The 144,179-nt window shown below is 44.2% G+C and overlaps 3 protein-coding genes and 1 long non-coding RNA gene across 4 annotated transcripts; 2 read left to right on the forward strand and 2 right to left on the reverse strand.

The window, feature by feature from the left end:
* Positions 1–4,815: 4,815 nt before the first annotated feature.
* Positions 4,816–7,636, reverse strand: LOC136465627 (uncharacterized). Its single transcript, XM_066464286.1, has 8 exons — positions 7,626–7,636; positions 7,475–7,526; positions 7,270–7,356; positions 6,654–6,827; positions 6,453–6,545; positions 5,626–5,724; positions 5,196–5,546; positions 4,816–5,102 (listed from the first exon to the last, which is right to left on the reverse strand). The coding sequence occupies exons 1-8, from the start codon at positions 7,634–7,636 to the stop codon at positions 4,866–4,868; spliced, it is 1,104 nt and encodes a 367-aa protein (XP_066320383.1). The 3' UTR covers positions 4,816–4,865.
* Positions 7,637–11,138: 3,502 nt separating this feature from the next.
* On the forward strand, positions 11,139–31,736 carry LOC136463390 (uncharacterized). Its single transcript, XR_010761001.1, has 3 exons — positions 11,139–11,823; positions 30,336–30,491; positions 31,562–31,736. It is a non-coding gene; the product is annotated as an uncharacterized lncRNA (long non-coding RNA).
* Positions 31,737–47,449: 15,713 nt separating this feature from the next.
* On the forward strand, positions 47,450–50,558 carry LOC136463391 (heavy metal-associated isoprenylated plant protein 7-like). Its single transcript, XM_066462392.1, has 5 exons — positions 47,450–47,599; positions 47,694–47,898; positions 48,875–49,089; positions 49,236–49,323; positions 49,800–50,558. The coding sequence occupies exons 1-5, from the start codon at positions 47,591–47,593 to the stop codon at positions 50,243–50,245; spliced, it is 963 nt and encodes a 320-aa protein (XP_066318489.1). The 5' UTR covers positions 47,450–47,590; the 3' UTR covers positions 50,246–50,558.
* A 2,586-nt stretch (positions 50,559–53,144) lies between these two features.
* On the reverse strand, positions 53,145–55,029 carry LOC136465628 (uncharacterized). Its single transcript, XM_066464287.1, has 2 exons — positions 53,980–55,029; positions 53,145–53,834 (listed from the first exon to the last, which is right to left on the reverse strand). The coding sequence occupies exons 1-2, from the start codon at positions 55,027–55,029 to the stop codon at positions 53,145–53,147; spliced, it is 1,740 nt and encodes a 579-aa protein (XP_066320384.1).
* Between the last annotated feature and the right edge of the window lie 89,150 nt (positions 55,030–144,179).

The raw sequence follows: 144,179 nt of genomic DNA on the forward strand, positions 1-144,179 counted from the left end.
ATCTCACCCGATGCCTTGAGGGCAGGCTCGGTCTTGCCCGAGGGCTAAGGGATGAGTTCCATCTCGCCCGATCCCGGAGGGGTAGGGTCAGCCTCACCCGACACCTTTGTGGGATAACCCTGTCTCGCCCAAAGGCTCAAAGCCAAACTCCGTCTCGCCCGACGCTTATAGGGCAGGCTCGGTCTCGCCTGAGGGCTAAGGGATGGATTCCACCTCGCCCAATCCCAGAGGGATAGGGTTAGTCTCGCCCAAGAGATAGGGATTGATCTCCGCCTCACCCGATGGCCCAGAACGAGCCTCGCCCTGATCGATATCTATCCCTCATAATGATGGATATAGGACGAGACAAGACGTTCAGGTCAACCATGGCTCCAACGACCATACCCTGCGCCTTGGCAGGAAAAGGACTGCCAAGGAGCAATAGGACTGATGCTTTAGACCCTTCCGGGCGCCGCTGAGCCCAAAAGGTATTACAGGTGCGTGCATCTCACTCTGTAGAGTTGTAGGCGCCGCCTTCAGCTCTGGGACACGGAACCCAACGAAGATATACGACAACCGCTACGCTCCAAGAACGGATTTGCTATCTCCACGAACGACGGATACTCCGTCACCGCGCTGTGGACCCAAGGGAGCGGGGCCCTCTTCCTGACCCCTCAGGTCCTCCCAGTTAGAGGGCCTTGGCCACGGCGCTACACCGGACCCCGACCCCAAATTCTCCCAACAAGAATCATGGGAACCAGAAGGCGTGTGGAGCAAGGCTGGGGGGAGGCTCCTAAGTCAAAACCACTGTACTATAGCCCATACCCTGGGGGCAGCATGCTTTGACCAATCTGACATCCTACAGAGATATCAACAACATCGTAAGCACTTATCTTCCTTCGCACTCATCAGAATGGGGGACCTGACCAAGTAGACATGAGCCACAAGGCTAAGTAGAGTACGCATCCTGGAGCCCTCACCCTTGTAAAGCCAGCCCCTTCATCTATAAAAGGGGATGCGCATCCTCCATCAAAGGGACGGAAAAAATAGGACCGAACAATAGAACGCACTCATACACACGAGCAGCTACGAAGCTCTCGACCACCTTTCAATCCTTCGATCAGAGACTTGGGACCAGTCCCTCTCTCGGCAGTTTGTATCCCTTACTACAGACCGTTCACGGTGCTAATAACACAAGCAGCAACAAACTGGACGTAGGGACGTTCCGCCCGAACCAGTATAAATCCTGTGTCCTTTAGCGCACCATCCGAGCCTAACGCGCATTACTATAAATTTACTTGCCGGTGCTTGTACGAAACACCGACACTGCGGTGAAGGCCAAAGCGGGCCGCAGTGCCAAGCTAGGTCGCTCGAGCACAGGCGCCGAAGCAGGCCGCGCGTGGAGCAGGCCGATGCGGGTAGGAAAAGAGAAGAGAGGGCCACCAGCAGGCCAAAGCTAGGAAGGGAAGGAAGGAAGGCCGGGCTGGTTCTGGGGTTGGGCTGAAAAGGGGAAAAAGAATATTTTTCAAAATCAAATTCTTTTTCATTTCTAGTTTTCAAATCCAAGCCAAATTCAAATGAGATTTGAATTCAACTTCAAACAATCTAGCCCTAACTTCAACCAAAAACAATATGCTTCGACATGAATGCAACAAACATATTTCTAAACCTTATAGTTAATTTTATTTAACCAAAATTTATTATTTGGCCTAGGTTAAAATTACATAGAAAAATAAATAGATGCTCAAAATTAATTACTAATTTGCAGTTGAAAATTTTGGGTGTTACATAATTATCTAGTTCCACTTGTACATGGAGATTTATTTGTATGCAGGAATTATAGCAAAAATTGTGCAAAATAGTGAAGAAAATGGACAAGGGAGGCAAGTGGACGTGGCAGGGAGGCTATGGCCCATATGCCATGCCGGCTGACCCCACCATGGTGCCACCCGTGCACCACTTGCCCATTCCACGTCATCGATCCATGGGAGAGGTCCTCCAAGCCTTCTCCAGCATTGATCTTAAGTCGATTTACACCGATGGTCATGATGGAGTGGTCTTGGATCCATGGGTCCACTGTCATGGACTTGGAGCCCTCCAACTGACCTTGGAACCACCTTTTTGCCCAAATCTTTGCATGTGCTGCCTTCACAACCGCCTTTGGGAGCCAATCAAAGCCCTACGATCGAAAGGCAGTGCAATCCAATGTTGGCCGGTGCCCCTACCACGCCGCTCACTGCCCTAGTTACCTCCACCACCTTACTTGACGTCTATAAGTACCCCCTACAGCAACTGACCTTCGAGAGCTATAAATAGTGGTGTGAGGCGCCATTTGTAATCATCACCATGTCATTCCATCACTCCAAGTGAGAGTAGTAGTTAGGAAAAGCTCTGTAGTTCTACTACTTAGAAGTAGAAGATAGGGAGAGAGTGAGGAGAAGCTTGGGGTGGAGCCGGGGCTATCGGCATCCTCTCCACTCCACTATACCACACACTTTTTACAGCGACTACAGAAGAATCGCTATAAGTCGTTATAGCGACCGATCATCGGTCGGTATAGCCCTTTACCAACCGACGTCATTAGACGGTGTAAGTAGCGTCGGTATAAAGTTATACCGACCGACATATTTATAGCGACCGATAGTTGGATGCTCTTAGTTATACCGACACTTGATCTGTTACAATCTTTACCGACCAATGGTTTGATGGTATATATCTTTTTACCGACCAACAATCCATCGCTATGTACTGACATGATTATATATAATTAATTTACATTTACCATATAATTTCAAGCCTATTCAACATCCACACCAATCCACATTACTCATTAACCGCATAATAATCCATAGCAATTCACGTTACTCATCAATCGCATGTGGTTAGATAAACATATCTCAAGTTTTCATTGAAGCCAACATTTGCACTTGTACAGTTGTACATCTTTACAAAAGAAAAAGTACATAGGCAACCTAGCTAGCTTGGTCAAATGGCAGCCACAAGTCATATGTTGGCTTGCACAATCTAATTAGTTCACTACAAAATGCCTCAACTCCAATTACTCAAGCAAAATATCATCGGTGAGTATTTCGATTGATCTTGCTGTTGACATTATCCAACATCTCACAACCTCTAGGTCCTCCTAGCTGAACAAAGTCAAGGTGACATTTGTTAATAGAACAGAATTACATAAAGCTACAATACATCTCTGCATCGACTAAATCTAAGTCAAAAACGAATATAAAAATCATCTAGATTTCTATAGTCTCTGTTGCAAGAAATGATAAAACATATTTGACATTTGTTGCTAGAACGTGTCATGACCATATTTGAAAATCAAGTTGTAACAGGAGACAAGAGGGTTATTCTTGTTGCCAAACGACAACTAAACATTTTCCATTCATTTATCTGACATAAGTTAACACAGGTTAAGATAAACCATTCTACCATATCTATTTCATAAATGGTGAAAAAATACATGTAGAGGGAAGATTGATCTTGTTCATTTGATCTTCTAAGTAGAAGGGAGTTTAGCCTCCAGTTTCTTTTCATGGACACTATTTGTTTTCTGAGGCCTTAGTGATTGGAAGTGAAGTTTGAAAATGCATCTTGAAGGAGAAAACAGTTTGAGGAGCATGATAATATGGGATATTGACTTTTATGGTGTTTTCCTGGAATATGAAGTGGAACACCACTTGCAAGATTAATAGCTTCTTGTCAGCCTTTGCATGTAGTAAATTATTGGCAATGTTCAGATGAATATGAGATGATAGGTTAATTCTATAAGGTGACCCTGAAGTGGAGCACCACTTGCAAGATTAGTAGCTTCTTGTTAGCCTTTGCATGTAGTAAATTATTGGCAATGTTTAGATGAATATGAGATGCTAGGTTAATTCTATAAGGTGACCCTAAAGGTCTGAACATTTACTATCCCCTGTTTTGGTTGACTAACCACACAGACCATATTTGGCCTCCTAGCTGGTGTTTTGCAAGCATATGCTACTCGAATAATATTTGTACTACTCAAGTGGAATTTTGCTTTCCAATATTTACCAAATTTAATTCTGATTTTACTACTTCTAAAAATAGACATATATAATGGATTAATAGCTGGATCTTACAGGAAACTACTTAGATTTTAGTGCTTTTAATCTACTGTCAACACTCTATAGTTTAGAAATCAGCTGAAATAAACTTAAGTCACTGAGAGGAGAAACATACCTGAAGTACCATGATTGGTTGTTGATGCCTTGCTAACCTTCATCTATTACAAATATCAATAGTTAGAAGTCTGGTCACTAATCACATATGAGAAAACAGGAAATAATGACTAGGGCAGTTTACTACTCTATTGTATGGCCATGCAATCAGCAACTTAAGAGCGTCAGCCATCTTCTCCACACCAGTATAAGGGCGAGGCAGAATTGCATCCCTTTTGATCACAACATTCACAACAACTTCACAATAATACTTTCCAAGAGCTACACCTCCAAGAGTGGTTTTAGGATTTACTGAAATAATTGTTCCCCTAGCCACAGCTGTATCAGATCTGACTACTTCATATAATATCACATCCCTTCCAATTTGAATCAAGTAATGCATCTATGAGAATTGAATTAATGATAAAGCAAATAATGCAATTATGATAAGAAACTTTGTAGCATGGATGAGAGCATTACATGTTCTTCATGTGAATGAGAGCGAGGGTCATTTACATTCATCGCCTGTGCCGGTTTGGCTGCCTAGGGCTGTGCTGGTTTTGCTACCTTAGTTTGTGCTGGTTTAGCTATTTGAGGCTGTGATGGTTGGGCTACATGGGGCTGCATTATAGGGGCTGCATTGGTGAGGCTACACTGACGAGACTGGACTTGTGAGGCTACATTGGGCTACACTGCTGGGAATAGATTGGTAGGGCTGCATTGAGAGGATGGGGCTGCACGGGGCTGCATTACAAGGGCAGCATTGGAAGGGCTTTGCATAGTTGGGGCTGCAGTACGCCTATCCACAAGCAAGTTTTCACCCACACCAATGGCATCATTGCTCTCATTATCTTCATAAGCTTTATCTTCTTGAAAATGAGCATCATGATATGCCTCATGAACATGTTCTGCAGATCTTGGGATCTACAAACAAAATGGAAGAGATAATGAGATAAATCTGCACAAGGTATTAAGAGGCCAAACAACTAGCTGATGTATTGTTATAGTAGTATATACCACACGTTGTGAATTAGAACCATTCTGTGACATTACTTCTATATTTTGCCTTTCCTGTGCAAACCTTTTCTCCATCATTTGCATTTGCGCTTCCATTTGTGTCAGGCGCTGTTCTAGAGCTTCACTCCTACTTTCAGCCTTTTTACGGGCCAAAACTTCCATTTGAAATCTTGTAGGTGTGTAACACTTCAGTCCTGCTATACCAACATCTTGAGGAGTAGGTCCTAGACCTAAAGCTCGCACACGGCCTCTTAGCTCCTTTGAACCCAAAGCAGCAGCAAATACGTCACCTTGTTGAATTGTTCTTTCTGTCAACTCTAGACGGGCCTCAACAGTTGCTTTAAGTTTGCTCTACATAAATGAAATGTCAATATTTGCACTCTATAAAGATTACATACTATAATTCAGCAATCATACATGAATAACTTACAATTATTGGTTCCGCATTCCTTATTGCAACACCATTTTTTCTTGTATGGGTTTTGATATAGAGTTCATCCCTTCGAGGAGGGCGTCCAAGTTCATCAACCTACAAGTGTTTTAGCTTTCAGCATAAAGAAGAAATACAGATTACCCTCCTCTCAAGAAGCAAGTTTCACAGCTTTTCCCCATGGCACTCATCATCAAGAGCACAGTCATCGCTGTTTTCTTGGTTCTTGGAGTCATATCTTCCACATTCATATATTGCGTTGGTGCAATCGGTAGGCACAAACCCTTGTTTTACTTTACTTTGCATCATCTTTAAGACATGATTTTGCTTAATACTTCTTGTGTTGGTCACATGCATGTGTGTAGGCACGGAGGACACCCCTGCTCCCAAGCCAAAACCAGGGATGCCGTGCTTCCACGCCGGAGGCTCACAGTACCCGTGTAATGCGGATGGATGTCGCAGGTTATGCGAGCACGAACACCACAGGAGCGATAAGGCCTACTGTAAAAGTGTTGGGCCTCCAGGGGAGTGCTGCTGCCCAAATGAATAGATAGCTACTAGTTTAATGAATAATCCGCCCGTGTGTTTGATGACAATGCAATAAAACATGTTTGCTTGGTTTGGTATTACTATCGTCATTTCAAGTTTTTATGTCTGGAATAATTGTACATAATATCGGAGAAAAATCTCCAAGAAATTGCACACAGTACCATGAAAGATGCCTTCTATTTCCTGTATAACATATGAGACATGAATGCACCATTGCAAGAACAACCTATATAAGACACAATGGGAAATAAGTAATTATAGTTCTATGTAGTATGTACCATTTCATGTCCAAAACAAGCAAAACTCTTAGTGCCTGCTGTATGATGTATCTCCAACTTAGCACGGTTCGCTTTGGCAATTTCCGTCCGAACCTAAGATAGAAATTGTTACATTATGCAAAGATATTGAACAATACAAGTTACGTATGTATATAATAAGATTAGCCATACATCACATTCAGGAGACTTCCAATAATTTACGAGAAAGTTCCAATCCTCATCATTAACTCTATCACCATGTCTTTTCATCAATTCCTCATCTGTTAAGTTCTCATCAAAATACTGCTCCTTTAGGGTTGCCTTAAATTCCTTCCACTTCCTTGCAGCGGTGATTAAAAACCAATTCTTACCAGCATCATCTATATCATAGAATTTCTGTTTTTTCATGGAAAAGTACAAAATCAGTTTTACACAAGAAAACAACATACTGTTCTAGCATATAACCATACCACATGTTCTATAATATAATCTAGATGATTGTTGTGTAAAAACAGCATACTATTCTAGCATAAATAAACTGACATTTGATTGAGTTATTTTTTTTGGCATCAATAAAAAATGCAGCAGTTTAGTTCTAGACTTATGACCTGAAATTACTGAAGGCTTGGTCCACAGCACGTTTCCGCAGCAAGCAACCAACACCACAGCACAAGCAGACTAGCAAAGTGAGTTCCGGCCAATGGAGAAGCTGCCCTTGCACGTCGCCAAGCAATGTCCAAGAAAGCAAAAAGATTAACGACATTTAGCTAAAACTAATTCATTCAAAACCAAAAATAAATCTATAAGACTGCTGAGACTAAAGTCTGAAGAAAATCACCGCTCGGAGTGACCGACTGCTAAGACTGAAGCCTGGAACCACACGGTAGAAGACTGCGGCTCCCAGCAGGGCGTGGCCAATTGCAGCCTGCGAAATATAAAAAATACAATGGATGTCCGGCAAGCTCAATTGCAAAAAGGATTAAGAAAAAACAAACAATGTTCCTGGAGCAATTTGAATTATGTGGTTTAAATAAATAACTAACCTTTCTTGGGTGTGGGATTAGATGAGTACCAATAGACAACACAGCTTCCAACCTACAATTACAGGTTCATATGTCTGAATACCGAGTTGCTAACAGATGAAATAGACTACAACAACTTGAAGAGTTATAATTAGCTGCAGCTACAACCTACAATTGTGCCATTAGTTAGCTGAACTGAAGCAAACAAATTAAACTTGCACCTCGATGGCAACAACAAGAGTTGACAGTGACCAAAACTAGAGGCCATCAAGGCAAACGCACATAGATAAAAGTATAAAACATCACTGGGCACACATACTGAGGAGAAGTTCTGCTAAACTGAATTGCATATAGATAAAGGCGCATAGAATAGGCGGGAATAAAAACTGAATTGCAATCTCGTAGTCTCCTAGTTTCAATTACTGATACAAACACTACTCCAGCCTCCCAAGAACAGGGAGAATCCAAACATCTGAGAATATCCGTGCAACAAAGTGAAAGCGGAGAGAGTGTGGGGGACCAAAGACAGAGACGTACTTGGCTACGCGAACAGGGGAGAAGCGCGAGCGGTGGAGTGGTGGTGCGGCCCCCCTACTCGGCGCAGAACCTAGGAGTAGCGGCGGCGTGGACTGGGAGCGGTGCGGACCCCTGCAGCAGCGGCGGCGCGGACCCCTGGGACCCTACAGCAGCAGCGGCGTGGCCCCCTGGCAGCGGCGCGGACCCCTAGGAGCGGCGCGGCCGCCTGCAGTGGCGTGGCCCCTGGGCGCGGCCCCTGCTTGCAGCAGCGGCGCGGTAGACTGCAGCAGCTGCTGGGATCCCTGGACCGTGCGTGGCGGTGATTTGGGAAGGAAGCTGCAGTGTTTTTTTTTCACGGAAGGAAGGGGATAAGGTCATAAGGGGAGCGCGAGGCAGAAAAAAAAGTGGCGGCCGTGAATTTTTTTTTTACGCGCGCACCAGGGTTTCGGAGATTTGGTTGGCAATTTTTTTGCGCGAATCGATAGCTGCAGCGTGCTAGATTTTAGTTCTATATACACCGACCGACTGTCCGACGTTATTACCGACCTATACTGACCGACAGTTCGACTCTATCTATAGCGACCGATGTATAGCCGCTGAAGGCGCCTTTACCGACCAATGTTACATCGCTAAATAACTAGTTTTAGCGACCGATGTCTGACGCTAATTCTGGTGTGTGGTATAGTGCTCGTGCTTCGGCAGATGAAGCTCTTCTTCAAGTGAAGTCCGGCATCTTCCGTGTGGTAACTCTACTCTTTTGCATTACTTAAGTACTATTTATATTATTGTGTTTACTGGTTTCACCGCTTGGTTAGAGTGCTCTAGTCTCATTTCATCGTGTACATGATTAGAGTAGTGAGTCTATAGATTAAGCGTGGTGCTTAGGCTATAGCTTGCCTGTGTTTACGGCTAGGCCTCTGGATAGATTATGGTAGGTGGCAGGTGGTGATAGCCCTGTCCATCCTTTGTATTCCACCACGATAGGTCTAGTTATTAAAATCGTAGGGTTCGTGGTGCTGTTGTGCCTAATCAACCCTCTGGGTGAGGTTAGGACAGGTACGCCCCGAAATAAACAACTGTGATATAGTATTCCTTAGTCTTGCCTTAGTTCAGAGAAACCACATATATCCTCTCTACATATTACTTTTACCCTTGGACACTCTTAGTTCTTAATTAGTCCACTTCGCGTTCCCCATGGAAATACAATACCTTGGAATACTCCCAGGTGAAAGCTACTTTGGCATCCGTGCGCTTGCGGATTTATCTGTTTGTTATATCAAGTGTCAACAAGCTTTCTAGCGCCGTTGCCGGGGAATGATAGTTGTTCTTGTTTAGAACCGAGTCATCCAAGTATTATTTATCCTTTATGTTTCATACCATGGATCACATTCCCATCATTCAATTCGCTGCTCCAATAGGTGCTAGTTTGGAGCTACCTCCATCATCAAAACATATCCTCACCAATAGTTATGAAATTCGTCCTTGTTTCATAACTAAAGTTTAGGAGCTATCTTTTTCTGGGGAAAAGATGACAACCCATATGCTCATCTGCGAGAGTTCGAGCAAGTGAGTTCATGCCTTCACATTTTGGCCATGTCACACGAAACCCTTAAGTGTAAGCTATTTCCGTTCTCTTTGACGGGATTAGGCAAACTGTGGTATGCTCGAACCGTAGAGAGTGCACAAGAAGAGTGGGAAGTTCTTCGAGCCAAGTTTTGCTTAACCTTCTTCCCCATCAACCGAGTTGGTAGTCTTCGAAGAGAGGTCCTAAGCTTCAAGCAAAAAGAGAAGGAATCCCTAGGTGCTGCATGGGCACGCTTGATGGATCTCTATTCATCTGGCCCTGATCTTGGTATACCCAGTCCTATCCTTCTACAACACTTTTATCTAGGTCTTAGTGAGGAATCTATACAATTCCTTGACATCGCTTCAGGAGGAGCCTTCTAACATCTTTCTGATAGTGAGGGGAGAGCTATCCTTGACACAATCCTTGAAAACTCTCCCTACACCGATATCCATGATGATTCCCCTAAAAAAAGGGACATTCCAACCCTGTAACAACATGAGAATTTGCATGTAATGAAGAAACCCAGCTTTTTAATTTTTTTCTTAAATCATTGCTTGTTGTCGTGTTGCATGTAGTTTGTAGGTCAAACTAAGTCAACCTTCAAACCTTATTATCTTGTTTCTCACAAAACAAATCAAATAAAATTATCCGCAGCTTAAATAAACCCTTTGCTAGTGTTGATCAACTCTTGGTGGACACTTGTGTAATTCTCTCTCATTCAAAATACAAAAACACTCCTACGAATATTTAAACCTTTTACAACTTAAATTGTGCTAGCTCCCTCTCACCTGATTTAAATATTTCTACAATAATAACACGTTGCATTTCATATAGTATAAAGTGCCTGATGATGTGTTAGGAGTGATTTGGATTTTATGGATTTATAATTGATTGTGTGTGCAAGTGAATTTGAGTGAAAACTAATTTCAAGAACTAAACCATAGGAGGCCCATATCCAACACACGTGAATGTCACCAGCAGTTCATAGGTGTTCTTGCTGGCTGCCATCGTTCATCCCTTGTATCCCTCTCTCTGCCTTCATTCCGTTTCACGTAAGCAGCAGAAGCTAATAAGAAGTCGCACGTTTTGGCCAGCTACCGTTCAACCAGAAGCCCACGCAGTAGATCAGGCCACAACCCAAGACGCCGCTTATGCATGCTACTGTGCCCCACGCGTCAACAGGCCAACAGCTGCTCGGCTGATCGCATCAGCACGCGCGCCATCAAGCGTCTACTCCCGCTTACACCGCCAGCAGGGCCCCACCGAGCCCTGGTCCCGCTCGACAGTCGCAAAGGAGACCAGAAAGCTGCGGACACTGCCTTACCTCTCCGTCTCTTGCTTCCTCCTGCCGCCTCCTTCTTTCCATCCGGCTCCCGACGCTTTCCGTTGCCGCCCCAGCGCCGGATGAGTCCCTGGACCCCCGGGGCAGCCACCGTGAGAAGCTTCTGGAGCACCGAAGTGCCCTCGGATTCCCGCAACAGCCGACGCGAGCCGATGTCAGGAGCCAGCGGTGTTCCTTTTGACCAGAGACCGGACACCGCTGAGAGACGCGCCGTGTTCGCCCGCGCCCGCTCCCGGCCCCGCTCACCAGCGACCCGTCCCGTGCTCTCCCTGGAAGACTCTAGAAGCAGCCGTTCCCTCGGATCCCCTGCACGCCGAGCCCACGCCATGGCGTTAGCCGCGCCACCAACCCGCGCACACACGCGACCTCGCCCCCGCGCGCTCCCTGCGCTACCCTAGCCGCGCGTCCGTCGGATGGCCTCCACGCGTCCGTCGCGCTCGGACGCCGAGGATTGCTGTTCGTTTTACGCACCTTCCAGCAACCCTAGACGCCGGCCTATAAATCCCGCGGACGCGACCACCCCAGGCCTCTCCCATCCGCCGCCACCACAGCCTCCTTCTTTCCCTTCCCCAACCACTCCAAGGCGAGACGCGGCCGTCGTAGCCATCTGCGACCTCGAGCTGAGTCCGTGCCGCCTCGGTGCAGCCGTGCGACCGCGCCCTGCGGCCCCGCCTTGAGCTCCGCTGCGCCGACGTGCCTGGCAACGACGACCGCGACACCACGAGCCAAGCCGCGCCACCGCCACCGCGGCACCAGGAGCAAGGACGAGCACCCACGTGATGACACCGACGCTGAGGATCCCGACGGCAAAGGCGAGGCCTTTGGCCTAGCAGCGACCTGACGCGACGTCCGCAGCTTCCACGCCTCGCCCCGGTTCCTCTCCGCCGGCCATGACGCAGCAGCAACATCATCCCTCGCCAAGTTCGACCGTCGCCACGGCCTTCTGTAAGGATCACGACCAAGCCTTCTCTTCTCCCTGCGATGGTTCGACGACTAAGCCCCTGTGCCATCTTGCCCTCTTCTCTCCCGAGCCGTCTGCTTCAAGGTCGCGAAGCCAATCGCCGACACGCCGTGTGCTTGCGGATTTATCTGTTTGCCATATCAAGTGTCAACAGTGGTTAAGCATAATTTAAGGAACACGAGGCTCTGGTACTAATTGAAAGGATCAAGATGTCCAAGAGGGGATGAATTGGGCTAATTCTAAATTTCTTGCAATAATTAAATCATACACTTAGCCCATTTTATCCCCTTGTGCCTAAATGTGTTCGCTACTGATCTACCGCATAAAAGTTTTGCACCCTAGGTTCTAATCCTACTCTAGCATGACAATTCTAAGAATGTAAAGACATTAATTGAATTGCTCAAAGTAAAGAGAGGGAGAGGAACACGGCGATGTTTTTCCAAGGTATCGAAGAGTCGTCACTCCCCACTAGTCCTCGTTGGAGCACCCATGCAAGGGTGTAGCTACCCCTTGATCCGCGCAAGGATCAAGTGCACTCTACGGGCTGATTCTTCGACACTCTATCGCGGTCAATCGCCCACAACCGCTCATATCATGACTTGTGTCATACACAAACTTCATCGGATGATCACCAAGCTTCCAATCACCATCGAGCCGTCTAGGTGATGGCGATCACTAAGAGTAACAAGCACGAACTCTCACTTGACCCAACCATGTCTAATGAGAAGAGTGGATGCACACTTGCTACTCTCTATGTACTAATGAGGTCCTTAATCTTAGATTAGCAAATCTCAACAACCCCACTAGGCAAATGGGCAAGAGAGCCTTAATGCACGAGATGGAGGGGTGTTAATAGACCCAAGCCAGGGAACTAGCGTTACCCTCCAACTCAACAAAGTTGGGGTCATCGAACAGCAAGGTGGCGCACCGCCGCCCCTTGTCCAGTGGCACCCAAATGGCTAGTTTATGATCTAGCCATTACTAGGCTAGCACCGCCAGCCTAGGGGCAATGACCAAGCCCCCAAAACACCCCTCTCTAGATAAAAATGCTGGTGGCACCGCCACCCTAGGGGCAGTGCCCTGTTAAAAGGTCCTTGTTTGATTTTGGTAATTGAATGACAACCCTAGGTGGACTAATTGTGTTTATGTGAGATACACAGGTGATTAGTCCATAGGTACATGTGTGTGAGCAACATATGCCTTGGAGGTGGAAATGGATCAAAGATGTTGCAAAGCTCACACATGTGATGATGAAGGAGCTCATTGCACATGAGACATAACATTGAGTCATATGATCAAGGTGGAGAAGATCAAAACATGGCTTGGCTTGACGGACCGGTTGCAAGTGTGTATGGCAAGTTGAGTGATGACTTGGCGCCAATGGACCAAGGCAACGGTGAAAAGCAAGTGAGGTCAAGATCGATGAACCAATACGGTCACATGATGATATGAAGTGGATCATATCATTTGGTGATTGGTTGGTGCATGTATTGCATCAACAATGGAGGAGTTAGAATGGAATGTACAAGGCAAAGGTATAACCTATAGCATTTCATTTCACCAGTCATAGGTTGTGTAGAGAAGTGCTTGACCGGGTTTAGAATGGATGGTCGTACTATCAAGAGGGGCAAACTTGTTTGTATATCGGTCATCCAGTACCACTCGAGAGATCTAACTTTGCATCATTGCTAGGATCGAGTGGCATGGCAACATGAGTGGTTAACTCCTTGAAAATGTTTGAGAAAAGCTAACACACATGCACAAGGTGTTGTACACTTGGTGGTGTTGGCACATTTACAAAGGAGAAGAAGTTGGTGAAGAAAAGGAGTTGAATGCGCTGGTCACGGGGTGATCGGATGAGTCTAACATGAATACCGGATATGTCTGGTATGTGACTCAAGCGGCAGTGTTCCCGATGTGACCAAACACGTCCGATATCGATACCGAACGCGTTCGGTATTCTGGCCAGGTGCGGGCAGAGTTACCGAGGTGGCCAGACTCTGGCTCGTAGCAATGATCGGACGTTGAGCAATCACTATTTATGTAACACCCTAGGTGTTTGGCTCCCACAAAATTGTATTTCATTTCATAAACATGTGCATCATCTACCTCATCATGTCAGTGTTACTGAAACATGTATATGCAACATTCTCAATTATGTTTGTTTCATACTTGATTGCTTGTGAATGGTAGTTAGTGCAACATGTGGAGGCAACATGATTTTCTCATACCTTAAAACATGGCAACATGGTAGTGTAATATGACAAGTTTAAAATTGCAACAAAGTCATGAAACATGTGAGACATGGATTTGCAACATTAGGGTAATTTGAGTGTTTTGTTGTTTTATCACATGTGATACTTAGAAGTTGGTGTAGCACTTGTGTAGAGTGGTTAATTATGGTCTAATACACCTTAACTACACTTAGGGTAATTGATGGGACATTGTTCATGTGGACCAAAATGACTAAATTGCCCTCTAGGTGGAGGTTTGACTTAGGATGACCCATAGAGTGACTCTGTTTGACTGATTAAAAACTCCAACCTAGAGACCTTGCATGGATGTGCACCCTTTACCAAAGTTGTAGCCAATTTGTCGAGGAACAAAAGTCTCAATATGACCATCTCATGAAAATGGCTAGAACATGCTCAAACAGGGCCCACAAGTCAGGTTTACCTGCTGATTTCAGTTTGATTGAGCCAAATTTGGCTAGATACAACTCATAATCCATGGTGAATTAGTTGTTGGTGTCTCAAGCATTGTTGGAGCCCTATCTTAACTCTACAACTTTCATGTACGTTTCTTCCACTAACTCGTCATGGTTTAAGAGATCAAACGTCATCAAGTCTCACTGTCAGTCATCACCATCGAGTACTGAATCGAAATTTCAGATCGCTACAGTGACCCGACCATTTAGAAGATCACCGCCACATGGCGCCACCCGTCACCGATCGCCTGAACACGTAGCCACGCGCCACGGGCGTCCTGGCACGGCCGGCCACGATGTGAACCCCCACGCGCCTGTCAATCAGCTCGCTAGTCCAATTTCCATTTCCTCGGCTTCCTCCGCTCGCCCGTAGCTCCGCAGCAACAGCCGCAGCAACTCCGATGAGCTCATGCTTGCTCGCCACCACAAAAACGTGAACTACGTCTTCACCACAGCTCCGCCATGTTCTCCTCTACCTCCTCCACCTCTCAGCCATGCTGATTGGGTCTTGGTAAGGGCGCATTTGCTGTTTCCACCACCGCCGCCATGATGGGGTCTCGTCGGAGTTGGTGTTCCACGCGGCCAACTACCACCGAGGCTTTCTTGTCCCCTTTTCTTTGCTTGGGTAGCATGGTAGTGACCTCCTAAAGCTCGTACTGAGCTTAGCTGCGCCCTATGGGGCCGGACCTCGCCGGAGCACCGTCGGACCACGCCGCCGTCCGCCATGCACGCCATCGTCCTTGCTAGGGTTCGATAGAGGTTGAAGTGAGGCATGGATGAGTGTGCGTCATTGTGGGGAGCACGCCGGTGCCATCAGTTTTGTCGGAGGAGTCGCTGTTGGTGAGCTACCGCCGTCGCTGAAACATCCTCAATTTTCCGTGAAGGGAAAATCCATAGATTGAATTATAATATGGTGAAACCAGTAGTTGATTCCATCATATTATCATATATCAGTCGATATCATAGTCATACATCGTAAGATTACAAGAATACAAGATATTACATCACTGGGGAACACACCTATTACAGTGTTAATCTAGCGGAAGACTGTCGAGTGAAGGCTCCTCCTCCACGGGTCATCATCAGAGTTGGCGTAGTGCAGCGTAGATTCCATCTCTGAACCAAACTTGAGCGTAGGCACGAGACCTCCTAATCCTTCTAAAGTCAGCATCTCTGAGAAGTAGGAAAATCTGCACACCGCCAGAGGTGTGCAGGCCATGGTCAGCACCGATGAGCTTTAGTGGAAAAGATAAAACAAGGGGATCTAGCGATCCTAACATTTGGCTGTAGTTTGCATCCTTAGCGCATGAGAAGTAAGTAACAGTAGTATTGTAATAATAATATCTAGTTTTTAACACATTCCCGGCCACACACATCCACATCCATCCATATCCATCCACCAACCCATCCCAACCATAACCACACCACCATCACCACATCTCATCTCACACACTCAGGTCGATAGGCTGACTCCCTCTCGGCACTTGTCTCAACGGCCCGCAGCCCCCAAGGCTCACGACCGGAAAATACCCCAACCCTGGAGGGAGAAAAGAAGGACTTATCTCCTATCTAGTTTAAGCGAAACCCAGGAAAAGTCCATAGCCGACAAGTCGGCATATGTATCGATCGATCAACCAAACACTCTGCAGAGGTTTTACATACCCACAAGATAGCCATCCTCGACGGTGCCCTGTCTAGGTAGATTTCGGCCACTTGCTAGCCTAGAACAATGCCACCCTACCTCTCAGCCCTGGAACATCCCAAGTCTAGTCTGGGATGGCTGATACTATGAGTCGTAGACAGAGCCAGGGCCCTCCGGATGTCAAGAGCCAGGTCCACAAGGCCTCCTAAAGTCTCAAAAGGGTGTGGGGGAAACCATGTGCCCCGTACCTCCTTGCACATGTTCGCCTAGCAGTAGTGGCATTGTTCTACCAAGTAGTCCGACCGTCCCGCACCATATAGGGCGAGTGGGATGTAAAGGATTCCCGGTGAGTCTGAGTACTAGTAAGTCCTTAGGGATTAACCAAGCCAGAATGTCTCCATTAGGGTTTCCATTTTTCATGCCACCACAGCACCTCTACCTCGGGCTCCACCTATCCGAGGTTCACACCCAAGGACACCTCCAATTACCATTTACCCGCCACAGGTATTCCACATCCAAGTGCCCAGGTAGCACCACATGGCAAGACTCGCCCCAGGCTTGTCGTTATTCCAGCTCAGTCGACACAACCCTCACTCTCCATGCACCCAAGACACACGCAGCACGCTCTCACACCACCTAGTCTAGCACCCATAGCCAAACCATTCCTAGGGGGTTCACCACCAGCATCATATCCCCGATATAATGCGAAGTGGAGTTAATAATAAGTATAGTGGTGTAATATCCAAGCAAGCAGGCAAGTAAGCATATATAAGTGAGCAAATGCGTAAAGCAGGGTGACATGGTAGAGTGGGTTGCATCAGGGTAATAATGGCTTAGGTAGTAGCATGCATCAAAGTACTAGCAAAGGAATAATTATAAAGCGCTAGCAGTTCTAGATATTATGCAATGTCTAATAGGATTCTCTAAAAGAGGGTGCTGCAATGACACCTGCGATGTAGTTGTAGTAGTGGTATATTTCTCCATCTATTGGTGTTCAATCAGTGGGGGTCACCTCCTCCTGAGCTGACTCCATTTCGTAGTCCTTGTCGTCGCCCGCGTTCTCTTGATCCGATCGTCAGCTACTTCGCGAAGCGACACGCAAGGCAAGAGAGCACTCAACACTTGAAAAGATGACAAGACGCAGGAAAATCTTAAAACACCAGTGAAGCAATATGAGATACACGGCTTAGCCCTCTCGGCGGTTGTCCGATTTCCCCAGGCCAAAGAATCACAAGTGGTGGTTTGCTAAGCACAAGCTTAAGTTATGGCCAAGCCGATATGGCTTTACATTAAACGGTTTAAGCCAGAGCTTATCCAGAGCAAACACCATGGCTCACGATCTTTTGATCCGGTGTCATTGAATTGACAGGGATTGGAAATTGAGCCCCAAGAAAGAAGAACAACGGGGTTCGGCTCTTATAGCCTTATCCCGCAAGTCACAATTAGACACGAGTAGCAAACAAGAACGATAACACTATTGTGACTTGGCTCCAATGTACTTCGGCTCGCCCGCTACGGTAGAAAGCGGTAGCGCAAAGGGATTGGACAGCAACGGGTTCTCTCGATCCTCACGACATAATAACGTCAGGAGCCGAGAAGAGAGTTGCTCAGCAAAATAAAAGAAGCAGGGGTTAGCTAGATACATCCATGTCATGTTCTCAGACACATCTTCGGGGAAGATGGTTTTAGACAGTCGATCGGGTCAACACGGATGGGTCCGAGGTATGACATAGACCATAACTTAGCTAACAAAAGGGAATAGTCCGGTCTTTGATCCAATCGTCATGGGCAAGACGGGATCGAACAGAGCGGGCTATCGGGGCAATAAGAGTAAGAACAACCAAGAGCAAGGTCCACTTCTTCTAACACACAAGCTACGGCAAAGACAGGGCATCGGAAGGAGCGACAAACACCAAGTGCACAGACCACTCGTAGGGTACCCGACCTGGGTGCACTGGCACTAAGATACCTCTCGGATTCGAAGCGGTGCGGTTGTCACCGCGAGAATCGGAGAAACATGATGGTCAAACGGGGTACAAGCATACAAGGTCTTGAGCATGAAGAAGCCACTAAAAGCGAAGGAGAGGCGTAGCTCCATGGTCATGGCGAGGTGAACTCACGGTCACAAGCTACACCAATGAGTTGGCATCCATCGTTCCATGATTGTTATCTCCCATGTCATCTCCCACAGGACTTGGTCATGGAGGGCTCAAAGCATGCGGGTGATATCCGCATCGATGTTAGTATCGACATCGAATCCATCACGACCATGTTCTAGGGCCGAAGGCAGGAGCTAACACTCGTGGTACTATGAAGCCAACTAAAAAGCGACGGGTCAAGTTACACTCGGCATCACGGTCATGGCGAGGAAGATCCCGCGATCGTAACGTCCGAACGAGGTACGATCCCTCAGCCGGCTCGAATGCTCGGCACACAGGCAATAACACAGCGATAAAAACCAAACACGACCGAAGACGCAACAACTCAACACGACTGAGGAGTAGCACATTCCATAATGATGGGGATGGGTAGACCTACACAAGGGCAAGGGTCAGACAGATATAGATAGATCAAGATCACATATTGTAAGTGGACGAACGAGTATAAGAATGAGCGGGAAGGGGGGTGGTCAGAGATGTCACCGAGGTGGTCGGTGAGATCACCATCGTGGTTGGAAGGCTGGCCGAGGTGGTCGGAATGTCAGGGACGGACTCCATACAACGACGGCAGAAGATGTGGAGTCCCAAGGGCTGTTATAACTTGTCCCGGAGGGTCGTGGCTTCTTCTGGCTAGCTACGGCCTGCTGTGGCTAGCTGTGGCTTGCTATGGCTCACTGTGGCTCAGCATAGGACTACGCATGGGCATGCGAACAGCCGTGGCGGTGTGGTCCCGAGGCTCACGCGACGTCATGCAGAGGCATGGCCGTGCGTCACCACAAGCAAGTGAGTGTGCATAAGCCCATGGCTCGTGGCGTGCATCCACGAACGACAGGCGAAGCAAGGCAGGGGCTCTAGGTCCATGTGTGGGGGTTAGGCAAGTCCATGGCACACCTATACGCCTCCCAAGCGGAAAAGTGAGGGTTATGCTAGCATCAGCTACACAGGGGTGGTCTAGGTGTTGCGTACGGTCTCCAGGAGTTTGGTCACGGCCGTGGCTAGGACGTGGCGTTCTCGGTGTACTCAAGCTCATGGTGGTCACAAAAGGGTGGGCTAGGCCTCACACGAGCGTGTAGTGGTGGCCACAGTGCACTATGGTTGGGCATCCAAGGTCATGGCACGGTGGTCCTGGGTGGTGTGGGTCCATGGACCGCACACTGGGTCCATGGTGGACTGTGTCCACCCTCCTTTTCTCCTCCTAGCTCATGGTGGAACAAGTCCAGATGGCTCTACTCCTCCTTTCACCTTCTCTGTTCTTCCACAGCAGGGCTCCGATAGGCTAAAGGCCGCTGTCTGGCTTCAACGGTCGGCGCACTGGTGCGGTGGCTATGGGCGGCGAGTACTCCGATGGGCGGCTGACAAGGTCCCTGCAGAAAATCCATGCCACAAAGACTGGTCACATGGAGGGGTCATCGGCCTGAATAGGACGGTGCCGTGGGTAGCTCCGGTCATGGTGACCATGTGTGGGCAGGACATGGTGGCGGCTATGTCCCCAGGCGCCATCGGCCCGGCAAGGCAAAGCCTTGGCCGTGTGCATAGGTGCGTGCGTGCGCATGTCCAGGGGGGCTCACGGTCGTGGAGGTGGGCTGCCAGCATCGGTGCAGTGAGGGAGGGTAAGGGTCACTGCAGCACGAAGGCTGGACAAGCAGAACGGCGGCCGATTGGCTCATGCGCTTGGTGCCGGGGTGTGCCGTGTGCGGTGCACCTACACCGTGTACATGCTAAGCTCGCCGCCGTGGCGGGTGGCGGTCTGGGCGTTCATGCTTGGCATCAAAGGCCAAGCCTTTGGCCTTGTGTGTGTGTGTGCCTGAGGATGTGGTCACGACAAGGGCTAGCAAGGCATAGCACGGCAGTGCGTTCACGACGCAATGGCCACATGTGTCCTCTGGTGCGGTAACACGCTCCGGCAGGTCAAGACGCTGGCACGAAGGCCGGAACAGGCAAGGATGGCAAAAGGCGAAAGCTTGGGCAAGTCCAAAGCTTACAGTAGGGCTCGTAGAAGAAGGATGCCACTGCCGTGTCAAGGTGCTGCAGGGATGGCTCAGCGCTGTGACGTGCCCCGACACGCCGCGACGAGGCAGAGGTGGTTGGCATGCTTGACGACATCCATGCGGCTCCAGCATGGCGTGGATGTTGTCACCGTGGTGAGGCGCTAGTGGCAGCGCAGGCTCGAGGTGGAGGGCACCGGTGTGACCTCGGTGGTGCGGCTACGTGGACGTCACGGACATAGCGAAGGTCGAGCTCGGCACCTGGCCGGGGATGGTGATGTCGTAAGGCGGACCACGAGCTCGTGGCGGTCTTGGCGATGACGTGCTCGGAGTGGTGCAGCTCGGTTGCAACACTGTGGAGGACGAGCTCAGCGCTGGAGACCGTGGCTAGGAAGTGGTGGGCAGCTCCACGGGTGCCGGTGGTGTGGCCATGGGGGTCGGGCGTGGCTCGTTGTGGGAGAGGAAGAGGTGCACGGGGGCGGCGGCTGCTGGGATTTGGAGAGGGTGCCGGCTGCTTCGGTGTTTATAGGGCGAGAAGCTTAGGGCTTCTGGGGGCTCCATCCATCCTCGGCATCCGTGCCCTGAGGAGGGACACGCAACGTGAATCAGGGAGCGGAGCAGGTGGGGCACGAGTGAGGGCGCTGGCATGCGCGTTGCGCGGTTCTGCCTTTGTGGGGCGGCGGCGGCGGCTGGGAGTGGCTGCTCTCGCCTAGGGTTGGCAAGGGCGTGCGGCTGCTGGCCTGGCTAGGCCGCGGCTGCTGGGCTGCTTGGCCATGCACGCGTGAGTGGGCCTCCGCATAGCTAGGCTGAGCAGCTAGGATCGTCACATGAGTTGGGTCGGCTAGCTGCTACGCGCGTGGGCCAGTAGAGGAGGGTGCGAGCCGGATCGAGCTAGACCAAGGAGGACAGGGAAGCGAGCTAGGCCTACTGCTTTCGTGGGCCAAGGTGAGGTGAGCGGCTGACTTGGCTCCTTGGACCGAAATGGCTTTCCCTAGTTTCCTTTACTCATTTCCATTTCAGATATTGTTTGATTAATTCCATAATCAAGTGTTAGTATGCTAAACTTGATTAGCTTAGGTGTGGGCCTACTTGGGTAATATCCAAGGGTCTCTAGGGTCTACTATGGGTCTCGGAATCCAATGCTAAGGGTTGGCTTCGATGGGCATTGATTTACAAGGAAGGTCGATTGATTTTATGAATTAGATCCTGGGATTCGAATGAGGTTCAAAAGCAAAATGATGAATTGAGAGAGAGGAACAGGGATTCATAAGCTATTCTAGAAGGCATCAAAAGGATTTGCTACGGACTTGTGCTCACCAACACAAAACACCAAACCAACAACAGAACTCTGGCAAACTCCTACAAGTAATTCTATATGTATGCAACAATTTATTTATAAATTGTTCCTTAGTTTGACCTAGCATCTACATGCTTCACATATTGCAGGAAAAAATTTAAAAAGTTCATATTTTTGGCTTCTCCAAAAACCCGGGTTGTTACAGTCCACCCTCCTTACAGGAATGTTGTCCTCGAGATTAAGGTGTTGCTTGGTCGGCCAAGAGGCAGGGTGTTGCCTTCGAAGTCCAAACTCCTGTCGTGTTGCTTCTTGATCGGGGTAGTTGTTCCCTAGAACCTTGCAAAAGGAATTGTCGTCCTTTTGTTTTCTTCGATAACTCAATCCAAATTTGTACAGGGTGTCCAAGAATCTCTAGAGGTTTTGTCTAGTCATATGGCGGTCTTGGTTCATAGCCTGCTAGGTTAGCCAGGGTCCTAGAGTCACATGTAAATAAAATAGCTTCTATATTCTTCACTCAAGCAATATAATCACAAGAAGCATAAGAAGCAAAAAGATCCAAGCACTCAAGCGGCATTACAACTCCTATATGCATAGTGTTGACTTAAGGTGACTCCTAAGCCTTTGAGTCTCACACATCTATCGATCTTGCGTGGGCGATAAAGAGGGAATCATTTCCTAGTGGTCAACTTTGTCAAAGCGGGGACAGTTAGTTAGTGATAGAATTCAAGGTAGAGACGGGGAATCAAGCGTTAGTAGTTATGACTCCACTACAGATAGAATGTTTGGCTTCTAAACTAGTGTTTGGTACTAAAGGTCTCATCCTAAGGTCAAGTATGGCTCTGATACCAACTGAAACATCCTCAATTTTCTACGAAGGGAAAATCCACAGATTGAATTATAATATGGTGAAACCAGTAGTTGATTCCATCATATTATCATATATCAATCGATATCACAGTCATACATCGTAAGATTACAAGAATACAAGATATTACATCATTGAGGAACACACCTATTACAGTGTTAATCTAGCGGAAGACTATCGAGTGAAGGCTCCTCCTCCATGGGTCATCATCAGAGTTGGTGTAGTGCAGCGTAGATTCCATCTCCGAACCAAACTTGAGCGTAGGCACGAGACCTCCTAATCCTTCTAAAGTCAGCATCTCTGAGAAGCAGGAAAATCTGCATACCGCTAGAGGTGTGTAGGCCATGGTCAGCACCGATGAGCTTTAGTGGAAAAGATAAAACAAGGGGATCTGGCGATCCTAACATTTGGCTGTAGTTTGCATCCTTAGTGCATGAGAAGTAAGTAATAGTAGTATTGTAATAATAATATCCAGTTTTTAACACATTCCCAGCCACACACATCCACATCCATCCATATCCATCCACCAACCCATCCCAACCATAACCACACCACCATCACCACATCTCATCTCACACACTCAGGTCGATAGGCCGACTCCCTCTCGGCACTTGTCTCAACGGCCCACAGCCCCTAAGGCTCACGACCAGAAAATACCCCAACCTTAGAGGGAGAAAAGAAGGACTTATCTCCTATCTAGTTTAAGCGAAACCCAGGAAAAGTCCATAGCCGACAAGTCGGCATATGTATCGATCGATCAACCAAACACTCTGTAGAGGTTTTACATACCCACAAGATAGCCATCCTCGACGGTGCCCCATCTAGGCAGATTCTGGCCACTTGCTAGCCTAGAACAATGCCACCCTACCTCTCAGCCCTGGAACATCCCAAGTCTAGTCTGGGATGGCTGATACTGTGAGTCATAGACAAAGCCGGAGCCCTCCGGATGTCAAGAGCCAGGTCCACAAGGCCTCCTAAAGTCTCGGAAGGGTGTGGGGGAAACCACGCGCCCCGTACCTCCTTGCACACATTCGCCTAGCAGTAGTGGCATTGTTCTACCAAGTAGTCTGACCGTCCCGCACCATATAGGGTGAGTGGGATGTAAAGGATTCCCGGTGAGTGTGAGTACTAGTAAGTCCTTAGGGATTGACCAAGCCAGAATGTCTCCATCAGGGTTTCTATTTTTCGTGCCACCACAACACCTCTACCCCGGGCTCCACCTCTCCGAGGTTCACACCCAAGGACACCTCCAATTACCATTTACCCGCCATAGGTATTCCACATCCAAGTGCCTAGGTAGCACCACATGGCAAGACTCGCCCCAGGCTTGTCGTTATTCTAGCTCGGTCGACACAACCCTCAGTCTCCATGCACCCAAGACACACATAGCATGCTCTCACACCACCTAGTCTGGCACCCATAGCCAAACCATTCCTAGGGGGTTCACCACCAGCATCATATCCCTGATATAATGCGAAGTGGAGTTAATAATAAGTATAGTGGTGTAATATGCAAGCAAGCAGGCAAGTAAGCATATATAAGTGAGCAAATGCACAAAGCAGGGTGACATGGTAGAGTGGGTTGCATTTGGGTAATAATGGCTTAGGTAGTAGCATGCATCAAAGTACTAGCAAAGGAATAATTATAAAGCGCTAGCAGTTCTAGATATTATGCAATGTCTAATAGGATTCTCTAAAAGAGGGTGCTGCCATGACACCTGCGATGTAGTTGTAGTAGTGGTATATTTCTCCATCTGTTGGTGTTCAATCAGCGGGGGTCACCTCCTCCTGAGCTGACTCCATTTCGTAGTCCTTGTCGTCGCCCACGTTCTCTTGATCCGATCGTCAGCTACTTCACGAAGCGACACGCAAGGCAAGAGAGCACTCAACACTCGAAAAGACGACAAGATGCAGGAAAATCTTATAACACCAGCGAGGCAATACGAGATACATGGCTTAGCCCTCTCGACGATTGTCCGATTTCCCTAGGCCAAAGAATCACAAGTGGTGGTTTGCTAAGCATAAGCTTAAGTTATGGCCAAGCCGGTATGGCTTTACGTTAAACGGTTTAAGCCAGAGCTTATCCAGAGCAAACACCACGGCTCACGATCTTTTGATCTGGTGTCATTGAATTGACAGGGATTGGAAATTGAGCCCCAAGAAAGAAGAACGACGGGGTTCGGCTCTTATAGCCTTATCCCGCAAGTCACAATTAGACACAAGTAGCAAACAAGAACGATAACACTATTGTGACATGGCTCCAATGTACTTCGGCTCGCCTGCTATGGTAGAAAGCGGTAGCGCAAAGGGATTGGACAGCAACGGGTTCTATCGATCCTCATGACATAATAACGTCGGGAGCCAAGAAGAGAGTTGCTCAGCAAAATAAAAGAAGCAGGGGTTAGCTAGATACATCCATGTCATGTTCTCAGACACATCTTCGGGGAAGATGGTTTTAGACGGTCGATCGGGTCAACACGGACGGGTCCGAGGTATGACATAGACCATAACTTCGCTAACAAAAGGGAATAGTCCGGTCTTTGATCCAATCGTCACGGGCAAGACGGGATCGAATAGAACAGGCTATCGGGGCAATAAGAGTAAGAACAACCAAGAGCAAGGTCCACTTCTTCTAACGCACATGCTACGGCAAAGACAGGGCATCAGAAGGAGCAACAAACACCAAGTGCGTAGACCACTCGTAGGGTACCTGACCTAGGTGCACTGGCACTAAGATACCTCTTGGATTCGAAGCAGTGCGGTTGTCACCGCGAGAATCGGAGAAACGTGATGGTCAAATGGGGTACAAGCATACAAGGTCTTGAGCATGAAGAAGCCACTAAAAGTGAAGGAGAGGCATAGCTCCATGGTCATGGTGAGGTGAACTCATGGTCACAAGCTACACCAATGAGTTGGCATCCATCGTTCCATGATTGTTATCTCCCAGGTCATCTCCCACAGGACTTGGTCATGGAGGGCTCAAAGCATGCGGGTGATATCCGCATCGATGTTAGTATCAACATCGAATCCATCACGACCATGTTCTAGGGCCGAAGGCAGGAGCTAACACTCGTGGTACTATGAAGCCAACTAAAAAGCGACGGGTCGAGTTACACTCGGCATCACGGTCATGGCGAGGCGGATCCCGCGATCATAACGTCCGAACGAGGTACGATCCCTCAGCCGGCTCGAATGCTCGGCACACAGGCAATAACACAGCGATAAAAACCAAACACGACCGAAGACACAACAACTCGACACGACTGAGGAGTAGCACATTCCATAGCGATGGGGATGGGTAGACCTGCACAAGGGCATGGGTCAGATAGATATAGATAGATCAAGATCATGTATTGTAAGTGGACGAACGAGTATAAGAATGAGCGGGAAGGGGCTTTCGTCGGTGGTCGGTGAGATCACCGTCATGGTCGGAAGGCTGGCCGAGGTGGTCGGAATGTCGGGGACGGACTCCATACAACGACGGCAGAAGATGTGGAGTCCCAAGGGCTGTTATAACTTGTCCCGGAGGGTCGTGGCTTCTTCTAGCTAGCTACGGCCTGCTGTGGCTAGCTGTGGCTTGCTATGGCTCACTGTGGCTCAGCGTAGGACTGCGCATGGGCATGCGAACAGCCGCGGCGGTGTGGTCTCGAGGCTCACGCGACGTCATGCAGAGGCATGGCCATGCGTCACCACAAGCAAGTGAGTGTGCATAAGCCCATGGCTCGTGGCGTGCGTCCATGAACAACGGGTGAAGCAAGGCAGGGGCTCTAGGTCCGTGTGTGGGGGTTAGGCAAGTCCATGGCACACCTATACGCCTCCCAAGCGGAAAAGCGAGGGTTATGCTAGCATCAGCTACACAGGGGCGGTCTAGGTGTTGCGTATGGTCTCCAAGAGTTTGGTCATGGCCGTGGCTAGGACGTGGCGTTCTCGGTGTACTTGAGCTCATGGTGGTCACAAAAGGGCGGGCTAGGCCTCACACAAGCATGTAGTGGTGGCCGTAGTGCGCTATGGTTGGGCATCCAAGGTCATGGCACGGTGGTCCTGGGTGGTGTGGGTCCATGGACCGCACACTGGGTCCATGGTGGACTATGTCCACCCTCCTTTTCTCCTCCTAGCTCATGGTGGAACAAGTCCAGACGGCTCTGCTCCTCCTTTCACCATCTCTATTCTTCTACGGCAGGGCTCCGATAGGCTAAAGGCCGCTGTCTGGCTTCAGACGGTCGGCGCGCTGGCGCGGTGGCTACAAGCGGCGAGTACTCCGATGGGCGGCTGACGAGGTCCCTATAGAAAATCCATGGCATGAAGACCGGTCACATGGAGGGGTCATCAGCCTGAACAGGATGGTGCTGTGGGTGGCTCCGATCGTGGTGACCGTGTGTGGGCAGGACATGGTGGCGGTTGTGTCCCCGGGCGCCATCGGCCCGGCAAGGCAAGGCCTTGGCCGTGTGCATAGGTGCATGCGTGCGCATGTCCAGGGGGCTCATGGTCATGGAGGTGGGCTACCAGCGCCGATGCAGCAAGGGAGGGTAAGGGTCACTACAGCACGAAGGCTGGACAAGCAGAACGGCGACCGATTAGCTCATGCGCTTGGTGCCGGGGTGTGTCGTGTGCGGTGCACCTGCACTGTGTACGTGCTAAGCTCGCCGCCGTGGCGAGCGGTGGTTTGGGCGTTGTGCTTGGCATCAAAGGCCAAGCCTTTGGCCTCGTGCGTGTGTGCGCCTAAGGATGTGGTCACGGCAGGGGCCAGCAAGGCATAGCACGGTAGTGCGTTCACGACGCAATGGCCACAGGTGTCCTCCGGTGCGGTAACGCGCTCTGGCAGGTCAAGATGCCGGCACGAAGGCCGGAACAGGTAGGGATGGCAAAAGGCGAAAGCTTGGGCAAGTCCGAAGCTTATAGTAGGGCTCATAGAAGAAGGATGTCGCTACCGTGTCAAGGTGCCGCAGGGATGGCTCGGCACTGTGACGTGCCCCGACACACCGCGATGAGGCAGAGGTGGTTGGCGTGCTTGACGATGTCCGTGCGGCTCCAGCGTGGCGTGGATGTCATCACCGTGGCGAGGCACCGGTTGCAGTGCAGGCTCGAGGTGGAGGGCACCGGTGTGACCTCGGTGGTGCAGCTGTGCGGACGTCATGGATGCAGCGAAGGTCGGGCTCAGCACCTGGTCGGGGATGACGACATCGTAAGGCAGACCACGAGCTCATGGTGGTCTTGGCGATGATGTGCTCGGAGTGGTGTGGCTCGGTCACGACACTGTGGAGGACGAGCTCAGCACTAGCGACCGTAGCTGGGAAGTGGTGGGCAACTGCATGGGTGCTAGTGGCGTGGCCATGGGGGTCGGGCGTGGCTCGTCATGGGAGAGGAAGAGGAGCATGGGGGCAGCGGCTGCTGGGATTTGGAGAGGGTGCCGGCTGCTTCGGTGTTTATAGGGCGAGCGGCTTAGGGCTTCTGGGGGCTCCGTCCATCCTCGGCGTCCGTGCCCTGAGGAGGGACACGTAATGTGAATCAGGGAGCGGAGCAGGTGAGGCATGGTTGAGGGCGCTGGCATGCGCGTCGCGTGGTTCTGCCTTCGTAGGGCGGCGGCGGCGGCTAGGAGTGGCTGCTCCCGCCTAGGGTTGGCAAGGGCGTGCAGCTGCTGGCCTGGCTGGGCCATGACTGCTGGGCTGCTTGGCCGTGCGTGCATGAGCGGGCCTCCGCACAGCTAGGCCGAGCAGCTGGGCTCATTGCGTGAGTTGGGTCGGCCAGCTGTTGCGCGTGTGGGCCAGCAGAGGAGGGCACGAGCCGGATCGAGCTAGACCAAGGAGGACAGGGAAGCGAGCTAGGCCTGCTGCTTTCGTGGGCCAAGGTGAGGTGAGCGGCTGACTTGGCTCCTTGGGCCAAAATGGCTTTCCCTATTTTCCTTTACTCATTTCCATTTCAGATATTGTTTGATTAATTCCATAATCAAGTGTTAGTATGCTAAACTTGATTAGCTTAGGTGTGGGCCTACTTGGGTAATATCCAAGGGTCTCTAGGGTCTACTACGGGTCTCGGAATCCAATGCCAATGGTTGGCTTCGATGGGCATTGATTTACAAGGAAGGTCGATTGATTTTATGAATTAGATCCTGGGATTCGAATGAGGTTCAAAAGCAAAAGGATGAATTGAGAGAGAGGAACAGGGATTCATAAGCTATTCTAGAAGGCATCAAAAGGATTTGCTACGGACTTGTGCTCACCAACACAAAACACCAAACCAACAACAGAACTCTGGCAAACTCCTACAAGTAATTCTATATGTATGCAACAATTTATTTATAAATTGTTCCTTAGTTTGACCTAGCATCTACATGCTTCACATATTGTAGGAAAAATTTTAAAAACTTCGTATTTTTGGCTTCTCTAAAAACCCAGGTTGTTACAGTCGCTCTTCTTCCCTCCCCTGTCTGTCTCTCTGACTAGCGGGGCCCGCTTGTCAGCAGCCGCGCGCAGGCAGGAGCCGACCTTGGGCCGCGCTGGCGCGCACGTCATGGGCCGCAATGGCTTTCCGGGCCGGCCTAGTAGTGGATAGGGTTTCCATTTTGTTTTGTTTTATTCTTTTTCACAGATTTGGGTACAGATTCAAAAATGTATCTCTTGGTTGGTGGATCCAAATGTTGTTGTTCCAATTTTGTTGAGTCCATCGTAATGTCTAGTTTATATTAAAAATATAATTTATGCCATGTTTTGTATGAAAAATGGAGTTGCTAATTATCTCTTTTAATCATGTGGAAAATAGGGGTAATTATATCTTTTTCTGTGCAGCTCCAAATGGCATGAAATTTTTATGGTGTACTACTCATATCATGAATAGCTTGTGGTTAAATTTTCATACACTTTGGACACTGTGTGTAGGAGTTAGGTAATTCTCTTGTTTGCATGGATGGATCTTGGGTGAATTTTCATAATTTTTCTATAGATCCAGTAAAGGTAAAATTTGGTGAGTGCTATTCTTATGCTAGAATGATACTAGGAAAAAATGTGAAATCTGTTGTTTGACACTTTTCAATAGGGTTTCCTAATTATGCTAGAAATAGACCTGCCATCTATTATTTTTGATACAGCAAGTTCTGTTTGTCCAATTGCTTTGAAATTTTTATGGTAGTCTATGTGAAGCATGAGGTAGCTACTGTAATTTTGTAGATTTTATAGTTTTACTATATTTTGCTTTAATCACCTAATTAACTAAATAAATTAGAAAAGGACATTAAATAATTTATTTAGAAGTTGGCACTATACTTTCTGATGTTCCTCTGGTATGCACAATAAATTGGTAAACTTGGTTTGGTCCAATTATGCTTTTGCATCATCACTAAATATTTAATTTAGTAAACCTGCCATTTCTGGATAGATTCTATGTTTACTTGAATTCAATTTGATTAACATAAGAATCATGCTTTGATGTTTATAAATGATTGGTAGAGAATTTCATAAGCTTTCCAGAATGTCCTTTTGCAAGTCATTTGAATTTGTAGAGCTCTTGTTGTGATTGAATTAAGGAACTGCTCGTTTGCATATGAAACCTTAACGTTTGATTTAAGTATGCCTTTACTATTCCTAAGCTTGTGGTAATGTTCCTAGGTGTTAGGCCTTTAACTGAAGATGAGCATCTTTATCTTAGGTTATGCAAGTTAGGTAAGTTGATCTTGTTCTTCAAATTAAGTTAGATACATGTTTTAAAGTGATTTGAATAGAGCTATTCTTAATCGGTAAACGAGTGTCCAGTGATGTTTTCGTTAAACACATACTGTGATCCATTCATCATGAGCATCATGCCATTCCTTATGCATCCATGATATTTATCTTATGCATCGGCATGCAATAGGTGTACCGAAAGGAGTGACACTGCTGGAATTCGAGGAACCGAGCGGGGAGCAGCAGCAGCCAACACCGGAGGTTCAGGAGGTGTAGCCCTCAGGAGAAGTGCCAGACGAGGTCGCCGTTGAGTGCCCGGATCACCATCCGTGCAACTTTGTGAAAGGCAAGCCCCGGAGCATATTAAGCCTCTTAACTTCTGAAATGCAATTAAAGTATTATTGTTACATATATATTGTTGCATTAAGTTTAGGTGTTGGATGCAAACACTTGCTGCATTGGTTATCCAATCCTTGTCCTGATATTGATACCCTAAATCCTATGTAGCTCAGGCTCATGTAGTGCTTAGCCCTGCTTAAACACGGTAGAAGTCAGGTGATTTCCTATCACCTACGAGCTATAGGGATATACATATGGCACAGTTGGCTATATTTGCTATCGTGGAAAAGAACCTGCCTTAATTTGAATTGAAGACCGGGCGGAGGCTTGTTGGTTTGTAGTGACTCTGTCTGTATCGCTTAAGGACCGAATCTTGGAGCCTTTCCTGTTCATGTTGAACGCATGCCTCTCTCTTAGTTGGCCGGGTCTGGAGACCTACCATGAAGCCGAGTAGCTCACCTCAGGCTGGGAGTCGATAAGTATAAAGTACGCCTCGGAAGGGAGCCATAGGCATGAGTCCAAGGGCAGGTGATTTAAAAGTCCTGATCGTCTTGGCAGAAGGGTAATCCCTGAGAGTGCTGGCGCTGATCAAACCCACGAATTTGGTTCCTGAGTTGTACCAAAGGTGACCCACGGCTACCCTTGCAAAGTATGCTAGGGTGAGAGTTAGGAATACCCCCTCAGCTAAGTTGTAATTCGATTCGAGTCGCTGTCTCTCACCGGTTAGTGAGAACTTGACGGGCTTATCTCTAAAGTAGATACACTAAATAACATAATGGTTTAGGAATGATGATATGATGATGATAGCCTTATTATACCTACTATGGTTAATATTGATTGCTCCTAATAAGTGAGTGCTCTAGTACAGGTGCAAATCTAGTGCACAGGTAAATGATGATAAACTTGATGTGAAGTTTAAATTGGTCACTATATTCATAAGCTCTTTTATGCAACTGTGTCCAGCTAGCCCACCTCATAAGCCTTGCATGACCCTTGGTGTCCTTTATTTCTGGTTTTGATGGATAAGTCTAGCTGAGTACCTTCGCGTACTCAGGGTTTATCTCCCACCTGTTGCAGATGACCAGTTCTACTTTGGTTGCTACAAGTATTGCCTTCTCCCGGTTGGGGATGAAGACTAGACCGTTGGGCGTGGTCTCTCCTAGTTCTCGTACCTAAAGATGCATTTGGTAGGACATGACTAAGATCTGGCAATGTATTTGAAACTATGAAGTTATATACTAAACTATGCTACTTTCGCAAATTTGAACTTGGTTTGTAATATTTTATTTGAACTCTGATGGATGTAATCCGGATGCCACTTGTGAAATGTTGTAATGAATGATGTGTTGTGTTGTGTTGAATCACTACGGTCTTGGTTTGTATGTCGGGAGTTATTTGAAATCCTTCATGATTTCCGGACTACCAGGATTATGGGAGCTTAAGTACAGGAATTTAATCACTTCAGTGATTGTTTTTGTACTTACGTTCTTATAATTTGGTCGGTTCTGTTACAGCTAGCATCAGAGCAAGATTCGACACTAAACATGTCATTTGTGTATTTAAAACAAAAGTATTTGTGAAAATTCTAAATAAAATACTAATTGTTGCCAGTGGTCATATCCTTTATGCCCAAATAAGGACTCTTAGGTGGCTTATTAAAGTACTAACTTGGGGGTTCCTACTTGTTCTGTTTCATTGTCCATATGGCGTGCTATTGTATGGATGCCATCCGCTTGGGTGGTAATGTATGGATCAAAATACCTCTACGCTCTGGTAAGTGGGAGTTGTGAGAGCATGACCGTCCAACCGTCGGTCTAGGGGAAAGTAGTTGTGGTTGCTCACATACTTACATGTTCAATCATGTATCTATGAGAGTATTTAAGTGTGGGTATCTCTGTCGGGTAGCTGTGATACTAGGGTATATACATCGGGGGATGTATGTATGAAAGTATTTAGTTTACTGCTTACTTTACATGCCTTTTTGGGAAATTATTGGGCTAAAATGAAATTTGCTGTAGGTACACTAACAACGTATCATGCTAGATCGACTAGCTACTGTATACGAGAGAACGTATGTATGCCACCATATATTTTGCTAGCCTTTAAATTTTTCTAGGTTTGTGAGGGCGTACGGATCATGCATGCATCATGTTCAAGCATACATGGCATTCTTGCATTACTCCCTCCTTTAAAATTTGATGGTCTCGACCAATTAAATTTCGTATCCCTTAAATGATTCTCCCCTTACGTTGCAACTTTTTGCTACAGATAGCGCGCACGAAATGCACCGCTCGCAAGTCCACCGGAGGCAGGGCACCTCATCACCAGTTAGCTCCTCGTGGGCCCTGTCCTGAGCCTACTGAGGAGGAAAGGCTAAGGGCAGAGCTGGCCTGGGTGACTGCTGAGAGGAGTGCAGCTCAGCAGCGTTTGGAGCAAGTAACGCAGGAACGGGATCATGAGACCCTGGAGGTTCAGAAGTTGACAGTTGCTCACCGCAACTGTGAACGTATGTTGATTCACGTGCTAAACCAGCGAAATGAAGCCTAGAACGAAGAGAATGCGTTGAGAGCGTGATAGGTTGAGCTAGAGCAGCAGTTGGTAGCTGCAGAAGAGTACAATGACCATCTCCATGAGGAGGTTCACCTGTTACACAATCAGCTTCACCCTCTCCTACCCCTGATGATGAGGATGAGATGGGCTCTGGTGTCATCATGGCTGAAGATGATGATGACATTGAGGTTAATGGACCTAAGGACGTTCCATCTGAAGAGGAGGAAGATGAGGAGTTAGAACCTGCTAGTGATGAAGATGGAGGAGAGATCTTCGACACTGACTCTGAGGATGATGCGTAGTTTAGCTTACTACTTAGCTAATGTGCTAGAGCTAGTCTTTTGTTGATCCTCATGCATGAACGAGTAGCTTTGTAATAAGTTAATCGTTGGGATGTAATATTGAACACTATGTTATCTTTGATGTAAGTTTGGAACCTCTATGGCTTGGATGTAACCTATCAAATGTGCTATGCTCCACGTATGTGAGCCTTTGATAAATTCCGTCTATGCGGTCTATAGATCTCGTTGTTGGTTAAGTTCATCGCATTAATGTGTCAATTGATGCGCTTGATGAGTTGTGTGATTGTGATGGATGATTATGCCTCTATTGATTGTATAAATTCATTCTCTCCAATAGAATCAGTTTGGCATAATTATACAATTCATCTACAAAATTTTTCACATCGTTAGTGCTCATTGGCTATACATTTTGCAGATGGCTTATAATCTTCGTTGCGGTCGTAGCCTTGGAGATGAGGAACAACCACCTCCTCCACCATCGCCCACACTAGCTGAGCTAATACAGACAGTCATCGAAAGCCAGCGCATGCTAGCTGAGGCTATGCACTAACTAGCTAACCGCGATGATCGACATGTCCGCCAGGGACCAGAGCCAAACCAGTATAGCAGCTTTAAGAACTTCATGGACACAAAGCCTCCTATCTTTAGAGAGGCAGAAGAACCATTACAAGCTGATGAATGGTTGAGTACGATAGAGCAAAGGTTTGGATTGCTCCGATTGACAGAAGGTATGAAGGCCTCGTATGTAGGACACCAGCTCTAAGGCCCTACAGGCATCTAGTGGAACCATCATAGGACCACCTTCCCTGCAAATGTCGAGGTGGTTTGGGACTAGTTCTAGGAAGCTTTCAGGGGACATTTTATCCCTCCTGGTCTCATGGCAATTAAGCATACCGAGTTCATGAAGCTAACTCAAGGCAACAAGAGTCTTAATGAATACCTCTAGGCATTTAACAACCTAGCGAGGTATGCTCCTGAGTTCGTTGATACTGATGCCAAAAAGATAGCTAGTTTCAAGAGGGGACTTTCCCCTAAACTAATGAAGTCTATGGGCAACTGTAAGTGTGTCACCTTCAATGAGTTTATTAGTGACACCCTGACTCAGGAGAATAATGATAAGGTATATGCTGCTTCCAAGACCCGTAAAAAACTTTGAGGCAGGTGCTTCTTAGTCTAAGGCACTAGTGGTATCCAAAACCTAATATCGTCCACCCAATGCTAATGTCTGGTACCACCCACCTTAGAAGAAGAATCAAGCTAAAACTGGTTTCTGCAAGGGGTACACGGTTTCCTTGCCAAAGAATACCTCTGGGCAAGGCAGCTCCAATGTCCCACCAGCTAATAGGCCATGCTAGAACTATAACAAGCCTGGTCACTGGGCTAGTAATTGTCCCTATCCCCCCAAGCAGAATGCTCAGGGAAACGTTCGTCAGGGGCATGTTCACTACACTACTGTGGAGGAAATTCCTGCTGGTGAAGTGGTCACCGCTGGTAAGTTTCTTGTTAATGATCACCCTATAGTTGTGCTCTTTGATTCGGGTGCTTCACATTCCTTTGTGAGTTCTACTTTTGCATCTAAGCATAAGATGAATGTGATTACAATTGTCAAGGGGGGATATTGTATTAGTGCTGCTAGAAATAATATCATGACTAACCAAGTAGTTAAAGATGTAAAGATTGAGATTGGGGATCGAGAGTTCCTTGCAGATCTTGTAGTTCTATCGGGGGTAGGAATCGATGTAATCCTAGGGATGAAGTGGATGAGCGGGAATGGAGTGTTGATCAATACATCAACCCGTGTGGTAATGTTGAGAGATCCTATGGATAAGAAGGGTTTTCTAGTGCAGTTGTCTCATGATATCGCTATCCACAATACAGCCAATGCTACCCTAGCCAAAGCCATTGAGGATATACCGGTTGTCTGTGAGTTTCCAGATGTCTTCCCTGATGACTTTCCTGGATTACCTCCGGACCGTGAAGTAGAATTCAAGATAGAACTCATTCCAGGTATGGCTCCTATTTCTCAAAGGCCCTATAGAATGCCGCCCAATGAGTTGGTTGAGCTGAAGATTCAGTTGAATGAGCTATTAAAAAAAGTTTGATTCAGCCTAGTTCTTCTCCTTGGGGTTGTTCGGCTATCTTTGTGAAGAAGAAGGACGAGTCTCTACGCATGTGCGTGGATTATCGCCCTCTTAATGCTATTACTATCAAGAACAAATATCCTCTCCCTCGCATCGATATTCTGTTTGATCAACTCTCCAAAGCTAAGGTATTCTCCAAGATCGATTTGAGGTCTGGCTACCATCAGATCAAAATTCATCCTGAAGATATACCTAAGACAGCTTTCTCTACTCGTTATGGCTTGTTCGAATATCTTGTCATGTCCTTTGGGTTGACAAATGCTCCGACACACTTTATGTACCTAATGAATTCGGTATTCATACCGGAATTGGACAAGTTCGTCGTCGTGTTCATTGATTATATCCTTGTATATTCTTAGAATGAAGAAGAGCATGCTGAACATCTGAGAATTGTTTTAACTCGATTATGTGACAACCAGCTTTATGCTAAGTTCAGCAAGTGTGAATTCTGGTTGAACAAGGTACCTTTTCTAGGTCATGTGTTATCTGGAGATGGAATTTTGGTTGACCCTACTAAGGTGCAAGAAGTCCTAGAGTGGAAGGCACCTACTACGGTCATAGAAGTCCAAAGTTTCCTGGGTTTGGCTGGCTATTATCGTCGATTCATCCTAGATTTCTCAAAAATCACCTAGCCCATGACTCGACTACTTCAAAAGGATGAGAAATTTGTGTGGACCCCAAAGTGTGAAGAGGCTTTCCACACTTTGCGGACCTTACTAACTTCTGCTCCTGTATTGGCACAACCTGATATCGAGAAGCCTTTTGATGTCTATTGTGATGCATGTGGCACTAGTTTGGGGTGTGTTCTTATGCAGGAGGGCCGAGTCATTGCTTATGCTTCGCGCCAGCTTCAAAAGCATGAAATCAATTATCCTACCCATTACTTAGAGCTAGCCATGGTTGTTCATGCCCTGAAGATTTGGAGACATTACTTGCTAGGTAATGTGTGCAACATCTATACTGACCATAAAAGTCTCAAGTACATCTTTACTCAACCCGAGTTGAACATGCGTCAACAACGATGGTCAGAATTAATCAAAGACTACAACCTTCAAGTGCACTACCATCCTGGCAAGGCAAATGTGGTTGCTGATGCCTTAAGCAGAAAGGCCCATTGCAATTCCTTAGTTAGTGAAGACTTTCATCTAGCACACCTCCTTCATCCTATAGTACTCCACAATATTACTGTGGATTGCACTCTTAGAAGTTGAATTATCGAACTCCAGAAGACTAATGTGGGTGTGTTTCACATCAAGCGAAAGATGAAAGAGTAGGAGACCAAGCACTTTAGGGTCGATGACAAAGGAATTCTCTGGTTTGATGATAGGCTTGTAGTACCCAAGGACAAAGAACTTAGAAATCAAATTATGGCTGAAGCCCATTCTTCTAGATTGTCCATCCATCCTGGTAGCAGTAAAATGTATCAAGATCTCAAGCTGTATTATTGGTGGACCAAGGTAAAGAAGGAAATCACAGCCTATGTGGCAAGGTGTGATAACTATTGCAGAGTCAAGGCTATTCACATGAAGCCCGGGTTATTGCAGCCACTCTCTATTCCTGGCTGGAAGTGGGAAGAAATTGTTATGGATTTCATTGTTGGGTTACCTACTACCAAAAAGGGTTGTGATTCCATCTGGGTTATCATAGATCGTCTAACCAAATCCGCTCACTTTATTCCGGTCAAATCTACATATCACCCTCACAATTATGCTGATATTTAATTTCAACAAGTGGTATGTCTCCATGGTGTACCCAAATCCATTGTTTTACATAGAGGACCGCAATTCACGGCTCGCTTTTGGGAATGCTTACATCAGAATCTTGGCACTCATCTAATCCGTAGTTCTACCTATCATCCACAAACATCAGGACAGACTGAGCGTGTTAATCAAATTCTTGAAGACATGCTTAGAGCTTGTATTATCTCTTGCAAAGGCTCTTGGGAGGAATAGTTGCCTCTTGCTGAATTCTCTTATAACAACAGTTATCAAGAGAGTATCAAGATGGCTCCTTTTGAAGCGCTATATGGCCGCAAGTGTAGGACTCCTTTAAACTGGGTGGAACCCAGAGAAAGAAGATTCTATGGTATTGATTTTGTAAAAGAAGCCGAAGAGCAAGTCCAAACTATACAGAAGAATATGACTACCGCTCAAGCTAGACAAAAGTGCTATGCTGATAAGAGAAGAAAACCTATTGAGTTGGAAGTAGGTGACCATGTTTATCTAAAGGTATCCCCTATGAGAGGAGTAAAATGTTTTGGAATCAAAAGGAAGCTTGAGCCTCGATATGTTGGACCTTACCAAATTATCGAGAAAAGTGGAAGAGTAGCCTATAAACTCGATCTATCATGTGAAATGGGAGCTATATTCCCGGTATTCCATGTGTCTCAGCTGAAGAAGTGTCTTCGTATTCCCGAGGAAAGAGTAGCAACGAGGAGAATCGAATTGAAATCTAATCTTTCTTATGAGGAGAAGCCCATGTAGGTTCTGGATACTCAAGAAAGGGTGACTCATAGGCGAGTAGTTAAGTTATACAAGGTAGTTTGGAGTAATCATAGTGATCGGGATGCAACATGGGAGCGGGAGGATTATCTAAAGGAAAATCATCCAACTTTCTATACTAAATGGTACGCTTTCCAAATCTCGGGACAAGATTTTTCTAAGGGGGGAGGGCTATAACACCCTAGGTGTTTTGCTCCCACAAAATTGCATTTCATTTCATAAACATGTGCATCATCTACCTCATCATGTTAGTGTTACTAAAACATGTATATGCAACATTCTCAATTATGTTTGTTTCATACTTGATTGCTTATGAATGGTAGTTAGTGCAACATGTGGATGCAACATGATTTTCTCATACCTTAAAACATGGCAACATGGCAGTGTAATATGACAAGTTTAAAATTGCAACAAAGTCATGAAACATGGATTTGCAACATTAGGGTAATTTGAGTGTTTTGTTGTTTTATCACATGTGATACTTAGAAGTTGGTGTAGCACTTGTGTAGAGTGGTTAATTATGGTCTAATACACCTTAACTACACTTAGGGTAATTGATGGGACATTGTTCATGTGGACCAAAATGACTAAACTGCCCTCTAGGTGGAGGTTTGACTTAGGATGACCCATAGAGTGACTCTGTTTGACTGATTAAAAAGTCCAACCTAGAGACCTTGCATGGATTTGCACCCTTTACCAAAGTTGTAGCCAATTTATCAAGGAACAAAAGTCTGAATATGACCATCTCATGAAAATGGCTAGAACATGCTCAAACAGGGCCCACAAGTCAGGTTTCCCTGCTAATTTCAGACTTAGAAAAATTTTCTAAGTCCTAATGCAGTTTCAGTTTGATTGAGCCAACTTTGGCTTGATACAACTCATAATCCATGGTGAATTAGCTGTTGGTGTTTCAAGCATTGTTGGAGCCCTATCTGAACTCTACAACTTTCATGTACGTTTCTTCCACTAACTCGTCATGGTTTAAGAGATCAAACGTCATCAAGTCTCACTATCAGTCGTCACCATCAAATACTGAATCGAAATTTCAGATCACTACAGTGACCCAACCGTTTAGAAGATCACCGCCGCATGGCGCCACCTGTCGCCGATCGCCTGAATGTGCAGCCACGCGCCGCGGGCGTGCTGGCATGGCCGGCCACGACGTGAACCCCCCACACGCCTGTCAATCAGCTCGCCAGTCCAATTTCCATTTCCTCAGCTTCCTCCACTCGCCCATAGCTCCACAGCAACAGCCGCAGTAACTCCGACGAGCTCGTGCTTGCTCGCTGCCGCAAAAATGCGAACTACGTCTTCACCACAGCTCTGTCGTGTTCTCCTCTACCTCCTCCACCTCTCAGCCGTGCCGATTGGGTCTTGGTAAGGGCGCATTTGCCATTTCCACCACCGCCACCATGATGGGGTCTCACCGGAGTTGGTGCTCCATGCGGCCAACTACCACCAAGGCTTTCCCGTCCCCTTTTCTTTGCTTGGGTAGCATGGTAGTGACCTCCTGAAGCTCGTACGAGCTTAGCCGTGCCCTACGGGGCTGGACCTCGCCAGAGCACCGTCGAACCACGCCACCGTCTGCCATGCACGCTGTCGTCCTTGCTAGGGTTCGATAGAGGTTGAAGTGAGGGCATGGATGAGTGTGCATCATTGTGGGGAGCACGCCGGTGCCATTGGTTTCGCCGAAGGAGTCACCGTCGGCGAGCTACCGCCGTCGCTTTTCTTCCCTCCCCTGTCTATCTCTCTCTGACTAGCGGGGCCCGCTTGTCAGCAGCCGCGCGCAGGCGGGAGCCGACCTTGGGCCGCGCTGGCGCGCGCGTCGCGGGCCGCAATGGCTTTTCGGGCCGGCCCAGTAGTGGATAGGGTTTCCATTTTGTTTTGTTTTATTCTTTTTCACAGATTTGGGTACAGATTCAAAAATGTATATCTCTTGGTTGGTAGATCCAAATGATGTGGTTCTAATTTTGTTGAGTCCCGGGTAATGTCTAGTTTATACTAAAAATATAATTTATGCCATGTTCTGTTATAAAAAATGGAGTTGCTAATTATCTCTTTTAATCATGTGGGAAATAAGGGTAATTATATCTTTTTCTGTGTAGCTCCAAATGGCATGAAATTTTTATGGTGTACTGCTCATATCATGAATAGCTTGTAGTTAAATTTCCATACACTTTGGACACTGTATGTAGGAGTTAGGTAATTCTCTTGTTTGCATGGATGGATCTTGTGTGAATTTTCATAATTTTTCTATAGATCCAGTAAAGGTAAAATTTGGTGAGTGCTATTCTTATGCTAGAATGATACTAGGAAAAAAATGTGAAATCTGTTGCTTGACACTTTTCAATAGGGTTTCCTAATTATGCTAGAAATAGACCTGTCATCTGTTATTTTTGATACAACAAGTTCTTTTTGTCCAATTGCTTTGAAATTTTTAAGGTAGTCTATGTGAAGCATGAGGTAGCTACTGTAATTTTTGTAGATTTTTCTATATAGTTTTACTATATGTTGCTTTAATCACCTAATTAACTAAATAAATTAGAAAAGGACATTAAATAATTTATTTAGAAGTTGGCACTATACTTTCTGATGTTCCTCTGGTATGCACAACAAGTTGGTAAACTTGGTTTGGTCTAATTATGCTTTTGCATCATCACTAAATATTTAATTTAGTAAACCTACCATTTCTGGACAGATTCTATATTTACTTGAATTCAATTTGATTAATGTAAGAATCATGCTTTGATGTTTATAAATGATTGGTAGAGAATTTCATAAGCTTTCCAGAATATCCTTTTGCAAGTCATTTGAATTTGTAGAACTCTTGTTGTGATTGAATTAAGGAACTGCTCGTTTGCATATGAAACCTTAACGTTTGATTTAAGTATGCCTTTACTATTCCTAAGCTTGTGGTAATGTTCCTAGGTGTTAGGCCTTTAACTAAAGATGAGCATCTTTATCTTAGGTTATGCAAGTTAGGTAAGTTGATCTTGTTCTTCAAGTTAAGTTAGATACATGTTTTAAAGTGATTTGAATAGAGCTATTCTTAATCGGTAAACGAGTGTCCAGTGATGTTTTCGTTAAACACTTACTATGATCCAATCATCATGAGCATCATGTCATTCCTTATGCATCCATAATATTTATCTTATGCATCGGCATGTAATAGGTGTACCGGAATGAGTGACACTGCTGGAATTCGAGGAACCGAGCGGGGAGCAGTAGTAGCCAACACCGGAGGTTTAGGAGGTGCAGCCCTCAGGAGAAGTGCCAGATGAGGTCGCCGTTGAGTGCACGGATCACCGTCCTTGCAACTTTGTGAAAGGCATGCCCCGGAGCATATTAAGCCTCTTAACTTCTGAAATGCAATTAAAGTATTATTGTTACATATATATTGTTGCATTAAGTTTAGGTGTTGGATGCAAACACTTGCTGCATTAGTTATCCAATCCTTGTCCTGATATTGATACCCTGAATCCTATGTAGCTCAGGCTCATGTAGTGCTTAGCCCTGCTTAAACACGGTAGAAGTCAGGTGATTTCCTGTCACATGTGAGCTATAGGGATATACATATGGCACAGTTGGCTATATTTGCTATCGTGGAAAAGAACCTGTCTTAATTTGAATTGAAGACTGGGTAGAGGCTTGTTGGATTGTAGTGACTCCATCTGTGTCGCTTAAGGACCGAATCTTGGAGCCTTTCCTGTTCATGTTGAACGCATGCCTCTCTCTTAGTTGGCCGGGTCTAGAGACCTACCACGAAGCCGAGTAGCTCACCTCAGGCTGGGAGTCGATAAGTATAAAGTACGCCTCGGAAGGGAGCCATAGGCGTGAGTCCAAGGGTAGGTGGTTTAAAAGTCCTGATCGTCTTGGCAGAAGGGTAATCCCTACGAGTGCTGGCGCTGATCGAACTCGCAAATTTGGTTCCTGAGTTGTACCAAAGATGACCCACGGCTACCCTTGCAAAGTATGCCAGTGTGAGAGTTAGGAATACCCCCTCAGCTAAGTTGTAATTCGATTCGAGTCGCCGTCTCTCACCGGTTAGTGAGAACTTGACGGGCTTATCTCTAAAGTAGATACACTAAATAACATAATGGTTCAGGAATGATGATATGATGATGACAGCCTTATTATACCTGCTATGGTTAATATTGATTGCTCCTAATAAGTGAGTGCTCGAGTACAGGTGTAAATCTAGTGGACAGGTAAATGATGATAAACTTGATGCGAAGTTTAAATTAGTCACTATATTCATAAGCTCTTTTATGCAACTGTGTCCAGCTAGCCCACCTCATAAGCCTTGCATGACCCTTGGTGTCCTTTATTTCTGGTTTTGATGGGTAAGTCTAGCTGAGTACCTTCGCGTACTCAGGGTTTATCTCCCACCTGTTGCAGATGACCAGTTCTACTTTGGTTGCTACAAGTATTGCCTTCTCCCGGTTGGGGATGAAGACTAGACCGTTGGGCGCGGTCTCTCCTAGTTCTCGTACCTGAAGATGCTTTTGGTGGGACATGACTAAGATCTGGCAATGTATTTGAAACTATGAAGTTATGTACTAAACTATGTTGCTTCCGCAAATTTGAACTTGGTTTGTAATATTTTATTTGAACTCTGATGGATGTAATCTGGATGCCACTTGTGAAATGTTGTAACGAATGATGTGTTGTGTTGAATCACTATGGTCTTGGTTTGTATGTCGAGAGTTGTTTGAAATCCTTCGTGATTTCCGGACTACCAGGATTATGGGAGCTTAAGTACAGGAATTTAATCACTTTGGTGATTGTTTTTGTACTTACGTTCTTATAATTTGGTCGGTTCTGTTACAGTTTAGCATCAGGTCATGGTGACGTGGGGCACAGGTGTTGGTCCAGAGAGGACTAGATACAGGGGCGTGTCCGGTCGACCACACCGGATACGTTTGGTCGCAGTTATGCGGCTCTGGGAGCTCTCTAGACTCGATCAGACGCTACCCCTCCTGTGTCCAATCACTTCGCTGCAGTGTGTCCGATGCGTCATGTTAGAGCGTGTCAGAGAGGGCCATTGGGCAGTAATGGCTACTTCATTTGAATGGGACACATGATGATCAAGTAGTGACCAGACGCAGCGACCGGACGCATCTAGTTGCCACACCGGACGCGTCCGGTGCACACGACCTGAGCGTCCGATCGTCCTAAAATCTACCTAGTGAAGGGGTAATGGCTATTTTAGCCCATGGGGCTATAAATAGAAGTGTTGGTTGGCTTTTGGCCAAGAGCTAAGCACCCTTGAGCCTTGGTGGCATGTGTAGGTGTGCTTGGAAGCCCTCCAACTCACTTGAGCTTGACAGTGTTCATCCGATCAAGTGAGTGAGCGATTCTAGTGCGATTGTATCATGAGGTTGCATCGAGTGGCACTAGGTGATCGAGTTGCAAGCCGGTGATGCTTGTTACTCTTGGAGGTTGCCACCTCCTAGACACCTTGGTGGTGGTCTCTGTTGAAGCACGCAAAAAAGATTGTGCGGTGCTCCGGAGAAGTGATTGTGAGGGGGATTGTGCTCACCCCACGGGAGCCACGAAGAGCAACTCTAATAAAGCGAGACAGGAAGGGCGACAAGTGGTCCAGCCAGGTCAAGTGCTAGAGCTTGTGGTAAGCACTCCACGTGGGAGAGTGTGACTTGCGGGTCACCACTAGCAAGAGGACCGACGGCAACCTTGGAGCTTGTCTCAACAGGGACTAGCATGTGAACCTCGGGATAAAAATCATCGTGTCATCCTTGTATTCCCGTTGGTTTGCATCCTCGTTACACAAGCTTGTATTTACTTCATTTACATTGTGCTTGTGTAGTTGCTCTTGTAATTAGTTAGCTTGTGTAGCTTGCTAGTTACCTTCTTACTTGGGTAGCATAGAAGTAGCTCCCTTGTGTGACTAATTCAGTTTGAGTAACCTTGTTAGTCACATTGCTTAGTTTGTGCAGCTAAGAAATTTGTGCTCTATAATTTGGCTTCTGTAGCCTTGTTATTGAACATTGCTAGTGAGCTTAGGTGGCTTTGTGCTTTTGCTTACTAGCATGTGTAGGAGCTCCCTCGTTGCTTGAAGTACTAGTGGCATAGGTTTGTGTGACCTTGCTTCTAGAATTGGTTAGGTAAGCTCTAGCTCGCCCAGCACCTTTATTGCCTAATTAGGATCTTTATAAGGTGCTTGTGAACTTCTATAGAGAGGTGTAGTCTTGGTTAGACTGATTGTTTTAATTTCGCATTTGTTTCGGTTAGTCGGTGCGATTAAATTTAGAAAGGACTATTCACCCCCCTCTCTAGTCTGCCATCTTGACCCTACACCTATCCGGTGCCCTCTCACCTCTAGGGATGCTCTCTGGAATATTATGACGGTGGCACCACCACCCCCATGGCGGTGCCCTGTCTGATGCCAGCCTGAGCACCCTAGCCTCTGGATAAAAGGGGCGGTGACCAAGGCGATGCACACAGCCCTATCTGCTCCCACCAGAGCTGTATACCTCCAATTCGATCGCCGTTTCAAATCGCTTTCCAACTTTCGATGATCTTAGGCTTCCTCTGAGCTACCTAGCGCTAGATTTAACAAATGTGCACCACATTCTTCTCACTAGACACGCCTAGGTCAAGCTACCCATCCATGCCCCCTTTATAGTACGGCCAAAGAAAAAAAAAGTCCTAAAACTAATCTAAGTGTCTCTCAGCGCCAATCGACACTTAGAGCTAGTCTGTCCTTAACCTTGTCGTCCATTCTCTGAAAACCAAAACGATTTCCATCGATAGGGGCATGAAAACCATAATTGCCCAATCAATCACCATTACCATGACCTAACTTTAATTGCCTCTGCAAAACACACTTTAGTCACAGTAATCTTGTGTAGTCATTAATCACCAAAACCCAACTAGGGACCTAGATGCTTTCAACAGTCCTATACTCTCTAATTTCAAGTTGTATGTCATTTAGTGTTGTCTTAAGTCAAATTTTACTAACTTGGATTAAATTTATAAAATATACTAACAGCTATAATAACAAATAAATGTACTATGAGACATTTTATGTGGATTTAATAAACTATTTTTATGTTGTAGGTGTTCTTGGTTTATTATACTATAAACGATGCCAAGCTTAGAGATGTTTGACTGTAAGACAAAATTAAAATGGCCCATAGGTCCTCGAAGGGGAGTAAATTACGGCTATAGCTATTCTCAAAGAAAAATTACAGTTATAGCTAAAAATGTGAGTATCACAGTTTTAAAAACATATAGCCATGCAGTTAGGTGTTTTTGAAGAATTGTATAAATTAGTTGTTCAAGACCATACAACTCTCTAAGTGAAAAAATACATTAATTCAATATACACTGTTACAGATCTCACATTCACTATCGGTCCCATCATTGCCTAAGAAACCGATATTGATAGTGCCTTCCGGCACATCACTATCGACATTGATAGACCTATACGACCATGGTCTAGACGCCCTGTTCCACCAGGGTCTGGAGCCTACGCCGCAACAACACCCAACTAGGGTTGGGTACCAGACCCATGAGCCATGGTCCGGCCTCCCAAAACCCTGGGTCCGGAGCACCTAAGACACCTCCTTTCAATTTGTTTCTTCAACCCTTGCTTCCAAGTGCTAACCCCAAAGCGTTCCACCACTTGTGCACGTGTGTTAGCATTTTTTCAAAGCATTTTTAAGGGTTAAGTTAGTTCACACTAGGTCCTAATGCATACACATGAATGCCATGACCTAGTGGCACTTGATAACCGCTTTAACCATGATTTCCTCTCTTTATAGTATGGCTATCTATCCTAAACTCAATCACACCCTCTCTGGTGTCTTGATTGGTGAAACAAAAAATGGCCCTATTCATATAACCTTTGCCTCGAGCCCATTTTTGTTTTTCTCTTTCTTCTTTTCCAAGTTGGAGCACTTGATCCGTCTTTTGGCTATCTCTATCACCATGAGTGCCATCATCTAGCTCCACCACTTGGAGTGTACCAACCTATCTCATATCACTTAGAGCAAAGGGTTAGTACACTAAGTTGTATCAATTATCCAAAACCAAACTAGGGCTTTCAACTGTGCGAATGATGAGGTGAGTCCTAGCACTCTATCCATCTTGATCGTTCATTGGGCACCTTGGTCAAATGTGTGAAAGGTTGGTGCATGAGTCACCCCTTACAAACCTATCGGTTGTATCATTGTATGGGTGTTGGCCTCATGTGCATGTGGCCAAAGTTGTGCACCTCTACAGGGTTATGAATCAATTTGAATTGTCACATGCTCAGTTATGAACGCTCTTGTTGGTTGGCTCAATGTCGAGTTTTAGAATGTAGCAATGCAAGATTGAGCTTGTGTCTTATGCCTTGTTTAAATTAGAGATTGTACAATGTTAAGTCTTTTGCTTTCTCTTACTTATGAAAATATCAATGCTCCTATATGCATTTGGAATTAACCATGCCTTATGCACGAATCCATAGGAGTTTTGGAGGAAAATTACTAAAATGAGGTTGGACCCTAGGGAAACTTCCTTTGTGTCTATCTCTCCTTTTGGATTTTTCTATTTTTCCTCAGTAACTTTCATGCATTTTGAATTTATGTAGGATTTGTAAAAATCATATAGCTCCTATACCGCTTTTCCTATTCCTACATTTTGAAAATCTTGTGTTCCAAACAGACCTATAGACATGCTTTGGAATAGAGGAAAAACATAGAATTTTGAAAAATTTTAGTTCCTACAGAAAATTTCCATCGAGGACCTATACATAGAACAAAGAAATGTTTCATAACAACACAAGATAAGCCTTTTGCGACTTTTGCATGACACAGTTTAATCGGTGGAAACTCACACTTCCACATGGTCTCCAAGGTGAACCATGCATATTGAGGCATGTTAAATAAACATTTAGGCCCCGTTCATTTGGCTGAAATTGACTGAAAAATATTGTTTTGACTGAATTGTTATGAGAGAAAAATACTATTTTGGTTGAAAAAAGAAGCTAAACAAGCCGGGCCGGATTGTAAGGTAAGCCGAACGGGGCCTTAGTTGGTACATTAAAAATCACCAGCTGTGACTTTTGTGCAACGTTCTAAGATAAATTCCTAGTGCTTTAGTACAATGTTTCTCTAACTAAAAAAAGGATACAAGACATATTTTGTTGTATTTAGTAACCATGACCTGGATCCAAAGTCCCAGATACAAATATACTGTCCTAGCTTTCACACTCACACTCTCACCTATTTCCAGCTCTACTCCAGTTTGCCGGGAAACGAGAGAGAGCGAAAGAGCGAGAGAGAGGGCCAAATCCACATTAAAAAAATTCTAGTACTGGTACCACCGGATGAGATGAGCCGGAGACAGGGTGATTAGTTCCAACGCATTTTCCGTGCGGGCCGGCCGGCCTGACCCACTGACCCGCCGCACCGTCGTCCCCGCTAGCCGCTGGCCGCTGGCCCTTGCGGCGCGCGTTACAAGTAGCGGCAGTGGAGTTACAGCCAGCCAAAAGTTACCTACAGCCCACTCCCAACGGGCGCAAGAACCACTCACTCACTCCCCAGAGGCGTGACTGACTGAAACTAAACTCTAGTGCGTTGAGAGCGGAGCAGAGGAGGGCGAACCATGGGCGAGGTAACGACTGCGGCTTCTTGGCACCGATGCTCTGACTCTGGGAGAGGTGCGGGAAGATCTTGATGTGCTTCGTTTTGTGTGTGCGTTGGTGCAGGAGGAGAAGGCGAAGGAGGCGGCGGCCCCGGCGGACAAGGCCAAGGAGGCGGAGGAGAAGAAGGACGCGGGGGGAGGAGGGGAGGAGAAGAAGGAGGAGGCCCCGCCTCTTCCGCCGCTGCCGCCGGAGGAGATGGTCATGCGGGTCTTCATGCACTGCGAGGGCTGTGCGCGCAAGGTCAAGAAGATTCTCAAGGGATTTGATGGTAATAGATTTACCTCTTCTCTTTTCTGCTGTGCTTTGTGCCGTTGTGTTCCTGGTATACTGTTTAGTTTTTTGAACAGGAAGTGTTCTTGATAGTTGGCATACTATTAGCTCTTCTTCCATGGTTACAAAAATCATGTTGAAATCTGCACATTTTGTTTGTTTGGTTTGTTTCCCCAGGTTTTATTTGAAATCTGGTTCCGTTTTCTGAACTATGGAGTGATTTCCACCGGTACTTTTGAAAAAAGGGCAAACTTTTGTGGTTTTTCTGGTCATTTGAAATGTAACCAAGTACGTATTTGTGTACTGCATCGCTTTAAGGGAATGTTTAAGGCGCCTCTTTCGTAAGGTGCGAGTTTCAAAATTTTCTCCTTTTTTTTAATCTACTGCTCGTTCTCTTTGTACTTGTGCATTATCATAGTACATACTTGGCAAAGCGGGGCGCCACTTCTCTTCCCATGATTTCTATGATATTGCCTTTGGAGTTCAGTCAAACTTTGGAGAGCAATTTTTAAGCGAAACCATGTGGGTGTTTTAGTTACATTTGAAAACGTTAGGTGGGCAAATGCTTGCTTGGAGGAGACAACTCAGTCGCACGTGTATTCTGTGCTAGTGGTGAAACAAGATCCCAGCAGCCTTAACGCCCAATCAGATATCTCATAATGCAAACCACTGCAGTTTAGTATATGCCTCTCTGCGCAGCATATTTTCAAAATAAGTTCAGGTTGCCTTAACAAAGATGTAACCCCTCTGTCTGTCATCAGATGATGATGACGGATTATGGTAAAGATTCTGGGTATGCCATAAGTTTAACTAATTATTGTATTCTCAGCTCGGAAACTGAAGTTCCACGAGTTTTTCTGAAATTTGTATGCTCTCTTTCTGCAATTGTTCCAAACTTTCTATTTCTTTTCCTGCAAATGTGCGAGTCTTTGAATTGAGTTCCAGAATCTGAATACTGGTCTTATGATGTGCAGGTGTTGAAGATGTTATTACAGATACAAAGGCACACAAGGTGGTCGTTAAGGGGAAAAAGGCAGCTGCTGACCCAATGAAGGTAGTGGAACGCGTGCAGAAGAAGACAGGCCGCAAGGTAGAGCTTCTCTCGCCAATGCCACCGCCCAAAGAAGAGAAGAAGGAAGAGGAGAAAAAGGAAGAACATGAGCCACCAAAACCCGAGAAGAAAGAGGAGGTGAATTCTCCTTACCTAGATTCTTGAACTGCATTGCCATTTTTACTTCCAATTATGTGACATCAATTTTACGTGCATTGTGTACTGCTATTGTTTCTACGATTTGGGACTGAGACTTTGATGTTTTGTTTTGTTTTGTACTAAAGCCCACGGTGCTCGCTGTGGTGCTCAAGGTGCATATGCATTGTGAGGCCTGTGCGCAAGTGATCAAGAAGAGAATCCTCAAGATGAAAGGTACAAATTTGTTGCCACATCTCCCTTGTATGATCCATCATGACGTAGCTTTCCATTAGTTCACTAAAGTCTTCTTGTGATGGATGATGTTTTATATTTTATATTTTAGCAAGATACATCAAACTTCAATGATTACACCAGTCAAGATTCATAGTCTGTCTGTGAAACTTGATAACTGTGTGCTGTTGCAATTTGTGCTTGATACGAGATATACTCGATCTTCTCTCCTTGTATTCGACTGAGACTCTGAGAGGTACACTGAACATGTAGTTAACATGTCACAAAAACTACAAATAGATTTACGTTAAGTTCACTAACTTAACTTTTTTGACAAAAAAAATGTCTTTAAATACGAACAGTGCAAATTATGCTGTATATTGTCAATTAACTATTATTTCAGTTTAGGGAATGTCAAGTCTGAGGCATACATCTGCTTCTCAAGTATTCATCAATTAGTTTGTAATGTGGCTTTGCAGGAGTGCAGTCTATAGAGGCAGACCTGAAGGCTTCTCAAGTCACTGTGAAGGGTGTGTTCGAGGAGGCCAAGCTGGCTGATTATGTGTATAGGTGCACTGGCAAGCACGCTGCTATCGTCAAGTCTGAGCCGGTTGCAGCTGAGAATGTTGATGATGGAAATGCCAAGGACGACAAGAAGGCAGCCGAAGGTGGGGAGGATAAGAAGGATGATGGCAAGGAGGAAAAGAAAGATGGTGGAGATGTCAGTGGAGACGAGAAAGAAGCGGATAAGAAGAAGGATGATGGCAATGCTGGTGATGAAGAAAAAGATAAAGATCCTGGCGCCATTGCTAACATGTATATGCACTACCCAAGGTTCAATCATCCGAGCGGATACGGTTATGCCTACCAGTACCCGCCTCAGCTCTTCAGCGACGAGAACCCAAATGCCTGTTCTCTGATGTGAGAAAGCCAGAACCAAGTGATCTTAAGCGCAAAAATAAGAGGGGATTGAGTTATCCCCTGATTTTGGAGGCTAAGGAAGTCTAGAACTTTTCTTTTCTAAGGTTGAACTTCTATCTGGTACAAAGTAAACTCTGGGCTGGTTTGTGGACATCATATTGTGTAAGCTACTGGTTAGTAGGATTTTGTGTTGTACCTTTCACCTTTGGCTTTTATTTTTGTACAAAGATGTATTATATATGCTAGTTTTGAAATAGTTTGCTGCGAGCCTGTAGTCTGTTGTCCGGAATATACGTAACTTTCTCAGTTAACATTGCCAGTGCCGTCGTAAAAATCCATATTCTTGGTATTCTTTTCTAACTATATGCTGTTGGAGGAACATAAAGCAGGTTCATTTTCTTGTTTTGTTTCCGTCTGCCTAGTTCAGCGGCATTTTTTCAACAGAGGCCACTTGTCAGCATTCATTCCCCAGTTGGCAATGACACTTATTATGTCAAGGGCGTGGTGATCTAGGGTAGCTGGCCCTCGACTACGGAGCTCGTACTTCCAGTAGCGAGGTTTTGCCCCTCGGCTGGCTGGGCTTCGTTGGAGAGGAAAGAGAGAGAGATTAGATGGAAATAATCTTGCTTATCCTTCCTGGTTCAGATTACAGGCATATATGGCCAGAGGCCCAACTCATGGGAGACAAAAGCTCTTCTTAATTCTAGGAACTGAAAATAGAAAACCAATCTAAACTTTCCTATCTATCCACTCGTGGTGGATTCAGCCTGGGCCTGAGCCACGCACGCCGCGCGTTCAGCGTCCCTGCGCACATCGCGGGTGCGCCTGCGCCTGTAGGCTTGGCCCCACATGACATCTCTCTCCCCCTCGAGGTCCAGCTCGTCCTCGAGCTGAAAGTCTGGATACCGCTCACGGAAGTCGTCGAGGTCCTCCCAGGTGGCAGATGTAGCTGGCTCACCGTGCCACTAAACAAGAACTTGACGCACGCCACGAGCCAAGCGAGCCCTGTCGACACGCACTGGTTCAGGAGCTACGGCACCATGGTGGGTGGCCGGCAGTGGAGGGGGCGCGGCTGGGGGTGTCCCAATGAACTTCTTGAGCACGCCCACATGGAACACGTCGTGGAGGCGGGCGCCCGGGGGCAACTCCAAGCGGACAGCCACTGCATTGATGACTTCGAGGACGCGGTAGGGCCCCACGAAGCGAGGCTTGAGCTTCCCGGAAGTAGTCCGAGGCAGCGATGCCGCGGCCCGCTGTCGAAGACGAAGAAGAGCCCAATCACCCACTTGGTAAGACATCGGTCGATGCTGCTGGTCATAGTGGCGCTTCTGGGACATCTGGGCCTGCTCCAAGCGATAGCGAACGTCGGATAGGAAAGCCTCCCAGGCTTCCGTGTCCTGCGCGACCGCGGCAACCCGTGTTTCACCAGGCTCGTAAGAGCGAATGGTGGGCAGATCACGGCCATACACCACACGAAACGGCATGTCCCGCAGCGACGACTGGTACGTCGTGTTGTAGACGTACTCGGCCCACGGCAGCCACCGGAGCCATTGGCGCGGACGGTAGCCGGTGAAGCAGCGCAGGTACATCACGATGACGCGGTTGGCGGCCTCTGTCTGGCCGTCTGACTGGGGTTGGAACGCTGATGACATGTGCAGCCGAGTGCCCATGAGGCGCATGAGCTCGCGCCAAAACGTCGAGGTGAACACCGGGTCACGGTCGGACACCATGGACTGCGGCATGCCATGGAGGCGGATGATGTCGGTGAAGAAAGCCTGCGCCACGGACTCGGCGGTGTATGGGTACGCCAGCGGGATGAAGTGGCAGTACTTGCTGAAGCGATCGACCACCGAGAGGATGACCGACTTCCCATTCACCTTTGGTAGAGCTTCAATGAAGTCGAGGCCGATGTCTGCCCAGACAACAGTGGGGATGGGGAGCGGCAGAAGGAGGCCCGCTGGATGCAGGTGTTCGGACTTGTACCGCTGGCAAGTAGCACATGCCCGCACGAAGTCCTAAACAAGGCGCCGCATGTTGGGGAAGTGGAAATCACAGTGGAGTCGGTGGACCGTGCACTGGATGCCCTCGTGCCCATCCGCGTGGACGGCGACCATGATTTCCTGCAAAAGAGGCGAGGCTGGTGGAATGTAGAGGCGCCCATCATAGGTGACCATGTCGTCGAGGATCGCCCACGGAGCGGCGCGCGTGCCTGCGTGGATGTCATCGTGGATGGCGACTAGGGCCGGGTCCGTGGCCTGGGCGTGACGGAGGCGGTCGATGAAGTCGAAGCGGGGAGCCAAAATCGCCAGGATGGCGCCCTCATCGGTGTCGCGTTGAGAGAGAGAGAGAGCGTCAGCCACCGTGTTTGTCACTCCAGACTTGTACTCGACGGAGAAGTCGAAGCCGAGCAACTTGCCCACCCAATGGTGCTGCGGGATTGTGGCGAGGCGCTGGTCGAGGAGGTACTTGAGGCTGTAGTGATCAGTCTTGATGAGGAAGCGACGACCCCACAAGTACGGCCGCCAGTGTCGCACGGTGTGAACGAGCCCGATGAGCTCCTGCTCATATGCGGCGAGGGAGCGGTGGCGTGGTGCGACCGGCTGGCTAAAGAAGGCGATCGGATGACCGGCCTGAATGAGCACTGCGTCGAAGCCGTAGGTGGACGTGTCACACTCCACCACGAAGGGGTTGGTGAAGTCCGGCAAGGCCAGCACAGGGGCTGACGTCACCACCCTTTTGAGTGCGTTGAAAGCAGCCGCTGCGTCGTTGTTCCACATGAACCCCTCCTTCTTTAGGAGAGCTGTGAGAGGTGCGACAATGGCTCTGTAGTTGTGGACGAACTTCCTATAGTAGCCCGCCAAGCCAAGGAAACCACGCATAGCACGTGCTGAACGAGGCTGAGGCTAGTCATGGATGGCCTGAACCTTGCCCAGATCCATGGCCACACCGGCCGCGGAGATGATGTGGCCGAGGTAGGAGACTGAGTCGACGCCGAACGAGCACTTAGAGCGCTTGACGAAGAGGCAGTGCCCGTGAAGAGTGTCGAGGACGACGCGCAGGTGGCGCAGATGGTTCGCCCAGGATGTACTGTAGATCAAAATGTCGTCAAAGAAGACAAGCACAAACCGGCGGAGGTAGGCGCGCAGGACGTCGTTCATGAGGGCCTGGAATGTGGCAGGGGCGTTGCAGAGCCCAAACGGCATGACCAGGAACTCATAGAGGCCGTCATGCGTGCGGAACGCGGTCTTGGCGACGTCCTTCGACTTCATGCGAACCTGGTGGTAGCCGGAGCGGAGGTCGAGCTTGGTGAAGAAGCGGGCGCCGTGGAGCTCATCCAGGAGCTCGTTGACCACCGGAATAGGAAATGCATCCTTGACAGTGATGGCGTTCAGCGCGCGGTAGTCGACGCAGAACCGCCACGACCCATCGGCCTTCTTGACGAGGAGGACCGGCGACGAGAATGCTGAAGAGCTGCGTCGAATGAGCCCTTGGGCCATCATAGCCGCACACTGATGCTCCAATTCATCCTTGTGCAGGACTGGATAGCGGTAGGGTCGGACGGCACCGGTGGCACCCCCGGCACCAGGGTGATGCTATGGTCGCGGCTGCGTAGGGGCGGCAAGCCCTAGGGCTCGGTGAAGACGTCTCCGTACGCGCCCAAGAGCTCCTCCAGAAGCGTGCTGCTGGGCGAAGTTGTGCTCACAGCCGCTGCCTTGGGCCCAGCCAATCCCTGCCAACAGAAGCTGCGGCCCTAGTGTTGGAAGGAGACTGAGCAGTGGCTGAAGTCCCAGACGATGGGGCCCAGTGCGGCAGCCACTTGGTGCCCAGCACCACGTCGTAGGCAGCTAGGGGCATAACGAACAGGTCCCCAGGGAACGTATCGCCCCCAACAGACAGCGGTGCGTTGCGGATGACGCCCAAGCAGTTAACTCGCTCGCCGTTGGCGACCATGGCCGTGAGGCGTGGTCGGCGCTGGAGAGGGAGACCGGATCGGTGCACAGCCACTTTGGAGATGAAGTTGTGGGTGCTGCCAGAATCGAGGAGGGCCACGAGGGATGCTGGCCCGAGCGTCACCGTGATCTGCATCGTGTCGGAGAAGGTGACCCCGGCGATAGCCTGGAGGGAGAATACGGGCGCATCCTCAGTCGCTGCGTCCTCCGCATCGTCCTCCTCTTCAACACCCTCGAGAAGGAAGAGCCTCTTGCACACGCGGTTATGACCGCGTGTGAACTTCTCGTCGCAATTATAACAGAGGCCGAGGCGACGGCGCTCCTCATGCTCCGCTTGGGAGAGCCGTTTGATGGGGCGCCCCTCCACTGTGATCAGCGCCGGCGGGGGAGCCTTGGCTCCAGGCGGTGCTGGCAGGGCCAAACGTGGTGGAGGCGCCAGCAAAAGCCCCCGAGGCACGGGCTTGGGCGCCTGCGGAACATACAGCTCGCAGAGCTCAAACTGCCTGGCCAGACTCATGGCAGTCGCCAATGTTTGCGGGTTCTGGATCCGCACGTCGATGCTGAGTGGCGGTTGAAGGCCGCCCGTAAACAACTGGACCCGTTGCGCCTCGTCGAGGTGACCAGCGCGGGGAAGGAGAGCCTGAAACCGGTCCTGGTACTCCTCGACCATGCCCGCGCGGCGGCACTCGGCCAACTCGGCCAGAGGGGCAGAGCGCAGCGGCGGCCCGTAGCGCAGGTTGAGCAGCTCCGTGAAGCGCCGCCAAGACGGCATGCCCTCGTCGTGCTGCACTTGCATGTACCACAATTGGGCGGCATCCTCCAGATTGTAGGAGGCCATCTAGGTCTTCTCCTCTTCCATGATACGCTGCTGATGGAAGAACGAGTTGCAGCGATTGATGAAAATCAGCGGATCGGACTTGCCATCGTAGCGCGGAAAATCCATCCGATAGTGCTTCGGTGGCCGGTCTTGATGGTGCTCCCCGGATCCCGACCGAGGCCCGGAGGACGCCGAGCTGCCCGACGTCGCGGTTTCCAGGCGCCTGATGGCCTGGGAATTGGCCTCCACGGTTGTCTGGAGGGTCTGGATGGCGTTCACCAAGGTGTCCAGGGAGGTCTGCAGGGAGGCGTTGTTGGTGGCGTCGTCTCCCATGGCGGCGGCGGTGGCGGCTGCGGCAGTTGGCGGTGGTGGGCTTTGCGAGGAATGAACAGGCGAGGAACGGCCGGATCGTGATACGTGGTGATCTAGGGTAGCTGGCCCTCGACTACGGAGCTCGTAATCTCGTGCCGTGTCTTCCAGTAGTGAGGTTTTGCCCCTCGGCTGGCTGGGCTTCGTTGGAGAGGAAAGAGAGAGAGATTAGATGCAAATAATCTTGCTTATCCTTCCTGGTTCAGATTACAGGCATATATGGCCAGAGGCCCAACTCACGGGAGACAAAAGCTCTCCTTAATTCTAGGAACTGAAAATAGAAAACCAATCTAGCCTTTCCTATCTATCCACTCGTGGTGGATTCAGCCTGGGCCTGAGCCACGCGCGCCGCGCGTTCAGCGTCCCTGCGCACATCACGGGGCTTGGCCCCACATGACATATCATGTCTGTGACTCTGTTTGTTGTGGAACTGTGAAAATTGATCCCCGTTGTTGCAAAGGCTAGCTGCAATTTTGAAGTCTCATGTTATCTGTTTTTTTAGAAAAAAAAAAGAAATCTCCTGTTTTTTGTCTGATGAAGTAACATGAATATAGGAGGGCCACTGCCCACTGGTGCTCTGTGCGGTCAGGGTTCAAAGGCAGAAGAGAAGCGCTTCTCATGTGCATGGGTCCATCAATCCACCCACCCATCCAGCTCCTGAGCACCATCATGGCTACAAACGCAGAGCACATAGCACCGGTCGATCCCTTTCACCTTTGTTCGTTTTTTTAGACCAGCTTCATGTTAGCATCTGCTCAAACAAGTGATGGTCAGTCAGATTCAGTCAGCAGCCATGTGTGGCGTGGGTGCTGTAAACGGCTTCCCTCTGAACCCCAGTCGAAAAGCATGCAGTAGCATTGGCATTGCTGTGAACATCAAGCAGCTGCAGCTCAACACTGTGGCCATGTTTTTGCCTGGACGGTGAAACAGGCAAGGATGCAGTGACTTGAGTCTGCAGCCATGCCATGACATGCCCATCTGGTGTATGTGGTAGCATCAAAGTCTCGTGATCCCACCCGCTCTACTGCTCCGCACTCAATGCGCCTATAGTGTGGCGTGTCCACCGTACCCCATCCGGCCAGAATTACATGGGCAGGTCGAAGTACTTGGCTGTTAAGTAAAAGTGTAGGACTGTGTTGAGCCTTATCAGCCATGTTCCTAGAGGATATAGGGACAGAAAACGTGGAACCACACTGATATGATAATTTTTGAAGATTTTTTGCAGGAATATTGATGTTCCTGAAACGAGAAATATGGTCATGTTCCACGGTCTCAGCTGCTGCTGCTACGGGAATATAGATGTTCCCCAAACAAGAAATATGGTCAACAGGAGGTGAGTATGTTATACTGTTATACTATATTAGTAGTATTAAGTCCACTAATTTTATCTGTTTTAATAGGATTTTAGTGTTACTAATTAAGGCTTCTAACAGACTATATATGCGAGATGCACTAAAAAAGATAAATTATACAATATTGTCATATAAATCACAAAAGATCTAGTTATCGATATCACAATTGGATCTATTTTGTTTTCTAAAAAACTTCTAACATCTACCACTATGAAAAAACAACATAAAGTAACCCCCGAACTCTACGTCTAAATTACTCACCTATGACATTATAAAACATAATCTAAAGTGGCCTCCTAGATTTATATAAAAACTATCCCCTCTGACATTATGATAGATAATTTAAGTAACCCTTAAATTTGCAGCAAAAATACTATTTCTATCATTGCTAAAAATAAACTAAAAGATGCCCCAAATCTCCATTTAATTATCTAACATATGCTATTATTGAAAATATTTAAATATTCTAGGTTATGCCTATATATGTTTCTAGATTACCCAATTCTATTGTTATTAATATATTAAAACTATTTAAAAGAAGGATTGGTCCCAATCATTCATGGATACTCGATCAGCCCAACTACAACCACCCAAGGGTGTTGCACTTTAGCAACCTATACACCACCTCAAATGGTTCGTTGAGATCTTGTGGAGTGCGATCAACCTAGCCACAAGGGCTCTCATCCTGCATGCAATTAAAGAACAAGCAAGAATAAATAGAAGAAGCACTGAATTTCTCGATTAATATGTATGTTTCAATCTATAGGCACAATATGGTGGGGTTCCAAGGACAAGTAGGTGGGCAGTCTTACAGACACTCACATTTTAAGGTGAAGTAGCAATGGATAAATCGAAATCAACAAAACCTGATCTGTTCTTGGTGTCTCTAGATCCTATAAGTAGATGGGAGGATGACCATTGGGTGTTGGGGTCATGCTCCGACGCTAGGACGTACGTGTCTTTCATAGACCCAACTTGATACATGTCTCATTGGGCCAAAATATGGTGACGCAACGCCATGTGCAAAAACATATTCGACATTAAGACGAGAATTGCCTCTGAGTCTAATAATATACAAGCATGAGGCCTGATCCTTTTCAAAGTAGACTTGACAAGCTTTCTATGAAGTCTTATTAGAACAACCAAATCAAAATTCGTATGAAGACGTGGTGACCATTCATAAGTCAGTGTTGTCCTGCAGTCCAAAACCAGGCTACATGACTCCTCTTCCTTTTATTTCTTCTCCATCGTTTCTAAGCAAAACAAGAGTGCATATGTTTCAGTTGTCTAAATAAATAGGACACAAGCTACACTACTAAAAATATCCACTTCTATGACAAAAATCTTAATGACGAATCTAAAACCGTCAGAGAAGAGCGCTTTTTATGACGAATATTTCTGTTTCGTCATAGATCAGTGGTGACGATCCTGTAAACCTCCCTTTCTTTGACGAAATCAGACATCGTCACAAAAAACATCATAGAAGAGCATAGGGTTTCATCACAGATCACTCGCGCGACTCATCTGTGATGATCTTGTTTAAAAGTGTGACGAACAGGGCTTCGTCATTGAACTAATTACACATTTGTGATGAACAATATTCGATCTGTAACGAATAACGCTTCGTCATAGATCTCCACATGGTAGTTTCTCCATCCGATGTGCACCTATGGGACCTGCAGTTACTCATCCATGACACTTGCAATTCATCATAAAAGTCTCCGCTCGATCATTTCTCCATGCGATGTGTACCTGTGGGACCCTTCTCCATCTGACATGTATCTGTGGGACCTACAATTACTCATCTATGATGCTTGCAATTCATCATAAAAGTCTTCGCTCGGTCCTTTCTCCATCCGACGTGTACCTGTGGGACCCTTCAACATCCGACCTGTGGGACCTGATGGCTTACGTGTCACGTGTACCTATAGGACCATTCTCCATCTCCATCTGACTTGTGGGACTCGATGACCCATCTCCATCTGACCTGTGGGGCCCAACGGCTTGCGTGTCACTTGATGCTTGCAATTCGTCATAAAAGTCCCCGCTCGGTCCTTCTGCATCCGACTTGTGGGACCTGACAGCTTATGTGTCACGTGTACCTGTGGGACCTTTCTCCATCTCCATCCGACCTGTGGGACCTGACGATTACCTGTGGGACTGTTCTCCATCTCCATCCGACTTGTGGAACCCGATGGCCCATCTCCATCCGACCTGTGGGACCCGACGGCTTGCGTGTCACTTGACCCTTGCAATTTGTCATAAAAGTCTTCGCTCGGTCCTTCTGCATCCAACCTATGGGACCCGATGGCTTACGTGCCACTTGTACCTATGTGACCTTTCTCCATCTTCATACGATCTATGGGACTCGACGGTTTGTGTGTCACTTGTACCATGTGTGCCATCAGGGAGTCTTTACCATTGCGCTAGATGCCTGGCTGTGCTGACATCTCTTTGGAGTTGTTATAGTATACTATTGGCTATGTGGATGCCCTATAGGTTGACCTAAATTGGATATATCCCCTACAAGTGGAAACAAATCTATGCTCGCTGAACTTGCGGTGGTGGTGGCGATGGCGGAGGCGGAGGATCCCTGGTCTACTGTGGTGGCTCAGGCGTCCTTTTGGTGGCATGGCGGGGCTCTCCTGGTGGAGCGTGGCAGCATTGGTGTCCGCGTGATTAGGTGTGTGCCTCGACAGAGGTGGCTTGTAGCCGAGCCGTGCCAATTCGTAGAACAAAGGTATGAGTACCTTCTTCTATGATTATAGAACTCCATTTTCTGTACATGATAAAGTAAAGAACACATAAAGAAAGGCTATTCTATATGAATTTCAATTGAAATCGATGCTTTTGTCACACAAAAATAGAAAACCAGACTGTCCCATAGTATGATTTGAACAAATGCACAAATTAGTGCTCTCGAACACTGTATGCTTTCTTCTAATGCTAATTTTGCCATTGTCCACCCAATGGTTGAAACTCTAACGGACTTTGCATACTTTTGCTGCAACAGATGGATAGATCCTGGATTCCTAATGGGAGACCATTCTCACTGATGTTCATCGCATGAGTTGAAGAGTTCATGGATATGGTTAAACAAAAATACCCAGAGCAAAAGATCCCTTGCCCGTGTACACATTGTCTTAACCAGGTGGTTAAAACTTGGTAGGAGGTGAAGGACGACTTATACACAAAAACCCACATACACCACATGGATTCATCATGGGGAAGAGGGAGGATGTACTGACATTATAGAGCCATCAGATGTGCATGGATCTCATCATGATGGTTGGTTGTGGAGGAGGAGGAGCAGAAGGACCACGACGATAACATGTTACCAGATTTTGATGTTTTAGTTCCAAACCTGTTGACATCTAAAGAGCGGGCTGGAAGAGTCCTAAAGTTTGAAAGAGTGTTGGATGAGTTGAAGCAATCGGTTTCTTCTAGATCTACCTTCTCAAGATTCTCCTTCCTTGTCAGGTTGGTCTATATCAAGTCCTACTATCGAGTTAGCAACAACTATTTTGATGCACTATTGGTGTTGCTGTCAGATGCATTCCCTAGTAACAACGTACCAAAATCATGTGAGGAGGCACGCAAATATATTCAAGAATTAGGACAAGATTATGAAAGTATCCATGTGTGCAAGAACAATTGTATCTTGTTTTGGGGTGATCATGAGGAATTACAAGCGTGCCTAAAATGCAAAGAGTCTAGATGGGAGGATGCAAATGGTAGCAGGCAGGTTCCTCATAAGGTTTTGAGGCATTTTCCTCTAATACCGAGGTTACAGAGGATCTTTGCTACTCAAGGAACAGCAGCGGATGCCGAATGGCATGAGACTAAGTGAGAGAAGAATACTAGTGAAATGAGCCATCCAACAGATGAGGAGGCATGGCAGGACTTTGATAGAAAGCACCCAACTTTTACAGATGATCCAAGGAACTTGAGGCTTGCCATCGCCACAGATGGTTTCAATGCATTTGGCAACTTTAGCTTGACATATAGTATGTGGCCTGTTCTTGTAACGCCTCTGAACCTGCCACCATGGGAATATGTGAACCCATCGAATTGCTTTATGTCTCTACTAATCCTAGGCCTAACCTCTCTAGGAAAGGATTTTGATGTATTCTTGGAGTCTCTTATAGAAGAACTGAAAGAACTATGGAAAGGTGTCGACACTTTTCATGTACTACATCATGATAATAAGAAAGGCTTCACTCTGCGCGCTGCCATGCCTTGGTGCATACACGATTTTCCAACATTGAGCACCTTGTCAAGCCAAACTACAAAAGGTTATTATGCATGAATTTATTGCGACAAAAATCCATTGTCAAGGAGCCTAAGAAAGAATCTAGGCTACCTTGGACACCGTCGTTACCTTCCTAGGGATCACCCTTGGAGGAAGAGCTTGGATTTTGATGGAGAAACTGAGGACCGAGATGCATCGAAAAATTTCACCTTATAGGAGGTCCTTGAGGAACTCGAGAAGGTGAAAGATGTCTATCTAGGTAAGCACGATGGAAAAAGGAAACAAAACGTGGAGAAGAGACAGTGATTTATAATCGAAAGTCTGCTTGGTCGGGGCTGCCATATTGGAAGGACCTATTGCTGCCACATGATCTTGATGTCATGCACATTGAGAAGAACATATGTGAAAACATTCTTTGGACATTACTGAAAGTGGAGGGCAAGACAAAGGACACAACGAACGCTAGGCTAGATTTGCATGATATGAACATAAGGCCTCAATATCACGGCGTGCAGCAAGGCACCTTGCTCAAATTCCCAAAAGCTCACTATGTCATGACAGAAAAACATAGAGCAGAATTTTGCAAGTTCCTTAAAGGTGTGAAGTTTCCAGATGGTTATGCAGCCAACCGAGCAAAATCCATAAGTGCAGATAGTACCAAGGTAGTTGACAAGCTAAAAATGCATACTTGCCATGTCCTTCTCCAGAGGATCATACCTATAGGCTTAAGAGGTTTTGTTCCCAAAGATGTATACGAAGCTATTTCAGAACTTGGGAACTTCTTCAGGCAACTGTACAGTAGAACTCTGAGGAAAGAAGTCATGGAAAAGCTGAAATGGGACATCCCACTCATCTTATGCAAGCTTGAGAAGATTTTTCCACTAGTCTTTTTTGATCTTATGGCGCACTTGGTTGTCCATCTACCTGACAAGGCACTTGTTAGAGGGCCCGTGCAGTAGAGATGGATGTACCCAATAGAATGACGACTGGGCACGTTCAAGAATTTATTAAGGAACAGGGCTAGACATGAAGGATCAATTGCAGAGGCTTACTTAGAAAGTGAGACGTTAGCATTTTGGGAGAGGTACATGGACGATGTTAAAACAAGATATAACCAGGACGACAATATGTCACATGATGGGCCAACACCTGGTGAGACCTTAGTTTTCATGCATGGTGTCAAGCCCATTGTTGATGGTAGTTAACAACCATTATAAACCATCAATTAACATGCATGAGAGCATAAATATAATCACCAACAAAGGTCTAGGGGTTTAAACTAACAAATTCTATGAGTTTTGATGAATTTGTATTTTCTGTATGGGTTATCCAGAAAACCATCAAGGTGGACCTAGATGTTAGACTTAATCGCGCCTATCCATAGTGAAAACGACCCCAGAAGGTTCTAGAAGACTCGAGAGGACACCACACCAAAGCGGAGGGCGAGCCACCGCCAGGTAGGGTCGGCCAGCCCCACCTGTAGGCCAGCCGGCCCCTAGGGCCCACCTATCAACCCCCCATTTCTATATCGGTTCTCCACCACCTCCTAGATTGCATCTACACCATTTATTCAAGTTGGTTTGATCCGAGGGCTCGGGATTGATGCTCCAACCTATATATACCAGCGTCTACCCCCTCCCTCAAACATTGCATTACATTCAAGAGAAGACAGAAACTTTAATCATCCTCAGAGCTCTACTATATTCTAGGGCATAGCTAGTTAGGCTAGGTCTAGAGGGAGATAAGCAAATTTTGCTAGGATTCCTGATCATGTCAAGAGCATAGTTTGATATAATCTTTGTACCCTCTTTTTTGTACCTCTCATTACTTTTATATGTTTTCTACAATTGTTATGACAACATTATTCATACGGTTCATGTTCCTAGTTATCATGTTCATGGTCTACTTTGATTATATACTTAGTATATCTACATTATCCTTATATTTATGCATAAGTTCGTATAGCGCTCACTCTAAGGTACCATGGGTGAGTGGTCGACATTATGTAAGCATAGTGCTTATACGTTGTTTACCTGTAGATACACCCTATATTTTGGGTCATGTGGTAGATCGTGGATGTGACACTCCCGTTGAGTCCTTTGTAGTCCACTCTCCGAATATAGATATACAAGTAGGATCTAGTTATGAAGGAAGACAAGCTTTGTTCTTAATCTTCCTTAGTAATATCCCTTATGTGTAGATATGAAGTTGATCTTAGCCATGACTACTAGGTATAATTACACTAATCAATGTCTGATTTCACTTGTAATTAAGAATGACTTAGGAATTATTCCTCTAATATTCTACTTAACCATGCTAATGCTATAGAAAGGAGTACTCTGAGTGATCAATGATTAGTTATTATGTACTATTTATATATACATTTACCTCTTCACTTACCCCTGTTGTGAGTAGAATATTGGTTATGGTTTACTTCTCCATCAATAGTATAAGTTATCAATACATGTTCTTGCTAGACCTTCCCTATGGTAAAAATATAAATAACGATACCTGCAATACTCCCAAGTGAAGTGCTACAATGGTATATTATTTGTGCGCTTGCAGATCCTTTTCATATATATATATATATATATTCTTCCTAGTCACATAAAATAATAAAGAGCTACTAGTATTATTCTAGTAGTAATGCTAAGTAGTACCAACAAGCATCTCTGGCATCATCACTAGGGATGACAATCTGGTAAAGTAATGTTAAGAGATGTGGACATACATTAGGTGACTAATAAAATAAGTGACAAGTTAATAAATACCAACAAGCATTTCTTGCGCCATTGCTGGGGAAGGTAGCTAGGAAAAAAGGAAGTATTGATAAGCTTATACTTATTGATGTGATCAAGATAACCATTGACATTTGCTCAAACAGGCTTACCCTTGTTCTATCTACCTTTTATATCTTATGTAGGGTAATGTATGACTAGTTTTGACCTTCCAACAAAATACGTTGAAGATCCAAAAGCATTAATCAGGAGGACTAGAGCTAAACTTAAGAAAGTCCCAACTTTAGAATCGGAAGACAACCAGACAAGGTGAAGCTTAACACCAGATTTCGAAGCCATGGCTAACAAGACTCTTCGTGAATTCTCTGCTTCAACTACAACCAACATCCATACTGGACCAATAGTCAATGTTGGAGACAATGGATTTGAGCTCAAGCTAGCCCTCACCAACATGGTGCAAGCAAGCTATTTTTGTGAGAAGGCACATGAAGATGCGAGTGCTCATCTCCAACACTTTCTAGAGATCTGCAACACTTTCACCATCAAGGGAGTGACCAGAGACACCATACTACTTTGCCTCTTCCCATTCTCACTTTTGGGGAAGGCAAAGCAATGGTTCTACGCCAACAAAGATAGAAACACTACATGGGATAACTGCTCCACTGCCTTCCTAGCAAAGTTCTTTCCCATAGGCAACCTAGAAAAAGTTGGATGTAAGGAAGCTGAAGTGAAAATGCAATTATATGGTGAGGAAAGGGTTGTCTCAGGTATGGTACACCTGGGGCAGGATTGAATCAATGTGTCAACCAAAAAGGAGAAGCTCCCGTTATTGTTGGTTTATGGATAACCTAAGACGAGAGGATTGGGCTTAGAACAAGACCTTTCAGTGGATATGATCACATCTTCATGACAAGAGGTGTACACCTTTGGCCTCACTCAAGGTAATGGGTCTCGATTGAACAAAGGTGGCACCGGAATGAATAGCCCACTTGTTTCGGCCAACACCTGAGTCAGTCAGTCTTCCACTTCAGTTGCTGGTTGGGTAGGTCAAACCACAAGTATGAGATAACTCAGAGGCACTATAATACCTATCGATGTTGGTTGTTAGGCCTCCCAAAAGGTAACGGAGGTGTGCAAAGGTTTCCTTGAGCCAGATGAACATTGGTCCTTGAGTGCAAAGGCAGAAGGGAGCGTAGTGTATTACACATAATATTCCCACCCTATTGGCTTGCCCAACTACGGTAGGCTTGACCTACTAGAGTCTCGCTCGAGAAAAGGTTGCTAAAGGTCATTGTATGCTCTAGTGTGCTAAGTTGGTGATTGCCTTCCAACTAATGGGTTGTGGAGTGCTACATACGCTAAACAAGAAAATGCAATGATAACTGCAAAGTTGTCTTTCTATATGAAAATTGGTTATTTACGATGTACGATGATCCCTGTTAAGCATCCATGGCTAAATGGTTAAAGGGCCAAACTCATAATTGGTAAATTTGTGGGTTTGGGATAATTTCAAATTTCCAATTGCAACATGATGAATCCATCCCTTAGGAGTGGGAATGCTTCCAAGATTACATATCAGAATGTCCTCATCATGGGATGGAGAATTGGCTACTCATGTAGACTTTCTACCATGGGTTGACCAATAGTACCCGTGAGACTATGGATGCTGCTGCTGGAGGAGCTTTCCTATCACTCACACTCCTAGCTGCAATAGCTCTCGTGGAGAAGATAGCCTCCAACCAAGGCTAGAATGAAGAGAGTTCAGACCCACAAGAGAAGTGGAGGTATGCATCAACTCAAAGAGGTAGACATGCTGTCTGCCAAGATGGATCTGCTGATGAAGAATCTTGAAGATCGAGCCAATGAGAAGCAAGAAGTCATGCATATTCATGATTCCCACATGACATGTGAAGAGTGTGGAAACACTGGGCATTCAGGGAACAACTGCCCTGAAATTCATGAGGATGTGAACTTTGTCAACAACAACTACTTTTATCCTCAACAAAATCAAGGATGGAATCAACAACAGTGGCCAAACTACCAAGGTAATTACCAAGGTAACCCTCAAGGTAATAATTTCAATAATTTTAATCAACCACCCTTAAGAGAATAATTTATGGCCAAGCTAAAATTATGGAGGGTTTATCTAGAAAACTAGCTTCCAATAGTAGAGTTTTAGAAAATATAAATAATAGAATGGATAACATCTCCTCTGCCATTAAGAACCAGCATAGCTTTAATAAAATAATAGAATCACAAATAGCTCAGCTGGCAGCTACTGTTCCTCTAACCGATAAAGGTAAGATTCTGGGGCAACCAGAAGATCTAGAAACTGCAAATCTTGTCGATATTCACAATGCAACATATTACTATATACAACCATTGACATGAAGGTGGATAGATTATACCTTGCCGGATGTAACACCCTAAAATTTGCTTCTTTTTGAAATAGAGATGAAGTGATTTAATTCTATATTTTTGTGCTCATGAAAATATAGGAAAATAAAAATTTTCATTAAATGAAAAGTTATCATATGGTAGCAATATGTTTGTGCATACATGCTGCTGCATGGGTGTTTTTGTCATGAGTGGTTTGATTCAAAATTCAAAAGGAATTCAAAAATTCATTTGAAAAAAATGCTTTGGAATAAAAGAAAAGAAGAGAAAACTCTCCCTCTCTCTTTTGGCCCAAGGCCGTAGGTAGCCCAGCAGGCTGGCCCATCTGCTCTCTTTCTCCACTGGCCTTTTTCCCTGCCCCTGTGCCTCCACTCTCGGCCCGCTCCCATCTTCCCTATGGCCTACTCCATCTCCCTACTCCACATGACCTAGCTTCACCGCCTGGCCCAGCCGTGCCCACATAGCCGCGTCGCCCACGTCGTTTCCCCTCTCATGTGCCTCTCTTGTCGCAGACTTGTGGGACCCGCATATCAGTGTCCTCTCCGTCTTCTACCTTGCGCAGTGTCCACGCCGGACTTTGCCGCCGTGATAGTCTGCTGCCGCCCCGGCATCGTCCGTTGCCGTGCGTGCCAAGCTTCCCTGCCTCTTAAATAGTAGCCAGAGCCCCTGCGCTGCATCATGCTGCCCCATCCAGCCCTAAGCATAGCCACCGCCTCTATTCTAGCACGCAGCATCGCCATAGCCCTAGCCGCCACCGAGCACAAGTCGTCGAGCCGTGCGTCACCTCCGTTCGCTCCGCGCCTCGGTAAGATGCCTAGTCGAGTTCACCATCTTCTCCTCTACCTCCCGGTGTTTTTCTCGCTTCGAATCATGGCTCATAGGCCGATTCCCGTGAACTTCGACGATGTCTCACCGTCTCCAGCCATGGCGCAACCGCCTGAGCTCACTGTTGGTCCGCTTTCTCTCTCTCTGATCTATTTCCAGTCGTCCATCATTGATCCAATGGCCGATATTCACCGGTACCGTTTTGGCCTACAGTTTTGCAAAAGAACCCCACACGTTTGTAGATTTGAACCCATGGTCCAAGGCGTACTTCCAGAATACATTTTCTTTTTCTATAAAGTGTAGATTCCCTCTATTAGATTCAAAATACGCTTTCACCTATTTATAGTTTTGCCACTAGTTTTATTTAAGCCATAAAATCTTTGTTTTGACTCCAATTTGATCCGTTCAAGTTGCGTTAGATTCATAATTGCGTAATCTACGAGTTCATCCTATTGTTGAACATGTTTCAACTTTTGAAGTTCAAAGTTAGATTTAATTTGTTATTTTATTAAAGGAAATCTTGTTTAATTCATAACTTCTTTGTTATAGCTCTGATTAGAGTGCTTTTCGTGCCTGTGTGATCGTAGTAACATGTAGAACATCTTTAAAACCTTTTTACTTGTTGTTTATTATGTTTGGTGTACTATTGTAATTTAGTTCTATTGTTTGCTTCGTCTATGATTGCATGGATGCTTGTGTGGTGCTTTATGATCATGTCCAGTCGGTGAGCTTTGCGTTGGTGATATAAAAGAAATTGGTGATCCAGAAGAAGTCCTTTGGAGGTTACAATTCAATAGAAGAAGGATCTGAGTTTAAGGCAAGTATAGCATGGGATCTTCCTTATTGTCCTATTCACCTTAATATCATTTTAATCATATGCATGTGTCTACCTTGGCAATCGTAGTAATTTTCCTAGCTATTTAATATCCTAGATTCCTTGTTACCTATGGGGTATTGCATTGGGTAGTATGATGCTAGTGCTCAACCAAAGACATGATCTTGTAACTTTACTAATGGTATATGTAATAAACACTAAAAGATGCTTTTTAGCAACATGGAATCAGGGAGCTAGAGCATTGGGTAGTTCTTATGGTGCTCTAGATTCCTCTTCCTAAGGACTTATCTATAAGTCATCATCTAGGATTTATAGTACAACTATGATGGTCATATGGCTCTAGCTTTAGTTAAGTATGAGGACCTTTTCTAGCTTGTTAGTGGTTACATTTATGGCACAAGAGGGGCTTCGATAGGTATGACCTTTGCCTGCCAGGTTGAGTGCATTTTGGTTTCTTGGTCTTTTGTCAGTCACTCCTTAGAAGGGAGTTCATGCTTATTGATGGGGAAACCTAGCGGCCCTAACTTATTAGATGAACCTTTGAAAGGCTTCATAGTGAACCCTGCTGACCTTCCTAGGTAGTGGATCAAGAGGCTGATCACCTCAGGCAAAAGGATAAATCATGGCTCACAGTGAAAGTGTACAACCTCTGTAGAGTGTAAAACTATTATAACAGCCATGCTCATGGTCACGAGCGGCCTTGGAACCCTTACGGAATAGATGATGAACACTGATGATACTGATGATAAAGATGCTCACTAATGATTACTATTTATGCTATTCATTATTTATAATTACCTGATCATGTGTTTACTTGGGCTTGTGATAAACTTATTGCTACTCAATTGCTAAAATTATGACTCATTAGAAGCTAATCGCAGTTAAACCAGTGCCAACCTTTTGAGCCTCATGAACCCCATGTTATATTTGTTGAGTACGACATGTACTTATGCTTGCTTTACTTTTCAATTATTTGAAAAAATCCTGGATGGGTACCAGATTGCGCGAGTTTGGAGGAATTATGCTTGTGATCAACCAGTCAGTTGTCCCTGTGCAATTGGAGTCTTCATCTGAAGTTTTTAGTTGTCTTTCAGTTGTTTGTTGTCTAAGGTTATATCCTTTATACTAAGTACATTATATATTGAGCATTGTCTTCGATATTACCCTTATTTGTAGCTACATATGAGATTTGACTTCCTAGGCTCACATATGGTGCGTATCTAGTTTTGTTCTTAAAATCGGGTGCTACACTAAAAAAGAAGAGCGATCTAGGGAGACCTGTCATCCCCATCACTATTGGACCTCATATTTTCGAAGAAGCTATATGTGACTTTAGAGCAAGTGTCAACATCATACCTAAGGTAATCTATGATCAAATTAATGGAGATACTATGTTGTACACAATCATGCGTTTACAGCTTGCAGATCGGTCACTCTGCTACCCCAAGGGAGTTCTTGAAGATGCCATTGTTCGAGTGAGACAATCATATGTATCCGTAGATTTTGTGGTTTTGAAAATAGGTGGAGATGTAAGGGCACCCATTATTTTGAGCCAACCTTTCCTAAGCACTGCAAAAGCCATCATCTACGCAGACAGTGCCAAAATTTGTTTCACAATCAAGGATAAAAAGGAGAAGTTTTCTTTCAAGAATCGTATCCTGCAATATCCTAGACATCCACAGACGCCATACCTGTCCGAAGAAACAACAGTGACCTAGAAGAAAAACAACCGAAGAAGATGGAGGAAGAACAAGGTCAGGCAACCACAAGAAGAATTAGTCAACATGATCAACACGCTTCGATCAGAGTACATCCACCTCCTCGCTTCACCATTCCTTACTAAGAAGGATGATCCTGGTGTACCAACGATCGAGTGTACCATTGGACAAAGAATCTTCCACAAGACATTTTGCGACATTGGGTCAGGTGTCAATATAATGTCCAAGGTAACATATGAATACTTATTTGATGATGAACCTTTGCTCCCTACATACATGCCATTGTAGATGGCGAACCAATCAATCTGATTTTCAGCGAGAATAGCGAAAGATGTCATGGTAAGAATACATGATCACTATGTCCCTGATGACTTCATGGTTCTAGACATGGGAGAAGAAGAAGATGATACACCCATCATCCTTGGAAAACCGTTCCTCAACACTACCAATGTGATCATCTACGTTGGATCTAGACAAGTCCACTTCCAATTCCCTAGAGAGAAGGTATGCTGCTATTTTAATAGTTATACCACTTATGAATAGCCAAAGAAGTCCCGCTCTAGGAGGAGACGTCGATCATCCCAACGCTAAAGGAATCAACTCCCCAAGAATGAATGGGAGGAAGATGAAGAACCTACAAAAGATGAACATACTTTGCCTAAGATCAGTCCGTAGACCAAGCAGGTGTGGAAGGAAAAGGTGACATCATCAGAGTCACCATCACTAGAGGTGCAACCATCAACCATCTTTGGGACCAACAGATGCATCCAAAGAATGAACAAGATAGGAGAAGAGTCCTGTTCGGAGGACTTAAAAATCGAAACCCTCGCCGTGAGGTAACATCGGTAGTTATCCACATTTACTTTTTCACATTACATGAATAACTTTAGCATATTTACTTTTCTGCATTTGCATTACACTTAGAAAAGAAAGTAAAAAGTTTTATCATTGATTATAAATCCTAAGCCCCATGCGAATAAATCTACGGTGTAAATACCTAGGGGAATGTTCACTGTGGTGGCATAAGAATTAAAAAAAATAAAATAAATACCATGCATACATATTTTCTGTTCTACATATCATAAATAAGAAAATGCAAAAAAAGAATATATTAGGTAAACATCCTGCTAAAATTCTACCAACACAAAAGTATTTCTAAATAGTAAGAAAACTAATCTTCGGACGACTGACCGCTAACCCCATATCCTAATCCATTCCACGAGTTTTGGGATTCTTGTTGGTATTTTGCAGGATGATATGATCAAGAGCAAGTTCACCCGGTCGACTTCATCCCACTCCATCCATGGATGAAGAGAAGGGCATCCGCTGGCAAATCTACTTTGAGAAGGATCACTCAACTTCAACATTCGACCACGACAACATTTAGCTTGGGGAAAAAGCATCCCCTGTGTATCTAGCTAAATATTTCTTTCCATTTGCTATTTTTAAGTTTGCTATATAGTTGCTAAAAATAATAATAAAATAAGAAGATGCATAACTAAAAAAAATAAGAATTTATCTTTGTCTCTTATTTATATATTAGTAAGGCGTGATCTAAAAAAATGAATAAAAACAAAATAAAAAGTGTGTTTAGTTTTCTATTTTTAAGAGCTGAATAAATAAAAAGGACTCTGAGGATAATCTCTTGCAATGGAAATGATGAATAGTTGCTCTATCGTAATTTCTTTTAAGTACCTAGTTTTCAGCCTTGAATTCTCTTGAGTTTTGGATACGACTATTTTGATATAATAATTTACTCTGAACTTGAAACTCGTGGGTAGCATATGCTTGATCTAAGTCTAGGTAATTGACGGATATGATATGAGAAGGTCTAAGCTGCTGTTTATCTTGTTCCAAGTGATACTAAAGTTCCAGAGATTTATCTATTAAAAAACAAAAAAAATGCTACATGATGAGCTCCTGTATGACAAAGCTTGAATTCCTACCAAAGCCAAATATGATATTTAGAATAAGAAAACTTCCTCATATATGCTGCTTGTTTTTCATTGAGTTTAGTCAAGCTTTGTTGACCCTTATGAGAGGTTTGTCATGCTCTTAAAATCAAGATCACGTACACACCACCCACATATGCACTACTCCTATATTGGGGGTAGGCACAAAAATATGCCATTCCATCTAGATCCACTCAAAAATATTTTACTCCTACATTGGGAGTGAACACAAAAATATTCTTGATAGGATATCCACCAAATAAATGCTCCAGAGTTCTTGTTGCGCTCTCTCAAAAGTTTTATTGCGGAAAAGAAGCATTGGGCTATGTAAAAGTTATTCATAAAAAAATGGACAAGTGTCCTAGATATCTAAAACAATGGGTACTCAGATGCTCGCCTGAAAAGAAAAGAAGGAAAAGATGAATATGATAGCCCATGTTTTCTTGCAAAATTGTTTCCAAGTTTCAAAAGAGAGATATGTTTTCAAGGAGCATAGTAGAATTAGGTTAGCCACCATATATATCCACCATACATGCACACACATGCATATCTTGATTTGATTGTATGACTCAACTCTCTTTGGATCCAAGGTTTGACTTTACAATATATGTATTGCAAGTATGCTCTTTCATGTGATTTCCACTCCTTTGAGCTCCACATAAGCCTTAGTTGTAGGAAGAGAAAGGCATAACATTACTATTGCCTTGGTGAGAATCCACAAATACCACATATATTAAGAGACTTGAGAGTGTTATACAAAGAAAGCATTGAGTTTTATTTTGAAAACTTATAAAAACTCTAGAATAATGGTTGAGCAAAAAACTTGAGACATAGTGCTTGACTTGATCATTCTGTCTTTTAATGGCTCTAGACCCAAGTGAAAGCTATGAAGCCCCATGATTGAAGATAATACGGGTATGTTTGAATTCAGATTGGTTTATTCTATTCCGGAGGAGAATTCTTGTTTGAATGGATGTGTACTTTTGAGGAGTAAAAGCATTGAAGTAACTCCTGATCCATTTACAAAGTTTAGCTTTGCTAAGGGACTAGCAAAGGTTAAGCTTGGGGGAGTTTATTGATGGTAGTTAACAACCATTATAAACCGTCAATATAACATGCATGAGGGCATAAATATAATCACCAACAAAGGTCTAGGGGTTTAAACTAACAAAGTCCATGAGTTTTGGTGAATTTGTATTTTCTGCAGGGGTTATCTAAAAAACCATCAAGTTGGACCAAGATGTCAGACTTAATCGCGCATATCCGTAGTGAAAACGGCCCAAAAGGTTCTAGAAGACTCGAGAGGACACCACATTGAAGCGGAGGGCGAGGCGCCCCAGCCCCACCTGTAGGTCAACCGCCCCTGGGGCCCACCTATTAGGCCCCCATTGCTATGTCAGTTCTCCACTGCCTCCTAGATTGCATCTACGCCGTTTATTCAAGTCGGTTTGATCCGAGAGCTCAGGATTGACGCTCCGACCTATATATACCAGCCCCTACCGCCCTCCCTTAGGCATTGCATTACATTTAAGAGAAGATAAAAATGCTAGTCATCCTTGTAAGGAAAATGGACTCTAGGCCCATTTAATTTTGATTTTGGTGTTTGATGACCAACACAACCAAATTGGACTAATGAATTTGCAAGTGATTGTTTTGTAGTCCAATAGGGTGCAAGACGTGACTTGGATGAAGGCAACATGGTGATCCCTCGATCAACACCATAAGCAAGACTCTAGAAGCACAAGAGAAGAGCCAAGATATCAAGCAAAGTCCAAGCACGAAGCTAGGAACCAAGCCGGACACAAGATTGCAAAGAAACAAGCTTCACAGCACTGATCGAACGCTAGCGGCATAGCGACCGAATGCTTCGATCAAGAGGCTCGGTAACAGCAGGCGTCAGTAGCAGCGATCGAACACTAAGGACTAAAAGTGACTATACGCATCGATGTCACTGTTCATCATCCCGGTAACACACTCATCTCTGACCGGACGCTGGCGGCTAATCGACCGAACACAGGAACTGCAGTGTCCGATCGAGTACAAAGAGGTTCTAGAGCGGCGAAGTTACGACCGGACGCGTCCAGTGGCATGTGACCGGATGCCATCAGTGTCTGATCAGTTGATCATGGCTCTAATGGTCGAGATGACTGGACATGTCCAGTCTAGATGACAGCAACGTCTGGTCAGTAGCAGAAAAGCAGGATTTCGTCCCCAACGACTACTTTCTCAGTGGGGCTTATAAATAGACCACCCAACTGGCCATATGAGTAGAGTGGAGCTGAGGAAACATATCAAGGGTGTTGACACACCATTTTAGTGATCTCCACTTGCATAGTGCTTAGTGATTTATTAGGTGATTAGCATAGGTGCTTTGCGAAGTGCTTAGGTTGATTAGACCACCTAGGTTTAGGCCTAGTGTTTAGTGAGGTTTGCATACCTCTTATCACTCAATGCTTGCACGCACCATTGTTGTACATCGGAGGGGCTTGTTAATGGGGACGGGGTTCCCGATCTTCCATCAGGTAGAGGTAACTATCGTTGTGGCGGAGAATGACACACCGATCCAGCTTTAGATCAAAAGATCGAACTCTATAATCTTAGCACCACAACTCATATAGTTATCAACCAAGACATGGTTCTGATTGACCTCACCAAGAAGGTAACCCCTACCTGCACAATGAAGAACACAAGCAAGAACAAGAAAGAAAACAACCAAATTACAGATGAATGATTAATCTCACGACGTTGATGTCTCACAAACCAATGAACGGCGAATCTGTTCTTGATAGATTATTCTAAGCAAAACCCAAACCCTAATGGAGGGGTGGTGGCTGTTTATGAACACTCTAGGGTCATGCAAAGACCCCTGGACATGCCCCTAATGGCTCACTGACAATACATGGCCCAACAGACCAAAAACGGTGACGCAGCACCCTGATAGACTCTGGACTCTGACTTGTTTCAACTATTCCTATTGATTCCCATGGAATTTGTTCCTAGAACCAAAGCCATTAGTTAGCTTATGGAATTAGCTTTCCAACCATATGTGGATCATCAAAAACAGAGTTCGAATGCATCCTGGGCATCTGTTTTACTGCTGACTGGTCCTAAAGGCTGATGTAGAGTCGAAGTCGAGTTGGGCTGGGCCTCTAGCTTGTGTTGGTCATCCTTGCTGGTCTTCTCCACCTCTATACCTTTCTCCAAGTTCCTTATAACCCTCTCCTATGTTCTAAGCAAGATGACATCATTAGGTAGTAGTCTATTCTCAAAAGTATGAAAAGGATCACTTAAGAACGAGCTCACCTCTAAATTGAGTTGATGCATTCGAGCTCGGGTTATTGGACCTTGCATAACAGTTGGAGGATCAGCGGGTACATCTGAAGGAGTGATTTTCTCATCATCCTTCCCCTCTTGAAATGGAGTCATCCTCAACTCAAACTCATCTTCTTCTCCCAAATATGGTTTCAAATCTGCAATATTAAAGGTGGAACTAACCCCGAACTCGGGTGGCAACTCAAGTTTGTAGGCATTATCATTTATTTTCTCAATTATCTTATAAGGACCAGCTGCTCTAGGCATTAATTTAGACTTATATAGCTCAGGAAATCTATGTTTTCTCAAATGTAACCAAACCAAATCACTTGGTTAAAGTTTAATTTCTTTTCTACCTTTATTACCAGCAATTCTATACTTTTCATTCATTCTTTCAATATTTGCTTTAGTTGTTTCATGCAACTTATGAATGAAATCAGCACGCTCTCTAGCATCACTATGTGTTCTCTCAGTGGTAGGTAAAGGAAAAATATCAATAGGAGCACGGGGGTTAAAACCATACACTACCTGAAAGGGACTTACCTTGGTGATGAAATGTTCCGCCCTGTTATATGCAAACTCCACATGCGGCAAACACTCTTCCCACATCTTCAAATTGTGCTTCAAAATTGCTCTCAACATGGTGGACAATGTTCGATTCACTACCTCAGTTTGCCCATCAGTTTGGGGATGATAGGTTGTAGAAAACAACAGCTTGGTCCCCAATTTATTCCACAAAGTGCGCCAAAAATGACTCAAGAATTGTGCATCATGATCTAAAATAATAGTAGAAGGCATACCATGCAAGCAAATGATTTCTTGAAAGAAAAGGTCAGCAATATGAATAGCATCATCGCTCTTGTGACAAGGAATAAAATGTGCCATCTTAGAAAAACAATCAACCACCACAAAAATACTATCCCCCTCTCTTAGTCCTTGGCAAACCCAACACAAAATCCATAGATATATCAGCCCAAGGAGTAGAAGGAATAGGAAGAGGCATATACAAATCATGTGGGTTCAACCGTGACTTAGCTTTTTGACATATGGCACACCGAGCCACGTACCGTTCTACATCTCGCCTCATCCTTGGCTAAAAGAAATGTGTGGACAACACCTCCTCTATCTTCTTGGCATGAAAATGTCCCATCAATCCACCTCCATGTGCCTCCTGCAACAACAAAAGATGAATGGAGCCAACTGGAATACATAGGCGGTTAGCTCTAAACAAAAACCCATCATTGATCATAAACTTATTCCATGTACGTCCCTCTCTATGATTAAGCAACACATCCTTAAAATCAGGATCAAGCGCATATTGTTCTTTTATTAATTCAAGCCCAAAAATCCAACAATCAAGTTGGAACAGCATGGTATATCGTCTAGACAAAGCATCAGCAATCACATTATCCTTCCCTTTCTTGTGTTTGATAATATAAGGAAAAGGCTAAATAAATTCAACCCATTTAGCATGCCTATGATTCAGATTATGTTGAGAGCAATTCATGATTAGAATGAATAACAAATTCTTTAGGCCACAAATAATGATGCCACATCTCTAAAGAATGGACAAGTGCATATAATTCCTTATCATACGTGGAATAATTCAGAATAGGGCCATGCAATTTTTCACTAAAGTAAGCAATGGGTTTACCATCTTGCATCAAAACACCCCCAATGCCAACTCCACTAGCATCACATTCTAGCTCAAAAGTCTTACCAAAGTTTGGAAGTTGCAGCAATGGTGCGTGTGTGAGCTTGTCCTTTAAAGTGTTAAAGGACTCCTCATGTGCCTTTCCCCAATGAAACACCACCCCTTTCTTCGTCAGCTCATGCAATGGGGCAGCAATGGTGCTAAAATCTTTGACGAAGCGGCGGTAGAATCCTGCAAGACCAAGAAAACTCTTCACTTGTGTGACGATTTGGGGAATTGGCCAGCTCTTTATGGCTTCAATTTTCATCTCGTCCACCTCAATTCCCTATGGAGTTACAACATAGCCAAGAAAATAAACTCGATCCATGCAAAAGATGCACTTCTCAAGGTTACCAAATAATCGTGCATCACGTAAATCATTAAAAACAGCACGTAAGTGATCCATATGTTCAACAAAAGACTTGCTGTAAATCAATATATCATCAAAGCAAACTACCACAAAATGACCAATAAAAGCTCTTAAAACCTCATTCATTAAGCGCATGAAAGTGCTAAGTCCATTTGTCAAACCAAAAGGCATTACTAACCACTCATACAACCCGAATTTGGTTTTAAACGCGGTTTTCCATTCATCTCCAAGTTTCATTCTAATTTGGTGGTAGCCACTTCGCAAGTCAATCTTGGTGAAAATTATAGAGCCACACAACTCATCAAGCATGTCATCTAGCCTAGGAATAGGATGACGATACCAAATAGTAATATTATTGATGGCTCTACAATCAACACACATATGCCAAGTTCCATCTTTCTTAGGAACCAAAAGTACAGGAATGACACAATGACTAAGGCTTTCACGTACATACCCGCGGTCCAAAAGGTCTTGGACTTGCCGCTAAATTTCCTTAGTGTCCTCAAGATTGGTTTGATAGGTAGCACGGTTGGGCAAGGTTGCTCTTAGAATCAAATCGATTTGATGCTCTATCCCTCTCATAGGTGGCTGCCCTGGGGGTATCTCTGCTAGAAAAAATTCCTCATCCTCTTGCAAAAGGTTAGTGACAGCAGGAGGCACCAAGCTAACAATATCATCAAGCAAAAACATAGCTCATTTGCATACCAAAGCATAGCAAATATCATCATCAGAAATTTCAGCAAAGTCACATTTTGTTGCAAGCATAACACCACCCTTCAATTTAATCCCCTCGGCCTTAGAAATAGATGTAGACTTATCCTTTTTAGGTGGGAGAATAGAATTAGCAACTTGCTGATTTTTAGATTGAACATCATTCAAACTAGCAGCACGTTCTCTATCAGCTTGTACAATTTGAGCAGGGGTCAAAGGTACCAAAGTAATTTTCTTTCCTTTATGCACAAAAGTGGATTTATTACTTCTACGATGGTGTGTAGCATCATTGTCATGTTCCCAAGGATGACCCAATAAAAGTGAACAGGCTTGCATAGGTACCACATCACAATCAACAGAATCAGCATAAGAACCAATGGAAAATGAAGCTCTACAAGTTTATGTTACCTTTGCTTTTCTAGAATCATTTAGCCACTAAATATGGTATGGATGTGGGTGCGGGCGTGTGGTCAAGCCAAGCTTCTTGACCAAATCAGAACTCACCAAATTATTGCAGCTACCTCCATCAATAATGACACACGCTTGATGGTTGCTGATGATGAAGAAAATCTAGAACAAGTTATGGCGTTGTAGCTTCTCAGGTTGCTATACTTGTGTGCTGAGCACCCACTGTACAATGATGCTTCTATAGGCCACCATGTCCTCATCACCAAGGACTTCGCCGCCCTCCTCATCTTTATCTTCGTCTTCTTCATCTTCAATGTCAGAGGTGCTGATGTAACCATCTTTTGTAGCAATGTATGTCTGCTGACTTGGGTAGTCCTTCTGCACATGGCTAATTCCATGGCAGCGGTGGTACTAAATGCCCAAAGTGTGTCCCATTGATGCAATGGATGAGGAACTCTTAGTAGGCACCTACAAAAGAATTTTTACCTAAATCTAAAGGTCGTGCAGGAGGTGCCTTAGGTGTAGCGATAAGTTCAGAGGCTGCTAGTCTCTTGCTCGTTGGTGGAGGTGACCAAAAAGTGGTTGGCTTGGTCTGCCCCAAAGATGGTGCCAAGCGTGGCATGTATGTGGTGCTGACCTTACTCTTGCTCTACTGTTCACACCTCTGCAATTCCTTTTCTGCAAGCATAGCGAACTGAAACAACTGGTTGACAGTATGAAATTCATTATAATCAACAATGTCCTGAATCTCGTGCCTCAAACCCAAATAAAAATGACAAATGGAATCTTTGTTCCCCTCCACAACACTACAACACATCAATCCCTTTTGGAGCCCACCATAGTAATCCTGTACAGATTTCTCTCCTTGTTCTAAACACATCAATTTCTTACACAAGTCTCTATGATAAGAAGGAGGAACAAAACGATCATGCATAGCTATCTAAGTTCTTCCCACATACTAGGTAAAGCATCCTGTGCAGCTAGCCCATTCCACCAAATAATGGCAAAGTCCTTAAACTCACTAGTAGCTTGTCGAACTCTATGTTGCTCAGGCACAAGGTGGGCACTAAACTTTTGTTCTACCATCATCTCCTAATCAAGATATCCCTTAGCATCATAATGACCCAAAAAAGATGGTATTGTGAACTTAATCTTAGCATAAGGATCATCGGGCACATGATGATTATCACCTTGATGGTGGTGGACACCACCCATACCTATCGTGTTGCAGCGAAGACATCATCGTAATCTTGCTTGTCGGGAGGCTGCTCGATCTATGTTCCCATTGGCATCATACACCGTGTCTTTTGGCAAGAGACCATTGGTGTTGCTACCAAAGACATCGTTGTTGACCGCCACAAAGGTTTCCAACTTAGTAACCTTGTCGGTTAGCATGGAAATTCATTTGTCCAATCTCTCCATGTTGCCAATGTTGAGTTCAATGAGTGCGTCAGTGATGGCCTTCCTGATGGCCTCATTCATCCTTTTTTGGGCATTCTCTATAGCAGCTTGTAGTTGCTCTTGGCTGGCACACTCATTTAAATCCTTAGGATTGTTATCTCCAATCTGATCATCTTCTGCCATTGTAAACACAAAAATAGGAACAAATGGTGAAAGTTATACCTACCAAATGACTACATGGTTGCAGTGGTGTCACTTTTCACAGCAAGTGGAAGCGTCTTACCAAGCTCTTACAAAGTTCTTACCAACACAAGCAGTGGGCGGTACAACCGACGGCTAGTTCATGATACCTGTGAGGCAGTGGCACTAAGATTGCAAGGGCCTTTTTCTATACTGATCTAAAGAGTTTATGGAGCTTGAAAGGCACACAAAGAATAATATGTATATTTAGCACATAAGTCAGTAACAGAAAGTAATGCTGAATTATAGTCCAAAGTACTTATTCTCGTTGCTGGTCTAAAATGTTCCAAGTGCCAAGTGTGTGACAAACAAGTATGGTGGATAGCAAGAGTAACACAAACAAGGAACCAGACAGCACACACTAACACAGCTCACTTTAGCCTTCTCTATGTGCTCCTTTAGATATTGTTCCTCTTTTGTCCCTCTCTCTTTTCTATTTTTTTGGGCTGTCGTTGTTTTTTGGGAAACTTTGACTTTGTCTTTTAATTTTTTTGATATTTTTTCACTTAGGAGCACACAAGAAGTAACTACATAGAATTTGAGCTTAAATAAGTGAAAGACATGGCCTATGGAGAATTCAGATGATGTGCTCAAAATTTAGAAAAAGCTTTCGGACTCGGAAAGGCGGTCTTCTGAGCTGTTTTTCAAAAAACTAATTTTGCCAAACCCAACAAAGCGGGGGACACACGGTTTTGAAATTTTTTTTATCGATTTTGATATATGGAACGTTTCAATCGGAGTTCGTATGCGAAAGTTATGGCTGTTTTAAGAACTGGATCCGAAATAGAGGACAAAACGGGAACAATACGCACAAAATTGGTAACGACAGTAAGGATTTGATGGAAATATTGGAGAAAAACATACAAACTAGACTCTAACATGACCTAACCAGCAACAAGACCTTGACCAAGACACAAACTCAACACAACGGACTCTGAAACTAAAATATGCAAAGTCTATGGCGCGGAAGGTTCTAGGACAGGAAAAAAAACAAGTATGGCACTAGACTATGGGACAAATGCGAAACACTCAAAACTAGGGGATAAATGTAAACCTGACGGTATACCTTAGCTCTAAATGCCACTTAATGGGGATGGGGTTCCCGATGTTTCGTCAGGTAGAGGTAACTATCGTTGTGGCGGAGAATGACACACCGATCTAGCTTCAGATCAAAAATCGAACCCTGCAATCTTAGCACCACAACTCCTCTGGTTATCAATTGAGACACAGTTACAGTTGACCTCGCCAAGAAGGCTAATCCCTACCTACGCAACGAAGAACACAAGCAAGAATAAGAAAGAAAACAACCAAATTGCAGATGAATGATTAATCTCATGATGTTGGGATCTCACAAATAGATGAACGGCGAAACTATTCTTGATAGATTATTCTAAGCAAAACCCAAACCCTAATAGAGTGGTGGCAGTTGTTTCTGAAGACTCTAGGGTCATGCAAAGACCCCTGGACACGCCCCCTAATGGCGCACTGACGATACATGGCCTAATGGACCAAAAACGGTGATGCAGCACCCTGACAGACTCTGACTTGTTTTAATGATTCCTGTTGATTCCCATGGAATTTGTTCCTCAAACCAAAGCCATTAGTTAGCTTATGGAATTAGCTTTCCAACCATATGTGGATCATCAAAAACGGAGTCTAGATGTGTCCGGGGCGTCCGTTTTACTGCTGACTGATCCTGAAGGCCGAGGCAGAGTCAAAGTCGAGTTGGGCTGGGCCTCCAGCTTGTGTTGGTCATCCTTGCTAGTCTTCTCCACCTCTATACCTTTCTCCAAGTTCCTCATAACCCTCTCCTATGTTCCTAAGCAAGATAACATCATTAGGTAGTAGTCTATTCTCAAAAGTATGAAAATGATCGTTTAAGAACGAGCTCACCTCTAAATTGAGTTGACGAATTCGAGCTCGGGTTATTAGACCTTGCATAACGGTTGGAGGATCAGCGGGTTCATCTGAAGGAGTGATGTCCTCATCACTTGTAGTCTTGTGAGATCACACCAACTGTGTTTGTGGTGTGGCCGCCACCGTGTACCGAAGGGAACAAGGCCCACGGTGGATCGGCCGGAAGCTTGATAGTGAAGATGGTGGGGAGCAGTCCGGGAGAGGCTTGCCAGAAGGCACATCGGAGACCCACTTGTGCGTGGGAAAGTCCTAGGGCTATCCATGGAGTTACCCAACTAGGAGCTTGGCCCTTGTGAGAGATTCCTTGCGAGGGGCTCCAATGAGGACTAGGGGAAAGCTTGCGCGCTTCTTGATACCTCGGTATAAATACCAGAGTCATCGACTGGAGTTTGCATATCTCTACCTTACTCTTTAGCTTCTGCATTTATGTTGATTGAATTACTCCTTTTGAGGTAGAGATAGCAACACACTAGCAAAACCGTAGTTGCACATTTAGATAGTTTATCTTTTGCATAGGTTTTGCTAAGGTTAAAAAAGAGGCCATAGTTTAGAGTCAGATTTTTAAGTTGCCTAATTCACCCCCCTCTTAGGCATCATGGTCCCCTTCAAGTGGTATTAGAGCCGGTTGGCTCAATTTAGACCTTTGGCTTCACCGCCGTTGAGCCGACACCATTCAGAGTGGTTGGGATGGATACCTCTAGGCCTCCACACTTTGATGGTACTAACTTCCCCTACTATAAAGCTAGAATGGATTATCACCTTGAGGCGGTAGATTTGGGTGTTTGGAGTCACTCGTGATGGGATGAAACCCATTAAGAATCCCGATAAACCTATAAAGAGTGAAGAAAAAGAAATTCATTTCAATGCTAGAGCTAAAAATTGCTTGTTTGAATCTTTTAGCATGGATGTGTTTAACCAAGTGTTCACTTTAAATATGGCACATGAAATTTGGTTAAAACTCCAAGAGCTCCATGATGGCACAAATAATGTCCATGAGCAAAAACATTGTCTAGATAAACAAAATTATGATTCCTTTAAAATGAATGATGATGAGCTTGTTCGTGATATGTATTCTCATTTAAATCTAATTATCAATGAGCTCCATTCAATAGGATTAACAAAGCTAGATGATGTGGACATCATGAGGAAGATCATCTCCATGCTACCATAAAAGAAATATGCAAGCATCATCACCATCCTTCACAACATGGAGCACTTGAGCACCATGACCCCGGCCATAGTCATTAGCAAGATAGTGGCATTTGAAATGTCATGCAAGATGGGTCAAGAAGAAGCCTCTTCATCAAGCAAAGGCAAAGCTCTCGCATGTAGTGAGAAAAGAAGATGAAGGGCAAGCAAGTTGAGACAAGCTCAAGCTCAAGCTCCTTAAGTGAAGATGAAGATGATGATGATGATGATGATGATGATGAATATTCAAGTGATGATGATCAATCTTCCTCCTCAACCTCCGACGTTGATGAAGAATCAATCAAACTTATCAACAAGGTGGAGAAGATGATCCAAAGGCTCAATGTCAAGGGTGTGCCCATCCAAATTTAAGATATCATCTTCACCAATCAAAGAAATGAGCAAAGAAAGAAAGGATGCTATGGATGCAGCGAGTTGGGGCACTTTGTGGAAGTTTGTCCAAACAAGCCCACACCCAAGATGAAGAAGAAGACGTGCAAGGAAAAAGCCCTCACATCAATAAGGTCATGGGATAATTCTTCAATTGAAGAAGAAGACTAATGGGGATAGGGATCCTGATCTTCCGTCAGGTAGAGGTAACTATCATTGTGGTGGAGAATGACACACCAATCCAGCTTCAGATCGAAAGATCAAACCCTGCAATCTTAGCACCACAGCTCCTCTAGTTATCAACCAAGTCATAGACCAGGTTGACCTCGACAAGAAGGCTAATCCCTGTCTGCGCAACGAAGAACACAAGCAAGAACAAGAAAGAACACAACTAAATTGTAGATGAATGATTAATCTCACGAAGTTAGGCTCTCACAAACCGATGAACGGCGAAACTGTTCTTGATAGAATAATCTAAGCAAAACCCCAAACCCTAATGGAGGGGTGGCGGCTGTTTATGAAGACTCTAGGGTCATGCAAGACCCCTGGACGCGCCCCTAATGGGCCCAAATACGATACATGGTCCAACGGACCAAAGGACGATGTCGCATCACCCTGGCAGATTCTGGACACTGACTTGTGACCACTATTACCATTGATTCCGAACATATTTTGATGTGAGACCACTTGTATTGGCTTCCTTATCAAATTAGCTTTCCATCCATATGTGGATCGTCGAAAACGGAGTCCGGATGCGTCCTGGGTGACCAGTTTAAGGCAGACTAGTCCTGGAGGCTGAGGCAGACTCGAAATCATGTTGGACCGGGCCTCTGGTTCCTGTTGGACGTCCTTGCTGGTCATCATTGCCTCCACCTCTTCCTCTAAGTCCCTCATGACCCTCTCCAATGTTCCTAATCAATATAACATTATTAGGTAGCAATCTATTCTCAAAAATATGAAAAGGATCACTTAAGAATGAGCTCACCTCTAAATTAAGTTGTCGCCTTCGAGCTCGGGTCATTGGACCTTGCATAATGGTTGGAGGATCAGCAGGTGCATCTAAAGGAGTGATGTCCTCATCAAAGACCATCACAAGAGACGAGGGCACAAGCACTCATCATCAAGCACCTCACATGTGTGCCTTATGGCATGAGGTAACAAAAAGTCTATCCCTAGTGATAGTGACAATGATAGTCATGATGAGCTACCTTCTTATGATAAAATTATGCAAGAAAATTTTAGCTTTGCTAAAGTTTGCACTAGTCAACACAACAAGCTTGAAAAATTAAAAGAAAAACTAGATAGCTCACAACAAGCTTATGCTACTTTGCTTGAACAATATGAGACTTTTGCCAATCTTAATATGGAGCTATCAACTAAAATTGAGCAACTTGAGGCTAGTGCAACAACAAGTGCATGCACAATCAATGATGAGCAACTTATAAAGAAAAATAAAACATTAAAAGAAAAATTAGCTAGCTCACAAGATGCTTATAAAAGTTTGCTTGCTAAAATGGAAACTATGTGTAAACATTGTGATGAGCTAACTAATAAAGTTGCTAATCTTGAAGCCATCGGTACAACCCCCACCGAGGCACCTAAAAAGAAAGGTTCAATTTTTGATACGCCTAAAAAGGATGCCTCTACTTCTTGTAATGATTTGTGTTTAGACTCACCCTTGTGCAACCAAATTTGTGTTGAGAAAATTGTTATAGATATATGCACACAAGAGGTTGCAATGGAGAATGAGCAACTCAAGCAAGAAGTGGCTCACCTCACCAAGGACTTGACTCAAGTGAAAGGCAAGATGAAGCAAGCCCAACTTCATTGAGATAACACCGTCAAGGGAGTGAAGAAGCTTGATGAAGGACAGGTCATGATTTGCTACATATGCCACAAGGAAGGTCACAAGTCCTATGAGTGCAAGGTGAAGAATGGGGGAGGAGCAAAGAAGAAAGAGAAAAAGCAAACAAGCAAGCTCTCCAACACCTACACCAACAAGGTGGACAAGAAGGCCTCCACACCTTCTCTTGAAGAAGAAGAAAAATGACAAGGTGGTGGCCATCAAGGTGAACAAGCAAGCCAACAATGGGGTCAAATGCTTTTGGGTGCCAAAGGAGATCATTTCCAACATGAAGAGCACCAAGAAGGTTTGGATCCCGAAAGGGAAGTGAGAAGTCCAATGGACCTCAGGGAATTTGGAGACTTGGCAAAGTATGGGTGCATTTCATGGGATGCATCACATTGGATCATGTTAATTGCCAAGTGGGTTAGTGAATACTATAGACCCAAATTCCCCTTCCCATGTTAGGTAACTAGATTTAAGTTCCTACAAGTGGTATCTTTTAGCATCTAGTTCCTTGTCATGCCTAGGTTTGCATTTGCATGTTTAATCTTTTGTCTTGCATACACTAGGTATATCGTATGGTAGGCTTGCTCAGTTTCATTCTTAACCCTTTGAGCAAACCTACATGGTTTAAATTGTTTAGGAGCATGGCACATAGCTTATTTTATAATTGTTCATCTAATATGTGCCAAAGTCCAAATTGTAGATAATTTCTCCCCAATATCACATTCGAAAATGATTCTCACATTCATGTGATGTCATCCTTCAAGTGGTATTTTTATTCTAAAATCAATGTGCATGTCTCCTACAAGTATTCCATACTTATGTGCACAAATTTAGGGGAGGTTACTCTACAAGTTGGATGCTTTGAGACTAACACTTTTTTAAGCTTATCATGTGTGTAGTAGTCTCATTGCAAGGAAAATGGAGTCCCCCAAGTTAAGCATCATACTTTAAATATCCACCACCTATTGCAAGTGGTAGAAATCAAATTGGTTTCCACATGTGGTATTTCTAAACTGATATCATCATGTTGATTTCACTTTGATATTTATATGCTTTCTCCATGAATTATATAGATTAAACTCCCTTGAGCATTAATTTGCCAAATATGCATAAACTACATTCTCTATCATATGTATGCATATATTTAGGGGGAGCTTAGTCTATGTAATGTGAGAGTCAAATTTTGTGACCTATTCCACTCCACATACAAAGGATCACAAAGTTTGACCCTCCCTTATGCTACTAATGTCTTCCTTTTCGGTGTTTGATTCCAAAGGGGGAGAATTTAGAGGACCACAAGCAAACATTAATTTGTAGGACCAAAAGCCCAATCGTAATAATTTACAAGTGGTAATGGTCTACAAGTGGTAATGGTCTAAGAAAGGGAGGATAGTGGATTATGGATTAGCCTATGTAATGGGGAGAATTTGTAGGACCAAAAAGCAAGGCTTAAATCCATAATGCCACATGGGGACATTTGCAAGGGCAAGATAACTTTCCAAAGATGTTTACATGTGGTACCTTTTAGCTTTACAATTGGTATCTTAAATTGGTATCTTTTAATCTTAAAATTGGTATCTTTTAGCATCATATAACCTTGCCTTTGCTTTGCATCCTAGCAAGTAAATAGTTTTTAAATTCCAAAATTCTAAAAAGGGGGGATTGTAAAGAAAATGGACTCTAGGCCCATTTACTTTAGATTTTGGTGTTTGATGACCAACACAACCAAATTGGACTAATGAATTTGTAAGTGATTGTTTTGTAGTCCAATAGGGTGGAAGACGTGACTTGGACGAAGGTGACATGGTGATCCATCGATCAACACCATAAGCAAGACCCTAGAAGCACAAGAGAAGACCCAAGATATCAAGCAAAGTCTAAGCACGAAGATAGGAACCAAGCCGGGCACAAGATCACAAAAAACAAGCTTCACAGCACTGACCGAACACTAGCGGCATAGCGACTGAACGCTCTGGTCAAGAGGTAAGGCAATAGTAGGCGTCAGCAGCAGCGATCGGACGCTAAGGACTAAAAGTGACCGGATGCACTGATGTCATTGTTCATAATCCCGGCAACACACTCAGCATTGACCGGACGCCGGTGGCTAATCGACCGGATGTAGGAACTGCAGCGTCCGATCGAGTATAGAGAGGTTCTAGAGTGGTGAAGTTGTGACCGGACATGTCCAGTCAGGACGATAGCAGCATTCGATCAGTAGCAGAAAAGCTGGATTTCATCCCCAATGACTACTTTCTTAGTGGGGCTTATAAATAGACCCCCAATTGGACATATGAGTAGAGTGGAGCTGAGGAAACATATCAAGAGTGTTGACACGCCATTTTAGTGATCTCCACTTGTCTAGTGCTTAGTGATTTATTAGGTGATTAGCGTAGGTGCTTTGCGAAATGCTTAGGTTGAGTAGACCACCGCTTATGCGCTTGCTCTATGTTTAGGCCTAGTGTTTAGTGAGGTTTGCATACCTTTTACCACTCGGTGCTTGCGCGCACCATTGTTGTACATCGGAGGGGCTTGTAGTCTTATGAGATCACACCAACCGTGTTTGTGGTGTGGCCACCACCATGTACCAAAGGGAACATGGCCCACGGTGGTTTGGCCAGAAGCTTGATAATGAAGGTGGTGGGGAGTGGTCCAGGAGAGGCTTGCCAGAAGGCACACCAAAGACCCACTTGCATGTGGGGAAGGCCTAGGGCTATCCACGGAGTTACCTAATCGGGAGCTTGGCCCTTATGAGGTATTCCTTGTGAGGGGCTCCAACGAGGACTAGGGGGAAGCTTGCGCGCTTCTCAATACCTTGGTAAAAATACTGGAGTCATCGATATGAGTTTGCATATCTCTACCTTACTCTTTAGCTTCCGTATTTATGTTGTTTGCATTACTCCTTTTGTGCTAGAGATAGCAACACACTAGCAAAACCATAGTTGCACATTTAGATAGTTTATCTTTTGCATAGGTTTTGCTAAGGTTGAAAAAAGGCCATAGTTTAGAGTCGGATTTTTAAGTTGCCTAATTCACCCTCCCTCTTAGGCGTAACAGTCCCCTTCAATCCTTAGAGCTCCACCATATTCTAGGGCATAGCTAGTTAGTCTAGGTCTAGAGGGAGGCAAGCGGATTTTGCTTGGATTCCTAATCATGTTAAGAGCATGGTTTGGTATAATCTTTGTACCCCCTCTCTTTTGTATCTCTCATTACTTTTATATGTTTGCTACAATTGTTATGACAACATTATTCATATGGTTCATGTTCATAGTTATCATGTTCATGATCTACTTTGATTATATACTTAGTATAGCTAGATTATCCTTATATTTATGCATAAGTTCATATAGCGCTCACTCTAAGGTACCATGGGTGAGTGGTCGACATTGTGTAAGCGTGGTGCTTATACGTTGTTTATCTGTGGATACACCCTATATTATGGGTTATGTGGTAGATCGCGGATGTGACACTGCCGTTGAGTCCTTTGTAGTCCACTTCCCGAATATAGATATACAAGTAGGATCTAGTTACGAAGGAAGACAAGTTCTGTTCTTAATCTTCCTTAGTAATATCCCTTATGTGCAGATATGAAGTTGATCTTAGCCATGACTACTAGGTGTAATTGCACTAATCAACGTATGATTTGACTTGTAATTAAGAATGACTTAGGAATTATTCCTCTAATATTCTACTTAACCATGTTAATGCCATAGAAAGGAGTACTCTGAGTGATTAATGATTAGTTATTATGCACTATTCATATATACATTTACCTCTTGACTTACCCCTATTGTGAGTAGAATATTGGTTATGGTTTACTTCTCCATCAATAGTATAAGTTATCAATACATGTCCTTGCCAGACATTCCCTGTGGTAAAAATATAAATAACGATACCTAGAATACTCCCAGGTGAAGTGCTACAGTGGTATATTATCTATGCGCTTGCAGATCCCTTTCATATATATATTATATTCTTCCTAGTCACATAAAATAATAAAGAGCTACTAGTATTATTCTAGTAGTAATGCTAAGTAGTACCAACAAGCATCTCTGGCATCATCACTAGGGATGACAACCAGGTAAAGTTATGTTAAGAGATGTGGACATATATTAGATGGCTACTAAAACAAGTGACAAGTTAATAAATACCAACACCCATTGGCCAGATTAGGGTAAAGGACATCAAGGATAAAGCCAAAATCAATAAGCTAGCTTGGTATGTGCTTAATAACTACGACGAGGTTGGACCATATGTGCAGTAAGTATGATTTTTATATGATGATTTGTTGTTTCCTATATTACATACGAAATGTTACCAATAATATTGCTTATCTGTGCTACAGAATATACAGATAAATTTTAGAGGAATAAGAGGGAAGTGATGATGTTGATAGTAGGCTAGCAGCAGAGTTTCTAGCATGGTTTAAGTCTCATGCACATGATTAGCATATTTTAGTTCTGTTAGGCTGATTATTGGCAGAATTATACGATAACTTAGTGGTGATGGTGGTTTCATGTTTGTATGCAGATCGAGGAGCTACATAGAGAGAAACCAACAGAGGTTAGTGAAGGTTTGTATGCACTATCATATGGTCCTAATACCCGAGTCTGGGTCTATGCAGCTTGTAGTATTAATAGAGTCAGGTATAACACTATTGACCATGAAAAATCCCTACGTACATAGAATAGTGGTGTCGTGACTGCTGTCACACATGAAGGACAATCAGTAGAATTTTATGGTGTCCTTAGAGAAGTTATTCAGTTGATGTATAACTCCAATATACAAAGCCATAGGACGGTGGTTCTTCTATGCTATGTCTGGTACAATCTAGATGGCACTACGAAGTCTATAGGCATTGACAATGATAGACATTTCAGATACGTCAATATTAAATCATTCTGGTATAAGGATGACCCTTTCATTCTCGTGACACAGGCAAGGAAGATTTTTTATCTGTAGGACACCTCCTTGAGCAAAGATTGGTGGGTCGTGCAGAAGTTCGAACATAGGGATATGTATGACGTGAATGAAATAGAGCCTGTAGTGCACCAAGATGATCATTGTTCTGACAACGAGCATGAAGTCCTGCTGGGTGATGGTGATCAGGTTATGCATGAAGCTAGTCATGATGGAGAAGGCACTATCATTGAAGCTAATTTAGAAGACCTTCTAAGAGATAAGAGGGAAGCAGTTGGCATACTTAAAGGTAGCGAGGATTAAGATGATACTGGAAACCAGTATTGCAGTGATGATAGCAACTATGGCAATAGAGATCACATGTCTGGAGGTGACAATGACTTGTAGGAGATTTCATGTATAATCTTTGGGAAAACATGTATTCTAAAGCTGCACTTTGCTATGGATTTCTGGCTTTGTATTCTGAACATGTAAGTTTTCTCAGTTGTTATAAACTTGTGCTTCAACGGACACTTAGGCTTTGTCTACCAGGGTCAGTATTGCACTATGCAGACTATCTATTGTGTACATGACTATTCCATTCAATTGCAACTAGTACTTGTTATAGGTTCTGAAAGGATGAAGATGCCCAAGAGGGGGGGGGGGTGAATTGGGCTAATTCTAAATTCTTTGCAATAATTAAACCCAACACTTAGCCCACTTCACCCCTTGTGCCTAGAATGTGATTCTATTGTTGTACTGCACAAAAGTTTTGCACCCTAAGTTCCAATCCTAATCTAGCATGACAATTCTAGGAATGTAAAGACATGAAATGAATTGCTCAAATGTAAATGCTTAAAGTAAAGAGAGGGAAAGGAACGCGGCGATGTTTTGCCGAGGTATCAGAGAGTCGCCACTCCCCACTAGTCCTCATTGGAGCACCCGCATAAGGGTGTAGCTCCCCATTGATCCACACAAGGATCAAGTGCTCACTATGGGCTAATTCTTCGACACTTCGTCATGGTGAATCGCCCACAACCGCTCACAACTTGAGTTGGGTCATCCACAAGCTCCACTAGATGATCATCAAACTCCCAATCACCATCGAGCCATCTAGGTGATGGCGATCACCAAGAGTAACAAGCACAAACTCTCAGTTGACCACGACAAGCCTAATGAGAAGGGTGGATGCACACTTGCTACTCTCCTTGCACTAATGCGGCCTTAATCTTGGATTCTCAAATCCTAATCACCTCACTAGGCTCTTGCTCTCCTTTGCACTCTCAAGGGTGTTTCTCAGCTAAACAAATGGGCAAGAGACCTCCCTTGGATGAGTGGAGTAAGTATTTATACCCCCTCATTCAAAACATAACATTTGGAGGCTAAGTCATCACTCTACGGGGTGACTGGATGCTTCGGTCAATTATCCCCACCACTGTGTTAGAAAGAGCCATTAAGTTCTGACCAGACTCTGACCTGCGTCCGGTCAGCACTGACCGGACGTGTTCGGTCAAGAAAAACGCTCTCTAGAACCTTACTGATGTTGACCGGATGCTGGCACCCAGAGTTCGGTCACTTCATTGTTCAACATCCGATCAGTTACCGGATCCTGACCAGCATCCGGTCAGCACTGACCGGACACGTCCAATCAAGAAAATCCCTCTCTAGAACCTCTCTGGAGTTGACTGGACGTAGGCACCCAGCATCTGATCACTTTTCACTCAGCATTCGGTCGCAACCAGACAACTTCATTTCATCAAATGAACTGATCGGACTCACCCTCCAGCGTTCGGTCACAACCAAACCAGCATTCAGTCAGTCATTTCACCCTCCATTCACTTCCAACTCAAAATCCTATGTGAATGAAGTTTACTCCAATTGATCTTAGGGCTACTCCTCAGCTACATAGTGTTAGATTTGACAAGTGTGCACCACACCTACCCTAGTAGACTCACCTAGGTCAAGCTACTAGTCCATACCCCCCTTAATAGTATGGCCAAAGGAAAAACAAAGTCCTAAACTACTCTAAGTGTCTCTCCAATACCAAATGACACTTAGAACTAGTTCGTCCTTAACCTTGTCGTCCATCCTTTGAAAACCAAAACAATTTCCATCGTTAGGGGCATGACCACCATGATTACCCAATCAATTGCCATTACCATGACCTAACTTAAATTGCCTCTATAAAACATACGTTAGTCATAGTAATCTCACGTTATCATTAATCACCGAAACCCAACTAGGGGCCTAGATGCCTTCAATCTCCCCCTTTTTGGTGATTGATGACAACACAACCTCAAGTATGTAAAAGAGATGAGTGAGGTTTTCAACATGCTTGGTTCATATAAGCTTTTGACAATAAGAGCAAAGGACTTAGACATGCTTATATGACACAAGCCAACATGGTGTACTCAATAGATATGAATTAAGCCTGAGTACAAGAAGTAAGTTCATTTGAATCGGAGTAAAATGTGGAAGCAAAGCAAATGAGCATAACCAAGTGACATGATTTATATATAAATCAATGTAGAGAGCACACATGTCACATAAGTATCATAATCACATGTATGTAGTGCAATGCATGAAAGTAAAGTGAATGCATAGAGTATCACACATAAGAAACAAAAAGTAACCATTCACACGCTCCCCCTAGATCTAACATACTCCATCCCTCTCTTGCTTTGGCATTAAGCACCAAAACCTAAGGGTCGGATGGTGGAATAGGAGCTGTCGAGTCGGGCGCTGAGGTGCGGTGAGAAATCTAGAACTAAGCAGCATCATCCTCGGACCCTAAACTCTGAGCGGTCTGACCCTCTATCACTAGAAGTGAAGGTGAAGTAGTCTGGGTATGCTCAGTAACTACCATGGCCTATGACTCTAGAAGTATCACTATAGGAAGTGGAGCCACATCTGCCGCTATCGCTGAAACTAGCTCGGATGATGCAAAGACGATGGGAGCGTCTCAGTAGTCCTGGTAACAGGAGCAACTATGGTAGGGATAGGGACTCGCAACTCTAGCGGTGTAGGCTACCCTATAAGCTCACTAAAAGTAGCACCGAGGCTCCTAGAGACTCGGGTGTCAGTCACTAGCACTGAGGAACTCTAAGGCGGAGTGAAGCCCATAACAATAGGAGTGAAGTGAGGACCCTGAGCTCTCACTAGTGAAGCAAACCACTAGGACACCTGCTCTATAGGTGAAGCAAACTAAGTAGCTGGCTGTCCCTGACTCTGAAGCCCACTGGGTTGTACAGCTGGAGTCACTAAAGTGGTGGTAGGCTGGCCAATCTAAAGTGTAGACAATGGAGGAGCCGCCCCAGTAGCAGTAAAGACATGCTGCATGAAACCAAGTAACTGCTACTAGATCATAAGTTGCTGCTGCTACATGGCCTACTACTAGCTCTAGAACTCATCCTATCAAGCCTGAACCTATGCAAGTGTAGTTGTGGTCTCCTATGCCTAGTGTGCCTTGTCCTACCTCATCCGCTCAAGTATGGCAAGAAGTGCTAGATCTGTCTACGGTGGCTATGATGGAGCAGAGCTAGAGCCACTGGCCTCTCTATCATGTGGTTGAGGAGCCATTTGAGGAATCGACAGATAATCATCATCAAAGCTGTCATTCGGGTCGCTCTCGACCATGCCCTCTAGCTAAGCATCAAGCTCCTCCTCCTCTATCGTAGCAATGCCCCTGATGATCTCATCCTGCTGGGCTGCTGTCTCTAGGACCTCTAGGCGATGGCTCGGCTGGCGAGGTGTCTTTGCACTACTATGGTGGAGCATATAGGTCATGTTATATGGTGGAAACTCAGTAGTGGCACCCGTATAGTCTACCATCGTCTTAGGAGACTTCTGTGTAACTGCCTTACGAATCAAGAAGGTGATCCAATGAGCATATGGCAGCTGATGGTGACCTCTGAAACCCTCTGCAAGTGTGTCCTCCATCTCTAAAAGTATGACATCCCAAATATCAAATACGGTCTGAGACACCAGAGAATTCACTAACCACAACTGAATGCGAGTCAAACCCTTGCGGTAACCCATCCTCAAAAGCAAAGTCCTCCTCATGATAGCATTAAGAAGCCGAGCTATAAGAGTAAGGTCACGTGGTGTCCTGCTCAACCCCTCACCAAATAGCTCTATGAAGCACACTCTAACAAGGTCTGTAGGTGGCACAAGTTCGCCATGAGGGTGTCTCATAGGCTCTGTCTGACCGTAGCAAATCTTGTGAAAGCGATTAGGTGACTCTAGAATCCTAAGAATCTCTTTGACCCTTGAGCTCTAGAGAGTCACAGCCTCTGAATGCAAAGTGAATGAATCTATGCCTCGGATCAATCCAAAGAGAGAAGTAGAACTCATGGACCCATGATGGAACATAGCGGCCTATCCATCCTAGAAGATCTATCAACCCTGGCAGATATGAGAGGTGAGGACGGATCTACTCGCCTACAGCTGCAACAAGTGACTCTATGGAGCAGACTCTCTGTGATATGAAGGCAACTCCACTGTTCAAATAAGCATTATAGAAATCCTCCTACAATACTATATAGAAGTGCTATGAAGCACGCTCATCCCATCTCGGTGGAAACTAGTCCTCAAACTGCACAAAGCGAAGCTACTACACCTGTTTGGCTGTGGCTACCCTCAAGTCAAGGTGAACCACTAGAGGTAGACCCTACGGTCTAGGAGGCGAATGAGAGCCCCTCCTCTGTGTCTCAGGCTTCGGTGACACCTAAGTGCATGTACGACTAGAGCCTTGAAGCTATGGCTATGCTGCCTGCTCTGTCTCCTCAGTCTGCTCTACCTGCTGAGTATCCTCTGTCTGCTCCACTAGCTATGTCTACTACTCTATCTCCCCCTAAGGCTGACTCTCCTCCAAAGAGACACACCGTCCTCCTACCATGACAGTCCTAGGTGGACTACCATGAAGATTCTTAGTCCTCTCGATGGTGGCCCTCTGAGCTGGTGATAGCTGATCGGTAATACAGACACCACTCCTAGCTCCACCTCTCTCCACTCGCTCTATAGCAGCTACCACTGCTGCTACTCTCTCTGTCTCAGCATCTCTAAACTTACGCTTCTTTGTTGTAATCTTCTTCGCCTTCCCTTTTTCCTGAGCAGTCAGGTGAGGCGGAGGCCTTGGATCCTTATCACTGGGACCACTTCTGGCATTCTTGCAACATGCCATTGCTATAGCTAAAGAGAATTACTGCCACTAACAATGCCAACTACCACTCGTGAGGCTTGGCCTCGATCCATACTTGCGGGATTGGCCCCGAGTTCAATGTCAGCTGCCAAAAAAACCACAAAAGCACTGACTCACTGCACAATAGAATAGATTGGATATATAAATAATCACAATATTCATCTAGAGGTGTGAAACCCTAAGAAGCAAGCAGTAGATATGAAATTGAAAGTGATGGCTTGCTACCTGATGAATCGGCGACCAATGAGCAAAGGAGAGGATCATGGGGCACCACCAGGTTAGCAATGAAATGCCTAGGGCTAGGGTTTGGCGAGGCTGTGTGGTGGCCGAGAAAACACGGTGGCATAGTGGATGGCGGCTAGGGCAATCGGCGGCACATGCAAAACTTAGGATGCGTGATGGCAGGGGCCGTGACGATGTGGGTAGGTGGTGTGGATGCACGCAGGCATGGTGGAGGCGTGCGGCGTGGACATAGTTGGCACGTGCATAATGACACTGCTACAAAGATGGGTGCGGTGGCATGGGCGAGGTCGGCACAAGCATGGCACTAGCGTGGATGCAGCGGCTGGCACGGGTGAGATAGCACGGTGGCGTGATTAGAGCAAGCGTGGGCATGATGGTTAGGGTAGGAGCAGGAGCGTCATGGCGTACAGTATATATAGTGCCCCCCATTATAGACAAGGAAATGAAATAGAGTTGGAGATCCACCCGATATCTACTGACCGGACGCACTGGTGGCAACGACCGGACACTGCCACCCAAAGTCCGATCGACTATAGAGAGGTCCAAAACCCCTCAAGTCATGACAGGACGTGTCCAATTACCCTTGACCGAATGTAGACAGAGTCCGGTCGATCCCGAGCTCGTCTTCTTTGTTTGACCAGACGTAGGGTCACCATCATACTGGATGCAGGATGAGCACTATTTCAGCGTCCGGTCACTCCTATGCTGCATCTGTTCACCACCTGTGAACTGACTGGACGCTAGAAGCAGAGTCTGGTGCAGTGTTCGGTCGCTCTTTTTTAGCAAATCTTGAATGTTCCTTCATGCTGCCTGTTCCCAATCAAGTCTCAACTTCAATAAGACCCAAATAAACACCAATTAGGACTGATGTGAGTGACCTCTCTCAAACACTCAATTTTTTTCAAAATATTTTGCCTTAGGCTATAATTCTTTTTAAGAAAATAGGCAATAAAAGGGGCGAGGAACAACATGTGGTCACACAGTAGGGTTTTATGATCAATGGAAGCTTCAAATGCTCTCCATATTTGTGGATAAACATAGCGGGTGCTCAAAAGATAACTGAAAAGAAACAACAAAGCAAAACTGATGCACATGCAATGCAATACTTGAAAGTAATTCTAGTTGCTTGTCAAGTTTAATCCAAGGTTAAGCTTCTTCACATGCTTTTCGGTGGTTATCTTAACCATGTTAGACAAGCCCTAAGTGCATTACCAAAAATTAAACATGTTGTATATTACAATGCAATGCAATGGACAACACAAGCTCATTTTCTAGTGAAGTTACTAAAATCAAGCACATTGAGCTCATTCCTCAACCGACAAAATGTAGCCTCATCTAGCGGTTTAGTGAAGATATCCACCAATTGATCCTCGTTCCTTACACCTTCTAGTGATATATCATTTTTAGCAACATGATCTCTATGAAAGTCATGGCGGATATCTATGTGTTTGGTGCGAGAGTGTTGAACTGGATTATTAGCAAGCTTTACTGCACTCTCATTGTCATACAAAAGAGGTACCTTTTCTAGAACTACACCATAGTCTAGCAAAGTTTGCTTCATGTAAAGTATTTGTGCACAACAAGCACCCGCGGCAATGTATTCCGCTTCGGCGGTGGACAAAGCCACACTATTTTGCTTCTTGGAGGACCAAGACACTAGTGATCTATCAAGCAAATGGCACCCTCCAGATGTGCTTTTTCTATCAATTTTGCAACCTGCATAATCCGAAACGGAATAGCCAACTAATTGAAATCTAGCTCCTTTGGGATACCAAAGACCAATGCTTGGTGTGTGCTTTAGGTACCTAAGGATTTTTTTAACGGCAACCAAATGAGCTTCCTTAGGATTAGCTTGAAATCTAGCACACATACATACACTAAACATGATGTCAGGCCTAGATGCAGTCAAATATAACAAGCTACCAATCATAGAGCGGTAGAGAGCATGATCAACCATTTTACCTCCCTCATCTAGGTCAAGATATTCATTAGATGGCATTGGTGTCTTGATTGGCTTACATTCATCCATATTGAACCTCTTGAGAAGGTCCTTGGTATACTTTTCTTGAGAGATGAAAATCCCTTCTCTCATTTGCTTGACTTGAAAACCAAGAAAGAATATGAGCTCTCCAATCATAGACATCTCAAACTCTTTTGACATCAATTCACCAAACTCTTTGCAATAGTCTTCATTTGAAGAGCCAAATATGATATCATCAACATATACTTGGCAAATGAAGATCTCTCCATCAAGCTTCTTGGTGAATAGTGTGGTGTCGACCTTCCCAATGGTGAAGCCCTTCTCAATGAGGAAATCCTGAAGGCGTTCATACCAAGCTCTTGGGGCTTGCTTGAGCCCATATAGCGCCTTAGACAACCTATAAACATGATTAGGATATCTAGGGTCTTCAAACCTAGGAGGTTGATCAACATAGACTAGTTCATTTATGAAACCATTTAAAAATGCACTTTTAACATCCATTTGATATAATTTCATTTCATGATGCGATGCATATGCAAGGAGGATATGAATGGCTTCAAGTCTTGCAACCAGTGCAAAGGTCTCTAAAATCCAACCCTTCAACTTGAGAGAACCCCTTTGCAACTAGTCTTGCCTTGTTCCTCACAATAATGCCTTGATCATCTTGCTTGTTGCGGAACACCCACTTGGTTCCAATGACTCTTGCACCTTGAGGTCGCTCTTCAAGAGTCAAAACTTCATTGTGGGTGAAGTTGTTCAACTCTTCATGCATGGCATTTATCTAATCTGAATCTTGAAGAGCTTCTTCTACATTCTTAGGTTCAACGCATGAGACAAAAGAGTGATGTTCAATAAATGAAGCAAGTTTTTGAGTGCGAGTCATTACACCCTTTGAAGGACTCCCTATGATGAGATCTTGCGGATGTACTTGTAGTAGAGGTGAATTTCTTCTATCAACCACTTGAGGGGGAGGTTGTGGAGCATCAACATCTTGAGCTTGTGCCACCATTTGATCATGAGAGACACGAGTATCTTCATTTTCTATTCTCCCATCTTTATCACCATATTGTGGCACATTTGATGAAGAAGGTGGATCAATTGTAACACCTCAGGTGTTAGCCTTGCATAACTTGACTTGCATAACATGAGCATGATCATCATGCATTCATAAACAAGGTTTTTCAATTGAAACATTTGATTGAAACATTTGCAACATTTACTTGTTATCGCATGTTTCATTATCATATGCAACCTTTTCTCGTTATTTCATGTTTCCATGTGTATCTACAAATGACCATGAATGAAAACATATACTTGGTAGAAGTGAGTCATAGAAACATGTAACCACACTTGGGTTAGCAATTAGAACATTGTTCATGAAAGTCATTTTTTAATCAAGCCTTTAAGGCATGTTTCATGTGTTTGCCCTAACTAGCTCTATGAGTGACTACTACATGAAATGTTTGAGTGGCCTTGCAAATTGCTTAAACATGCTTAGGATATCATTATGAACAACTTTGGTATTTAGGGCTAGGGCCAAATTGGTCATTTAGTCATGGTTTGAGTATGTATCATGATTTCCAAGTGACATGTTTGACTAAAGTTGAACTAAGTGCTAGGGACCTTGCATGGAGGAGTTCACTAAAGCAAAGTTGTAGTGTTTGACATAAGGAACAACTTTTATTTTTGGGTCATTGACTGATTTAGCTTCTAACATGCTTGAATTGGTCTCACAAAAATCATCAAATCACTGATTTCAACACTTAGCAAATTTCACCAAGTCTTTTTCAACTGACAGCCTGATAGGCCAACCTTGAGCACGATTTTTCTCTGTTTCTATTGTGAATTAGAACAAGTGCCTTGAACAAGAAGTGTAGCTGGTACATAGGTCTACAATTTCGGTTTAGGATGTTTGCACAACGGAGCCACGGATTTCCAATAAAATCGTTTGCGAAACTCATCGTCAAGCTCGGCATGTCGCGACTGACGAACTGAATCGAAGCTGATCGGTGGCCGACCGGTGCCAGAGCGTGAATGCCGCGTGTCCGTGGCGACGACCGCGCGTCGCCAACGCCCTGACCGCACAGGCCACAATGCGCCTAGGCGCGGCCTTAACCCCGCCAGCGTCTGCCCGAGCCCTCCCGCGCCCTCATTTTGCTTTTCCCGGCCTCTCTTCCTCGCCGCAGCAGTAGCCGAGCTCCCATAGCTCCGCCGTTACCATAACCGTGCGCCAGCTCGCGTCTAGCCACTCCATCACCACTGCAGCACTCCACCACCACCCCAGCAGCGCACTGCCTCCTCCCGTCTCTCCCGGATAGTGAGAAACTTGGCTAGCTCCAACATCGTAGTAACTGTGTTATGAAACATGATGGTTCGGATGAATATGGAATTACAACACCTGCTATGGTTACTATTGTATGCTTCTAAATGATATACCACATGTTTGGCACAGGATAGTTGCTAATCTAGAAATGAATAGTTATAATTAACTTGATAAAGGAATCATAATTGTACAACGGATCAATTGCCTTTTACGCAAAATGTTGTCAAGTTACGTCCATTTATATAGCCTTGCATAATCCTTGGAGTCATTTTATTTCTGGTTCATGACGGGTAAGTCTAGCTGAGTACCTTCTCGTACTTAGGGTTTATTTTCCCATTGTTGCAGATGGCACTATGTATCATTTTTATTGCAAGAGTTGCTTCTATCCCGCTGTGGATGAGGAGTAAGCCTTGGGCAAGCTTCTTTATTAATTCCTATCCTTGCTTTTGTGGACCGTGATCGGTTTTGGCACTGTATCAAACTATGTTGGAAACTTTATCTTCAAACTTATTTGGTTCCGCTTTATTTATCAAACTTGGTTTGTAATAACTTTTATTCGTACTCTGATGATGAATTGTATCTGTGAACTTTATGTAATATGTGGCATGTATGTTGAATCCTGTACGATCTTGGTTGTTGTAAATCATTTATCGAGACCCGTCGTGGTACTCGACGGACTACCAGGTTTATATGGGTTCAAGTATGACAGTGTGACCGCTTGCGGGATGCCATTATACTTGTACTCTTATAAATTGGTCGGTTCTGCGACAGCTGGCATCAGAGCAAGATTCAATGTTAATTGTCACAAGTGTATTTAAAACAAAAGTTTTTGTTTTTCAAAAACCCTTCTCTAGCAACTATTAGTTATATAATAGGTATTTGAAATCTAAAGTGTGCCAATGATCACTTTCCTTATGCCCAAATTAAGGACTATTAGGTGGCTATTTAAGTACTAACATGGGGGTTTTTACTTCATCGTCCATACGGCGTGCTATTGTATGGATGCCATTCACTTGAGTGGTAATGTATGGATCAAATGCCTCTACGCCAAGGTAAGATGAGTGTATGACCGCAAGATGTGAGCGTGCGGTCGGGAAGAGTTAGCTTTGGTACGGCTATGTATGCATGCTTGCATGTGTATATGGTACGTATTTAATTGTGGGTTTAAATTATTGTCGGGTAGATTGATACGGAAGTATATGTATGGGTATACATATATGGAAGTATTTACAATTACATTTTGCATATTTCATTATGGGTTTAGGGCTGAAGTGAAATTTTATGCAGGTACACTAATAATGAAACATGTAGCTTGGCTAGTTACGCTAATTATGAGAGAACGTATGTATGCCACCGTGTCTACCATTAGAAACAAATTTTTCCCTAAGTTTGTGAGGATGTACGGCATGAGCATGCATCATGTTAAATTACCATTCACATAATTACATTGTTCCTCCCCTTATAAAATTCTTACTCGGTTATGTAACTCTTATCCATTATGGCATTGTCTCACCAAGGGGTACATGTTAATGGTGCAGATGGCACGCACAAAGTAGACTGCTCGCAAGTCCACTGGAGGCAGAGCTCCTAGCCGTCAGCTTGCTCCATGTACCCGTCAACGTCACACATTCCTTGGAGAGTTTGGGATGCCTACACTCTTGTGGAGAGTTCTCAGCTATGTAGGCTATCCTAATGGAATGGAACCCTGCTACTTCTAGGCGAATGAGCGGTTGGGAGAAGGTCTCTTAGTTACTGTGGAGGCCATTGTTCGTCCCTGAGGTGACGATTCTGAGTGGACTGGTTGGTGTTATGAGTCAACTGGCAGGACTGCTGAAGAAGCAGCTGGCAGGGCAGCCTTTGGGATCCTGAGAGATATCATGGATCATTTTCCTCAGGAGCTGGCAGCCGCTTTGGTTGGAGTTTTTCCGAGAGGTAACCCCTCCACTGACTCATGGCAGCAGGCAAGAGGAAGATCTTTGGAGATTGGTGCAGCAGAAGGGCAGAACAGCGATAACCCTTCCATGAGCGCCATGTTCGCAATGATGAGAGTGTTAGATGGAGTGGAAGGTAGCCTCAGACGTGTATCTAGTGCTCTTGGTCATGCCCATGAGGACCGACGTCAGCTTCAGAGGGAGCACGATGCCGAGATTGAGAGGCTCACTGAAGAGATGACTCGGTTAACTCAACAGTGAAATGCAGCCTGGACCAGGGAAGATGTCCTGAGAGCTCGACAGTTTGAGCTAGTGCAGCAGCTAGCCAATGCAGAAGAATACAACGATAATCTACATGAAGAGGTTCATCTACTGAACAATCAGCTCCACCCTTATGTCCCACCTGGAGCTGTGGAAATGGATCTAGAAGGGTACAAGGAAGAAGAAGAAGTGGAGCCTGAAGAAGAAGTAGAACCTGAGGAAGGAGATGATCCTACGTCTGACCTCGATAGTGATCATGATGAGGATTAGATCACTTAGCACTTAGTGGAAGGACTAATGTATCACCTTTATTCATGTAATGGACTTGTAGTTTGAATTTGGCATTAGTAATCCGACTATCATGTAATGTTGTTAATCGTACGACTATCGCACTTTTGGTTGAACATCAATGTTATTCCAGTCCTTTGTTGGTGATCACGATTTAAATTTGCATGCGTTATGAGCATGATAAGTGGTCAAATTGGGGATGTCATGTTGCGAGAATGAATTATTATGCCTCTGTTTTTATTGTGATTTTGAGAATTTTCTCCAATAATTTCAGTTTGGCATGAGTACCTAATTCATCTGCAATCTCTTGACATCAACCAATAATCGCTTATTGTTGCAACTTCGTAGATGACGCACACCCGTGCTGGAGCTGGTGGCAGCTAGGATGGCAACCAGGATGACTTGCCACCCCCACCGCCGCCGTCTGCTCAGGAGTTCTTTACCCAGTTCCTGGGTAGCCAGAGGACAATGGAAGAAGCTTTGCGCCTTATCGCGCAAAACACTACTCATGGCCACCCACATCAACCAGGGGCCGAGCCAAATCAGCACAGTACATTCAAGGAGTTTCTAGACATGAAGCCTCCGATCTTTAAGGTGGCTGAGGAACCACTATAGGCCGATGAGTGGGTGAATACCATTGAGCAGAAATTCTGTCTGCTGAGGGTCACGGAGCATCTAAAAGGAGAGTATGCTTCTCATCAATTGCAAGGACCAGTAGGGATCTGGTGGACACATTTCCTGTCGTCCTTGCCTGCTAATGCACGAGTGACCTAGGAACAGTTTAAGTTGGTTTTTAGGGGACACCATATTCCCCTGGGCCTGATGCGCATGAAAGCAGCCGAATTTATGAGGCTCACTCAGGGAACAAAGTCACTCACATAATATATGCACGCATTCAACAACTTGTCAAGATATGCCCCCAGTTTCGTGGATACCGAGGAGAAAAAGATAGAGAGTTTCAAGCGAGGTTTGGGTACTAAACTGATGAAGACTATAGCAAATTCTCGATGTGCTATGTACAATGAGTTTATTAGTGATGCCTTGACCCAAGAAAACCACAACAACATGCATGCAGTTGCTAAGGGTCGCAAAAGGACATATGAGGCCGGTGCATCCGGATCCTTCCAATCAAAAGCGCCTATCACATCTAGGCCACAATTCCATCCACCTGCACCCAAGTTTAGGCCTCCACCACCGAAAGCTTAGAATAATAGGCCACAGAAACCATTCTGTAAGGCGTTCACTATTGCCTTACCAAAAGGAAATGGCAATCAGGACAGCTCCACCGGATTCAAAAGTAATCAACCATGTTTCAACTGCAACCAACTGGGTCATTGGTCCAAGGAGTGCCCCCACCCCAAGAGGAATGGCAACCCAAATCAGAACAATCAAAGGCAGGCGAATGCCAGGGCACGTCAGGGACAAGTGCATTATACCGCTGTGGAGGAAGTGCCCGCCGGAGAAGTTGTCACGGTTGGTATGTTTCTCGTCAACAAGCATCCCGCTGTTGTTTTATTTGATTCGGGAGCTTCTCATTCATTTATGAGTCAAGCATTTGCATCTAGACATGATCAAGAAATAATTGAAGTAAGCAAAGGGGGTTTTAACATAAGTTCAGCAGGGGGAACTATTGCTACCAAAAAGGTAGTAAAAAATGTACTCATCTTGATACAAGGGAGGGAGTGCACAACAAATTTGATAATATTGCCGGGGTTGTCAATAAGTGTAATCTTAGGCATGAATTGGATGAAGTATCATGGTGCTCTTATTGACACTAGCACCCGTACTATCATGTTGAGAGAACCCACAGGAGGGAATGCTTTTCTAGTACCACTCTCCCACGATTTCGAACCCCAACATTTAGCCTGTGCTATCCAAACCACCACAATATGTGATATCCTCGTGGTTTGTGAGTTTCCGGATGTATTCCCAGAAGAATTACCAGGTCTACCACCAGATAGGGACGTGGAATTTAAGATTGAATTAGTGCCAGGTACTGCACCCATATCCAGAAGGCCCTATAGAATGCCACCCAATGAGTTAGCGGAACTTAAGGTTCAATTGCAAGATCTGTTGGACAGGGGTTTTATCCAACCTAGCTCATCTCCGTGGGGATGTCCAGCCTTGTTTGTGAAAAAGAAGGATAAGTCACTGAGAATGTGTGTAGATTATAGACCACTCAATGCAGTGACCATCAAGAACAAATATCCATTGCCCCGCATAGACATCTTGTTCGATTAGCTAGCGAAGGCAAAGGTATTCTCTAAAATTGACTTGAGATCAGGTTACCATCAGATAAAGATCAGACCAGAGGATATACATAAAACTGCTTTCTCTACTAGGTATGGCTTATACGAGTATTTGGTTATGTCTTTCGAACTAACAAATGCTCCAGCCTATTTCATGTACCTGATGAACTCGGTATTCATGCCCGAACTTGATAAGTTCATGGTCGTGTTTATCAACGACATATTGATTTATTCAGAAAATGAGTCAGATCATGAAGAGCATCTAAGGATTGTCCTATCTAGACTAAGGGAGCATAAGCTATATGCCAAGTTTAGCAAATGTGAATTTTGGATGAGCAAAGTACCTTTCTTAGGTCACATTTTATCAAGAGATGGAATCTCAGTAGACCCATCAAAAGTACAAGAGGTCATGGATTGGAAAGCCCCAACTTTGGTTCATGAAGTTTGGAGTTTTCTAGGGTTAGCAGGGTACTATCATTGGTTTATTTCAGATTTCTCAAAGATAGCTAAGCCTGTGACCAGACTACTTTGGAAAGATGAGAAGTACAAATGGACACCAGAATGTGAAATAGCTTTTCACACCCTCAGAACTTTGTTGACTACCGCACCTGTGCTAGCACAACCAAACATTGAAAAGCCTTTTGATGTATTTTGTGATGCATCAGGAATAGGTTTGGGATGTGTACTTATGCAAGAAGGGAGAGTAATTGCATATGCCTCTCAGCAATTGAGAAAAATGAAGTCAACTACCCTACACATGATTTGGAACTTGCAGCCGTTGTTCATGCATTAAAGATATGGAGACATTACTTATTGGGCAATGTATGTCACATCTATACTGACCACAAAAGCCTCAAGTATATCTTTACCCAGCCAGAACTGAACATGAGACAACAAAGATGGTTATAATTGATTAAGGGCTATAATTTAGAAGTGCATTACCATCCGGGTAAAGCAAATGTAGTAGCCGATGCACTTAGTCGGAAGTCCCATTGCAACACTGTGGAAGCATTGTTGGAAGATGGATTCAACTTGTTACATCCTGCTGTACTACACAATATCACAATCAGTTGTTCACTAGAGAGCAAAATCATAGAGCTACAGCAGACAGATGTAGGAATAAGTCACATCAAGAGAAAAATGCAAGAGCAAGAAACCAAACATTTTAGATTGGACGAAAGAGGTGTATTATGGTTTGAGGACCGACTAGTGGTACCAAAAGACCGTGAACTAAGGAATCAAATTTTAGAAGAAGCTCACTCATCCAAATTGTCTATCCATCTGGGTAGTAGTAAAATGTATCAAGAACTAAGAACCCATTTTCGGTGGACTAAGATGAAGAAAGAGATCGCAGCCTATGTTGCTAGGTGTGATAACTACAGTAGAGTGAAAGCCGTCCATATGAAAACTGCTGGATTACTTCAGCCATTGCCTATTCCAGGATGGAAATGGGCGGAAATCAGCATGGATTTTATCACAGGCCTTCCAACGACGCCACAAGGTCACGATTCAATATGGGTTATTATTGATCATCTCACCGAGTCAGCACATTTTGTACCAGTTCACACAACATATCACGTGGGGAAATACTCTGAATTGTATGTTTCCCAGATCGTGAGACTGCATGGAGTACCCAGGACTATAATCTCAGATCAAGGTCCATAGTTCATTGCTCGTTTCTAGGAGCACTTACACCAGGCTTTGGGAACTAAGCTAATCAGAAGTTTAGCTTATCATCCACAAACTTCAGGACAGACAGAGTGAGTGAACCAAATCCTAGAAGATTTACTTAGAGCTTGTGTTATATCTTCAAAAGGTTCATGGGAGAAATGGTTACCTTTAGCTGAATTCTCCTATAACAACAGTTATCAAGCAAGTATCAAAATGGCTCCATTTGAAGCCTTGTATGGCAGAAAGTGCAGAACTCCATTAAATTGGATTGAGCCCGGTGAAAGGAGATACTTTGGTATTGATTTTGTCAATTAAGCCGAAGAGCAAGTATGTATCATCCAACAACACATGAAGGCAGCTCAATCAAGACAGAAGAGTTATGCTAACAGAAGAAGAAGACCACTAACTTTTGAAGTGGGTGACTATGTATACTTGAGAGTATCACCCATGAAAGGTGTGAAAAGATTTGGGATGAAAAAGAAGCTTTCACCAAGATATGTAGGGCCATACAAAATTTTGGAATGAAAAGGGAAGGTTGCGTATAAGTTACAACTTCCACCAGAGATGAGTGCAATCTTTGATGTGTTCCATGTTTCTCAGTTAAAGAAATGTCTTCGAGTACCGAAAGAAGCTATTGCACCCACCAACGTGCAGCTTCAATCGGATTTGACCTATGAAGAAAAGCCAATTCGAGTAGTAGAAGAGATGGAGAGAGTGACAAGGAGTAAGATTATTAAGTTTTATAAGGTGGTGTGGAACAATCATAGTGAACAAGATGCTACGTGGGAAAGAGAAGATTATCTACGAGAAGTTTATCCCACCTTTTTCCAAGAATGGTAGGTCTTGCAAATCTCGGGACAAGATTTTTATAAGGGGGAGGGGCTGTAACACCTCGAGTGTTAGCCTTGCATAACTTGACTTGCATAACATGAGCATGATCATCATGCATTCATAAACAAGCATTTTCAATTGAAACATTTGATTGAAACATTTGCAACATTTACTTGTTATCGCATGTTTCATTATCATATGCAACCTTTTCTCATTATTTCATGTTTCCATGTGTATCTGCAAATGATCATGAATGAAAACATATACTTGGTAGAAGTGAGTCACAGAAACATGTAACCACACTTGGGTTAGCAATTAGAACATTGTTCATGAAAGTCATTTTTTAATCAAGCCTTTAAGGCATGTTTCATGTGTTTGCCCTAACTAACTCTATGAGTGACTACTACATGAAATGTTTGAGTGGCCTTGCAAATTGCTTAAACATGCTTAGGATATCATTATGAACAACTTTGGTATTTAGGGCTAGGGCCAAATTGGTCATTTAGTCATGGTTTGAGTATGTATCATGATTTCAATGTGACATGTTTGACTAAAGTTGAACTAGGTGCTAGGGACCTTGCATGGAGGAGTTCACTAAAGCAAAGTTGTAGTGTTTGACATAAGGAACAACTTTTATTTTTGGGTCATTGACTAATTTAGCTTCTAACATGATTGAATTGGTCTCACAAAAATCATCAAATCATTGATTTCAACACTTAGCAAATTTCACCAAGTCTTTTTCAACTGACAGCCTAACAGGCCAACCTTGAGCACGATTTTTCTCTATTTCTATTGCGAATTAGAACAAGTGCCTTGAACAAGAAGTGTAGCTGGTACATAGGTCTACAATTTCGGTTTAGGATGTTTGCACAACGGAGCCATGGATTTCCAGTAAAATCGTTTGCGAAACTCGTCGTTAGGCTCGGCATGTCGCGACTGACGAACTGAATCGAAGCCGATCGGTGGCCGACCGGCGCCAGAGCGCGACGTCCGCGTGTCCGCGGCGACGGCCACGCGTCACCAATGCCCTGACCGCGTAGGCCACGATGCGCCTGGGCGCAGCCTTAACCCCGCCAGTGTCTGCCCGAGCCCTCCCGCACCCTCATTTTGCTTTTCCCGGCCTCTCTTCCTCGCCGCAGCAGCAGTCGAGCTCCCGCAGCTCTGCCGTCACCATAACCGTGTGCCAGCTCGCGTCTAGCCACTCCATCACCACCGCAGCACTCCACCACCACCCCAGCAGCGGACTGCCTCCTCCCGTGCCTGCTGACAGCGCTTGGTAAGCCACCGCAATGCATGCGAGCTTGTCGGAGTTCCGCCGTGAGCCCCGTCTCCATGGCCATGTTGCCATCGTCCATCCCAGGCCGTGTTAGGGCGCTAGATAGCTCCGCCGCAGCTCGGTGATGCTTGGTGTAGCGTTCGTTCGAGCCACCGTAGCCCCCATCAGCATACCACTGTAGTCCAGCCCCGCCGTGCCGCCTTGAACGTCACCACTGTACTTAGCTCCGTCAATAGGGCCGGCCAAGTGGCTCAGTAGGTTCGCTAGGTCAAGTAGATCACAAAGTGAAGATGTCACCGCCGATGAACTCGCCGCCGTCGAGTTCTAGCCGCGTCAATCGAGCAGCGCCGCCGTGCTCTGCTGTGTCTCGCTAACCAGTGGGTCCCGCTTGTCAGCGACACAAGAAGAGAAAGCTAGTTCAATTTTTACAGATTTAAATCCTGATTTCATGTGTTTTGTTATTTTTGTATCTTCAGTTTCGTAGCTCCTAAATTTATGAAATAAATTTTGTAGTGTTCCTTAGGAAGTGTAGTATTTAGCAAAAATATGTTTTAACATTTACAGTAGAAAGTTTTGGAGATTTAAATAGGGATTTGAAATGTGCTTTTGAATGCATTCAAATTTGTTTATTTTATATCTAGAGTTCCTGTGCTCCAAAAATTATGAAAGTTTTGTGGTAAGCTAGTCTTAGCATATATGAGCTCTGGTAAAAATTTGAGGATCAGTGCAAGCTTAGATTTAAAGTTATAAATTTTTCTTTTATGGATAGTCAATCCTTGCATGAATTTTCATAAATTAATTATGAATCCAAAATTCATGAAATTTGTTGGAGGTAATCCTAGTACCATATGGATGTTAAGAAAAATAGGAAATCTGTTTCTTGACACTTTTCAAAAGGATTTTCCATTTATGCTATTTCAAGCCTTGCTTCTTTGTCATTTTTGTATAGGATGTTCTACTTGGTAAAATGATATGAAATTTTTATAGTAGTCCTTTGATAGCATTAGTAAGGCACTGTAAATTTTTGAGAATTTATTAAGTATATCTGATATATGTTTATTATTTAACCTAGATATCTAAATAAAATAATAAAGGCAATTAAATAAATAGTTTGGGCTTCACCATTATATTATCTTAAATGTATTTGGTATGCTTAAACTGTTGGTAGATTCTATGTTGTCAAATTTTGAATGATTACATGAAGTAGAAGTATTATTACTTTATATTGCATATTAAATAGTTTCCGGACTGATTCTAGAGTGTGATGAGTTTCATATTGAAACTGATGTGTACTATAAAAATGGTTAATAACAAAGTTGTAGAGAATTTGTTAAGCTTTCCAGAAAGTCTAGGATCACTATTTTTGGATTAGTAGAACTCCAGTTATGAGTGAAACAAGTAGCTACTGTTTGTGGCATGGTCGATGCATTGTAGGAGTAGTTAATTAATAATCGAGAAGAGATATGCACCTACTCAATAAACATGATGCACTTTTTAACATATATGCATTCATAATACTTATGCCATACTCATGCATCTAGGATCGGAGGAAGAGATCACGTTGCTGGAATTCGAAGAAGCAGCGGAAGGGAATCAGCAGGAGGATCCGCAAGCCGCAGCTCCCGAAGGCGTGGAGTAGAACCCTAAAGAGCTTCCGGAGTGCCCTGACCACCACCCTACTTCCTTTCTACGAGGCAAGCCCCGGAGCATTATAAGTCTCCTAGTAATTTACAAATGTTTACTTACATATTTATGGTTGATGCATTAGGTTATAAGAGTTGAATGAAACCACTTGATGCATGTACATTCCTTGTCCAGATATTACACCCTTAACCGGTATAGGTCCAGGATCAAATATATATGCTTAGCCATGCTTAGATCGGGATCGGTAGAAGTCGGGTGATGACCTGTCACCTTCGAGATATAGGTGGATACCAGAGCACGGTTGGCTATATCTGCCATCATGGAACAGAACCATGAGGTAAAAGTAAATCAAGACCGGACGGGAGGTCGATAGAGAAGCAACAAGACATGGAGGTCTTGGGTGTGGATCTATCCCCGTCTGTGTCGATCAAGGACCATACCATTGTTGGAACTTCTGACAAGATTGAACGCATGCCTCTCACTTAGCTGGCCGGATAACTCGTTCCGACCGCGAAGCCGAGTAATTCAACTCAGGCCGAGAATCGTTCTGTTGTGCGCTCCTTCTGGGGAACGATCAGACTGAGCCCAAGGGCAGGCTTAGCCTGAGCATCCTGGCATCTGGTGTTCCAGATTGTGCGGTGTAGTATGGACCCGCAAAATGTGTACTGGAGTTGTACTAAAGGTGACCTAAGGCTATCGTGGCTGGTAGACCTGGGTTTGTGTTAGGAATAAATTCCCAGCTGGTTGAAATCGATTTGAATCGCCGTCTCTCTCGGATAGTGAGAAACTTGGCTAGCTCCAACATCGTAGTAACTGTGTTATGAAACATGATGGTTCGGATGAATATGGAATTACAACACCTGCTATGGTTACTATTGTATGCTTCTAAATGATATACCACATGTTTGGCACAGGATAGTTGCTAATCTAGAAATGAATAGTTATAATTAACTTGATAAAGGAATCATAATTGTACAATGGATCAATTGCCTTTTACGCAAAATGTTGTCAAGTTACGTCCATTTATATAGCCTTGCATAATCCTTGGAGTCATTTTATTTCTGGTTCATGACGGGTAAGTCTAGCTGAGTACCTTCTCGTACTCAGGGTTTATTTTCCCATTGTTGCAGATGGCACTATGTATCATTTTTATTGTAAGAGTTGCTTCTATCCCGCTGTGGATGAGGAGTAAGCCTTGGGCAGGCTTCTTTATTAATTCCTATCCTTGCTTTTGTGGACCGTGATCGGTTTTGGCACTGTATCAAACTATGTTGGAAACTTTATCTTCAAACTTATTTGGTTCCGCTTTATTTATCAAACTTGGTTTGTAATAACTTTTATTCGTACTCTGATGATGAATTGTATCTGTGAACTTTATGTAATATGTGGCATGTATGTTGAATCCTGTACGATCTTGGTTGTTGTAAATCGTTTATCGAGACCCGTCGTGGTACTCGACGGACTACCAGGTTTATATGGGTTCAAGTATGATAGTGTGACCGCTTGCGGGATGCCATTATACTTGTACTCTTATAAATTGGTCGGTTCTGCGACAGCTGGCATTAGAGCAAGATTCAACGTTAATTGTCACAAGTGTATTTAAAACAAAAGTTTTTGTTTTTCAAAAACCCTTCTCTAGCAACTATTAGTTATATAATAGGTATTTGAAATCTAAAGTGTGCCAATGATCACTTTCCTTATGCCCAAATTAAGGACTATTAGGTGGCTATTTAAGTACTAACATGGGGGTTTTTACTTCATTGTCCATATGACGTGCTATTGTATGGATGCCATTCACTTGAGTGGTAATGTATGGATCAAATGCCTCTATGCCAAGGTAAGATGAGTGTATGACCGCAAGATGTGAGCGTGCGGTCGGGAAGAGTTAGCTTTGGTACGGCTATGTATGCATGCTTGCATGTGTATATGGTACGTATTTAATTGTGGGTTTAAATTATTGTCGGGTAGATTGATACGGAAGTATATGTACGGGTATACATATATGGAAGTATTTACAATTACATTTTGCATATTTCATTATGGGTTTAGGGCTGAAGTGAAATTTTATGCAGGTCCACTAACAACGAAATGTGTAGCTCGGCTAGTTACGCTAATTATGAGAGAACGTATGTATGCCACCGTGTCTACCGTTAGAAACAAATTTTTCCCTAAGTTTGTGAGGACGTATGGCACGAGCATGCATCATGTTAAATTACCATTCACATAATTACATTGTTCCTCCCCTTATAAAATTCTTACTCGGTTATGTAACTCTTATCCATTATGGCATTGTCTCACCAAGGGGTACATGTTAGTGGTGCAGATGGCACGCACAAAGCAGACTGCTCGCAAGTCCACCGGAGGCAGAGCTCCTAGCCGTCAGCTTGCTCCACGTACCCGTCAATGTCACATGTTCCTTGGAGAGTTTGGGATGCCTACACTCTTTGTGGAGAGTGCTCAGCTATGTAGGCTATCCTGATGGAATGGAACCCCGCTACTTCTAGGCGAATGAGCGGTTGGGAGAAGGTCTCTTAGTTACTGTGGAGGCCGTTGTTCGTCCCCGAGGTGACGATTCTGAGTGGACCGGTTGGTGTTATGAGTCAACTGGTAGGACTGCTGAAGAAGCAGCTTGCAGGGCAGCCTTTGGGATCCTGAGAGATATCATGGATCGTTTTCCTTAGGAGCTGGCAGCCACATTGGTTGGAGTTTTTCCGAGAGGTAACCCCTCCACTGACTCATGGCAGCAGGCAAGAGGAAGATCTTTGGAGATTGGTGTAGCAGAAGGGCAGAACAGCGATAACCCTTCCATGAGCGCCATGTTCGCAATGATGAGAGTGTTAGATGGAGTGGAAGGTAGCCTCAGATGTGTATCTGGTGCTCTTGGTCATGCCCATGAGGACCGACGTCAGCTTCAGAGGGAGCACGACGCCGAGATTGAGAGGCTCACTGAAGAGATGACTCGGTTAACTCACCAGCGAAATGCAGCCTAGACCAGGGAAGATGTCCTGAGAGCTCGATAGTTTGAGCTAGTGCAGCAGCTAGCCAATGCAAAAGAATACAACGATAATCTACATGAAGAGGTTCATCTACTGAACAATCAGCTCCACCCTTATGTCCCACCTGGAGCCGTGGAAATGGATCTAGAAGGGTACGAGGAAGAAGAAGAAGTGGAGCCTGAAGAAGAAGTAGAACCTGAGGAAGGAGATGATCCTACGTCTGACCTCGATAGTGATCATGATGAGGATTAGATCGCTTAGCACTTAGTGGAAGGACTAATGTATCACCTTTATTCATGTAATGGACTTGTAGTTTGAATTTGGCATTAGTAATCCAACTATCATGTAATGTTGTTAATCGTACAACTATCGCACTTTTGGTTGAACATCAATGTTATTCCAGTCCTTTGTTGGTGATCACGATTTAAATTTGCATGCGTTATGAGCACGATAAGTGGTCAAATTGGGGATGTCATGTTGCGAGAATGAATTATTATGCCTCTATTTTTATTGTGATTTTGAGAATTTTCTCCAATAATTTCAGTTTGGCATGAGTACCTAATTCATCTGCAATCTCTTGACATCAACCAATAATCATTTATTGTTGCAACTTCGTAGATGACGCACACCCGTGCTGGAGCTGGTGGCAGCTAGGATGGCAACCAGGATGACTTGCCACCCCCACCGCCGCCGTCTGCTCAGGAGTTCTTTACCCAGTTCCTGGGTAGCCAGAGGACAATGGAAGAAGCTTTGCGCCTTATCGCGCAAAACACTACTCATGGCCACCCACATCAACCAGGGGCCGAGCCAAATCAGCACAGTACATTCAAGGAGTTTCTAGACATGAAGCCTCCGATCTTTAAGGTGGCTGAGGAACCACTACAGGCCGATGAGTGGGTGAATACCATTGAGCAGAAATTCTGTCTGCTGAGGGTCACGGAGCATCTGAAAGCAGAGTATGCTTCCCATCAATTGCAAGGACCAGCAGGGATCTGGTGGACACATTTCCTGTCGTCCTTGCCTGCTAATGCGCAAGTGACCTAGGAACAGTTTAAGTTGGCTTTTAGGGGACACCATATTCCCCTGGGCCTGATGCGCATGAAAGCAGCCGAATTTATGAGGCTCACTCAGGGAACAAAGTCACTCACATAATATATGCACGCATTCAACAACTTGTCAAGATATGCCCCCAGTTTCGTGGATACCCAGGAGAAAAAGATAGAGAGTTTCAAGCGAGGTTTGGGTACTAAACTGATGAAGACTATGGCAAATTCTCGATGTGCTATGTACAATGAGTTTATTAGTGATGCCTTGACCCAAGAAAACCACAACAACATGCATGCAGTTGCTAAGGGTCGCAAAAGGACATATGAGGCCGGTGCATCCGGATCCTTCCAATCAAAAGCGCCTATCACATCTAGGCCACAATTCCATCCACCTGCACCCAAGTTTAGGCCTCTACCACCGAAAGCTTAGAATAATAGGCCACAGAAACCATTCTGTAAGGCGTTCACTATTGCCTTACCAAAAGGAAATGGCAATCAGGACAGCTCCACCGGATTCAGAAGTAATCAACCATGTTTCAACTGCAACCAACTGGGTCATTGGTCCAAGGAGTGCCCCCACCCCAAGAGGAATGGCAACCCAAATCAGAACAATCAAAGGCAGGCGAATGCCAGGGCACGTCAGGGACAAGTGCATTATACCGCTGTGGAGGAAGTGCCCGCCGGAGAAGTTGTCACGGTTGGTATGTTTCTCGTCAACAAGCATCCCGCTGTTGTTTTATTTGATTCGGGAGCTTCTCATTCATTTATGAGTCAAGCATTTGCATCTAGACATGATCAAGAAATAATTGAAGTAAGCAAAGGGGGTTTTAACATAAGTTCAGCAGGGGGAACTGTTGCTACCAAAAAGGTAGTAAAAAATGTATTCATCTTGATACAAGGGAGGGAGTACACAACAAATTTGATAATATTGCCGGGGTTGTCAATAAGTGTAATCTTAGGCATGAATTGGATGAAGTATCATGGTGCTCTTATTGACACTAGCACCCGTACTATCATGTTGAGAGAACCCATAGGAGGGAATGCTTTTCTAGTACCACTCTCCCACGATTTCGAACCCCAACATTTAGCCTGTGCTATCCAAACCACCACAATATGTGATATCCCCATGGTTTGTGAGTTTCCAGATGTATTCCTAGAAGAATTACCAGGTCTACCACCAGATAGGGACGTGGAATTTAAGATTGAATTAGTGCCAGGTACTGCACCCATATCCAGAAGGCCCTATAGAATGCCACCCAATGAGTTAGCGGAACTTAAGGTTCAATTGCAAGATCTGTTGGACAAGGGTTTTATCCAACCTAGCTCATCTCTGTGGGGATGTCCAGCCTTGTTTGTGAAAAAGAAGGATAAGTCACTGAGAATGTGTGTAGATTATAGACCACTCAATGCGGTGACCATCAAGAACAAATATCCGTTGCCCCGCATAGACATCTTGTTCGATCAGCTAGCGAAGGCAAAGGTATTCTCTAAAATTGACTTGAGATCAGGTTACCATCAGATAAAGATCAGACCGGAGGATATACATAAAACTGCTTTCTCTACTAGGTATGGCTTATACGAGTATTTGGTTATGTCTTTCGAACTAACAAATGCTCCAGCCTATTTTCATGTACCTGATGAACTTGGTATTCATGCCCGAACTTGATAAGTTCATGGTCGTGTTTATCGACGACATATTGATTTATTCAGAAAATGAGTCAGATCATGAAGAGCATCTAAGGATTGTCCTATCTAGACTAAGGGAGCATAAGCTATATGCCAAGTTTAGCAAATGTGAATTTTGGATGAGCAAAGTACCTTTCTTAGGTCACATTTTATCAAGAGATGGAATCTCAGTAGACCCATCAAAAGTACAAGAGGTCATGGATTGGAAAGCCCTAACTTTGGTTCATGAAGTTCGGAGTTTTCTAGGGTTAGCAGGGTACTATCGTCGATTTATTTCAGATTTCTCAAAGATAGCTAAGCCTATGACCAGACTACTTCGGAAAGATGAGAAGTACAAATGGACACCAGAATGTGAAACAGCTTTTCACACCCTCAGAACTTTGTTGACTACCGCACCTGTGCTAGCACAACCAGACATTGAAAAGCCTTTTGATGTATTTTGTGATGCATCAGGAATAGGTTTGGGATGTGTACTTATGCAAGAAGGGAGAGTAATTGCATATGCCTCTCAGCAATTGAGAAAAATGAAGTCAACTACCCTACACATGATTTGGAACTTGCAGCCGTTGTTCATGCATTAAAGATATGGAGACATTACTTGTTGGGCAATGTATGTCACATCTATACTGACCACAAAAGCCTCAAGTATATCTTTACCCAGCCAGAACTGAACATGAGACAACAAAGATGGTTATAATTGATTAAGGGCTATAATTTAGAAGTGCATTACCATCCGGGTAAAGCAAATGTAGTAGCCGATGCACTTAGTCGGAAGTCCCATTGCAACACTGTGGAAGCATTGTTGGAAGATGGATTCAACTTGTTACATCCTGCTGTACTACACAATATCACAATCAGTTGTTCACTAGAGAGCAAAATCATAGAGCTACAGCAGACAGATGTAGGAATAAGTCACATCAAGAGAAAAATGCAAGAGCAAGAAACCAAACATTTTAGATTGGACGAAAGAGGTGTATTATGGTTTGAGGACCGACTAGTGGTACCAAAAGACCATGAACTAAGGAATCAAATTTTAGAAGAAGCTCACTCATCCAAATTGTCTATCCATCTGGGTAGTAGTAAAATGTATCAAGAACTAAGAACCCATTTTTGGTGGACTAAGATGAAGAAAGAGATCACAGCCTATGTTGCTAGGTGTGATAACTACAGTAGAGTGAAAGCTGTCCATATGAAAACTGCTGGATTACTTCAGCCATTGCCTATTCCAGGATGGAAATGGGAGGAAATCAGCATGGATTTTATCACAGGCCTTCCAACAACGCCACAAGGTCACGATTCAATATGGGTTATTGTTGATCATCTCACCAAGTCAGCACATTTTGTACCAGTTCACACAACATATCACGTGGGGAAATACTCTGAATTGTATGTTTCCCAGATCGTGAGACTGCATGGAGTACCCAGGACTATAATCTCAGATCGAGGACCATAGTTCATAGCTCGTTTCTGGGAGCACTTACACCAGGCTTTGGGAACCAAGCTAATCAGAAGTTCAGCTTATCATCCGCAAACTTCAGGACAGACAGTGAGTGAACCAAATCCTAGAAGATTTACTTAGAGCTTGTGTTATATCTTCAAAAGGTTCATGGGAGAAATGGTTACCTTTAGCTGAATTCTCCTATAACAACAGTTATCAAAATGGCTCCATTTGAAGCCTTGTATGGCAGAAAGTGCAGAACTCCATTGAATTGGATTGAGCCCAGTGAAAGGAGATACTTTGGTATTGATTTTGTCAATGAAGCCGAAGAGCAAGTATGTATCATCCAACAACACATGAAGGCAGCTCAATCAAGACAGAAGAGTTATGCCAACAGAAGAAGAAGACCACTAACTTTTGAAGTGGGTGACTATGTATACTTGAGAGTATCACCCATGAAAGGTGTGAAAAGATTTGGGATGAAAAAGAAGCTTTCACCAAGATATGTAGGGCCATACAAAATTTTGGAACAAAAAGGGAAGGTTGCGTATAAGTTACAACTTCCACCAGAGATGAGTGCAATCTTTGATGTGTTCCATGTTTCTCAGTTAAAGAAATGTCTTCGAGTACCGGAAGAAGCTAGTGCACCCACCAATGTGCAGCTTCAATCGGATTTGACCTATGAAGAAAAGCCAATTCGAGTAGTAGAAGAGATGGAGAGAGTGACAAGGAGTAAGATTATTAAGTTTTATAAGGTGGTGTGGAACAATCATAGTGAACAAGATGCTACGTGGGAAAGAGAAGATTATCTACAAGAAGTTTATCCCGCCTTTTTCCAAGAATGGTAGATCTTGCAAATCTCGGGATGAGATTTTTATAAGGGGGAGGGGCTCTAACACCTCGAGTGTTAGCCTTGCATAACTTGACTTGCATAACATGAGCATGATCATCATGCATTCATAAACAAGCATTTTCAATTGAAACATTTGATTGAAACATTTGCAATATTTACTTGTTATCGCATGTTTCATTATCATATGCAACCTTTTCTCGTTATTTCATGTTTCCATGTGTATCTGCAAATGATCATGAATGAAAACATATACTTGGTAGAAGTGAGTCACAGAAACATGTAACCACACTTGGGTTAGCAATTAGAACATTGTTCATGAAAGTCATTTTTTTTAATCAAGCCTTTAAGGCATGTTTCATGTGTTTGCCCTAACTAGCTCTATGAGTGACTACTACATGAAATGTTTGAGTGGCCTTGCAAATTGCTTAAAAATGCTTAGGATATCATTATGAACAACTTTGGTATTTAGGGCTAGGGCCAAATTGGTCATTTAGTCATGGTTTGAGTATGTATCATGATTTCAAAGTGACATGTTTGACTAAAGTTGAACTAGGTGCTAGGGACCTTGCATGGAGGAGTTCACTAAAGCAAAGTTGTAGTGTTTGACATAAGGAACAACTTTTATTTTTGGGTCATTAACTGATTTAGCTTCTAACATGCTTGAATTGGTCTCACAAAAATCATCAAATCACTGATTTCAACACTTAGCAAATTTCACCAAGTCTTTTTCAACTGACAGCCTGACAGGCCAACCTTGAGCACGATTTTTCTCTGTTTCTATTGTGAATTAGAACAAGTGCCTTGAATAAGAAGTGTAGCTGGTACATAGGTCTACAATTTCAGTTTAGGATGTTTGCACAACGGAGCCACGGATTTCCAGTAAAATCGTTTGCGAAACTCGTCGTTAGGCTCGGCATGTCGCGACTGACGAACTGAATCGAAGCCGATCGGTGGCCGACCGGCGCCAGAGCGCGACGGCCGCGTGTCCGCGGCGACGGCCGCACGTCACCAACGCCCTGACCACGTAGGCCACGATGCGCCTGGGCGCAGCCTTAACCCCGCCAGCGTCTGCCCGAGCCCTCCCGCGCCCTCATTTTCCTTTTCCCGGCCTCTCTTCCTCGCCGCAGCAGCAGCCGAGCTCCCGCAGCTCCGCCGTCACCATAACCGTGTGCCAGCTCGTGTCTAGCCACTCCATCACCACCGCAGCACTCCACCACCACCCCAGCAGTGCACTGCCTCCTCCCGTGCCTACTGACAGTGCTTGGTAAGCCACCGCAACGCATGCGAGCTCGCCGGAGTTCCGCCGTGAGCCCCGTCTCCGTGGCCACGTCGCCACCGTCCATCCCAGGCCGCGTTAGGGCGCTAGATAGCTCCGCCGTAGCTCGGTGATGCTCGGCGCAGCGTTCGTTCGAGCCACCGTAGCCCCCATCAGCATACCGTCGTAGTCCAGCCCCGCCGTGCTGCCATGAACGTCGCCACCGTACTTAGCTCCGTCAATAGGGCCGGCCAAGTGGCTCAGTAGGTTCGCTAGGTCAAGTAGATCACAAAGTGAAGATGTCACCGCCGATGAACTCGCTGCCGTCGAGTTCTAGCCGCGTCAGTCGAGCAGCGCCGCCGTGCTCTGCTGTGTCGCTGACCAGTGGGTCCCGCTTGTCAGCGACACAAGAAGAGAAAGCTAGTTCAATTTTTACAGATTTAAATCCTGATTTATGTGTTTTGTTATTTTTGTATCTTCAGTTTCGTAGCTCCTAAATTTATGAAATAAATTTTGTAGTGTTCCTTAGGAAGTGTAGTATTTAGGAAAAATATGTTTTTAACATTTACAGTAGAAAGTTTTGGAGATTTAAATAGGGATTTGAAATGTGCTTTTGAATGCATTCAAATTTGTTTATTTTATATCTATTATATCTAGAGTTCCTGTGCTCCAAAAATTATGAAATTTTTGTGGTAAGCTAGTCTTAGCATATATGAGCTCTGGTAAAAATTTGAGGATCAGTGCATGCTTAGATTTACAGTTATAGATTTTTCTTTTATGGATAAATAATCCTTGCATGAATTTTCATAAATTAATTATGAATCCAAAATTCATGAAATTTGTTGGAGGTAATCCTAGTACCATATGGATGTTAAGAAAAATAGGAAATCTATTGCTTGACACTTTTCAAAAGGATTTTCCATTTATGCTATTTCAAGCCTTGCTTCTTTGTCATTTTTGTATAGGATGTTCTACTTGGTAAAATGACATGAAATTTTTATAGTAGTCCTTTGATAGAATTAGTAAGGCACTGTAAATTTTTGAGAATTTATTAAGTATATCTGATATATGTTTATTATTTAACCTAGATATCTAAATAAAATAATAAAGGCAATTAAATAAATAGTTTGGGCTTCACCATTATATTATCTTGAATGTATTTGGTATGCTTAAACTGTTGGTAGATTCTATGTTGTCAAATTTTGAATGATTACATGAAGTAGAAGTATTATTACTTTATATTGCATATTAAATAGTTTCCGGACTGATTCTAGAGTGTGATGAGTTGCATGTTGAAACTGATGTGTACTGTAAAAATGGTTAATAACAAAGTTGTAGAGAATTTGTTAAGCTTTCCAGAAAGTCCAGGATCACTGTTTTTGGATTAGTAGAACTCCAGTTATGAGTGAAACAAGTAGCTACTATTTGTGGCATGGTTGATGCATTGTAGGAGTAGTTAAGTAATAATCGAGAAGAGATATGCACCTACTCAATAAACATGATGCACTTTTTAACATATATGCATTCGTAATACTTATGCCATACTCATGCATCTAGGATTGGAGGAAGAGATCATATTGCTGGAATTCAAAGAAGCAGAGGAAGGGAATCAGCAGGAGGATCCGCAAGCCGCAGCTCCCGAAGGCGTGGAGCAGAACCCTGAAGAGCTTCCGGAGTGCCCTGATCACCACCCTACTTCCTTTCTACGAGGCAAGCCCCGGAGCATTATAAGTGTCCCTATAATTTACAAACGTTTACTTACGTATTTATGGTTGATGCATTAGGTTATGAGAGTTGAATGAAACCACTTGATGCATGTACATTCCTTGTCCAGATATTACACCCTTAACCGGTATAGGTCCAGGATCAAATATATATGCTTAGCCATGCTTAGACCGGTAGAAGTCTAGTGATGACCTGTCACCTGCGAGATATAGGTGGATACCGGAGCATGGTTGGCTATATCTGCCATCGTGGAACAGAACCATGAGGTAAAAGTAAATCAAGACCGGACAGGAGGTCAATAGAGAAGCAACAAGACATGGAGGTCTTGGGTGTGGATCTATCCCTGTCTGTGTCGATCAAGGACTGTACCGTTGTTGGAACTTCTGACAAGATTGAACGCATGCCTCTCACTTAGCTAGCCGGATAACTCGTTCCGACCGCGAAGCCGAGTAATTTAACTCAGGCCGGGAATCGTTCTGTTGTGCGCTCCTTTTGGGGAACGATCAGACTGAGCCCAAGGGCAGGCTTGGCCTGAGCATCCTAGCATCTGGTGTTCCAGATTGTGCGGCGCAGTACGGACCCACGAAATGTGTACCGAAGTTGTACCAAAGGTGACCTAAGGCTATCGTGGCTGGTAGACCTGGGTTTGTGTTAGGAATAAATTCCTAGCTGGTTGAAATCGATTCGAATCACCGTCTCTCCCGGATAGTGAGAAACTTGGCTAGCTCCAACATCATAGTAACTATGTTATGAAACATGATGGTTCGGATGAATATGGAATTACAACACCTGCTATGGTTACTATTGTATGCTTCTAAATGATATACCACATGTTTGGCACAGGATAGTTGCTAATCTAGAAATGAATAGTTATAATTAACTTGATAAAGGAATCATAATTGTACAATGGATCAATTGCCTTTTACGCAAAATGTTGTCAAGTTATGTCCATTTATATAGCCTTGCATAATCCTTGGAGTTATTTTATTTCTGGTTCATGACGGGTAAGTCTAGCTGAGTACCTTCTCGTACTTAGGGTTTATTTTCCCATTGTTGCAGATGGCACTGTGTATCATGGTTATTGCAAGAGTTGCTTCTATCCCACTGTGGATGAGAAGTAAGCCTTGGGCAGGCTTCTTTATTAATTCCTATCCTTGCTTTTGTGGACCGTGATCAGTTTTTGCACTATATCAAACTATGTTGGAAACTTTATCTTCGAACTTATTTGCTTCCGCTTTATTTATCAAACTTGGTTTGTAATAACTTTTATTCGTACTCTGATGACGAATTGTATCTGTGAACTTTATGTAATATGTGGCATGTATGTTGAATCTTGTACGATCTTGGTTGTTGTAAATCGTTTATCGAGACCCGTCGTGGTACTCAACGGACTACCGGGTTTATATGGATTCAAGTATGATAGTGTGACCACTTGCGGGATGCCATTATACTTGTACTCTTATAAATTGGTCGGTTCTGCGACATCAATCACTTGTACATCATCTTTGTGCTTGATGTCTCCAACCGGAATGTTCTTCATGGCCTCCCTCAATGGTTCATCACCTACATCATCAAGATTCTCATGTATTCCTTAGGAGCCATTAGATTCATCAAATTCCACATCATATGTTTCTTCAACCAAGCCGGTGTTGTGATTAAATACTCGATATGCTTTGGACTTTGATGAGTAACCAACAAGAAAGCCAATATCACAATGTCTTTGACACTTCCCTAGGTGTTGCCGCTTCTTGTAATTGTAGCATTTGCAACCAAACACCTGGAAGAATGAGACATCCGGCTTCTTCCCATTGAGCAACTCATAAGGTGTCTTGCCAAGAAACTTTTGAAGGAATAGGCGGTTGGATGCATAACATGTAGTGTTGATAGCTTCCGCCCATAGAGCTTCGGGTGTATTGTACTCATCAAGCATTGTTCTTGCAAGTGTGATAAGTGTCTGGTTCTTTCTCTCTACTACACCATTTTGTTAAGGAGTATATGCTACGAAGACCTCATGCTTGATTCCAACTTCATCACAATATGCTTCAATGTTTTTGTTGTCAAATTCTTTTCCATTATCGCTTCTTATCTTCTTGAGCTTCACTTCAAATTCATTTTGTGCTCTCTTGGCAAACTTCTTGAAACATGATTCAACTTTGGTCTTGTCATGAAGGAAGAACACCCAAGTATATCTAGAATAATCATCAATAATCATAAGACAATAGATATTTCCTCCCAAACTCTTGTAAGTTGTTGGTCCAAACAGGTCCATGTGAAGGAGCTCTAGCACTCTTGTTGTTGACATGTAAGCTTTTGTAGGATGAGTGTTTGCAACCTGCTTGCTGGCTTGACATGTAATACAAAGCTTGTCCTTCTCAAATTTCACATCCTTCAAACCACTCACCAATTCATTCTTCATTAGCTTCTTGAGTGAGCTCATCCCAACATGTGCAGGTCTTCTATGCTATAGCCACCCAAGTGATGTTTTGGTAAATAGGCATGTCTCTAAGTTGGCATCTTCGGAGGTGAAATCCACTAGATATAGGTTGTTGTATCTAAATCCCTTGAATATGACTTGATCATCATCTTTCTTAGACACAACCACTTCCTTCTCAGTAAACAAGCATTGAAAGCCAAGATCACACAATTGACCAACGGATAGCAAGTTGAAGCTCAATGAAGCAACATATATGACATTTGATATTGAATGATCATTTGATATTGCCACTTTGCCCAATCCTTGAACCTTGCCCTTTGAATTATCACCAATGTTATCCTTTCTTGACCATCTACTTCTTCATCTTGTGAGGTGAACATACGAGGATCACCAGTCATATGTTGAGTGCAACCACTATCAATTACCCAATGACTTCCACTGGTCTTGTAGTTCACCTACACACAAGAGATCAAGCTTGCTTAGGGACCCAAACTTGATGAGGGCCCTTGACTTTCTCAACAAGTGACTTTGCAACCCAAATTCTCTTAGGCCTATTCTTGTTGGGAGGTCCTTAGAACATGACTTTTATTTTTCCACTAGAGTCCTTTCTAAGCATGTAATGAGCATTGAAAGCAAAGGGTCTAGCATGCTTGGGTAAGGGTTGTGATGGTGGAGTTTGACACTCATGGGCAAAGTGACCTTCTTGTCCACACTTAAAACACCTCTTTGGCTTTGGCTTTGACTTGTGTTGTTGTTGATATTGAGCTTGAGCTTTCTTCTCTTGGTTTGCCAAATACCTAATACCAGTTCTATCCATCTTCATGATGGTGTTCATGAGTAGCTCACTTTGGAGATATTGGCCTCTTGTGAACTTGCTCAAGCCGGTCTTGAGATGTTCTTTCTCCAACTTGAGCTTCTTGTTCTCTTCTATAAGTTCATCATGATTTTTCTCCATCTTGAGTCTCTTATTCTCTTCTTTGAGCTTCTCATTCTTAAGAGCTATATCACAATCATGATCAAGGTTCTCTATCATAATAGTGTTGGTGGTTGATAGCTTTCAAGATCTTTCTTGAGCTTTTTATTCTCATGCTTGAGCTTGACATACTCATCATAGTTGTCGGTCTCAACCACTTTCTTGCCTTTGCCACTAGATCCTTGCTCAATGCTCTCAACAATTAAGTCATCTCATGATGTAGCTATATCAATCTTAACAACATGGTTAGTAGCATCATGTGGCTCATTGGATAATAACTCATGAGAGACAACAAGATTATCATGATTAACCTTGAGATTTGTATACTCTTCTTTTAGCATATTGTAGCTAGTGGTGAGCTCATTATGTATCCCCTCAAGTTTATCATATTTTCTTTAAGCCCCTTTTTAGATGATTTGAGCTCCTTGAGTTTGGATGACATAGTTTTATTTTCTTCTCTAAGCTCAACACTAGCTTTTTCTGCTATGTCATATTTAGCTAAGAGTGAGTCATTCTCAAGTTCTAGCTTTTCATTTTTAGCTCTTGTCTTTCTAATGATTTTAGTATATTGGTTTAGCAACTTGACAAGATCATCATACAAAGGTGATTCAAATTCATCATCACTATCACTATCATTATTGCTAGCATGATCATCACCACTACTATCATCTTCATTTTGTACCTTTCATTCACCCTTGGCCATAAGGCATAGATGTGTAGAGGATGACGGTGGTGGTGTTGGTGAAGATAGTGAAGAGTCAATTACAATAGCGGCCACCTTCTCATTCTCACTTTCATCATCAGATGAGCAACTTGATGAATCAATATCCGTGAGCCAATCACCAACGATGTGTGCCTTGCCATTCTTCTTCTTCTTGTGGAAATCCTTCTTCTTGCCATCCTTCTTCTTGTATGGCTTGTTTTTCTTCTTCTCATCATGATATTCATCACTTAAGTCATCTTTCTTGCCCTTGTACTTCTTGTACTTGTCTTTCTTAGGCTTGGGGCATTGATGAGCTAAATGACCAAGTTCTCCACAATTATAGCAATCTATCTCGGAGATTGGCTTCCTTCTATTGCTAGTGAACAACTTCTTCTTGCCATCAAACTTTACACTGTTCTTGTTGAGCTTCTTAAGCATCTTGCCGGTTCTTCTCACCATGAGAGCAAGACTTGCATCATCAATTTCATCATCACTTGAGCTCTCATGTTCAACTCTTGCTTTGCCCTTATTCTCTTGGCTAGCCTTGAATGCCAAGTCTTTCTTCTTGGTGGAAGAAGAACCATCTTATGGTGTGATGTGCATATACATCTCATGTGCATTGATCTTTCCCAATATTTGAGTTGGTGTAGCAGTGGAAAGATCACTTTGATGTAGCATGGTCACAATATGCCCATATTTGTCAATGGGGAGGACACTCAAGATTTTTCTTACAACATCGGATGGTTGCATTTGAGTGAGTCCAAGCCCATTTACTTTCTCTACAAGAACATTCAAGCATGAATACATCTCATTAGCACTTTCTTTAGGAAGTATCTCAAATAAATTAAGCTTTTTCATAACAAGATGATAGCATTCCTCATGCTCACTCTTTGTTCCCTCATGGAGCGCACAAATGTTTGACCATAGTGCATGGGCGTCCTTGTGGTTCCACACACGGTTAAAAACATCTTTGCAAAGGCCTCTAAAGATGGTGTTTATAGCCTTGAGAAGCCTTGGAAGGTGTGTGGGATCCTTAGGCCTTGAGAAGCATTCCATTTTTCGTAATTAACTTTATCACTTTGAAGGTGTGTGGGATCCTTAGGATTTGGGAAGTCTTGAGAGGCGGCTCTAAGAATTCCAACATCTAAAGCTTCTAAATAAGCCTCCATGTGGATTTTCCAATAAGGAAAATCATCTCCCTCAAAGATAGGAGGAGGTCCATCCCCGTGGGACATCTTTCTCTAGGTGGTTAAGCCTAATTTAATGCACACGAGGCTCTGATACCAATTGAAAGGATCCAGATGCCCAAGAGGGGGGTGAATTGGGCTAATTCTAAATTCTTTGCAATAATTAAACCCTACACTTAGCCCACTTCACCCCTTGTGCCTAGAATGTGATTCTATTGTTCTACTGCATAAAAGTTTTGCACCATAAGTTCCAATCCTACTCTAGCATGGCAATTCTAGGAATGTAAAGACATAAAATGAATTGCTCAAATGTAAATGTTTAAAGTAAAGAGAGGGAAAGGAACACGGCGATGTTTTGCCGAGGTATCGAAGAGTTGTCACTCCCCACTAGTCCTCATTGGAGCACCCGCGCAAGGGTGTAGCTCCCCCTTGATCCATGCAAGGATCAAGTGCTCTCTACGAGCTAATTCTTCGACACTCTGTCATCGTGAATCGCCCACAACCGCTCACAACTTGAGTTGGGTCATCCACAAGCTCTGCCGAATGATCACCAAACTCCCAATCACCACCGAGTCGTCTAGGTGATGGCGATCACCAAGAGTAACAAGCACAAACTCTCACTTGACCACAACAAGCCTAATGAGAAGGGTGGATGCACACTTGCTAGTGTCCTTGCACTAATTTGGCCTTAATCTTGGATTCTCAAATCTCAATCACCTCACTAGGCTCTTGCTCTCCTTTGCACTCTCAAGGGTGTTTCTCAGCTGAACAAATGGGCAAGAGACCTCCCTTGGATGAGTGGATAAGTATTTATACCCCCTCATTCAAAACATAACATTTGGAGGCAGAGTCATCACTCTATGGGGTGACCGAACGCTCTGGTCAGGGTGACTGGACACTTCGGTCAGTTATCCCCACCACTATGTTAGAAAGAGCCATGAAGTTCTGACCGAACTCTAACCTGCATCTGGTCAGCACTGGCTGGACACGTTCGGTCAAGAAAAATGCTCTCTTGAACCTTATTGATGTTGACCAGACGCTGGCACCCAGAGTCCGGTCACTTTGCTGTTCAGTGTCTAGTCAATTATCGGATCCTGACCAGCGTCCAGTCAGCACTGACCGGACGCATCCAGTCAAGAAAATCCCTCTTTGGAACCTCTCTGGAGTTGACCAGATGTAGGCACCCAGCATCCGGTCACTTTTCACTCAACGTCCGGTCGCAACTAGATGACTTCATTTGATCAAATAAACTGACCAGACTCACCCTCCAGTGTCTGATCACAACCAGACCAGCGTTCGGTCAGTCATTTGACCCTCCATTCACTTCCAACTCGAAATCCTATGTGAATGAAGTTTACTCCAATTGATCTTAGGGCTACTCCTAAGCTAGCTAGTGCTAGATTTGATAAGTGTGCACCACACCTAACCCACTAGACTCACCTAGGTCAAGCTACTAGTCCATACCCCCCTTAATAGTACGGCCAAAGGAAAAACAAAGTCCTAAACTACTCTAAGTGTCTCTCCAACACCAAATGACACTTAGAACTAGTTCGTCCTTAACCTTGTCGTCCATCCTTTAAAAACCAAAATGATTTCCATTGTCAGGGGCATGACCACCATGATTGCCCAATCAATTGCCATTACCATGACCTAACTTAAATTGCCTCTGCAAAACACACGTTAGTCATAATAATCTAGCGTTGTTATTAATCATCGAAACCCAACTAGGGGCCTAGATGCTTTCAGGTTCATATACACTGCATAAGCCATTGACATAAACCATTACGATGAGATCATTAATCAGTTCAACTAGCATGCCAAGTACATATACTGATACATGTCAAGGGGTAGATTGAGGCACAAAGCAACCCTTGCGTGGTTGCCAATAGCGAATCGAATGTAGGAGGAAAGCCTCCGTAGTTATTTCACTCCAAAAATGCAGTCACAACAGTCAAGGGGCAGACTAAAGAGTGAAGAGGAGTTGGTTTCATAAGCAATTTCTCTTGGTTGGTTTTGCAAAGGCATGCAAGCAGCTAGCTAGAGATGGCTACACTTTTTATTATTCGATGAGAGATCAAATGGACAGTGGCGGACTTTCTGGTGTGTGTAGTAAAAAATGCAACAGCTATGCATCCTCTGTTGTGCATTAGATCGAGGTGACGCTTGTTTAGATGAACTCCTTGCTGCATGGTTCTTGCAAATTCAATAAATTTTATCGAAGACATGAGTTAGGTTCACCACAGATCAAAGCCACTCATGACTACTACCACTACTGATACGTTTTTTGTTCACCAAACCAAGGCACAAAGGTATCCTTGGTGTAGTAGCTATCTTGGAGGCCACGTGCCTTTGCTAGGACATGCACCCTAGTGTTAGCCTTGTTCCAACCACGGGACATATGGTTGAGCAGATGGGGCACACCAGGCCACCAAATGGGTTGCCACGGATGAATAGATTCAGGCCCACAGGGATAGTCGTTGGGTAGCAGTGCAGATGATCACTGTCGAAGTCCGTCGTGATGTTTCTTGGAGAGCCCTCAAACTCGCCCATGGCCTTGGCGGATGGCGAAGGGGACCATGATGATGGAGGAGACCTACTCCTACTGGGAGTAGATCCGGCGATGGCGAGTGGACCTAGTGACCGCGAGAGGGACCGCACCGAGGTTGGTGGTGGCGAGCGAACTACCAGTGCCGGTGGCATCAATGTTGTCATCGAGGGCGATGGGGAGAGCAATGGTATCCTAGGAGATGGCATGTGGTACCACGATGAGAATGCCAATCTCCTATGACTGGACATTGGCACCATCTCCACCGAGAAACAATGTGGGGTGTGCCATCGACCCTGATTCCGCTGAACCAGTAGAGGAAGCGAGGAGTGGAGCCAGTCCATACTTCCTTGATGCGGACCTATAGCGATTCATGGGGATGGCCTTCATGGCAACCGATGGTGAGGCGGAGGTGGGGACTTTGTGAGGCAGGGCGAGGACTTTTGCATAATGCAAGGTGGAATGAAACAATTGGAATTGGAGCGAGATAAAGATTTATTTTTTTCCAAACCGCTGCGCGTTGCCTCGGGTGCCATCGCACTACCTCAGGAATCACAACTGTATTACATTGGGAAGGCATGTGCGACTAGAGATGCAGGAGTAATGGCATACCCAACTGATGAGATGGCATCACGATCCAAATGTATGGCCATTGGACTTTCTGTCTAGGTGAGACTTGTTCAGATGAACTGCTCGTGGCATGGTTGTTGTGAGTTCAACTAATTTTATTAGATACATGCAAACAAGATGAGTTGGGTTCACCACAGATATGTGCGTGTAGAATTGCAACACCTATGACTACTGTTCTGCATTTAGGCCAGGCTTGCTCCTCTCAAAGAAACCTTGTGCGGTTAGTGTTGATGGTCACTAACACTAATTATAAACCATCAAACATAACCAGCATATATACTTAATTCCATCACCAAACATAGGTATAGGGGTTTAAACTAATGAATTCCATGAGGTTTGGTGAATATATGACTGCAGGAGGATTTATCAGGAAAATAGCTCCTAGGACCACTGTCATACACTCCAAACAAGCAAACCGACGACAACAAGTGATTCAACCCACAAAAACTACGAAAGACAACTCTAGAATGTTCTAGAAGACACCATGCCGAAGCTTGGGCCAAACAGTCATGAAAGTGGGCTGGCCGGCCTAGCCCATAGGCCAACCAGCCTGCCATGGAGCCTGCTCGCCCTCCATCGCCTCGTACTACTTCCTATGATCTACACCATTGATTCTCAGGTGATTTTAGGTTGGTTTATCCAACGGTGGTCAGGGGAGTTGACATGGATTGACTCCACCTCAATTCCTTGCCCCCTACTCCACCTTGATTCCTTACCCCCTACTCCACCTTGGCCTATATAAACAACCTTGTACCCTCCTTCCTAGAGCCATCCTAAAACCCTATTTCATATCATGAGGATTAGAGCTAGCTATCAAGAGAAGATTATTCCTCCATAGTATCTAGTCTTATAAATAGAAATAGTAAGATAGAGAGTGAGGGAAGAGTTTGGAGGAGGTGTCGGTCTATCGATGCTCTCTCTACGGCTTGTACCTTGGTGGATTCAAGTTCTATCTAAGCTTGCTTCTGAGATTTCTCTGGTAATCAACTTTTGATTCAAGTAAGCATCTTGTTTATATTGTTCATCAGGTTTGTGACTCTTTTGAGTGCTTTATTCTCTACATAGGGGGAGTAAAGTATTAATCGTAAGTGTAAGCGTAGTGTTTAGACTTAGGTTAATCATAGATGCACCCTGCATTATGGAAGGTGGTAGATCACGTGAGTGACATAAGTTCTATATAGCCTGTACTATATAGCTTCGTTGATTCTTTGTAGTCCACCTCCCGTCTATAGGCGCACGTAGGATGCAGTTGCGAAGGAAAGCATCATCTGCTGGTGTCTTTCCCTAGTAATGTCCCTAGTTGAATAGTAGAAGACATAAGCTTACCTAAGTTAGAACTAGAGAACTTTAGTTATCCTCTCTATGCTCCTATTTATCCTTAGCCTTGTTGCTATTCCTAGTTAAGTTAAACCTTAACCAAGTCGCTACCCCTTGTTAAGTTAGACCGTAGTTAGTCTCACATGTTTCCCTATGGATACGATACTTAGAATACTTTTGGGTGAAAGCTACAGTGGTATCATTGCGCTTGCAGATTTATCAGTGTGCGTTAAATATACCAACAAGCTTTCTGGCGCCATTGCCGGGGAAACGGTTGCTAAATTAACTTCGAGCCTACCTTGACATTTTATCTTTTATTCTTTCTTTTGTTTTTTTCACTATGGATTTCACTCCTATCTATCAATATGCTACACCTATGAGTGCACGCCTAAAGCCACTGAAATCTTCAGAGCCTATCCTAACACCTAGCTATGAGCTATGCCCGTGCTTTGTAAAACTAATTTGGGATTAATCCTTCTTGGGAGAAGGCAACAAAAACCCATACTCACACCTACAAGAGTTTGGACAGACCTGTGCATGCTTGTGTATCGCTGGCATGTCTAACAAAACCTTAAGATGGAAGTTGTTTCTGTTCTCTTTGATGGGAAGAGCTAAATAATGGTATAGTCAAACCGTAGGAAGTATGCAAGGAGATTGGAAAACATTATGCTTTAAATTTTGTTTACGTTTCTTTCCCATCTCTAAAATAGTTAGCCTTCAAAAAGAGGTTCTAAATTTTAGACAACTCGAAGAAGAATCTCTTGGCACATCATGGGATTGTTTTAATGACCTCATCATCACTGGCCTGAACCTTGCTATTCCAGACCCAATGCTTCCTCAACATTTTTATATGGGTCTTCGCAAGGATTCTGCGCAAACCCTTGATCAAGCCTCTAGAGGAGCTTTCCTTCATTTATCTATTAGTGAAGCAAGATCTATGCTTGATAGAATTAGTAGAAAAACTCCTTGCACTAGCATTCATAATGAACTCCCTGAGGAAGAGAAGGAATCATCTCCTAAATAAGAAGAGGAAGTTTTGATAGCCAAATCACAACCACTCCAATCCCAAGATTTAGCTATCAATCCCGAACCATCAATACCCTAAAATCCTCCAAGGGAAGAAGAGATTCAACCTTTTGAAATTTCTTGTGAGGATGATCTTTTTTATGCTGATTTTGGGAAAAGCTTAAACTTCTAGTTCTACAAGAGACCTTCAACCGAATATAATCCTCTCAAGAAGGGATTTCTTCAAAAGTGTCCTTATTCCCATATAGGACATTGGGAAGAACACAAGGGTGGCATGTCTAGTGAAACCATAGAAGGAGAGCCAAGCAATCTAGAAGCCATTCCTATTCTCTCCCCTTCTATGCCCATATTAGATGTCTCATCTGAACACATCTCTAAACCCATCTTTGACCCCGATGATCCCTCTTACACTCTTTCTTCTAAGACTCATGATGATCCTAGAAATCCACTAAGACACCTAAAGCATAGGAGTCATGAAGGCTATAAGGAAGACCAAGAAGAGGAACAACAATGACTGGAGGATATTAAGAACTTATGTGTCATTGCCATTGAATGGATGGACGAGGTTTTAGATAAGATCAACCCGAGAGTCAACAATCCAAGGGAAATCTTAGAGAACAAAATGACCAATGAATGTCATAGGCATGGAATAATGGAGACAATGTTTCCGCCTATAAATATTCATGAAGAAACAACCTTAGAGCAGGAAGATGACATCGATGAGTATCGAAGTTATTTCATGAGCACCTCTTCAAATCCATGCTCATATGAGAAATCTCCTGAATTAAGTAGTCTCTCCAACATTGGCGCACACAAGATTTTCAACCCCCTCATACTTTCTATTCATAAAAACTTTGAAAGGGTGGTTGTAGATGCATATGTTTATCACAAATATTGTAGATCTCGTTGTGTGAATCTTGAGATAGGTACTCAGAGGTTGGTATTGGAGGGAAAACCACTTCACCAACTTGAAACACAATTCGAAGGTTTCCCAATGATGAGCTTCTGTCCTAAAACAAGCACTTTTGAGAGATAACATGACCTTTCACCTTTTTGTTGTGATGCCTTTGTGAAATGAGAATAAAAATATATTTGTGAAAATATTCCTTTGGGTATTTTTGTCACTAACCATTCTAGGTTTGAAGCAAAAAGAATGAAGGATGACGACCCAAGGTATGTCCAACCATTTATCGTGCAACATTTAAGTACATCCATCCAAATTTGTTTTTTTCTACAAAATTCAAGCTAGGGGATAGACTTCCCTAAAAAATATCTCTTGACATGTTGCTAAATTATTTTGGTTATCTCTACTTTTAAGACATGCTCAATTTGCTAAATAACAATCGTGTTCTTTCATCTCCGTTTGAGTAAATCTCAATAGAACTTTAATGTTATCTTTGTCTGCCATAGTAAGTTTTGTTTGGAAGTACTCGACATACTTCGAAAGGTTTTTTAAATTAAGCGAGGTGCTTAGGTTAAAATGCCTTCCTTAAGTGAGTCCAGTTTGGTTATTGAACTAAAAATTGCTTTAGTAGATACTAGATATTTTATTGGACTAACCTTTGTAGGAAATTCTCAATTCAATTTAGGTAAGTCACAAGATGACTTCCAATCAGAGATGAAGGCACATGTCGAACTCCAATAACATGGTGCAAAGAAGACATCTCATTCATCATGGATGAAAGAACTGTAAGTATCAAAGATCATTCACTTTGTCTTTAGTTGCAAGTTACCTTTTGCCTTGAAGCCATGCTTGTATAGAATATGATAAACAAAAACTATACTAAAATAATTCTAACACTATCTTTTCATTAGCATGGAGGGAAATTACAAAATTTTGGACAAACAACCCATGTTTCAAAATTATATTTTCCTATGGGTATGTGTTGTCCACTAATCTTTTACAGGCATAAAACAATGAGTGAGGCGGAAGGTCTAACAAGGTGTCAAAAGATCGAAGAGCAAAAAGATGGCATGATAAAAGGATGAGAAAGAAAGGGTGTGATCTAGGAGACAAGAAGCTCCAACTCATACTATACGACTAGCCAAACAAGGAAAACTTCAAGCAAAAGGTAGGACCATCATGAGTCAGCTACCCTTCGTCATATGGTGTCATCACGCTCCATTGACAAAGGTAACATCCAAAGGTAAATGGTTATTATTTAAATAGTTTTCCTTGATTCTGGTATGCAATAAATAAGAAACAAATATGTTTGAGTTACAAATTTGCTTGATCCAATATGATTAACTCAACATGTTTAGTTCTTCAAGCTTGCTCCTAGCACCACTTTCTTGATCTTATAGTTTTAACCAAATGAGCTAAAATATTGCACATCCTATCTCTAGAAGATGATAGTCATAATCATGTAAAGTTCGATACATTATGTAAAGATAGACAATCCTTCCATAAGTTAAGAAACTCAATCTTTTCTACCAAATGAACTTAAATAATCTTTTGGTCTTATCACCCATGACATAATTGAACAAAACACACATCAACTTTATCTTATTCAATGTGCCTAAGGTTAGAGAAGAATAAATAAAGTTTTGGTTTTGTTGGTGTTTTTCCACCAACAGAGCCCATGCACTTGATCTCTACCATGTCTTTATGAGTAGGACATGCTTCAAGCATGGGAGAGTCAGTTGATTCTCCAATTTCTACAAGTGTTCTGAACCTATCAAACCAAAATCAAAACTCACAACTAAGATAGGTTTGGCAGAAGAAGGTGACATCACCATTAGAGGCGCCGCCACAAGAATCCTCATCTTCAGAGTGAACCGAGGTACTTGATCAATGAACTTCACAAGAAGTCCAGTATGAAGGACTTAAAACACCAAACCCTCACCGAAAGAGCTACCTTGGGGGAGAAGCACTCTCGTGTGTCTAGGTAAGTATTCTTTCCCTTTTTGTCTTAATTTTAGTTTCTTTTCAATAGTTAAAAAATTTTATAAATGAAACAAAATAAAAAGTTATCCTCACAATAAATATATATAGCTATAGTCATAATGTGTGATCTAGTAAAATTGAAAACAAAATAAAAGGTGCATTTAATTTGTTTTTAAGAGCTGAATAAAATAAAGAGGACTCAGAATAATCTCTTAAATGGAAATGATGAATAGTTGCTCTGTTGTAATTCCTTTCAAGTGCCTAGCTTTTAGCCATGAATTCTCCTAAGTTTTCGATACGACTGATTTGATATAAAGATTTACTCTAAACTTGAAATCCGTGGGTAGCATATGCTTGATCTAAGTCTAGGTAATTGACAGATATGATATGAGAAGGTCTGAGCTATTGTTTATCTTGTTCTAAGTGACACTAAAGTTCTGGAGATTTATCTTTTGAAAAACACAAAAATGCTACATGATGAGTTCCTGTATGACAAAGCTTAAATTTCCACCAGAGCCATACATGTTATTTAGGCTAGAAAAACCTCCACATACATGTTGCTTGCTTTTGTATTGAGTTTTGTCAAGCTTTGTTGACCCTTATGAGAAGTTTATCATGCACTTAAAATCAAGATCACATACACACCACATACACATATACCTGCTGCTTCTATACTAATAGTACGCAAAACATGCCTTCCATCTAGATCCACCAAAAAATGTTTTACTCCTACACTGGGAGTGAACACAAAACATGCTTGATTGGTCTTTCATACACCAAATAAATGCTCCATGTTCTTGTTGCTATCGCTCAAGGTTTTGTTGCAGAAAAGAGACATGGGGCTATGCAAAAGTTATTCATAAAAAGAGAGAAGAAAAAAAAGAGATGAGAAAAAATGAACAAGTGTCCGGGATATTTAAAACAATGGGTACTCAGATGCCCACCTAAACAAAAGAAAAGATGAATAAGATAGCCTCTGTTCTCTAGTAAATGTTTTCAAGTTTCAAAGGAGAGATATGTTTTCAAGGAGCAAAGTAGAATTAGGTCAGCCACCATATATCCACCATACATCCACACACATGCACATCTTGATTTGATTGTATGACTCAACTCTCTTTGGATCCATTGTTTGACCTGACAACATATGCATTACAAGTATGCTCTAGCTATCTCCCTACCTATGAACTCCATATAAAGCCTTAGTGGTAGGAAGGAAAAGGCATAACATCTTTACTGCCTTTGGTAAGGATCTAGAAACACCACATATATTGAGAGACTTGAGAGTGTCATACAATGAAATCTCTTAGTTTTATTTTGAAAATTTATAAAACCTCCAGAACAATGGTGGAAGAAAGAACTTGAGACATAGTGCTTGACTTGATTGTTTTGTCTTTCAATTGCTCAAGACCCAAGTAAAGGCTAAGAAGCCCCATGATTGAAGGTAATATGGGTAAGTTTGAAAGTCAGATCAGTTTATTCTAATTCAGAGGAGAATTTTTTATTGAACACTTGTGTACTTTTGAGGTGTGAAAACTTTGTAGCAACTCCTGATCCATTGCTGAGTTTAGCTTTGCTCAGGGACTGGCAAAGGTGAAGCTTGGGGGAGTTGTTGATGGTCACTAACACTAATTATAAACCATCAACATAACCTGCATACATACTTAATTCTATCATCAAACATACGTATAGGGGTTTAAACTAATGAATTCCATGAGCTTTGGTGAATATGTGACTGCAGGAGGATTTATCTAGAAAACAGCTCCTATGAGCACTCTCATATACTCCAAACAAGCAAACCGATGACAACAAGTGATTCAACCCACGAAAACTACGAATGACAACTCTAGAAGGTTCCAGAAGACACCACGCCGAAGCTTGGGCCAAACGGTCGCAAAAGTGGGCCGGCCGGCCTACCACAGAGCCTACTCACCCTCTGCCACCTCGTACTCCTTCCTACGATCTACACCATTGATTCTAAGGTGGTTTTAGGTTGGTTTATCCAACGGTGGTCAGAGGAGTTGACGCGGATCGATGACATGGTGATTCCTTGCCCCTACTCCACCTTGGCCTATATAAACAACCCTATTACCCCCTCTCTCTGTAGCCATCCTAAAACCCTAATTCATATCATGAGGATCAGAGCCTGCTATCAAGACAAGATTAGTCCTCCATAGGATCTAGTCTTATAAATAGAAATAGTGAGATAGAGTGTGAGGGAAGAGTTTGGAGGAGGTGCCGGTATATCGGTGCGCTCTCTATGGCTTGTACCTTGGTGGATTCAAGTTCTATCTGAGCTTGCTTCTGAGATTTCTCTGGTAATCAACTTTTGATTCAAGTAAGCATCTTATTTATATTGTTCATTAGGTTTGTGACTCTTTTGAGTGCTTTATTCTCTACATAGGGGGAGTAAAGTATTAATCATAAGTGTAAGTGTGGTGCTTAGACTTAGGTTAATCATGGATGCACCCTGCACTATGGAAGGTGGTAGATCACATGAGTGACATAAGTGCTATATAGCCTATACTATATAGCTTTGTTGATCCTTTGTAGTCCACCTCCCTTCTGAAGGTGCATGTAGGACGCGGTTGCGAATGAAAGCATCCTTTGCTGGTGTCTTTCCCTAGTACTGTCCCTAGTTGAATAGTAGAAGACATAAGCTTACCCAAGTCAGAACTAGAGAACTTTGGTTATCCTCTCTACGCTCCTATTTATCCTTAGCCTTGTTTCTAATCCTAGTTAAGTTAAACCTTAACCTAGTCGCTACCCCTTGTTAAGTTAGATCATAGTTAGTCTCACATGTTTCCCTATGGATACGATACTTAGAATACTTTCAGGTGAAAGCTACAGCGGTATCCTTGCGCTTGTGGATTTATCTGTCTGCGTTAAATATACCAACAGTTGCCGAGAACGAAGTGATGAGTTGGGTTCAACATAGACCAATGCCACTCATGACTACTACTACCACTACTAATATGTGTTTGGTTCACCAAACCAAGGCACAAAGCAACCCTTGCGCGGTTGGATTGAGATATGTCTTGCCCATTTAGATTTATAATGCCTGGACAATCACGTGTGCACAAAGATAATGGTAAACAATATTTTGTGAACCAAAATGTTTGCACAAATGCGCACATTACATGCATAATAAGAGAATATCAGTGCTACTAGATAGAAAGATAACGGCAAACCAGACTTAATATATATGTGGATTACAACAACGATACGAGTTTAGCCTTCATCAGCCATAATAATAAGAGGAGAGCAGTGCCATCCCACTGCTCAAAATCATGCAACGATCTACACCGTTGACATACTATTTCTAACTACAGATGATTAACATGACTTCATACGTTCTAACGACACCTGGCAACAAACTAGTCCTAACTACATATGTTGACATGACTTGATACTACTAATGAGGAGTGTCATCCCACACCTCTACGCAAGTCATGCAATAAGGGCACCAATAGGTGTGAACAAAATCCAACGCCTGCAAGGTAAACCAGCCTTGCTTGAAGCTAGCAAATCTCTCTACCATGGCGAACCAGCGCGGCTAGATGATCCCTTTAGGCCATCTAGACTTGGTTCCTTGACAAGGCACAATGATGAGCAAAATTCTTGTCATTGGTGTTGGTGCTGTCTAGGGGGCGTGTGCCCTCGCTAGCACATGCGCCCTAGCGTCGGCCTCGCTCTAACCATGGGCCTTATGATTGGGGCAGACGAGGCACACCAGACCGCCATATGGGCTAACGTGTAAGAATAGATTTGGGCCTGAGAGAATAGTAGTTGCATAGTTGTGCAGACAATCATCCTCTGAGTCCGTCGTGACATAGCCTGGAGAGCCGTCGAACTCGGCCTCAGCCTCAGCCTCAGCCAAGATGTCAGCCATGGCCTCGACCTCAGCCAAGATGTCGACCTCATCATCGGCCTTGGCCTCAACCTTAGCCTTAGTGGATGGTGAGGGGAACCATGATGGTGTAGGTGACCGGCCCATGCAGGGAGCGGATCTAGCGACAGTGAGCGGACCTAGCAATGGTGAGCGGGACCACACTGGGGCTAGTGATTGCGAGCAAACTACCAGTGCCGATGGCATCAGCATCATCGTCTAGGGCGATGGGGAGAGTAGCAGCCTAGGAGATGGCATGAGTCTCAGCGGCAGGAACATCAATCTATGGAGACTGGATATCGCCGCTGCCTCCGCCGACACCAACCTAGGGTGAGCCATCAGCCCCGCTTCCGCCAAACCATTAGATGAAGCGAGGACTACAGCTAGGCCACCGATGGCCTTCATGGCAACTGATGGGGTGGTGGAGGTGGGTGGCAAGGAGAGGGCTTTTGTGCAATGGAAGGTGGAATGGTAAACAATATGAATTGGAGCGAGGCTAGGCTTTATGTATACACAAGGATGCTCAGGCTTCTAAGGCAAGATACTCCATAAATATTTATTTATACATAGGGATGCTAAGGCTTTTAAGGTAAGATACTCTGTGAAGATTTATCTTTCCCAGAGGTGGGTGCCATCACGCTCCCTTGGGAATCGCAACCATATTACACCGGCGGCTGCAAAAATAGAGCATGTCTCCTCCATTTACGCCGATGAGACAGCGTGAGTCTTGGTCCAATGACATCAATTGTGCGGCCGGTGGACTTTCTAGCGTGTGTAGTAAAATTTCATAGTTTGTGATCGACTACACTCACTCGTCATTTCATTCAATATTATTATTACTAGTAGTAAGGCATGGTCACATGTACCGTGTTCTTCTTGGCTTTTAATTTAATTCCTAAAAGAATGTAACATTTTTCATAATGTATGACATGGGGTCGGGAGTACATTTGCACAAATGTGTATGACGTGTATACTATCTGATGCGTTTAAATATATGATGGCAGGACTTTCTTGCATGTGTAGTAGAATTTTCAACACCTAGGGCTCATCTATTCTGCATTAGGCCAAGCTTGCTCCTATCAAACAAACCTTCCATGGTTGCCGAGAGCGAAGTGAATACAGGATGAAAGATAGACAGGAGTGAAAATTTAAGAGATTTTGACCACCATGACACGATTGAGACTTGAAAGCCTGGTGCGATTGTGATAGGTCTCTTCACTCCTATCCAAGCAGTCACAATAGTCGAGGGACAGACTGAAGAGTGAAGAGGAGTTGCTTTCATAAGCAATTTCTCTTGGTTGGTTTTGCAGAGACATGCAACGGCTAGCTGGTGATGGGTACACTTGCTATCCGACGAAAGTTCAAATGGATAGCGGTGGACTTTTTGGCCTATGTAGTAAAAATGCAACATATATGCCTCCTCCATTGTGCATTAGATCGAGCCAAGAATTGTTCAGATGAACTCCTCGTTGCATGGCTATTGCAAGTTCAACAATTTTTATCAGACGCATGCAAATAAGACGAGTTGGGTTCACGACAGATCAGAGCCACTCATTTTGAGCATGATCAGAGTGACTCATGACTACTACTACTAATACATGCTTGGTCCACCAAACTGAGGCACAAAGAAACCATTGCGCAGTTGGTAAGAGTGAGATGTGTATGGTCTAGTCAGATTTACAATGCTTGGACCATCACGTGTTCAACGAGATAATGGTAAATGTTCCTTTGTGAACTAAAATGTTTGCACAAATGCGTATGACATGAATACTATCTGACATGTTCAAATATATGGCGGCAGGACTTTCTAGTTGCTGAGACTTGCTCCTCTCAAAGAAACCTTGTGCCATTACTGAGAGCGAAGTGAATGTAGGATGAAAGCTGGACAAGAGTGAATTGACCACCATGACATGGTTGAGACTTGAAAGCTGGTGCGGTGGTGATAGGTCTTTTCACCCCATAGGTGCTATCGTGCTCCCTCGGGAACCTCAACTAGTCATACCATAGAAGGCACGTTCGGCTGGAGATGTAGGTCTCAAGCGTACACTAACGAAAATAGAGCATGTCTCCTCCATTTACGCCGATGAGACGCCGTCAGTCTCAGCACTTGTTTTTACTACATGTTAGCTCCTCCATCGATGTCCCAACACTATGTGCACTCCCTTCATTTGTGACAACACCAAAAATAAAGAAAAACAAAGCCCCCCATGAGAGGAGAATGAGAACTGAGACACACCAGCAAGGATTCCTCAAGACTGTCAAGTTCTCTAGTTGGCACGACGCTGCAAGAAGACATGGGAGGACCCAGCTAGAGTGACCTAGAGTGCATGAAGATCCTTCTTCCTAGATTGTATGCAGAAACATTAGTAAGTGCCCATTTTCTATGTGCTAAATCCGATCTGCTAGGGTTTGCCTTTGGGAATGAACTTGTCCCTCTATCTGGCTATGCTGATCATTGTGCACGCAGAAACAACCAGCTGCAATGGCCTAGGCCGTCGGAGGTCGCCAAAAACTCGAGCTTTGTCTAGACGACGAGCAGACCTTGGCTTGGTGGAAGGTGGAGGTGTGCCCCAATAGCGGCCACTTATACCTCCATTGGGGATGGAAGCACTTCGCCCATGCCCTCGACCTCCAAGATAGGTTCTCTCTTATATTGCGGTATGATGGCTGGTGACAGATTAACACTAAGGTCTTCGACCTTACCACCTACTGCAAGCAGTACCCACACAACTTTGAGGCCAGTGATAGTCAGCTCTCCCTGCCCATCATGGAGCCAAGGAGTTTTGCAGTGATCCTGAAGAAGTACCACCTCAAAGCGAAGTATCTGGTGAGCACTCGCGTGAGACATAGAACGTACCGATGTCGCAAGTTACCAGTGTCGTCTTTCTCATCAATCTTTTTTTGTGCGAGGCAAAGAACATGTCAGTGGACTTTGAGGTAGCGCACGGCTACCAGCAGTGGCAAGCCATTGAGCTACAAATGGCTGGGCAGTCCTGGTTTGTAGCCTTCGAGAGGACCGCACGAACAACAAAGTGCGCACGTCGTTCAAGTATGAGTGGGACGAGTTCTGCCCAAGCAACCACCTAAATGTTAGCTACACCTACTTCTTCAGTGTGAACTATGAGGCCACCTATAGTGATGATGAGGACAAGGAATGGGAGGAGGAGTAGGAGTATGATGAAGCTAAGCTCAAGGTGGAAGTGCGCAAGACGAACGGTGGATGGTTACAGTGAACTCAACACAAGATTTGACACGATCTATATTTTGTTGTTTCTTCAGAACTATTATCTGGCCTGTCAACATTTCCTAGTATTGAATTGTCTTAGGCCCTATTTGGATGGACTATGACTAATGAGCCATGGCTAAAAAAGCGAACTAATTGTTGGGTTCTATAGACTAGAACTAGTTGTTAGCCCTAGATAGTTGGGTTCTATGGACTAGTTGGATAGCCCCTGATAGTTACCAGCACTGTATTTTGTTGTTCATCAACTCGTAATGATCTAGAGCATCTATATTTCATAGGGTCGGACTATCTTAGGGTCTTGAAAATCTCAATAGCTATACACCCACATCCTCCGATCAGAAAGGGTGAACTTTGATGGTTGCGATGCCCATGGCGATGCGACGGACGCGGCCCAATCTCAATTCAATTGCATTGATACAGCAGTTACTGATCATTGTCCATCCAGTGTTTGGAACTACCACAACACATTCCTATTCTTAAGTGAAAAAGTTAGTAGTGCACAACTTCTTTCACCTCCCACTTTGTTGTGACATCCATCCACACGACTGTCGCTGCTTCTCATGGCCTATGATGAGCCCACCAATGGAACATCCAGCATATGACGCTAGTAGAGCATAATACTAGCACTATCCCTAGCATCATGGTTGCCAATGCAGATGGTGTTGTGGTTCCCATGCTAGTGGCACCACGGTTGTTGATGCTGATGGCGCTGTGGTTGCCGATGAGGATGCCATACCCATTGCTGCCGTTGATTATAGGCGACCCATGCCATTGGTCTCTGGGGGCCTAGGGTGGTGGTCTAGCCATTCTTCTCCGCTAGACATGCATCGAGCATCGCTCTGTCTGATGGCGCCGACGATGACCGTTGTGAACAACTTAGCGGTTCACTGGATAATGGAACGCATGGGCTATAGTGCTGGCCTTGGCCTCAGACTACACCACCAAGGGGATGCTAACCTCATCTAGGTGCGACTGCACCACAGGTACTCGGGTCTCATCACCAACCACGTCGATGCCTCCTACATCATCCCTGCAGCCAATAATCCCTCCAACGATTCAACCTCGTCTGATGATGAGGGCACAAGCAATTTGAGTTCTCATGATAATGAGGTCTTTCAATCACCAAGCCTGCAGGAGAGCCACACCAAGGTCATCTTAGATACGTTTATCAGTGATTTCATGAAGTTGCTGACTAAGTATCCCTCCTATTACAAGGAGATGTCCCTACCGGACACAGTGGGCAAGATGTTGGTCCCTATCGTGTAGGAGATGCTCAAGCAGTTGACATGGTATGATCCACTAGAACAGCTAAACAGGAAGATAGAGGTGGTGATCAAGCTCAAGTACATTCTCTTAGATGATGGGTCTGCCTCCTCGCCATATGTCAGGCTGCTCATTAAACTAGTGGTCGACCCCATTATGAAATGGTTGAAGGAGATGTGGACTCCCACTAGGTTCATATAGCAGGAACAACTAGTATAGTTCTTGCACAACCTACCGCCAGAGTTCCCTCACGCCAGGGAATTCCTGCATTATGTAGTGTTGCCCAAACTATCCGACACTGCCGATAGTATGACGCTTCCTAGGAGATTGTTCTAGTTAACATATTTCTATAGCCGTGGATGTTGACCATCGATCAGGACTTGCTACATCTGATGCTCACTAAGGTACTAACCGTGGTCTAGAAGTTCCTATTGAAGTGTACTGGTGAAAATGCGCACAAAAATTATGACATTGTGCTACCATGGAAGCAAGTGGCTTGGCCTGACATTTGGAATGGGTTTGTTGATGGTGTCATCATTCATTATCTGAAGCGTGGACTTGTAAATGTCCATAACAAGCCGCCACTAGGAGGAATGGTAGCTACGGACACGTGGGTTGACCACCTGATGAGGTGGGCATCCGAGATTTCACCCCAAAAAATGCTTGACCTCCTACAGGGTGAGTTCCCTAGAAAAGATTGGTAGGGTGCTCTATGCAGGTGGTTCTTCATGATAGATTGGTGGACGTCGTTTGTCGACAAGCTCGTTGTATCACGCTTGGCATCCTGGTTCATTATCATTAGTGTCGTCCCACTAAATGAAGGGTACGACATGTTCCACATGCTCATCACTAGGTGGAAGCTAGTCGTGTCGCCAGAGTCGATGATGAAGAAGGTCCTAAAGTGCTTCATGGAGAAATGGACCGATGGGCTGTGCCGCTGGTTGTTCGATGTGCAACCCATAAAGGAGGAGTCCGTGGCCTAGTGCCAGGAGTGGATGCGGCTCTTGACGCCGCATTTGCTTGCCATCGATAGTGAAATGCACAATGGCCTCCAACTGATCCATGAAACATATGAAAATATCGTAGGTAACTTAGTAACTTATTAATGTATTTCTATTCTGAATGATTGCTCCTGCGTCAAGCATTGTAAATCTTAATCATTGACACAATGTGTATTACTCTTTTCTGAATGCACACACGAGAAAGTCTAAAACTACATGATTGTAACACGCCAAACAATGACTGAATGCTTTCACCTGCGTCACGCATTGTATAAATGTTCATTTGCATAATGTGTACTACTATTTTCTAAATGCACACGTGAGAAAGTCCGATACTATGTGATTGTAACGTGTCGGACAAT

Source organism: Miscanthus floridulus, chromosome 7, assembly GCF_019320115.1.
Source record: "Miscanthus floridulus cultivar M001 chromosome 7, ASM1932011v1, whole genome shotgun sequence".
NCBI classification, from domain to species: domain Eukaryota; kingdom Viridiplantae; phylum Streptophyta; class Magnoliopsida; order Poales; family Poaceae; genus Miscanthus; species Miscanthus floridulus.

What these genes read in the sequence shown, in the direction of transcription:
- LOC136465627 (XM_066464286.1), bottom strand. An exon ending in TAATCCCACACCCAAGAAAG is followed by an intron (nt 7,357 to 7,474) that starts GTTAGTTATTTA and finishes TATATTTCGCAG; the next exon opens with GCTGCAATTGGCCACGCCCT. An exon ending in GCAGTCGGTCACTCCGAGCG is followed by an intron (nt 6,828 to 7,269) that starts GTGATTTTCTTC and finishes ATGAAAAAACAG; the next exon opens with AAATTCTATGATATAGATGA.
- LOC136465628 (XM_066464287.1), bottom strand. Translation starts at nt 55,029, where the DNA reads ATGGCCTCCTACAATCTGGAGGATGCCGCCCAATTGTGGTACATGCAA. An exon ending in ACACTAGGGCCGCAGCTTCT is followed by an intron (nt 53,835 to 53,979) that starts GTTGGCAGGGAT and finishes CCGCGACCATAG; the next exon opens with CATCACCCTGGTGCCGGGGG.
- LOC136463391 (XM_066462392.1), top strand. An exon ending in AACCCGAGAAGAAAGAGGAG is followed by an intron (nt 49,090 to 49,235) that starts GTGAATTCTCCT and finishes TTTGTACTAAAG; the next exon opens with CCCACGGTGCTCGCTGTGGT. An exon ending in GAGAATCCTCAAGATGAAAG is followed by an intron (nt 49,324 to 49,799) that starts GTACAAATTTGT and finishes GTGGCTTTGCAG; the next exon opens with GAGTGCAGTCTATAGAGGCA.